We start from the raw sequence: 144,179 nt of genomic DNA, 5'->3' as shown, positions 1-144,179 counted from the left end.
GTACCCTGAGTGAATTAATGGAAGCCACAACCTTGCATAAGACTCTTTTCGCAGCTTCTAATGTATTGCGACAAAAGCTAGAGGTACAGTCGGAAGTGCCATGCTCAGTTAATCAATAATTTTTTTCACTGAAATGGGAAGTCCTCAGGCATCTGGTCCTCAAATCATGAATGACGGTTATCAATAACAGTGGATTTGACCTGCTCATGTGATGGATATTTCACTCAAGGGCAATATGATGATTAATGTACGTAATACCGACTCTGGGGACTTTATTCTTGGGCATTTTGTATCGTTCAGTGCCTTATAGACAGTCTCCCTTCATTCCTCCAATATCCTAGAAGCTCCAAATGCATAAAAGTAACTTGGGGGCGTGAAAATGAAGGGGGGCAAGCCATAGCCTTGCGTTAAACTCTTTTGGCAGTGTATAGTGTGCAAGTTAGAAGGTATACAGTGGGACAAGACACACACATATATAAATATTTTTGTTCCTTTATTTATCTAACTGAATATTACATACCATCATGTAATTCTATGTAACAAGGTCATCACGCAGAGTTGGTCTAGGTTGAAACATTGTAGGACAAATGGGAGAAAACCAATGTAATGATATGAGTTTACTTACTACAATATTGTAAAAACTATAACAAAATTAACTTTTAAAAAAAAAAGAAAAGAATAATGAGTTTTTTAAAGAATAAATACAAAATTAACAAAATTTTAAAAAGTAATTTTATTTAAATTTTAAATTTTTTAATGATATTCAAAATAAATATATCTTATAAAAAAATAAAGTATTATATTTTTTATCATTTATTTTATTAAAAAATAATTTTGTATTATTTTATATGTGTTAAAAATGAGAACATAAAAACATTTAAATTAAATTATTTTTAAAGATTAATCATATGTATATAATTGGGGTGGGTGAGGTAAGATAATACTCCAACCCTCCAATTTGTCTTAGGTTTAAAAAAAAATATTCAAATATTTTCATAACCTATATATTTTAATTCCAAACATAGTTATTTTAATTCCAATCACAATCCATATGAGATGGGCATAAAAAAAAACTCGTCATATTGCCATTCTTACTAAAGTAATTAACCCCAGTTGCATTAAGCCTTATCTATTAGGAATTGATGAATCCCAAAATAAATCCCAACCAAATGCAGACAAAAGTAATGATTAAAAAAAAAATTAAAGAAAAGAAATAGGAAACAGAGAGATGTACGACATTCTTGTGTGGCCATGGTGTTACACTGAAGTTTAAGTGCATTTAACCAGAAAATCCACAGAAGGGAGCCCATCTGTTTGCCATCCCGAAGAAATCAACATTTTGGATAATACTGCATGCTAACCCTTTATTCATGTGTAGGGAAATGTGGGTGTAAACATCAAATTTTTTAATGAATTAAATTATTATTAAATTGGTCTTCAAAATTATGATTTCCCATCTCAATAAAATTTGGGTTTGGTAAATGATATGTCACACATTTAACACGTGGCATATATTCAAAAGGTGACATGATAAAATTTGAAAGACTACCAAATTTGGTCTTACAAATAAAATCAAATCTTCTAATTAAAGTCAAAGGAAAATTAAAAATAAATATGCTCTTATTGACAAATTTCTTTGATGAAAAGGAAAAATTATTAAAATCAAGGAACCAAATTCTTTGAATTAAGTAATTAAATTTTGAGAAATTTCAAAATTTAATTTCCTAATTTCATTTACAAATAGAGATGACTTCCTTCAATGAAAGGATGGGGAAAGATCAACAAAACGACTCTACTCAAGAAAAGAGACTTCACAAAGAAGTAAAGGCTTTACAAAATCTTCCTACACACAGTGTTCTTTGCCTTTTGATAAAGTCATTCAAGAATAAGTCACTTTGAGCCATCGATTGATTTTCAAAATCAAGAAAACACTTTTATTGTTTTATTTTTTATTATGATCAAAATTATTCAAAAATAAGTCATTTTAGTCCCTCGATTGACTTAAGGTTTTACAAAATCTCATTGTAAGTGAGAAAGACCACAGAAGAACTACGCACATATTTTTCGCCTTTCGATAAAGTCATTCAAGAATAAGTCACTCTAGGCCCTTGATTGACTTTCAGAACAAAGAAAACATCTTCATCATCATTTGTTGGGTTGTGATTAAAGTGAAAGAATCAGAGGGAAAATATTTCTTTGTAAAGATAATTACTACAAAGATTATATTCCCACCATTATTAATTTTAATAAATTTTTGTTTTGTATAATTTTCTATATTTTTGCTTGTTTACTCGATTTTCATGAAATTTGTATGCACAAATTTCTGGCACATTTGGTGGGATGTCTTTGTCTCTCATCTCTCTCCTTAAGAAAGTGACCATTACTAAGATGATGACATTTAAAAAGACTCAAATTGCAATGTTAACAAGGGTGATGATAAGATTGTCATTACCCAATCGACACATAGCACATCTACAGGCCCTATGACTCGTAGTAAAATAAAATCAACTACTTCACATTCAACAAAGTTAGCAAGCAAGCACACTTGTTTCTTGAAAACAACAGGGACAAGCGACGGATACCAACCAATCATCACCTTGGCTTCTTTGTGAGGCAAATAGGCAAAGTTTTCATAGTAGGGAAAAACGCCATTTAACAATGAAGGACTATAGCGATAAAAGTTCTATTCTTTGTTTGTTGGTGCAAACTCAAGCACTGACTCACCAATTGGTCCAAATGCATTTGTTTTTTTATAGTTGTTTAGACTTTATTTTTCTATTATTATTCTTCAAAATAAATTCTTTAAATCAAAATTTATCATAGTAATTTTATAAATTAGATTAATAGAATATCAATAGTTTAATAATTTAATATTTAAAAATTAATTATAATCATTAATTTTTAATAATTTATATCATATCTATTCATACTATATCATTCCCAATTTTAAGTTTTTTTAATATAGATTTTATATAGAAAATTCCATGAGAACTAAACCTTTTTTTTTTTGGCTTACACCTTAATTGTCTTCTAGATGAAAGGATTTTGCAAACCACACGAAGGAGTGCACCCCTAAATTGTAGGTGTTAGAGTTTGAGGCTTCTAATGCGGCATGCCCTTTCTAGGGCTAGCCTTAAAACTAGAGGCATATATTTGCCATGTAGACTAACAATCCCTTTTATAATGATGGTAAGAAGTGCTTTTAACTTATAAAATATATTTTTTTTTAAATAGATATTTAATAAACTTCAAAAAACAATTTTAAAAATCTAAAAAATCACTTATATGGTTAGAAAATCACTTAGAATTTTTTTTGGAGAAACACTTAAAACCCATTTAGTAGTAATTCTAAAAAATACTTTTAATATTTTTAATATTTGAAAATTTTTATCATTCAAATATTAAATAGATTAGAAACATTTTTTAAAATTAGTACTAAACACATTTTTAAATTGGTGATTATCTTAAAAATACTTTAAAAAAAATTACTTCAATTTAAAAAACTTTAAAAAGAAATACTATCAAACGCATTCGAAGTCAATAATATAATTTCTCATAATTCATTTATAATATTTTTTAATTGAATCTAAAGTTAGATAACGAGTAAAACCGCAGGAACATAGATACAATTTCTCTACATCATGATTTTTGACCATTCAAATTAATGTTTGGTGATGGTTGAATAGCCCCTAAGGTCTATTAATCATAAATTTTCAGTAAATCGAGTCATGCATGGAGAATGGTTATGAAAACTAATGGGGTTATTCTTGTGATAAAAATAGGTTTTTTTGGGTCGGCTAAATTTATTTTCCAATTAATAGACTATTAAGTAAAAAAAATCAGCTTGAATTTTAATTAATCACGACTATTTGATATTGACTCGTGAATGTTTGTAAACATGCTTAAACTCTATTGTATAATTACAATTGCAATGCACTCGGCTAATATGCCTTGAAATTTAAGTAACAATTTTATTTCTTGAGCTTAATTAAACATCTAGTTTCAATTAAGTGTAGATAACTTCTTCATAATGTACATGCAATCCTTTTTGCATTCAACATTTTTTATTTAAATTACATCTAAGCCCGGACTCATTGGAAACTTGTTTTTTTATATATAAATTTATGTAAAAATTCTATCTCCACCTCAAAATACTACACATTAATTTAGGGTTTCTGTTGATGCCTTGCATCCCAATGATCCACGTAGCTGCCAAGTGGACGCACGCTTTCAATCAAGATTGAGTTCTGGTTTAGTCTTCCCTGCAAAAGGTGTCCGGACAGGATGTCCGGACACACCCTCCGATGGTTTTGTCAGTCATGGCTCAAGAGATTAAGCTATCAGGATTTTTTAGGGATAGTCAGCTTACCTTCCTCCTTGTGTGAAGGCTCTTTTATATAGTGTCAGAGGCTCTGCCTCCCTCTTTAATGGTGGGAAGACTTTTTGGCTCGTCATAATGCCTCTAGGTGGTGGCAGGGCCATCATCACCCTACAGACGGTTGTCAGAGATCGTGGGAGGCGACTTGCCATCATTCCTGTCCTTTCGCTCTACAGGCGGCGGAACGTGGGCTGTGGCAGGCTGTCGGAATGATGTAGCAAGGCTTGCTCACTTCAGTCAATAATCCGGACAACATATCCTATCCGGATATGCTATCGTGTGGGTGTGATGTTCGCGAGTGTCGTGTGCTTTCCCTAGGGAGTCCGGATAGGGGAGCGCGCCACGTGTCCTCTTGGGGAGTCCGGATGGAGTTGATCCGGATAGCGATGCGCACCACGTGCCATCAGGGGGAGGGGTCCCTACAATGCCCCCCTTTTAACCTGCCGATTTTGCCCGAGCAGAATGGGCGGGTTAAAATGATTGTTTTTGAAACTAAGGTTACTTTTTGCGCTCATTGGGCCACGTGGTGCGCGGAGGCGAAAAGGAAGAAGAGCATTAATGACGAGCCGCCGACCCTGGGAATTCCCATGCAGTGTGTCTTTTCAGCAACGGCGCGACTGGGCGTTTGGGATACTGAGGGGTTGTCTCACTATAAATAGCAGACTGAGCCCCCTACTCCTGCATTTTTTCCTTCTGCATTTTCTACTGGTAGTGCTTTTCTTCGGCCTCCTGCGTATCTTCGTCTGTAAGTGAAGTTCTAGGGCTTCTGCTAGCGACATTCGTGTCGTGAGGGTGACTGCATTGCGGGCTTCACCGTCGTTTTGCCAGTTTACGCTAGGTACGTTCTCTATTTCTGCCTTCTGCTTGGTGTGTTTGTTTCTGGCCTATTGGGCAAGATATTTGCGACTGGGGGTTGGTATGGGTGTTTTAGGGTTTTTTCAGGGGATTCTGGTTTTGTTTTGGCTGTGTTAGGGTTCCTGTTGCCCCCCTGCACCTTTTGTGGGTTACCGATCCTTCTTTGGGGTAAAGCCAAGACATTAGGTTTTCTGGGCGTTTTTTTCTTTAGGGTTGTGGGGTCGGGTTCTTGTTTTTTACTATTGGCATCCTATCATACAGGTTCCGTTTCGACCCCACTCTTAAAAATGCCTGCGAAAAAGGACGTTGCTTCGTCTAGTGCGGCCGGGCAGAGTGGCGAAGGTGTGTCCGGAGTGGCCTCTGTGGAAAAATCTGTGGACAAGCTGAACGTGAGGGAGTTCTGTGAACGCTTCTGCATCCCGAATGGCGTGTCCGTTCAGCTTGTGGACGGAGAGGCCGTGTCCACTGAGAAATCTGCGGACAACGTTATCTACTTCACCAAGGAGCAATTCAATGTTGGGCTCCGGTTCCCCCTCCCATCGTTGTTCAAAGAATTTCTTCACTTCACCCAGATCCCCCCTGCATACATCCATCCCAGCATAGTCCGGGTGCTGATGGGGTGCAGCATTCTGAGCGTGCTATTCAACCTAGACCTTTCACTGCTGGAGGTTCTTTTCATCTAGACCATCAAGAAGGGGAAAATTGACCTCTTCAGCCTGGCTGCCTGCCTGCTTCCCTCCAATTGGTGACTAATCTTCCGGATTCAACGAAGGGGGGAGCCAAGGGGCATGTATTAGTCCAGGGTGTCTGGGCTGGGCTACTGGAGCATCCGGAGAAACAGTTTTCCCCAAACCGCTCGCTGGTGCTCCCGAGTAGGGCAATTTATGGGGTTTGTCCGGCGCTCGCTTGTTGTTTTCTTATTTCAGGGTTATGAGATGGCTAACATCTTTGGTTGCTGATAATGTAGGTACGGACAAGAGGGGTCGCTTAGTCGAGTGGGTGGAAAAAGCGTCCTTCGACCGTTTGAACAAGTTATTTGAGATTGCGGCAGACAAGAGGAGTTGTGAAACGCTTCTCTCCACGCAGAATCTCCACTTGGTTACCCAAGAGCCCCAGTTGTACGTACTCAATATACTCCTGAGGAGGCTACCCAAAAAGGTGGTGGCTGGAGAACACTTTGTTCTCAAAGATCTCCCATTCTACACGAAGGTGCGCGAGGCAGACCCCCAGGCATGCCGAGCACTTCTGAACCAACGGGAGGAAAAAAGGCAAGAGGGAACTTTGCGGAGGGCCCTTGGTGATAAACGTCCCGCGCCTTTTCCTCCCGCTCGCGCCCTAACGGGAAAGAAGAAGAAAGTTCCCACAAAGGAAATAGTAATAAGATCTCCAGCTCCCTTCAGCTTGCCTTCTATTTCAAGCGACTCCGAACGTATCCCTGGTCAAAACGGATTGGGGCCTTCAATGCCAACGGCTGAACGGCTGGCTCTTCTAGCTAAGGCAGAAACCTCAGTGGATCAGCCCGGCTCTCCCCACCCGGACACGGATGTAGCCGGGGCCTCTTGCCCTGACCCGTTGCCTCCTACGGCCCCTCCGATGGAAGAAACGGGGGCTGAAAGGCAAGGCTTGCCCCCTTATGAGTCGAGTTCCCTTGCACTTGTACCGGTGAAGGGGCCGGCTGCGGGGAGGTCTCGTCCGGCTCGTGATTTAAAGTCCGGCATCAGCGGGCGACTTCAGAATCGTCTTCTGGAAACCATCGAAGTCAGCTGCTCATCCGCCCAAGAGGGTCATCCGGAGGGGAGTCAGACGGAGACAGTAGAAGAGAACCCAACCGACCCGATGTTGGTCCCGGATGAGGGTTCGCCCGAAGAGATCCAACCGGCTGTGAATGATAGGGATCCGTCTCCAGGGGAGGAGTCACACCATAACGCCTCGTTAGGGGTGAGTCCAGTTGATGATGCGGCTTGCATCTCTGCCTTCAGATATGCGGAGTTGGGAGAGATGCTGAAACAGATTCCTCCCGGCTCAGATGTTGCTCTGCCTTCAGCGAAAATGTTTGAGGCGGCGGAAATGGTATAACTTATTCCCCTTGAGTTTTCTTGCCATACTGGTGTGTTTTTCACACTGCTAGTAATTGAACTTGTTGTTGTGGGTTTTCTGCAGGTGGTGAGCGGTATTCGCGGCATGGTTCAATAACGCGATCTTTTTTCAGACCTGCTGCGGATTACCAATCACATGAAGGCCTTCGTCTCCCAGTGCATGAGTGGTGAAGAGGAATTGCGCTCGAGATTGGAGTAGGCCGAAGCCAACTTATAAGCTGCCCGGAGAGCCTCTGAAGAGAGTGTCGAAGCTTTGAAGAGGTCCCAGGACGACAACGAGGCTCTCCGGATAGAGCTAGCAGAGGCGAAGAGCCAGGAGGAAGCTATAGAAACCCGCCTGCATGAGGGGGAGGATGAGACAACCCAGCTAAGGGGGGAAGTGACACAACTCCGAACAGAGGTGTCAATTGAGAAAAAGTAGAAAGAGGACTTGCAGTTGCGTTTATCAGCACAAAAAGAAGAATTGGAGGCTGAGTTTGTCGCGCAAATGGAGGAACTCGAGACGGAATACCAGAAGCAGGTAGACGAGATGTATTTCTTCGGCTACCGTTGCTACATGAAGAAGAATGGTATCAAACGGGACGTCATTTCGATTCCCCCAGGCGATGAGGAAAAGTTGCGCCACAAGCCCTCCCAATGAGAGCTTTTCTTTTTGTAACTTTTACTGTTATTTCTCTCTGTATCAGTGGTCTAGAGAACATTTTTGTATACAATTTCACAATTAATAAAACATATTCATTCACATTGTTCTTCTATCTTTGTTTCATTGGTAGTATTGCTTTAGATTGGATACATTCCATGGTCGGAGCAATGGGGTTCTGTCTAGCTTCTGTAGATGATAGGCTCCACTTTCACTTGTCTTGGACACTATATAGGGGCCTTCTCAATTGACTTGAAACTTTCCCGCTCCTGTCTCAGCAGTGTTTTCGAAAACTTTTCTAAGGACCAACGTTCCACTTTTGAAGCTCCTGGGTTTTGCCTTGCGATTGAAGTGAACGGCTGCTCTTTGTTGATAGTCGGCCATTCGGACGGATGCGATCTCTCTTACTTCGTCTGCCTAGTCCAAATTTCTTCCTAATTCCGCATTTGCATCATCCTGCCGTCCTGCCTCGGTCCGGATAGTGGGTAGCCCTATTTCTGTAGGAATGACTGCATCCATACCGTATGCGAGGGCGAAGGGAGTGTTTCCTGTCGGACGTCCGGGTGTGGTTCGATAAGCCCACAGGACGCCGGGTAGCTCCTCCACCCACTTCCCTTTGGCTTGCTCGAGCCTCTTCTTTAAGGCAGTTATTAGGGTCTTGTTTGTGGCCTCTGCTTGCCCATTGCTTTGAGGATAACGCGGTGTGGAGTATGAGTTCCGGATGTTTAGCTTCGAACAAAAATTCCAGAAAGTGATGCTATCAAACTGTGGACCGTTGTCAGCTATAATGGTTTGGGGGATTCTAAAGCGCCAGATGATGTTCGTCCATACGAACTTGGTGACATCTTTGTCTTTGATGCTAGCGTATGCTTCAGCTTCCACCCATTTATTGAAGTAATCCGTGGCGACGAGCAGGAATTTCTTCTGGGCAGCTGCGACTGGTAGGGGTCCTACTATGTCAATGCCCCACTGCGTAAAGGGCCAGGGGCCTGAAATTGGTTTCAACATCTCCGACGGCACATGTGGTATGGGGGCATGCCTTTGACACTTGTCACATTTTTTGACATAGGCTGCCACATCCTTTTTCATCGTAGGCCAGTAATACCCTTGCGAATGGGCCCTGTGCGCCAGAGATCGACCTCCGGAATGGTTCCCACATACCCCCTCATGCAACTCAGCTAGTACATACAGGGCCTTTGAGTGGTTTAGGCACCTGAGATAGGGACCTGTAAAGGACCGTTTGTACAAGTGTCCCCTAATCAGGGTGAAACAGGCAGCTTGTACCCGGGTCTTGTGTGCCTGGTTGGGTTCTTCGAGCAGAGTGCCTGTCTGGAGATACCGTATTATGTCTTCCGCCCACTCTTGGGCGTTTGCTTAATTTGCCTCAATGGTATTACAAGTGGACGTTTCTGCGACGGAAGGGTTGGTCTGCACATGTACAGGCAATAGTATGGCTTCTTTGATGGGAAGGGAAGCGGCTATGCCTGCTAGGGCGTCGGCACTTCCATTTTTAGTTCGTTTAATTTTTTCCATCGTCCACTCGGTGAACCGTTGTAGGGTGTCCCTTACTTTAGTCAGATATCGCGCCATGCGCTCATCCTTAGCTTCGTATTCCTTCTGGACGTGCCTTACCACGAGTTGTGAATCACTGTAGACCCGGAGCCTGGAGACGAATAGAGCCAGGGCGAGGTCCAACCCGGATAGGATGGCCTCATGCTCAGCTTCATTGTTAGACGTAGGGAACCCCAGTCGGATGGCTTGCTCCAGATGTTCTCCTGTGGGGATTGCAGCAAGAGTCCTACCCCGGATCCTAATGACCGGAAGGCTCCATCAACCCGCAAAGTCCGCCACTCATCTCCGCTTGGTTCCTTGCGCTGGATTGGCCTTCGGGAGTATTACAGCACGAAGTCAGCCATCACTTGGCCTTTCATGGACAACCTGGGTTGGAACTCGATTCCATATTCGCTCAACTCTATGGCCCATTGAAGCATTCTTCCGGTTAGGTCCGGTTTGTGCAGGATGTTGCGAAGGGGCTGGTCGGTTAGCACGACCATCGGGTGGGCTTGGATGTAAGGGCGGAGCTTCTGGGCGGCACTTCAAAGGGCCAAGGTCGTTAGCTCCATCTTTGAATACCTTGTTTCTACGTCCGCCAACGCTCTACTGACATAGTAAATAGGTTTCTGTTCCTTGGGCAAGGGGCAGCGGAATAAAACAGCGCTAATTGCCCACTCCAATACAACCAGGTACATATACAATTTTTCTCCAATGAGGGGGTTGCTTAGAATGGGCAGATGCATGAGGCAATGTTTAATTTTTTTGAAAGCGCTCTGACAGCTGTCCGTCCATCCGCTCGCTCCAGCTTTCCGTATTGCCAAGAAGAAGGGTCGCAGTTCATCAGTGAAGCAGGCTAAAAAGCGTCCTAGCGCGACGAGCTTGCCTGTGAGGCGCTGTAATTCTTTTTCGCTCCTGGGGGGTGGTGTTTCCATGACTGCCTTAACTTGATCCGGGCTAACCTCTATCCCCCTTTGGCTGACCATAAATCCCAGGAATTTGCCAGCACTTACGCCAAAAGCGCATTTAGAAGGATTCAACTTCATGTCATACTTCCTTAAGAGGTGGAAGACTTCTTGCAAGTGGAGGGTATGTTCCTCTCGGGTTTTGCTTTTGACCACGATATCGTTAATATATACCTCCACTGTGCGGCAGACCAAAGGTTTGAAGATCTTTGTCATCAGTCTCTGATAAGTGGCGCCAGCATTTTTGAGTTCGAACGGCATGACTTTGTAGCAATAAAGACCGTGTGGCGTAATGAAGGCTGTCTTTTCTTCGTCGATCGGGGCCATGGGGATTTGGTGGTATCCGGAGAAAGCGTCCAAGAAGGATAGCATCCCTTGCCCAGCAGTGGAGTCTACAATTTGGTCTATCTGTGGTAGAGGGAAACTGTCTTTTGGGCATGCATTATTGAGGTTGGTGTAATCAACGCACACCCGTCATTTGCCTTCCTTTTTGGGTACCACCACTACATTTTCCAACCAATCCGGATACTCCACTTCTCTAATGAATCCGACTTCCAGCAACTTGTCAATCTCATCCCTGATAATTTTTTGTCTGTCCAGGTGAAAACGTCTAACCTTCTGTTGGACGAGCCTTGCTGTTGGCAAGACGTTAAGCATATGAAAGACGATGGAGGGGTGAATTCCCTTCATATCAGAATGCGCCCATGCGAAAACGTCATGACTTTGTCGGAAGGCGTTTTGGATGTTCCGAGTCTCTTCAAGCGTCAAGAGGGAACTGATATATGTAAGGTGAGTACCTTCTTCCGAAATTTGGATCATTTGCAAGGGATCCGCTGTCGGGGGATCTTTGTCCGCCGGACTCAGTAATTGCTATTGGTCAAGTGCATGGGTGGACTCAGGGAGGGGTTTATCCTCCTGGTTGGTCCCTACCTCTCGTGCTATTTGATAGCATTGGCGAGCGGCTAACTGGCTGCCGTATAGGTCGATTTGCCCATTCTTGGTAAGAAAGCTTACCATTTGATGATACGTAAAGGGGATGGCTTTCATGTAGTGCAGTCATGTGCGCCCCAAGATGACATTGAAGGGTGATAAATCTTGTACCATCGAAAATTGTACGTTGAGAGTGACTGAGCCAGCTTGGACCGACAGTACAATATCTCCCAAGGAGGTAGTTGCCACTCCGTTGAATCCGGACAAAATTCACCCAGGGTTTTCGAGGCCTATTAGATTGCGTCCCATGTGGCTAATTACTGATGCTTGTACAAGATCGGTCGAGCTGCCCGGGTCAACTAAGATGCGTCTCACGTCGAAGTCTCCCATCTCCAGGGACAGGATGAGGGCGTCGCGGTGCGGCTGCAATATCCGTGTGGGGTCTACTGGTGGGAAAATGATTGTCCCATCTATGGGGCCAGGGCCCACCCCAGTTATCCCAGGCCGTATGGAGTTAACGCGCTCACGCACCAATGCTGCCTGCAACAGCCTCTGTCTCTTTTCATTTGGAGTCGTATTCCTCGTCCAATGGGCCTCCGTTGATATAGTTTATAATGGCTTTGGGGGCGGCTGGAACCCTAGGGGTTCCAAAGTTGTGATTTCGGGAAGCGTCTCTACCTTTGGCATCTGAGCAGATGTATTGCTTCAAATGTCCTGCCCTTATAAGCTTTTCGACCAAATAATGGAGGCTTCTGCACTTCTCCGTTGTGTGACCATGTTCCTTATGGTAGGCACATTTTTTACTATGATCCCTTTTGGATGGGTCCATTTTGAGGGGTCCGGGCCACCTGAAGTCGGACATGTCTTGGATCATAGGGAGAAGCTTCTCATAGGATATGGAAAGGGGTGTGAGGGGCAGCAGTTCCGGGCGGCTTTGTTCTTCCTGCCTTTGATTGGACGGCCTTGGCCGGTCCGAAAGTTTGGCATTTCTTTCTGCACCACTTCTGGATGCCTGTCCGACAACCAAGATTTGCTGGGTGGCTGCTCATACGTCATCTTCGAGCATTGAGTATTTGTTCGCGTGCCGGAACAAGTCATCCATCGTCGTAGGAGGCTTCTTAGCCAGTGATTCGAAGAATGGGGTGCCCGGATAGATGCTTCGCTTGAAGATCTGCAAGACAACATCCATGTTGTAAGCCTCTACTTGTAACATGGCCTGACCAAACCGTTTCACGAATTCCCTCAAAGACTCGTTCTCCTGCATTTTTATGTTTTGCAGAGTGTTGATATTCTGTTTATGCCGAGTGGAGCATAAGTATTGCCCCACGAAAGCTTCTGACAGGTCCCTGAAATTATCAACAAAGTTGGGAGGTAGGCGGTGAAACCATGAGAGGGCTTGCCCTTGTAGGCTGGCAGGGAATACTTTGCATAGCAGCGCGTCGTTTCCTATATCGAGAGTCATGAGTTGTCGATAATGTATGATGTGGTCGAAGGGGTCGCTGGACCCATCATACGTGGAGAATTTAGGCACGAGGAATCCCCTTGGGGGGTCGTAATGAACAATATGAGAGCAAAAAGGCGTGGAGAACATGTCGTCCAGCCTTTTGCTGATGGAGCCAGTGGGTGGCTCGTTTGGGAGGTTTCTCCCAGCTTGTCGTACCGCTTGGTGCGGGAAGACGTTCTGCACCATGGGAGTGACCAAGGGGTCAGGGTGCGCTCCCCAGGTTGTGGCTACTGGCGGCCTTGTCTTCCCAGGTTCTTGTGGGCCTAGCATCGCGCGCATCGCGTCTGACAACTGGGGTCTCTTGTCACGCTGTCTCTTTGACGAGAGGCGAGTAGAGTCTGAGCTTTCCTCCTGGGGAGCTTGGTGCATGGGCGTGTGTCGCTCTTGTGGCCTAACGTTGCATGTTTCAGGGATGGCTCTTGCTGTTCCAGGGTATATTGACTCTGGGTCAGGCCTTGAGTTTGCTCCCTGACCTCTTGAGCGCTGACCACGAGGAGGCCCCGTCGATGAAGCCTGGATGCGCAACACAGCGTTTTCTTCTCTCAATCTCGCTGTCTCCTGGAGGAGAGCCTGCATTTGTCACTCACTTGCCAACTGTCTTCTCTCGATGGCTTGGCGCCATTCAGGATAATCTTCTGGAAAGTGTGGACATCTTTGTCGGCGACTGAATCAGCGTTTTCCCACAGACGGCACCAATGTTGATGCCTTACGTCCCAATGATCCACGTAGCTGCCAAGTGGACGCACGCTTTCAACCAAGATTGAGTTCTGGTTCAGTCTTCCCTGCAAAAGTTATCCGGATAGGATGTCCGGACACACCCTCCGATGGTTTTTTCAACCATGGCTCAAGAGATTAAGCTATCAGGCTTTTTTAAGGATAGTCAGCTTACCTTCCTCCTTGTGTGAAGGCTCTTTTATATAGTGTCAGAGGCTCTGCCTCCCTCTTTAATGGTGGGAAGACTTTTTGGCTCGTCATAATGCCTCTAGGTGGTGGCAGGGTCATCATCACCCTACAGACGGCTGTCAGAGATAGTGGGAGGCGACTTGCCATCATTCCTGTCCTTTCGCTCTGCAGGCGGCGGAACGTGGGCTGTGGTAGGCTGTCAGAATGATGTAGCAAGGCTTGCTCACTTCAGTCAATAATCCGAACAACATATCCTATCCGGATATGCTATCGTCCGGGTGTGATGTTCGCGAGTGTCGTGTGCTTTCCCTGGGGAGTCCGGATAGGGGAGCGCGCCACGTGTCCTCTTGGGGAGTCCGGATGGAGTTGATCCGGATAGCGATGCGCACCACGTGTCATCAGGGGGAGGGGTCCCTACAGTTTCATATTGATACATTAATTTAAGAAGTTAGGAAAAATCGAAAAACTTACTATTAATGATTCATAGCTAAACAACTTAATAAAATGATATGATATTTCATTGTTAAATTTAAATTTAGATTCGAATATTAAGAAAAATAAGAAATAAAAATTTTAATATGATGTTAAAATAAATTCTAGAATATGGTGAAAGCTTAATTTATAGATCCTATGTTATAAAATATTTAATAAAATATTCATTAAAATAACGTAAAATATTAAATTAGGTTGAAAATTTTAATAACGTGTCTTAATTTAAATATTGAAATATATAATATGTTTTGAATGAGATAAAATTTCTATTTTCACATTAGTAATTATCGAGAATAAATTTCAAAAATATCATTTTTATTAGCTCACATTTATAATTGCCAAATATCTCAATATATATTATTTTTTTTAATAAAATAATTTTAATATGTGTATTATAACTTATTTTATCACATTTTTATAATTTTTTTTTTATTGAATTCCATCTTATCGATATTTTTTTCAAACTTCTATCTAATATTTTTTTGTATTTTCATAAAATCTAACTATCAATATTACTGAAAAAAAAATTAGGACTTCATTCTTTTTTAATATAACATTTTTGTTAGACATGGTGGTATTGATTTGAAAACAATATATTTTCATTAAAATAAATAATATATATAGAAAAAGAATGATAAATGTTTCCAACGCATTTACCTTATTATTTGTAGTCTTATAATATTTCAAGTTAATTTCATTCATATCCTTTAAAGTTTGATATAAATACACATAAGTATTAACGATTTTAAATTTCATCGATTAACACCACATAGATATATTCAATTTATAAAAATTAATTTTTTTTTAAAAAAAATAAAGACATTGATTGACGAGATTTAAAATCTATGCAGGTTAGACGAGGGAGAATTTGAGTGTAATTAACCTTTTTAATATTTTTAATCCGTGTGTAAAATTTAACAAGGAAAGATTTAAATAAATAACATTCATTTGTATCCTTTTCTATATAAGAGTGCTATGATAATATATATATATATTATGCCACTCGCATTTTCTTTTCGACATTTTGACTTTTCTTTTATCTTTAAAGAAATTTGTGGTGTGAAAAAAAAAAAAAAAAGAGAAATACATTTTCAATATTTATTTATTTACTTGTTTAATTTTTGAGTGGTCTGCATATCAATCCATATATATCTTGCTTTAATGTGGCATTGGTCCATCCCTATCCTCCTCAGCTGTACAATTCTCTCACTCAACCTACCAGTCTTCCAACCCCCTTCTTCCAATTTTCCAATGGCTTCTTCTTCAACCAGCCTCTTAGCTTCTTCCTCTACAACCCATCACTGGAAGTATGATGTCTTCCTTAGTTTCAGAGGTGAAGACACCCGCAAAAGCTTTACTGATCATCTTCACCAGGCGCTTTGCCGAAAAGGAATCAAGACTTTCATAGACGATCAACTCAGGAGAGGTGAACAAATATCTCCAGCACTCCTGAAGGCAATCGAAGAGTCAAGGTTTTCCATCATCATTTTCTCCAAAAACTATGCTTCTTCGAGTTGGTGTTTGGATGAACTGGTAAAGATTCTGAACTGCGTCAAAGTGATGGGACAAAGGGCTCTACCAGTTTTTTACAAAGTGGATCCCTCTCATGTAAGAAAACAAACAGAGAGTTTTGCAGAAGCATTTGCCAAGCATGAACAAGTTTACAGGGCGAATGTGGAGAAAGTGCTCAAGTGGAGAGAAGCTTTAACTGAAGCAGCCGGGACTGTCTGGATGGGATTCAAGAGATAGGTAATTCTTTTAACTGCACTTATTTGTTTTATATTTGTCGGTTTTTTTTCTTGTTCTTCATCTAAGCTCTGCTTAAATTTCATTCTGGGAAAATGAAGTACGTAGTAGTCAAATGTTGGCGGTTGATTTTGCAAATTTTCTTGTCAATCAATACCTAGTAAAGGAGTGTAGATATTGATCCAAGAAGATGAATCTAAACCCTATATATATATATATATATGAAGCAGCCAAGTTTTCTGAATGAGATTCGCGAGAAAAGTAATTCTACTGCACCTTTTTGCTTTCTATATGTGTTTTTTTTTTCCCTTCTCAGCTCTGTTTAAATTTCTTTCTAGGAATATTTGAAGTGTGTATTAATCAAATGTTGCCTGTTTATTTATCAAAAAGAAAAATGATAAAGCTAGGATGAGGATTTTGTAAAATTTCATTTTACAACTGATCAATGAGGTTTGTTGATCCCAAAAATGACAAGAAGCATAAATGAAGTTAGGCACCTGGTCATATGCCCCTTGATAAAACTAGTTTGCAACTCCCTAATGGTAATTATCATGGCTCTTTATTAGTAAACTTGGGCCCTACCGCCAACAAATCCCATTGAACTGCTTCAACCCCATTGGATAAATGCTTTTCCAACCTTAAGTGTACACCAACCCCATTGGATCATCATTCTTTTTCGGCTTTGAAAAACCGATCCTTTCCTTGTAAGGTCGACCATGTTATCAATATGAACCACATGGAATTAGTGGTCCCTCTCTAGATGGATGTGTTGTTGTAGAGGTCCCACTACCATAAAATGCATTGAGTAGCTTTCATAGTATTCCTAGCCTCATTTCTAAGATGTTCTTTATGCAGACTGCTCAATTGGGAGAGTGCCAAAATGAATAATAACATCTAAGATTGTATAATTTCACCATAGAGTATTCCTAGCCTCATACCTCTTCTTTTATTGGCCACTATATATGTGTTCCCACCCTAACAATATGATAATGGGATTAACAATTTGATCAGTTTTACCTTCATCCTGTGAAGTTATATTTGACCTGCCTTCTTTTTTCAGCAGTGAAGAATAAATCTAATTAAGCTCTATTATGTTCATCTATTTCTTTTTTTGTCCCTTTATGGCTTAAAAAAATGACCATATGATTGTTCTTAATTTGAATTTTGTAGACATGAATCCAAGGTTATTGAGGAAATTGTTACCAAGATCCTGAATGATTTGATTGATGCATCCTCGAGCAACATGGAGGCTTTAGTTGGAATGGATTCCCATATACAGGATGTGTTTTCATTATTATGCCTTGACTCAATTGATGTTCGGATGGTAGGACTTTGGGGCATGCCTGGCATAGGTAAGACTACCATTGCCGAAGTTGTTTGTGAGAGAATTTGTAACCAATTTGAAGGTTGTTGCTTTCTTTCAAATGTTAGAGAAAAATCGCAAAAAAATGATTCAATTGATTTACAAATTGAACTCCTTTCACAAGTTTTAAGGGAAGGAAATCTAAATACAAAAATTTTCAATAGAGGAATGAATATTATAAAGGATAGACTCCACTCCATGAAGGCCCTTATTATTCTTGATGATGTGGATCACCAACAACAATTGGAGGATTTAGCAGGAAATCATAATTGGTTTGGTCCAGGAAGTCGAATTATCATAACAAGTAGAGATAAGCAAGTGCTTAATCCTCAAGTGGATGCAATATATGAAGTTAGGGAATTAAAGTATGATGAAGCTCGTAAGCTTTTTTGCCAGTATGCATTTAGACAAAAGTTCCCTACAGAAGATTTTATGACCCTATGTGGTGATGCATTATATTATACTAAAGGGGTTCCCTTAGCCCTTAAAGTTTTGGGTTCTTTTCTATATGAAAAAAGCGTTCCCGAATGGAAGAGCGAATTGGATAAACTAAAACAATTCCCCAACAAGAAAGTTCAGAATGTGCTCAAAACAAGTTTTGACGGATTAGATGACAATGAAAAGGATATATTTCTTGATGTTGCATTCTTCTATAAAGGGCAAGACAAAGATTTTGTTAGAGAAATACTAGATAGTTGTTTCTTCTTTGACACTGGCATAAGAAGTCTTCTAGATAAGTCGCTCATAACTATTTCAAAAAATAAGTTGTGCATGCATGATTTGCTACAAGAAATGGGTTGGGAAGTTGTTCGTCAAGAATCTATCAAAGACCTCGGCACACGCAGTAGGTTACTGGTTCATGATGATGTTAATCATGTATTAACAACAAATACGGTAAGACCGAAGTGCATTAACTCTCTTTTTTACATGTATAAGCTCTAATTGAAAGTATGAGTTTGATGAATATTATTCCATGTCATTTAAGAACTCACAAATTTGTACAATTTTACTTATATTACAATAATTGCTACCTTAAAAAATGCGTTTTTTTGTGTTCCAAAATCATTTCTCCAACAACACTTACAAAAAAATAATAATAAAGGAAAGAAAAAAAAAAAAAGTCATTAGTTTGCTGTTGTCTAGACTTTCATTTTTCTTTTTCAATAGTTTCATTTTAACGTTCATCTCATACTCTGCTCTTGGTTAATTTTAGGGGACTCAAGCAGTTGAAGGCATAGTCCTTGACTTGTCAGCATCTAAAGAGCTAAACCTCAATGTTGATGCCTTTGCAAAGATGAACAGATTAAGATTGCTCAGATTCTGTAATTGTGAATTTTTTGGAAGCTCTGAATATTTATCTAGGAAAGAGTTAATTGCTAGGGCTGATGCTTGGAGAAGGAAATACCATGGGGACAATGGTTGTAAATTGCATCTATTTGGGAATTTTAAATTTCTCTCCAACAACTTAAGATCTCTCCATTGGCATGGATACCCTTTGAAGACCCTTCCAGCAAATTTTTATCCAGAGAAGCTTGTTGAGCTAAACATGTGCTCTAGTCAGCTTGCACAATTATGGGAAGGAAACAAGGTATAAGTATAGTTTATATATATGCATTTTTTTTTTCCTTTAAATGACTTATAGAGTTCATCAAAGTGGATTTGTTCTAACCTTTTTTTCCTCTTTTTCTTTGGCAGCCATTTGAGAAGTTGAAATTCATCAAACTTTGCCACTCTCAACTTCTAACCAATACTCCAGACTTCTCTGGGACCCCAAAACTAAGGAGACTAATCCTCAAAGGTTGTACAAGTTTGGTGAAAGTTCACCCATCCATTGGAGCTCTTAAGGAGCTTATTTTCCTGAATTTAGAAGGCTGCAAGAAGCTCAGTAGTTTCCCAAGCAGCATCCATATGGAGTCTCTTCAAATTCTTATTCTCTCTGGCTGCTCAAAACTCAAGAATTTTCCAGAGGTCCAAGGGCAAATGGAAAATTTATCAGAGCTTTATTTAGATGGGACTGCTATCAGAGGGCTACCTTCATCAATTGCACATCTTAATGGGCTTGTTTTGTTGGATTTGACCAATTGTAAACAACTTGCAAATCTTCCACAAAGCATTTGTGAGCTGACATCTCTTCAGACTCTTACTCTCTCTGGTTGCATCGAACTGAAGAAATTGCCAGATGACTTGGGGAGCCTACAATGTTTAGTAGAGCTCAATGCAAATGGAACTGCTATACAAGAGGTACCTCCCTGTATTACTCTTTTGTCAAACCTTCGAGTATTATCATTTGCAGGATGTAAGGGAGGGGATTCTATGTCACGGAATTTGGTTTTCTCTTTCTGGTCATCACCAACAAAATACTTGCGACTGCCTTCTTTGTTGGGTTTACACTCCTTGCAAAGTTTGAATTTAAGTGACTGCAACCTCGTGGAAGGAGCACTGCCCAGTGACCTCGCATCCCTATCTTCATTGAAAGATTTAGATCTGAGCAGAAACAGTTTGATCATTACCGTGCCTGATAGCCTCAGTCAACTTTCTCAGCTCAAAAAGCTGATACTGAAGCACTGCAAGAGTCTTCAATCATTGCCAGAGCTTCCATCAAGTATTGAAACTCTAGAGTGCAATGATTGCACGTCCCTGGAAACCTTCTCATATCCATTAAGTGCATATGCATTGAGGCAGTCAGGAGGGTTCACCTTTAAATTTTCTAATTGCTTGCGAATGGTGGAGAATGAGCACAGTGGCGTTCTGGAAGCTATCGTACTGGGAATTCAGCTTGTTGCATCAATACCGAAATCCCTGCATCCAAATAAGGTTTCTCACTTATATACACATATATGTATTATTTCCAGTGGTATACACACATATTTTAGGATTTTATTTTGGTCTGCATATATTACATATACTCATATTTTGTTTCCATCAGGAATAAAAAACGAAATGAAAAATATATTGCACTTCAATATTTGATATTATATTATAATATTTATAATTAAAAAGAATATAAAATCTCTCTTATATTATAATATTTTGTTAATGAATTGATAGAATCCCACAAAATAGTCATTCAATATTAATCCTAGAATATTTGTTTATGTGCATGCCAACAATGTTTGTTTTCATGGTACAGCATACCCCTTGTCCAGTTAATCAGTATGATGCTATTGTTCCTGGAAATAGCATTCCAGAGTGGTTCATCCATCAGAGCATGGGCTCTTCAGTAACAGTCGAGCTGCCTCCACATTGGTATAATACCAATTTGATGGGATTGGCTGCTTGTGCTGTTGTAGACGACAGGGAAGAGTACTCGGGCATTATATATTTTTGTGTCGAAGATGCTGGTGTGTATAACACGATTCACATGCATATTTCAATGAAAGCTGACCACATGTGGTTTGCGTATCGATCAGTTGGCTGCCTAGAAGTTAGAAGCAATGGTGAGTTCGGAAAGCAGAGCGGCACCATGACAGTTTCATTTCGTATATATCGCATGGGGGAGCACCTAGAGGTGAAAAAGTGTGGGGTTCGTCTGGTGTATGAGGAAGACAAGAAAGATGGGGAATGCAGCTTCTCTTATCCTTCTCCCACCACCATGGGCACTCTCTTTGCCAAATCCGACTTCCCCCTCCATCTCTATTCCTCCTGTAAGCTTCTTCCAAACTTCTTGCAACATGCAATTCTTCTTATTGCTGAAATAGTGCGATACCTATTTATTGACAAGTTAAAATCATTGGTAAAGTAATTCAATTAGATAGTTTTTTCCTCCGATAATATTTCTAATGAATAAAAATTTGTTCATTAGTTTTTAAAAACTACTGCCAAAATATTATGTTTTTAATTATCTGTAATTAGATAGAGTATTGTTTTATGACATTTCTTACAAATTTAGTAAACAATAGTGTACTTGATTAGATTACTTCATGCATAAGTCAATTGAAAGTCTTTGTTGCTAGAGTAATAATCCATTTTAAATTCAATCATTTCATTTCAATTAAGCATAATACGATTTGTTTTCCTTAGATTCCAATCAAAAGTTTAAAGGTGGTTCGGGTTGAACAAGCTGGTTGGAGCTCTATCATTCTTCCCTATTTGAGGTAATCGCTCTTTTTTAATATATTTTTACTTGTTTTTAGCATTTCATTTAATTGTCTAAACATAAATAATTAATGGATCAAATTTTTTAATTTTACTATTTTCATTTTCATAGTCAAAATTTAATTTACTCAAGTTTTTAATTTATCTGTAGTTTTCTTTGTTTGCATACCTTCGAAATAATGTATAGTTTATTATTATTATTATTATTACTATTTTATTGTTGTAGATTAATATTTTTACAATTATTTTATGGGATTAAATTTATTTCTGTTGAGCAATATTTTATATGGAAAACTAAACAGTCATCCCTAAGGTATTTGACAATTATACTTTAGTCTCTCAATTTTCTGAAATTACATTAATATCCTCTTAATAACCCACCATGGTGTACGGTGTACCATAACCACCTGTTGATTGACGTTGAACAAGGTTGAAGATTGACTGTTAGTTAGTCAAGGATGATGTTACTGTTAAATAATTGATAAATAACTAAAATACCGTCCCGTAAAGTTTGTTTTATCTATCTTATCTTAGTATCTAATTCAACTTAACTAAAAATATTAATATTTTTTTAATATAAAAACTTAATTAATTCTAATTAAACTTTTTTATGAAATTACCTACTTCTAATTATTTTCAAATTATTACTAGTTAATTTAGTAAAAATTTATAAAATACCCTTAGTCCTAGATTTTTATTAGTAAAATTTGAAGTTAATTAAATTTAATCTATTTAATAGAGAATATTCAAGATTAATTGGAAAGTAATTTTTATTTACTACCTAGATTTTTATTATTTAAGGTTGTTTAGTTAAATAACTAAAGAAAAAAAGAAGAAAATGATGTCCTGCATTAAGAAAAAAAAAAACTTTATTAAATAGATTGAATTTAATTAAAATGTGTTGGCTTTCCAAAGATCCTCAAAAATGGGTCAAAGTTGGGCACCCCATCTTATTTTTTATGAAGTCCCAAACCTATAATTCTAAATTTCTGTTTAAATCCTTATATAATTCCCAAGTCAAATCCTAAATCCATAAAAAAATTTGAAGCTCAAAATCTGAAATCCCCCTTTTTTTTAATAAATCTTTGTGCACTCCCTAAATGAATAATAGTGAATTTGGCTTAAATAAATAATGTGGAGTGAAAAATATTCTTGAGTTTCGGGTTTGGATGTTTTGCAATGTGTGGAAAGTGAAATAGAAAATAGAATAATGAAGTAGAAAATCATAATAATAATAATAATAATAATAATAATAATAAGAAGAAGAAGAAGAAGAAGAAGGTTAATTAAATAGACACATGATTAGAGTGTTGAGAGTTTTAGTTCAAGTGAAAAGGGTATGTTATGAATATGGTTAAATTGGAAATTGCCTCTTGATTAAAATAACATCACAGTTATAAAGAAAATAAAAAATCGGAGTATTAACAAAAATATGAGGGAGAATAATATTAACACAAAATTAAGAATATCAAATCATAATTTTGGATAAATAACTCATCGAATAATTATTTTTTAAAAGTATGTTATGTTAAGTGTAGATTAAGAGTGTGTTTGATAGTGATTCTGAAAAGTGTTTCTACCATTTTTAATATTTGAAAAATAAAAATTTTCAAATGTTAGAAAAGCTAAAAAACACTTTTCAAAATCGTTGTTAAATGCACTATAAGTGTTTTGAGATCTAAGTGCTTCTATAAATTGAAAGACTCCTTTAAGGTAAGGGTTAAAAACTTAATAAGTCATTTTATAATTCCTATATGTTTTTTATCTGTTTTTGGAAGCATCAAAATATTGAATTTTCCAAAGTGGATCAAGTAATACTTTTTTGAAATATATTCTAATTTGTTCTATGATTTATAAAATAAATTAGGAATATCATATCATTTGGTTTATTATGATGCAAGTGCATTTTACTTTCAATTTATTATAATGATTTTGGAAACCCTTATTATATGTAACCTTGGTCAATATGGGATTAGTTGTTTGACCTCCATTTCTCTTAGTGGAGGTAGTGATACAGTGTAACCTTAGCCAGCAAGGGTATTATTGGTCATTGGTATACCATTGATTATTGGCCATTGGTATACCATTTGTTAGAACCTACTCCATCCACCAATAAGAGGAATAAATTAAATCTAGCCACCTAATGCAAGTCAAACTATTTAGGCATAGTGTTGTTATAAGTGGAACAAAGCAAAATATTTGTTTGTGAAATTCCTTTGAACATTAATTGATTATGCAAAATATATTATGTTTTTTTTTATCTTTAAATTGAAGGTGTTAAATTTTTTTTATGAAAGTAAATTAAATTATTGAATTAAAGGAGCTTACTTGCTAATTGATTTTTGTAAAAATGTGATTTTTTTATTTAATTCCATACTATACTTTATTTTTCTTATTAAACTATTTTTCCTTATTGAGTTGTTTAGCTCACCCTTTCTCTATTATTCTCCTATTCAGGTACAAATGACATTGGTGACAAGATCGGGATAAGAAATGTGCTTCTTTTAGAAATAGATTTTGAGTTGATTATTTAGGATACTTGCTTCAGTATTGATTTTTGAAAAAAACAAACAAACAAACAAAACAAAAACAAATGTGTTTGGGATAATATTTGAATTTATTGTTTAGATATTTTAATTAGTTTTGGATTTAAAAATTTACAACATTTTAATTTTGCTTTGATTATTGTTTTGAATCAACTTGAGGTAGTTGTCAACTAGCTATTTGTTGGATTTTTTGGTCAAGGTCATTCACGTATCGGGCTCTCATGTTTGGCATTAAAATGACCGTAGTGCCATTGACCTTTGGGTTCAAGGAGTCACATTTGATTTTGGCTCACTCAAAAGATGCACCATTTGCTTTGACTTTGTGCCTTTTTAAAATTTTTCAATGGTAATCTTTATGAATGCCTCTAATGTTTTTTTGATACTCTACAAATGGTGTTTGAGAAGGAACTTAAAAAAAAAAAATAGAGGATTAAGGTTTTGTAATCATGGTTAGAGATTGATTTAATAATTTTATTAGATCAAGATCGAGAAATAAAGGGCTAAGCTTCTTGAAATGTAAGGGGTTTTAGGACTGAGTTGCTTTCCATACCAAAGCTATTGTGAATGAGAACATTGAAGAAGAAGATAAATACTCCAAAAAAAAAAAAAAAAAAACCATAAAAATTTGGATTGATTTAGTATGAAAAAATAAAACAAAATAAGGACATTTTTTTATCTTTTAACCTTTTCTTAAAATAAGGACAGTATATAGGGATGGCAATGGGGCGGGTTTTATCGAGTACCCGCCCCGCCCTGCCCCTAATGGGACGGGGTTTAATTTTAATAAATGGGTTTGGGACGGGTGTGAGACTTTTTTTTAAAACCCGGGGCACGTTCGGGTATTGCCCCATCCCGTCCCGATTATATATAAAATTAATTTTAAAATTAAATTAAATTTTAATTTTAAAATTAATTTATTTTAAAATTTTATTTTACTATTTTTAATATATAGATAATAATAATAATAATAATAAATTTAATAAAATAAGTTATAAAAATATAATAATTTTATTATTTATAAAATATATTTATTTTAATGTAATAAAAAAATTTTAAAGTAATTTTCATACCTGCCCCACCCTGCCCCGCCCTGTTTAATTTTTTAAACGGGACGGGGGATGGGGATGGGAATTGTTTTTAATAAACTGGGCGGGGTTGGGATGGGGGCGACGACCCGTCCCGAACCCACCCCGTTGTCATTCCTAACAGTATAGAGGGTATCAATGAAATTTCAAAAACCTCGGGAAATAAAGTGTAATTATTAGTAAGGTTTGATATATCTAATATCTATGGATCCTGAATATATATCATCAACTAATATTTTTGGATATTTTATTGATATTATTAAATAAATTAATTCTAATTATTTTATTTTACATGTGATTTAATTTATTACCAAAAATATAAAAATATAAATATTTAAAAAATTATAGATATATATTATTATTTGATATCATTGAATACATTTAAATTAAAATGTATCATAATTTTAATATTAAATATATTTTAAAATTAGGCATGTTATAATAGTATTATTATAAAATAATATATAATGCAACTTAATAATAAATGTATACTTATAAAATTTATATTTTAATCGACGTAAAGGATATTATTATCAAATATGACAAATTACATATATCAATTTTTTAAATAAAAAAAAAACTTTAAAGTGTCTATTTTTACTTCTTAGATAATTTTTTTAGATTTTTTTCCTAATATTTTCATAATTTTTATGTCACTGATATTTTTTATCAAAATATCAATGGATATATCTCCGATATATCCGTAAAATCGAAGTAACGATATACCCGTAATTACTAATATTTTCATCGTGATTATTAGATATATGAGGAGGCATTTGAATCATTTTCTCTATTTTATTTGGTAATTTGTGTTGTTTTGTTCTTGCTAATTAAAAATTTTGAAAGAAATTAAAGAATTATTTAAAGGTAATGAAAATGTGAATCTCAATAATGGACTACACATAGAGAGGGGTGAATAGGTGTTAAAAATTCTCCTAACAAAGATTACCTAACCTTAGACTTTCTCAATATCAAGAAACTTCTCTTCCAACAACTTTTCAACAAAGCACAACATCCACAAGTAAGAATGTATGCACCAACACTCTCCCAACAATTCATAAATGCAATACACATGCAAATGCTTCAACAATCCTCAAAAATAAATCAAAAGAACAATTATATCCTCAATTCATATCAATTTACTCCATGATATCATTAACCAAAATGAGCAAAAAAATTATTAAGGATATTCCATGGATCATCACACTTATATGACCTCATAATTCTTCCATTCAACATATATGCCCAATTAATCAATGATATCAAAACAAAAAATAAATCAAAGTGTAGAGTGAGAGAAAGAGACAATTAACACCGGTGTGGACCCGCATTTTTCACGTGCGTCCCCACTCGATCGGCGGGACTCGCTTTTTTAATTTAGTTTTGGAAAAGTTGGAGCCGCCACTTATTTTATTTTTATTTTAAAGGGAAAATCAAACAAGAAAGAAAAACCCTAAAATGTGACTCCATAATTTTTGGAAAAAGCATGTCTTTGAAAAACCCGATTCTAAGTCCGGGGATCAAGTTACTTATTGGGAAGGTACCTCTAGGAGGTAGCACCCCTCTAAGCCCTAAAGAGGTCTCTACTAACAAAGTTAAGGGAAGTGTGGCCATTAATCAGTTAATTATGGATACCTAAGTAGGCTAGGTGATTTCGGATATTGCATGCCTAACAAGAAAACCAACCATAAGAGGGAGTCAAAGTGAGTACCTGAACGGCTTCTCAAGCGCTATCATAAAACATCGATGGTTAATTTAAACAATATATTATCCAGCATGTATTTTATTAGAAATAATCAAACAATGAAACATATATATCAGAACACTCAAGCATTATTAGACATAAGCATTATTTCACAATGACAAGCATATTCACATAATTCAGAAAGTAGGTGATAGAGGACATACCTGGATAGCATAGATAATTTGTAACGTGCTTCCTTAAGTTGTAAGGGGTTAGATAACAAATAATAAAATATAGAAATCCTAGCATGCTCGTTATCTAATTAGCATAGCAAAAGTGATCAAAGTATACAGAATCATCAATTATCACATACACCTTGTATATAATTCCTAAAAAATAGATAGACGTGATTTCAACAAGTGTAAAATGTGACAACAAAAATAAATTTTGAAAAGATTTTCTTATGTAGGGGTTTCACCAATTCCCCAATCGATATACACGAATTTAGCTTAGAACTATCCCATTTATTTGGGACCACAAGCTTTGATTCGTGTTTTATTCAAAACCGTAATTTTATTTGAAAGATGTGAACCGATCAAAACATGGTTGCACATTATTTTTAAAAAAATGAGATTTTGATTCTAAGAACTCTAAATGAATTTTTGAAATGGGTTTTTAAGGAAATAAGATTTTGAGAATAGTGTTATATAAAAAGGAATTAATTTGAAAGCAATAAAGTGTATGAATCAAAATACCAAGCAAAACAAAAGAGAACAAAATCACAAAGTAGAATTTTTGACAACCAAGAAAATTGAAGGTGAGAATAGAGGCTAATCTTCATGAGTTTCCAAAAGCCTCAGAAAGAAAATCAAATTAAATGAAGGATCACTAAAGTAACGGGCAAGGCATTCTAGATTAGACAAACTAACAAGGTATCGATTCATGAACTAACCGCTAGGATTTTAAAAGCATATAAATTTAGATAAGGGTGATCAGGATCTAACATTAATGATTTTGAAACAAAAACTAAAAATGGATCAATTCAGGTAAGGAACTAAAATTATAGAAGTACCTAAACTAATTAAAATGAGTTTGACTAAATTAAACTAAAAACGTGAACTTTCAAACATAGAATTAATTTTACTAATGAACTACAATTATAAAAAGTGCTTAAGCTAATTAAAATGAGCCAAACTAAATCAAAGCAAACTAAAGATATGTACTTTCGAGCATAGAATTAATTTTATTGATGAACCAAAAATTATAAAAGTGTCTAAACTAAATAGATGAATTAAATTAAATCAAAGTACACTAAAAACATGAACTTTTAAATAAAGAATCAATTTTATCAATAAATAAATAAAACTATAAAAACACATAAACTAATTAAAAGGAACCAAATTAAATCAAAGAATACTAAAAATATGAACTTCCAAACATGAAATCAATTTTATTAATAAACTAAAACTATAAAAACACCTAAAATAATGAATATAAATTATTAAATCAAAGCAAACTAAAAAAAAACTGAAACTTTCAAACATGGGATCAATTTTATTAATGAACTAAACTATAAAAAATATCTAAACTAACTATAATGAATCAAATTAAATTAAAGTAACCTAAAAACGCAAACTTTCAAACATAAAATCAATTTTATCAATGAACTAAAACTATAAATGTATTTGAACTAAATAGATGAATTAAACTAAATCAAAAGTAAACTAAAGACATGAACTTTTAATATAGAATCAATTTTATTAATGAACTAAAACTATAAAAGTATCTAAACTAATTAAAATGAATCACATTAAATCAAAGAATACTAAAAATATGAACTTCCAAACATGGGATCAATCTTATTAATAAACTAAAACTATGAAAACATCTAAAATAATGAATATAAATTATTAAATCAAAGCAAACTAAAAAAAAACTGAAACTTTCAAACATTGGATCAATTTTATTAATGAACTAAACTATAAAAAATATCTAAACTAACTATAATGAATCAAATTAAATTAAAGTAACCTAAAAACGCAAACTTTCAAACATAGAATCAATTTTATCAATGAACTAAAACTATAAATGTATTTGAACTAAATAGATGAATTAAACTAAATCAAAAGTAAACTAAAGACATGAACTTTTAATATAGAATCAATTTTATTAACGAACTAAAATTATAAAAGTATCTAAACTAATTAAAATGAATCACATTAAATCAAAGAATACTAAAAATATGAACTTCCAAACATGGGATCAATTTTATTAATAAACTAAAACTATAAAAACACCTAAAATAATGAATACAAATTATTAAATCAAAGCAAACTAAAAAAAAAAACTGAAACTTTCAAACATGGGATCAATTTTATTAATGAACTAAACTATAAAAAATATCTAAACTAACTATAATGAATCAAATTAAATTAAAGTAACCTAAAAACGCAAACTTTCAAACATAAAATCAATTTTATCAATGAACTAAAACTATAAATGTATTTGAACTAAATAGATGAATTAAACTAAATCAAAAGTAAACTAAAGACATGAACTTTTAATATAGAATCAATTTTATTAATGAACTAAAACTATAAAAGTATCTAAACTAATTAAAATGAATCACATTAAATCAAAGAATACTAAAAATATGAACTTCCAAACATGGGATCAATCTTATCAATAAATAAATAAATGAAATACAAGTAATTAAAAGAGTAGCAAATGCATGAATAAATGAATAAATAAAACTCAAATGTTTTCAATCTGATGCAATCAATCAAAATTAAATAGGGATCAAATCATTCTTTTTTTTCTAATATAATGAATCAAAATTAAAACACACAAACTCATTCAAGCCAAACTAACAAATAAATTAATACTAAATTAAATTGGAATTAAAAAAAAGAAAAAAAAGATATCTAATAAAAAAATGAAAACTCTTTCAAAAACTAACCTGTGTTATGGAAAAAATCCGTCTTTGATGCGTTAAAGTAGCTCCTCCTAGAAAATCCTCTGTTCTTCTCTATTTCAAAAAGAATATCACGACCCTTTGCTCCGAAAATTCTCTCTTGTGTGTTCTCTCAAAAAAAAAAAAAAATCCCCTTCTTCGTTCCCCTGTTCTCCTATTTTATATGACAACCCACTTTTTTTTATTTTATGGAATATCCTCTTTCTTTTTTTTAATGCACATGGATATAGAAAGTGCATGCATGTGGCTCACATTGGAGACTTCCCTAAGATGCAGCCGTGTCCTATTTGGTAAGTGATCAAGCATGTTGACTTTTCTTTCTTAAAAATAATAAAGAAATCTCTCTTACAGCTGTGCACCAAGTGGCCACTTCCTTCCTTTTTATTTTCAACAATATAAATCTCTTTTTTTTTTCACCCTCCATTCAGCCATGATCTCTTCTTTCTATATGCAGCCCGGATTCCTATTTGAAGTCATGATCTCACTTCCCTTAATGAGGACTCTTCCCAAAACGTTCATGCCTACCTTTCAATGTATCCATCCCACCATGCATCCAAGGAAATCCTCCAAATATTCAATCTTAATGTGATTGTGCACACCTTCCATACTTTTCCTACAAAATTTCAAAGTTAATAGATTAAATAAAATAATAATAATAATGATGATAAAAAATGAGTAAAAGTATTAATAATAATAATAATTGTAAAATAAAAATAAAACATTTAAATAAAATTCTTATATTGAAATAGATAAGTAAGGGCAATTATTATGGAAAAAGTGACAAAATAATAAGGAAATAAAATAGGTGAAGAAATAGACAAGATAATAAATAAAAATAAAATAATAAACAGTCAAGCCATGCAACTTTAAAATAAACGAGCCATGCAAGTCATGCAAGCCATACAAAAAAAATGCAATCATGCAAAAAAATACTTAAAAGGTGATCTAAGTGGGCCTAAGTGAGCCTAAGTGGGCCAAGTGTATCTAAATAGGCTTAGGGTGCCTAAATGGGTCAAGGGTGCCTAGGTGAAGTCTAGTCTAAATCAAGACTACCGAGGATCACAATAAAGGGTCAGATAATCCCTTAACCAAAGTCTCCGAGGTGACTCAGAAAATGGTAAGTCGTACGAGTAGTAATGGGCCACCAAGGAACTACCGTGGAGCACTGGAAGTGAATTTAAAGACATTTGCTAAAGGGACAAAATTGAGGGTCTACACCGGATTTTAACGTGGAAAACCTCCGAAGAGATAAAAAAAAAAAAACCACGAGTCTACCACTGATTGAAAAACTCCACTATGAAGAATAAAAACTTAGTACAAAGTTTTACCTATTTCAAGCCAACCAATCCTTCCCGGACCACTTGACTAGCACCTTCACTTTCAGCTTCTCACCTTCATCTTCCGGAGCACACTTGGAGTACGCACCAAGCTCAATCTCGGCCTCTTCTTGAATCCACACAAGAAGAAAATGGGTTTGTACCCAAACCCAAATAGAATGAGAGATTAAGATATGAATGAAGGAATAAATCAACCCATTTATTACTCAAGAAAATCCATTAAAAATTAGTTTGGAAAACATTAAGAGAATTAGATTTTCTTTGCAACCAAAAACCCCCAAATTAGGAAAAGATATGAGAAAATGAAAAACACATGGAGTGGCTGCAACTTTCTCCACATTTTCTGCAGTCTCTACCTAGAAAATGAGAGAAGATTGCTTTTTAAAGTGTAAAAAGAAGCCCTTAATCTAATGTCTAAGATTTGATAAAAAAAAACAAGTTGGTTGGATCGATTTGCCTCTGCACTTGGATCGATCCAGAAATAGGAGAATAAAAACCTTGCACCAAAAACCATTTTTCCCAACTTTCTAACACATTTAAAGATTAAAAATAGGGTTGATTCACATTCAATCACCACACACTCAACTACATACCTCGACCTCTTAGCAAAGTCTTAGTTTTCAAAGTCAAGTAGTCCGAAGAGGAATTGGAAAGATGAGTTAGGGGACACTTAGGAATTTTGTCCGGAATTGCCAACCTAGCTAAACACTCACAATCTCCTTCTTTGGCAATTCTGGGACAAAACCCTTTACAACACAATGAGTACAAGTAAGTAGGCCCCACCCAACTCTCATACAAGGCCACTCACTCACTCAAAACCTCACCAAAAGTACTACAATGCCTACAAATAAATCTCAAGAAAAACATTAGTAGCACCTGCACATATTACCAAGACACTTTCACAAGTTTCGAATGAATTGACACATAAATATCCACATATATCCACAAAGATCACTTGTCTAAAGATAGTCAATATGCATTCATGAGTCCAAAACCATGTCCAATATCCACAAATACACAAAAAGGTGATCATGATCAACATATCAAATATCCAAAGCACAAAACACAAAGAAATTGTCATGATCAACTACATGTCATATCACCATCCATGTAAAGTGCAAAATGTAATATGTCTCCCTATTTTTGTCCCAGAAAGAGACAAAGAGCTATCCAAAATAAGCAAAGTACATAAGACTAGCAAAATGAAAATGATAAGCAAAGCACATAAGACAAAGAGCTTTCCAAAAAGATAACTAGCTGCTACTTGGCTAAGAAAGATGCTTATGGACAAAATCTTCAAGAGCGTGCAGTTGATCCATGTTGCAAAGCATTTGTCTATCAATTAGTGAGAAGCCTCTCTCCATATGAGATTGGAGTTGAGAAATCTGCTCAGACAATAAGGTGGATTGAGCAAAAATTTTCTCATCCAATACATCAAACCTAGCACAAAATTGAGCTATGACACTAGAATCTACATCTAAATCTGAGTCACTTTCACCAAATTTGCTATTAGCTCTGCTATGGCACACTTTCATCTTAGAACCAAGGGCACCCTTAATCTTTCCTTGACTTCGATTCCAAGATGAGGTATCAATGGGACCCATTGGTTTAAGAAATGAAGAATTTACAAGAAATTCAACTCCAGTCATTTGGCAGATTTTTGTGATTAAAATGCCATAAGGAATAACCTCCTTCTTAGACGCTATAGGATCTCTTCGAACAATCATCTCATCTAAGATGCAAGATGCTAGGTTGATGGGTTCTCGATGAAGAATTCGGGATAAGATAATGCAGTTTTTCTTACAAATATCTATCTGATGAGAGGAGGGATAAACTAAGAATTTTAGAAAAGTCGCCAACACCCATGCAGGATGAGATATGCTACCAATGCGTACAACTGAGCCTAGCTGACCTCGAAACTCTCCCCATAAGTCAATAGACACTCTATCCAATAGCTTAAAGGTGATTTCCAAATCACACATAAATGGTGCTTTAACCAATGGGATACCTAAGACTTCAACAATCACCTCATGAGTGACTTTAACAACAATTCCAAAAAGACTTGACTTGAGATAGGACTCATCCAAGTCGTCATGTTCAATAATATTCGAATAAAACATTCGGACAATAGGAACAGAAGCAATCCCAGTGAAGTTTTATAGAAGAAGTCATCCTAGTTCTACAAACAATACTGGAATTGGTGTGTCGAGAAAACATTTTAGATCAAGTTGTCTCTCAAACAACCCACTCAAACAGCCTATTGTGAGAAAATCTCACACAAAAACTAATAAGCAACACTAGTGGAAAAAGAACAAACCTGTATAGAGAAGAATAGGGGTTACCACCAAAGAAGATGAGGGCAGAAAGAATGGAAATGTAGGCAGACAACAATAAAAAAAAAAAAAGAAAAAAATGAGCAGATCAAGGTAGGATGAAGATCCTATTGGAAATAGTGGAGAATCGTAGGTTGACGGTAGGAGCTGAAACATTGACAGTAGACAAAACCGGACGTGTTGATTGTACACCAACGGGAATGACAATGAGAGCTGACTGTACACTGACAGGAATGAAAAATGAGAGCTGACTATACACCAACGAGAGTGAGAATGAGAGCGGAACGGGAATGACCAGAAAAGAACACTGACGACAATGATTTCTAGTGACAGTGGCTAGAACTAACAAACGATGGTGAAGATATGTAGAGAATAAGGGTTCTCTTCTTTAGAACAAAAGCCTTAGGGCTTTGAAAGAAATGAGAAAATTAAACAGATTTGGGGATTTTGACATTTTCATTTTTTTTTTAACATTTAATTACAAAAATGCCCTCATCCTTTTAACCCATGAGTATAACCAGCTAGGAACAAAATTACAAATATATATATATATATATATATATATATATATATATATATATATATAAGGATTTTGAATTTTTTTTAATAAAAAAATTATGAAAATGCCCCTGATTCATTAAGCCATAAGAGTTGAACCAGATGAGGGTAAAAATGGAATTTTTCACAAATGCATAAGTGGTATCGATCTTGGTGGATCTATCTACATTTCGTTCAAGATCTCTCAGTGAAAAAAAAAATTGTGCAACTGTAGGAAACTTTTAACAAAAAATTTCTAAGTGTTGGAGCCAAGTGGTATCGATCTTGGTGGATCGATCCATATTTCGTTCAAGGGCTCTCAGTCATAAAACTGTGCACACAATGGATCGATCCACAATTTCAGTAGATCAATTGACACCCTACTGAAAAATGACTTAGGCAAAAACTAACGATAAGACACAAGAAACACACCAACAAGTTTTCCAAAAATTGAAAATTTGATTTACCAAAGCTAAGATACAATAGAATGACATACTTATCTTTTAATCAAGGAGTTAGAATTGATTCATATTGAACAAGAATGCTATCAAGAGCTTAACTTTAGACAAAATTAATAAACATAAAGATTGAAGAACCTTCCACATTTATCAAATGAATAGGTAAAAAACAAATGATTATCAACACTCTAACAAGGAAGCTTAAACTCAAAGAAGACTTACTCATGACACCATAAAATAGAGAGAATGTTAATTTCTTTCCACTTATAAACCTATATCCATTCACAAAGCAAAAAAAAAAAAAATTCAAGAAACTTTCTTCCTAGAGAAATTCAAGATAATGTTCCAAGAAGTCCATTTGCACCTCTCTTGGTGGGATTTCTATTTAACACGGCCTATTCACATCCCAAAAAAAATCATACATCATTTGTTTTTCACATTGAGCATTGAAATGATACACAAACATAAGCTTCACCCTTATGATCAATTTTTTTTACTTGAGGATCACTAAGGTAGCCTTACCAACAACATAACATAAGGGATGTTCCAATTTTGCAATGGAGGCTTTTTAACTCTTGAAACATTGCCAATATTTTTCTTTTTCTTTTCTTTTCCTTTTTTATATATATATAATTTCAAAGATAGGGCAAACAATCAAGGAAGAATAATCTCAAACACTCAAGGATATTCCAAGTGACTTTGCTCACTTTTTAATGCTCATTAGATAAACATAAGTTCGCATTTAGACTATAAAGAGCATTACTCACCATTTATGTAATCACAAGGTTCAACCATTAGCTGTTACTCACTTAAAAGAAATGAAGCTAACCTTTTGTGGTTTATCTAAACAAATCAAAATAGCAAGGATTCAATATCATGTTTATCAATCAAGCCATGGAGATAAAAACTTCTTGAAGCTTTTAAGATCATTATGAGTCAATCCAACCCTTAAACAAAAGTGTAAGCATGTCACTTTCATGAACTCAGCAAATGTTGAAAATTTATGAAAAGTGAAGAAGAGATTGAACCAAAACGAAAAGAACATCAACTTGATGAAATTTAAGAACTTAGGAAGACAACTAGGACTCGAGAATATGCAAGAGGATGTTCTAGAAAAGTTCTAGAGGAAGTTAATTGACTATGCATAAACCTATAGACTTTCTAAGTGATTCAAACATAGACACATCCAAAGGTTTAGTGAGAATATCATCTATTTAACCCTCAGTTGGAACATATTCCAATGACACCACTTTGTCTTCAACTAAGTCATGAATGAAGTGATGTTTAATGTCAATGTGTTTTGTTTTAGAGTGAAGAACAGGGTTCTTTGAGATGTTGATTGCACTAGTATTGTCACAAAACACTACCATGGTTCCTTGATCTATTCCATAGTCTCTCAACATTTGTTTGATCCACAAAAGTTGAGAACAACAACTACCGGTTGCAATGTATTCCACTTCAGCTGTGGAAAGGGAAACAAAGTTTTGCTTCTTACTCATCCAAGCAACCAAGCAATTTCCAATATAGAAACAACCACTTGAAGTGCTTTTCCTATCATCCACATTTCCAGCCCAATCAGCATCAATGTAGCAAGCTACATCAGAATGAGTGTCAAATGGATACCAAAGACCTAGCTCTAAAGTACCAGCAATGTACCTAATGATACGCTTAAGAGCTATGAGATGAGATTCCTTAAGACATGCTTGATACCTAGCACACACTCCAACACTAAAAGTTATGTCTGGTCTACTAGTAATGAGGTACAAGAGGCTACCAGTCATGCTTCTATACAATGTTTCCTCTACCCCTTTCTCGAATTCATCCTTACTTAGCTTTAGGTTGGTAGGCATTGGTGTCCTAAAATGTTTAGTTGACTCAAGCCCAAACTTTTTGACAAGTTCCTTTGCATACTTGGATTGGGATAGGAAAATCCCATTCTTAAGTTGTTTCACTTGGCAACCAAGAAAATAGGTCAATTCTCCTACCATGCTCATCTCAAACTAACTTTTCATCTCTTTGGAAAAATCTAAAGCACACTCACTGGAGGTAGAGTCAAACACTATGTCATCCACATAGATTTGTGCTACCAAGAACACTTTATCATTTCTTCTAGTGAACAATGTTCGATCAGCTCCTTCTCTCATGAATTCTTTCTTAAGAAGATAGGATGTGAGTCTTTCATGCCAAGCTCTAGGAGCTTGCTTTAAACCATAGAGAGCTTTTCTAAGTCTATAAACACGATTTGGATACCTAGGGTCTTGAAACCCTTTGGGTTGCTCCACATACACTTCTTCATTAAGGATCCCATTCAAAAAGGCACTCTTGACATCCATTCGAAACAATTTAAATTTCCATACACAAGCAACAGCTAAGAGTATTCGAATGGATTCAAGTCTTGCAACTGGAGCAAAGGTTTCATCAAAATCAATTCCTTCAATTTGCTTGAACCCTTGAGCAACCAAACTAGCTTTATTTCTCACAATCACACCATTTTCATCCATCTTATTTTTGAAATTTCATTTTGTTCCAATGATATTCACATTTTTTGGTCTAGGCACTAAGAACCAAACTTCATTTCTAGAAAATTGATTTAGCTCTTCATGAAGAGCCTCTACCCAAGCTTCATCATTCAAGCCTTCTTCAACACTTTTTGGTTCAATTTGGGAGGTATAGCAAACATAACTTACCTCATTTAGCTTGGATTGTCTTCTTGTTACCATGTTATCCTCATAGTTCCCAATTACATTGCTCAATGGATAGTTCTTAGGTACCCTTGACTTATTTTTCTTTGATGGCTCAATTCTCCCCTTATCTCCTTTCTTTCCTTGTTCTTCTTTCTTTTCTTCCTCTTCACTTAATTTTTTATCTTCAGATTTTTCTTCAATTACTTCAATATTTTTTGACACATCAATTCTATCCTCATCACACTCTCTTGACCTTGATCCTAGATCATCCACAATCACATTGATTGATTCCACCATACATTTTGAACTCAATATGTATACTCTATATGCCTAACTTTTGGAAGAATATCCTAAGAATATCCCTTCTTCACTCTTGGATTCAAACTTTCCAAGATTTTCATGATCTTTCAAGACATAGCATCTACTTCCAAACACCTTAAAGAACTTCACACTGGGTTTCTTACCTTTCCACAGCTCATAACAAGTCTTCTTAGTATGAGGATGCATGTGAGTTCTATTGGAAGTATAGTAAGCGGTGTTGATGGCTTCAACTAAAAAATGTGTAGGAAGTTCATGCTAATTTAGCATTGTTCGGGCCATTTCTTGAAGAACATGATTCTTTCTCTTAACTACCCCATTTTGTTGAGGTGTTCTAATAGCGGAAAACTCATGTTTGATTCCTAGAGAATGACAAAATCTAAAAAATCATAATTGTCAAATTCTCTCCTCCTATCACTCTTAATTCTTTCAATGGGATACCTTTTTTCATTTTGAATTTTCAAACTAATGTCCTTGAAATTTATGAATGTCTTATTCTTATATCTTAGGAATGCAACCCATGCATACCTAGAATAGTCATCAACCATCACTAAAATGTATTTCTTGTCCCCTAAACTCTCAGTTCTCATTGGTCCCATGAGGTCTATATGTAAGAGTTCTAAAGGTTTAGAGGTCAAAATTTCATTAACTTTCTTATGTGTACTCCTTATTTGTTTTCCCTTTTGACAAGGACCACAAATAGGATTAGAGGGTTTTCCAAGCTTAGGAATCCTTTTGATGACTTCATTATTAGCAACCTTCATCAAGTCACGGTAGTTTAAATGACCCAACCTACGGTGCCACAAATCGATTGATTCAACTTTTGAACTACCACACACAAGGGAAGAAGAAGAAGAGGTAAAAGGATTTTGACAAATGACATAACAATTATCAGAAGTTCTCAAACCAATCATCACACAATTTTCATTCAAATCAAACACTTTACATAAATTTTGTGAAAATTGAACATTGAACTTCTTGTCACATATTTGACTAATGCTAATCAAGTTAGCTTTCAATCCTTCCACATACAAGACCTTTTCAAGGTTAGGGATCCCGAGAGCACAAATTTTGCATTTCCTTTTCACACTGGCAACATTGTCATCACCAAAAATCATATTTCCTCCTTCAAATTCAGTGAAATTAGTGAAGAGTGATATATTACCTGTCATATGATGTGAACAACTACTATCAAAGAAGCATGAGTGTGACTCACTAACTCTAAGTGCAGTGTGAACAACAAGGTAATTAAGCTCTTTCTTTTTCACCCATATTTGTTTTACATTTGTGACTTTGGTCATTCCATTTGAAGTGCTTCCTTGGAAGCCACTATGATGAGGGACATTTGAATCCCTCTTGAACACTTTCTTGTCTCCTTGTAACAACCTATTTCTCAAAGTGAATGATTCATTCATTAGGTTGGTCAACTTTCTTTGGAAACTCTCAAACATCCTAGTATAACATCTATCAACGGTGTGTCCCATTTTAGTGCAATTAGTGTAATGAAGTTTTAGTTTATGAGGAATTTTCTTAGGGACCACTCCTTCATAAGGCTTGACAAAAATTGTTTTACCACTACTTGGAGTGTTAGTTTCATCAACAAAACCTAAGCCTCTTTTATCAAATGATTTTCTCCCTGAATTAATCAAATCACTAAGTCTTTTAGAGTTAGGATGTGACTCTTCTTTCCTAAGACTCAACTCATTCTTAAACACTTGATTTTCACTCTTCAATTCATCACACATTTTCTTCATGTCAAAGTGTTCACCCTTAAGAAATGCAATTTTATCTAGCAAAGACTTTTTTTTTTCCCTTTAAAGTTTTAATCTCATTGATTAAACTCCTTTTAGAAGTCTTCCACTCAACTTGTTCCTGTTTGAGACTTAAGCACTCCTTGTACAAAGTCTCATATGCAGAGTCAAAACTCATCTCATCACCATTGGAGTCACTTGACTCACAAGACTCACTAAGTGCCTCCTTTTTTAGTGGTTCATCAATGACACTTGCCATAAAGGTTGTGAAATTAGTGCATTCCTCATTGGCATTGGATTCTTTTCACTAGATTGACATGATTCTGTGTCACTTCAAGAGACTTGCATGGCTTTCTTTCCTTTTTTCTTTAAGGGACATTCAATGGCATAGTGCCCTTTTCCCCCACACTTAAAGCACTCAACCTCAAGGTCCTTTTTGACACTCTTGTCTTTCTTTTTGTCTTTCACATTTGATTTTCCCATTGAATTATTCCATTTTTTAGCATCTTCCTTGGACTTCTTATATTTCCTGAACTTCATGTATTTTTTTTAATTTCCTAGCAAATATAGCAACTTCTCCATCTGATATTTTCTCATCACCCTCACCTTCAAAAACCTAAGGACTCTTCTTTAATGGCATTCAAGGCAATGCCCTTTGATTTCCTAGGTGATCCAAGAGTTATTTCAAAAGTTTGGAGTGAACTACAAGTTCATCCACTTTCAAGGAATCTACATCCTTGGACTCTTCAATGGCGGTGACTTTTGCTCTAAATGTCTCCTGTAAAGATCTTAAAATTTTTCTAACCACTCTAGAATTAGGGATGGACTCACCTAGATTAAAGCTAGAATTCACAATGTCCATCAGTTTTGCATGAAACTCTCCAAAATTCTCATGATCTTCCATCCTAATTGTCTTAAACCTAGAGGTCAACATTTGAAGTTTGGACACTTTCACAACGTTAGTGCCTTCATGAGTCACTTGGAGGATATCCTAAGCCTCCTTAGCCGAAGTACATGTGGTTATCCTACGAAATTCATCCTTGCTAATGGCATTAAAGATAGAATACATGGCTCTAGCATTGTTCTCACTAGCTTCATTATCACCTCTATCCTATTCCAACTTAAACTTGATAACATTAGTTGGTCTACCTTCTCTATCCAACACCTTAGGTGGAGACTAACCAAATTCAACAGTGTTCCAAACTTTTTCACTTTGCATTTTGAGAAAATATTGCATTCCCACTTTCCAATGAGAATAATTTTCACTGTTGAAAATGGTGATCTCCCAATGGAAGCTCCCTCTTGATGAGGTTCCATGATTGAGATTCAAGGACCGAAAATGATTTTTTTTTCTTTAAAAACCTGCACTAATACCAATTGAAAATGTGAATCTCAATAATTGACTACACCTAGAGAGGGGGTGAATAGGTGTCGTAGAACAATTTAAAAATTCTCCCAACAAAGATTACCTAACCTTAGACCTTATCAATGTCAAGAAACTTCTCTTCCAACAACTTCTCAACAAAGCACAACATCCACAAGCAATAATGTATGCACCAACCCTCTCCCAACAATTTATAAATGCAATACACATGCAAATGCTTCAACAATCCTCAAAAATAAATCAAAAGAATAATTATCTCCTCAACTCATATCAATTTACTCCATAATATCATTAACCAAAATGAGCAAAAAAATTATTAAGGATATTCCATGGATCATCACATTTATATCACCTCATATTTCTTCCATTCAACATATATGCCCAATTAATCAATGATATCAAAAATAGAAAATAAATCAAAGTGTAGAGTGAGAGAAAGAGACAATTGACACCATATTTTAACGTGGAAAACCTCGAATGAGATAAAAAATCATGGGCGTACCACCGATTGAAAAACTCCACTATGAAGAATAAAAACTGAGTACAAGGTTTTACCTATCTCAAACCAACCAATCCTTCCCTGACCACTTGACTAAGTACCTTCACTTTTAGCTTCTCACCTTCATCTTCCGGAGCACACTTGGAGTTCGCACCAAGTTCAATCTCAACCTCTTCTTGAATCCACACAAGAAGAAAATGGGTTTGTACTCAAACCCAAATAGAATGAGAGATTGAGATATGAATGAAGGAAGGAATCAACCCATTTATTACTCAAGAAAATCCATTAAAAATTAGTTTGGAAAACATTAAGAGAATTGGATTTTCTTTGCAACCAAAAACCCCCAAATTAGGAAAAGATATGAGAAAATGAAGAACACATGGAGTGGTTGCAACTTTCTCCACGTTTTCTGCAGTCTCTACCCTATTAATGAGAGAAGATTGTCTTTTAAAGTGTAAAAAGAAGCCCTTAATCTAATGGTTGATATTTGATAAAAAAAAAAAAAAACAAGTTAGTTGGATCGATCTGCCCCTACACCTTGATCGATCCAGAAATAGGAGAATAAAAGTCTTGCATCAAAAACTATTGTTGTCCGCTTTCTAACACTTTTAAATATTAAAACAGGGTTGATTCACATTCAATCACCACACATTTGACTACATATCTTGACCTCTTAGCAAAGTCTTAGTCTTCAAAGTCAAGTTGTCCGAATAGGAATTGAAAAGCCGAGTTAGGGGACACTTATAAATTTTATCAAGAATTGCTAGTCTAACTAAACACTCACAAGTAGAACAATGTTTAATTTTAATAGATGGTATATGTTGGAATAAAAGGGGCTGAAAATGCACACGTTCGTACATACGAAGAGATAATTAATGGAGAAAAATGAAGAAAATTTTAATCCAAAATGATTAGAAAGCTTTTATCTTATACTAAGAGACTAGTAAATTTTTATTTTATTTTTATTTATTTTTATCTAAAGTGATAATAAGGTTGCAAACATTCAAATTAAAATTTTCTATTTATTTTTCATTAAGATAATCAATAAACATTAAATGCCATGACCTTACTCTCTACTCTATATTTTTCAATTCCAACTAAAAATGTTATCATCAATGCTTAAAATATAACAATTGAATGACACTAAAAAATGTTATCAAATCGTAGAAAATGATCAAGGCTTGCTCACCAGTTGTAAGCTGCCGATTACTGATTGGTAACAGGAAACTTCAGACCATGTTCGGCAGGGACTGAAAATGCCAAATCCATTTATTTTTCATTCAATTGTTTATTAGATACGAGAATAAAATAAATAAATAAATAAATCATTCTTATTCAAATAATCATATCTTTTTATTAAATTTCAATAAAAAAATTAATTTTTTTAAAAAATTCATATGGTGTTGTGATTAATCTCGAACCCTATTTCTATCCTCATTCACATGCAAACCACTCTGAAATTAAAAAATAAATAAAACAAATGTAAAGATCTTTTCTCTTTTCTCACACCATCAAGAAAGAAAAAGGGAAGTGGGGACAGAAGAGAAAAAGATATGTTTATGGTGATTCTTATACAAAAGATTTGACTTAAAGTTATATATTTAAATCTTTTATTTTTATTTTGATTTTTAAAAACTACAAATTAAAAATATTATAAGACTAATAAAAAATAAGGTACATACATCCAAAATATTTGTTACTTTTTTTCTTCGGTTTTATGATTTTTTTTTTTTAAATCCAATACTACAAGTGCAATGTAACAAAATTCCTAATTGAAAAAAAAAAGTTTCCATTTTTTTTTCATTAAGAAATGGATTACTTGGTTCACATGACTAATATTTTAAACCTAATTTAATATTTTTTATTATTTTAACAAATATTTCATTAAATATTTTTCATTGTAGAATTTACAAGTTAAGCTTTCATCATATACTAGAATTTAATTTAACATTATATTAAAAATTTTATGTCATATTTTTCTTTGCATTTGAATCTAAATTTAAATTTAACAACGGAATATCATCTCATTTTATTCGGTTGCTTACCTACAAAGCATTTAATATTAAGTTTTTCTATTTTCACTAAACTTATTAAATTATTGTTTCATTAATACTTTGAGGAGGAGACAAAATTTCTACTAACTTCTTCGATCAATGTACACTAAGTTTATGTTTGGTTCCTAAAAAGTATGAGGAAAAATGTAAGGAAAAGAAAATAAAGGGGAAAAGTCGAAAGAAAAAAAGTGAAGAAAAATAAAAAATAAATTTAAAATTAATAAATTATTTTATATGTTACTTTAAATTCATTTAACTTATTTTTCTCTTCTATATATATAAAAAGATTAAATAATTTTAAAATATATAGATTTCTAACTAATTTTAATATATATATATATATATATATATATATATATATATATATATTATATTAAAATCAAATATGAGAAAATTATTTTTCTTAATTTTTTTTTTTTCTTTCCTATACTTTTCAAAACCAAACAACCAAAATGAATGTGTAGAAGGAGATAGGATTTTTACATAAATTCATTTATAAAAAAGCAAGTTTCATGTAATTTCCGCCTTGGCGTATTTAAGTGAAAAGTCATATGGAATAAGGATAGTGGGAGACACAAAAGACAGAAAGATAAGAATGGGGTGGAGGGCCATTGCTTTTTCTAAGAGAATAATGATTCAAGGACCTTTTCTTCTCGTCATCCACAACGAAACAATCTTACCCTCATTTCTATGTCAAATTTTGGACTTTTATTGTATGGGCCCTAAGGTTTATTTATAAGAAGAGGCATACAAGAATTAGGATCATTCTGTATGTTTTGGTTTACCAAGCAATTTAGAGTAGTGAAGAGCCAAAAAAATTTACTTGGGAAGAGACATTATTTAATAATAATAATAATGGAGCAAGAACTTTCAAGTAATAACGAACATAATAGTAAATACATTTACAAGTATTTTTAGTCATTTCTCTTATTTTGAACCATAATATATTAATAAATTTTAATAAAAGAATATTAAAGTAAAAAAATACAATATATTAAATTAAGTAATTTCAGTAAAATCTTGTAGAATTTTTCTTTTTTCTTTTTTCTTTTTTTTTTTTAAAAAAGGAAGATATTTAAAGATTATATAGAAGACATATCCAAACGGGAAATAACTAAAATATAATTTTGAAATTCAAAAAACTGATTAATTAATTATAAATTAAATAAAACAATTCATAATATCATCATCGTAATTAAGTAATAAATGTATGTATATAATGAAAATGTTGGCTCAGTTATAGCTTAAAAATTAAACTTTATTTGTTTTTTTGTACATTTAAAATAAAATAGTATTAGAAATTATTAATTTTAAATAATTATTTTTTACTTTTGATAATATTAATTAATTGTGCTTTTATAAGATGTTAATATCCATATTTTTATAATATTTATAAACTAATATAAATAGCATTAGAAATTATTAATTTTGAATTATTATGATTTATTTTTAACAAAATAAATGAATTGATATTAATATCTATATTTCATAATGTTTATAAAAAATAATTTATGATTTATTATATTATTAGTATTAATATTTTATTAAAAATTATTTATGTTTTAATAGATGGTATATGTTGGAATAAGAGGGGCTGAAAATGCACACGTTCGTACATACGAAGAGATAATTAATGGAGAAAAATGAAGAAAATTTTAATCCAAAATGATTAGAAAGCTTCTATCTTATACTAGGAGACTAGTAAATTTTTATTTTTATTTTTATTTATTTTTATCTAAAGTGATAATAAGGTTGCAAACATTCAAATTAAAATTTTCTATTTATTTTTTATTAAGATAATCAATAAACATTAAATGCCATGACCTTACTCTCTACTCTATATTTTTCAATTCCAACTAAAAATGTTATCATCAATGCTTAAAATATAACAATTGAATGACACTAAAAATGTTATCAAATCGTAGAAAATAGAAATTCCAAATAAATTTAGTGTTCTAAAATCATTAATGTTTCAATTCATTTTCCAATTTCTTCTAATTTCTTTCAATCACATTAAACTATATATGAAAATATAAATTAACATATTTTCTCTTCTCATTACATTTTGCTAGGCTCCCGGACCTGTTGACCAATCAATGGGCTTCTTGATTCGTCCAGGTCTGGGGTCAGGCCTTATGATTTCCGACTGACCGAGGCCGATGGTTGAAGATGCTTGCCTCATCCATGTGAAGCCAAATGTTGATACAATAATTTTCTTAGGAAAAGCAGTGGAGGCCCACCAGAATGCAATGGTGCTTCGAAAAAGTATCCATATGCAATTATGCCTCACAAAAATTCTTGTTTAGTAGCCTTCTCCTTTTCTCACTCGTTTTCATCTCAACCCTGAACCTGCCATTGCCCTTCTTAAGGCATGTTTGGAACTTTAAAAAAAAAATGAAAGAAAAAAAGAGAAAGAAAGAAAGATAAATCACTTGCTTGTATTAGAATAATATGAAAAATAACATGAAAAAATAATGGAAAAATAAAAGAAGATTAAGGCTATATTCGGATGAAGATATTAAGGAGAGAAAAAAAGTTAAAAAAATAGTTTTTTTATATTTAATTTTATCATAAAAAAACTCAAAAAAAAATCAAATACAATTAAAATTCCTAAAAAATATATTAATTGCAAGATTCATTATTTTCATTTATTCTCTCTCTCTTTTTTTAATTGTTATTCATTTTATAATAAAAAATTTAAATATATAATTAATTAATTAATTAATTAATTAATAGATAAATTTGGACCGCGTAGAGTGTCGTTTGGACCGCGTAGACAGTCCTTTTGGACCGCGTAAACCCTACAAATGCCACGGTGAAGATATAAATATATTTGGTCTGGCCTCTCTCTCTCTCTTTCCATTTCTTTTTTGTTTTTTTATTTTATATAGTGGTGTCTTGCTTCAGTTTGGTCTTCATCCACACCTACCCTCTCAAGTTACAATTCTCTCAGTCAAGCTACCGGTCTTCCAACCCTTCTTTCAATTTTGCAATGGCTTCTTCTTCAACCATTCTCTCAGTGCCTTCTTCCTCTTCCACCCATCGCTGGAAGTACGATGTCTTCCTTAGTTTCAGAGGTGAAGATACCCGCAAAAACTTTACTGCCCATCTTCACTCGGCCCTCAGCCAAAAGGGAATCAACACCTTCAAAGATAACCTACTCCCGAGAGGCGAAAAAATATCTCCAGCACTCCTACAGGCAATTGAAGAATCGAGGTTTTCCATCATCGTTTTATCCGAAAACTATGCTTCTTCAAGTTGGTGTTTGGAGGAACTTACAAAGATTCTTGAGTGTGTCGAAGAGGGGGGACATACAGCTCTACCGGTTTTCTATAACGTGGATCCCTCCAATGTAAGAAGGCAAGAAGGGAGTTTTGCGAAAGCATTTGCAAAGCATGAACAAGTTTACAAGGATAAGATGGAGCAGGTGGTGAAGTGGAGAGATGCTTTGACTGAAGCAGCTACAATTGCTGGATGTGATACACGAGATAGGTAATTCTTTCTATCTGCAATATTTTTCTCTAATCATATTCTGTTGATTCATCCAGAAAGATGGATCTCATCCTCCTGTTATCAATAATAAGTTTTCACAATTTCCATTCCTCTTAGTTAGACACTTCTATTAAGCTTCATTAAGACAAATTTTTATTTAATTTTACAAAATAAGAATGAGGATGAAACTAGGGTTCGAGATTAATCACAACACTGTGAATTTAAAAAAAAATTATTGAAATTTAATAAAAAAGGTATGATTATTTGAATAAGAATGATTTATTTATTTATTTATTTTTATCCTCATATCTAATAAACAATTGAATGAAAAATAAATGGATTTGGCATTTCCAGCAGCTTACAGCTGGTGAGCATATTTTCACAGCTAAGTTAGTGTCCAAGTCGAAATTGAGGTGGTCCTCTTTATGGTGGGGGCATGGTGAAGGTGGAGACGTGTCAAAAATTTTAAAAATTTAATGAAGGAAAATTCTTGGAAACTTCATGGGTGGAAGAAGCTTTTGACCACTGACCGCCAATTAATACACATATTGCTCTTATTGCAACCGTTTGGATTTTTTTTTTTTTTAAATATATGTAATTTAATATCCTCTGTGGCAACACCTGTGGCTGCAGCTTAGTATGTGATGAAGTTATGAGACAGTGCCACTTGTTCAAGAAGAGAAATTATTTCACAAAACTCCAAAAGCTAAAGGAGTTTTTCCCATGTTCTGGTGCTAGACTGAATAATAGTATTCCTAACCCCATATCTCTTTTATTGGTTACCGTGTCTTCTCACCATGATAACGTGAATATGGGATTAACAATTTGATCAATTTTAGCTTCATCTTGTCCAGTTATATTTAGTTTGTCCTCTCTTTTCAGTTGCAAAGAACAAATCTAATTTCTGCTATATTTATTTATTTTTTCCTTGTCCCTCTGTGGCTTTGAAAAATGACCATGTGATTGTTCTTGACTTGAATTTTGCAGAGACGAAGCTGTGGTTATTGAGGAAATTGTTGCCAGGATTTTGACTGAACAGATTGATGCATCCTCAAGCAACATGGATGCTCTAGTTGGGATGGACTCTCGTGTAGAGGACGTGGTTTCACTGTTATGTATTGGCTCTGATGATGTTCGGATGGTAGGAATTTGGGGCATGCCTGGCATAGGTAAGACTTCCATCGCTGAAGCTGTCTATGAACAAATCCGTGCTAAATTTGAAGGTTGTTGCTTCCTTGGGAACGTTAGAGAAGACTTACAAAGATGTGGTCTACCTTATTTAATAGAAAAGCTCCTTTCACAAATTTTAGGGGGAACAAAAATTTTCGATACAAGAATCAATTCTATAAAAGCAAGACTCCGTTCAAGGAAGGTCCTTATTGTACTTGATGATGTGGATAAACAACAACAGTTAGAAGATTTGGCAAGAAATCGTGATTGGTTCGGTCGAGGAAGTCGAATTATCATAACAACTAGGAACCGACATTTGCTAAGTTGTCAAAATGTGGATGCAATATATGAAGGTAAGAAATTAAAGTATGATGAAGCTCTTGAGCTCTTTTGTCAGTATGCCCTTAGATCTGAGCAGCCTACAAAAGATTTTATGCAGCTGTGTCACCGTGCAGTAGATTACACTGGAGGCCTTCCCTTGGCCCTTAAAGTCTTGGGTTCTTGTCTATACAAAAAAGACAGAGATGTATGGAAGAGTGAATTGGACAAACTCAAACAATTCCCCAACATAGAAGTTCAAAATGTGCTCAAAACAAGTTTTGATAGATTAGATGATAATGAAAAGAATATGTTTCTTGATATTGCATTCTTCTATAAAGGGGAGGACAAAGATTTTGTTACAGAAGTACTAGACAATTTCTTCCCTGTGAGTGAAATAGGAAATCTTGTCGATAAATCACTCATAACTATTTCAGATAATAAGTTGTACATGCATGATTTACTACAAGAACTGGGTTGGGAAATTGTTCGACAAGAATCTATTAAAGACCCTGGCAAACGCAGCAGATTGCGGGTTCATGAGGACATCCATAATGTATTAACAACAAATAAGGTAAGACCCCAATGCATCAACTTTCTTTTTTTGCGTGTGTACAAGCTCTAGTTGAAGACTAAGTTCGAAGAATACTATTCCATCTATTTTGAAAACTCATAGATCTTTACAATTTTACTAACAAATAAGAGTTGCCACCTTAAAAGATGTGTTTTCTTGTGTTCAAACTTCATTCCTACAATAACACTTAAAAATTGAAAAAAAAAAAAATGAAAAGGCAAAAAGGTCATTAAGTTGTTGTTTTCTGGACTTTCTTTTTTCTTGTTTTCTTCCCAATTTTTTCATTCTTACTTCTATCTCATGCTCTGGTCTTGGTTAACTTTAGGGGACTGAAGCAGTTGAAGGCATGGTCTTTGACTTGTCTGCATCGAAAGAGCTAAACCTCAGTGTTGATGCCTTTGCAAAGATGAACAAATTAAGATTGCTCAGATTCTATAATTGTCAATTTTATGGAAGCTCTGAATACTTATTCGAGAAAGAGTTAATTGCTAGTACTCATGATGCTTGGAGATGGATGGGCTATGATAACTCTCCATACAATGATAGTAAATTGCATCTATCTATAGATTTTAAATTTCCATCCAACAACTTAAGATCTCTTCATTGGCGTGGATACCCTTTGAAGTCCCTTCCATCAAATTTTCATCCAGAGAATCTTGTTGAGCTAAACATGTGTTTTAGTCAACTTAAACAACTATGGGAAGGAAAGAAGGTATATGATTATGATTTATATGCATTTTTTTTTTCTTTAAACAGATTATAAAGTTCATTAAAGTGGATTTGATCTTTTTTTTTTTTTTTTTTTTCTTCTCTTTCTCTTTGATAGGCATTCAAGAAGTTGAGATTCATCAAACTTAGCCACTCTCAACATTTAACCAAAACTCCAGACTTCTCTGGAGCCCCAAACCTTAGTAGACTGATTCTAGAATGCTGTACAAGTTTGGTCGAGGTTCACCCATCCGTTGTAGCTCTCAAGAAGCTTATTTTCCTGAATTTAAAAGGCTGCAAGAAACTTAAGAATTTCTCAAGGAGCATCCATATGGAGTCTCTTCGAATTCTTACTCTCTCTGGCTGCTCAAAACTCCAGCAGTGTCCAGAGGTCCAAGGTAAAATGGAACAGCTGGCAGAGCTTTCTTTAGAAGGGACTGCTATAAAAGGATTGCCCTCGTCCATTGAATATCTCACTGGACTTGCTTTATTAAATCTGAAAGAGTGCAAAAGCCTTGAGTCATTACCCAACAGCATTTTTATGTTGAAATCCCTGAAAACTCTCATTCTTTCAAACTGCACAAGACTCAAGAAGCTTCCAGAGATCCCGGAAAACATGGAGAGTTTGATGGAGCTTTTTCTAGATGGGAGTGCTATTATAGAACTGCCATCCTCAATTGGATGTCTAAATGGGCTTGTTTTGTTGAATCTGAAGAATTGTAAAAAACTTGCAGGTCTTCCGCAAAGCATTTGTGAACTGACATCTCTTCGGACTCTTATTCTATGTGGTTGCTCAGAACTGAAGGAATTACCAGATGACTTGGGGAGCCTACAGTGTTTAGTAGAGCTCAAAGTAGATGGAACTGCCATACAAGAGGTGCCACCCTCTATTAATCTTTTGACAAACCTTCAAGAATTATCATTAGCAGGATGTAAGGGATGGGAATCTAAGTCATGGAATCTGGCTTTTTCTTTCGGCTCGTCACCAACACTAGAACCATTGCGACTGCCTCGCTTGTCAGGTTTATACTCCTTGAAAACATTGAATTTAAGTGACTGCAACCTATTGGAAGGAGCATTGCCCATTGATCTCAGCTCCCTATCTTCATTGGAATGGTTAGATCTGAGCCGAAACAGTTTCATTACGATTCCTGCTAGCCTTAGTGGACTTTCTCGGCTAAACGTGCTCATGCTGCCATACTGCAAGAGTCTTCAATCATTGCCAGAGCTTCCATCAAGTATTGAATATTTAAATGCCGAAGCTTGCACATCCCTGGAAACCTTTTCATGTTCACTAAGTGCATGCACATCGAAGAGGTGGAGGCCACTTTACCTCGCATCAATACCAAAATCTCTGCAATCATCTTTGGTCTCTCTCTCTCTCTCTCTCTCTCTGTGCATATGTTTTTGTGCAAAAAACAATCGTAGACTGTTTCCTTACATGCAAACAATGTTTTCATGATACAGGGGAACAGGCAACTCCACCTCGCATCAATACCAGAATTTCTGCAACCATTTTTGGTCTCTCTCTCTCTCTCTCTCTCTGTGCATATGTTTTTGTGCAAAAAACAATCGTAGACTGTTTCCTTACATGCAAACAATGTTTTCATGATACAGGGGAACTGTTTTGTGCACGGTCCGCAAAATGGATATGATGCAATCGTTCCTGGAAGTAGAATTCCGGAGTGGTTCGTGGATCAGAGCACGGGGTCTTCAGTAACAGTAGAGCTGCCTCCACATTGGTATAATACCAAGTTGATGGGAATGGCTGTTTGTGCTGTTATCGGCGCCACGGGTGTCATTGAACCCACCATTGAGGAGTGGGGGCCTAATATATATGTTAAATATTGTTCTGAGATTTATCACGGCGATGGAGTTACCATGAGTTGTTCAATGAAAGATGACCACACGTGGTTTCGGTATCAATCACTTTGTAACCTGGGTACACGAACTTCTCCCTTTGGAAAGAACCGAGGCTCTATGGTGGTTTCATTTGGAAGCTGGGAGGAGAAGTTAGAGGTGAAGAAGTGTGGGGTTCGTCTTGTATACGAGGGAGAGGAGAAAGATAGCCATTGCAGCTTTCCTTGCGGTGCCATGTGGCCGGAAGAAAGAGAGGAGACAGATAGTGAATGCAGCTTTCCAGGAGAAGGAGATGAATCAGATTCAGGATCAGAAGACCTTAGACAATCAAATTCAGATTCAGAATCAAAAGAACTTAGGCAAACTTGTTCCCCCTGTAACCTTCTTACAAACTTTTTCATGTTGCTGAAGCAGATCTGTGTTACCAGTAAGGAGAAAGCTGACCTTTCCCAATCAAATTCAGTCTATTCATAATCAGATTCTTTTTCAGATTAAGAGCCACTACCGCCTCCTTCTTGGCCCCCATGTAAGCTTCTTCCGAACCTTCTCATATTCCTTCAATCACATCTGCGTTGCCACTGATAATAAAGCTGACCTTTGGGAATCAAAGACCTGGATTTTGAAAATATGTTATTCACCACTAATTTCCTAATTTTAAAATTTTTTTAATTTCTTAATATTAATATTGAACCGTATATGAGACTTATTTGTTCAGGACTAAATATCTTTGGTACAGTGTTTCAATTAAATATCTTTTTCCTCCCTCAATGTTTCTAATGAATAAAATTTGTTAATTAATTTTAAGTATTTTATTTATAACCATCTTTAGTTAAATAGAAATTCTATTTTATTTGATTTCTTAAAAATCTAGAAAAATATAATATACTCTTGTAGATTACTTTAGGAATTAGTCAACCAAATGCCTTTAGTGGCTAAAAGACGAATGCATATTAGGTTTAATCATTTCAATCATTTCATTTGAATTTAGCAAAAAATGCTTTAATTTTGTCAGGCTGCACTGAAAAGTTTGAAGGTGGTTCTGGTTGAAAAACCTCGATGGAGCTCTATCGGATACCCTCATTTGAGGTAATCACTCCTCTTCAATATGTTCTTAAGGCTATGTTTGGTTCCCGGAAAATGCTAAGGAAAGGAAAAAAAATCATGTGGAAAATGATTTTCTTTAGTTTGGGTGACATGGAAAATATGATGGAAAAAAAATACAAAGGAAAATGTTAAAGAAAATATCATAATATTTTCCCTACTATTTTCCTTAAAAAATAATGAGGAAAATAAGAGAAAAGGGAGGGGAAAAGTTGGGAGAAATTTTATCGGGGTGGTATCGGCTTGCCAGAAGTGAAGACTTTGTGAATGAAGGGACCGAGATCTTCATTGTTGCAGATGGCGGAGGAGAGGAGAAGTTGATCAAAATTCTTAGATGAGTCGCCGTCGGTGGTCACCGGGACCGCTTTGCAGCACATTTTCGACGACTCCATCATTGTTTAATCGCTGGAGACGGCGAAGGAGCAGTGGCTGTATCGCTCTAGGTTTCATCAGGAAACTCATTTTTCTCGCTCTTTCACTTTCTGGGTCTCTTCGATTTCCTAGAAACCGACGTTTCGTGGTCCGAAACGCAGACGCAAGTGCCCGAATACCCGCCTATATCGACGGTTTTGATCCGTGAAATCCTGCCATCGATGAAGTTCGGGGAGGCTGTTTGCGGCAGTGACGCGCTGTATGTCTATACGACTTCGAGGTAGGAGAAGAGATCAGGCGGTTGACCAATTGTAAACACATTTTCCATCGGAGCTGTCTGGACCGTTGGATGGATCACGATCAGAAGACCTATCCGCTTTGTAGGACCCCATTTGTGCCTGATGAGATGCAAGATGAGTTTAATCAATGGCTCTGGGCTGCCTCTAGGATCACATGGGTTTTATTTTATTTTTAAAATTTTGGTATGGTGAGGGTGAGAGGGTTGAACTGTATGTACATGAAGAAAAAAAAAATCTACCAGGTACCATTAAAAAAGGGTAAGTTTTCAATAGTTATTGAACAATGGGCTCCCACAAAATGACGTTCTTCTATAATTATTTTTTAGAAAATAACAGTACAAAATTTATTTTATTATTTAACAAATTGATAATCACTTAAAGACAAATTATTGATTTTGTTTTCCTTCTATTTTTCCTTAACTTTTTTTTGTGGTTAACCAAACAAAAGAAAATAAATTTTTTTTTTCCCCTAAATTTTTCATAGATAACCAAACAAGTGAAAAAATTTATATTCCTTTCCTTAGTTTTTTCTTTCCTTCCATTTTTCCTCCCAATTTTCTTTCTCTCGCATTTAAGTACTTCATTTAGCTATATAGAAGTATACAATCAACGGATTGAAAATTTTAATTTTAGAATTCTCATTTTCATAATCAAATTATTTTAAAAACTTATGTGATATTTTATGTTTACAAATAAATAAAAAAAGATCTATAATCTCACAAAAGTTTTGATAATGTAATTTTGAGAAATAAGTCTATTTATATGAAATAAAATGTGTTGTAATCTTTTTCATTTGAAAAACAAAATGAAAAATTAATAGCATTTGTTTTTCAAATGTTTTCATTTTTTTTCTAAAATTTACTGTCTTTTATCACTCTTGCTCAATTATTACATTGACACCTTATTTGTAGAAACTCATACCTAACAAATAACAACTCTTGATAATGAAAAATATAAAAACCTTGTAAATTTGGTGATTTAGATGGAAAAACTAAATCAACTATTTAAATTAAAAATATTTTAATTGATTTTTAGAAACCAAATCAAATTTAAATTTTTGGGAACTTTCCAATAGTATAGTTAGGATCCAAGGTTATAAAGAAATGTTATTATGCCCCTCAAACCCTGGACCAACAATGTCCACCCTAAGCCATATGAAAGTCTTACCATTATGCTAAATAACTTAATGGTCGCCCCACCCCCGGGAAACAAAATGTTGGCTCCACGGAAAAATAAATACAAAATTATGAGACTTTTGGTCATTTGTTTTATTTTTATATTGAACTCATCTTTTCATATTGAACTCATCTTTTCAAAAGACAAATTTATTTTAGTATAACTTGTCTTTTGAAAAAACGAGTTCCATGTGAAATAATAAAATGCCTTAGTTTTAGAATTACTTTTAGGATAATGGTTTTCTAAAAATTATGGTACCCATGGAAAAAGCCCTAAGATCCTGTTAAAGTCATTCATGTGAGAAAACAATTAAGAGCAATGTTAGCTTGGTGAGAGCTAGGAAATTAAGATAATCATTAAGGACTTAAAAGTTGTATCCTCACTGTACAAAGGGCAAATAAGGGATAATAAATAAAAGCATCCTAACATGGTGGGGGTAGAAAAAGGATAATTTTTTAGTTTGACTTGTTGAATTAGTTTAAAATATTTTTTCTATATCACATATTTGGGTAGCATTAATTATGTGTTAGAGAATGAGTGGGAAAATAAAAGAAATCTTAGGAGAGGGCATCATGAGAAATCGAGGAGTTTTCTTAGGTATAAGTCTCTCGTAAAAAATAAGGTGAATGCATCCTTCTATGAGTTTGAATTATAGAAAATATTATTTTAAAATTTATATTTGTTTAATGATCTCAAGTGTGTGAGGTTGATATACGAGTAACTTTGCGATCTTTGAACAACAACCACTAATATAAAAGGTGAGTTTACAAATCAATCTAATCTCGTAGTTTTTAATTGATTTCCAAATTGTTATGTTGGAACAAGAAGAAGCATATGGCAAGTTGTTAGACTTGGAAGGTTTGGGAAATGATAAACTATTCATTAAATTGATCTCTAATTATCACCCAAGCAAGTACAATGATGGAAATAGATTATATGTAAGGTGTTGTTTATTTTTTCAACTTTTTATTGAAAACAACTTGCTTTCTAATTTAAGATAATTTGTATTTTACTTTTTATTAATTTATTATTTAAAATTTAAATTTATTAACTAAAAGTAACTTGTTGAAATGAACCAGTATAACTAAAGTGAATATGTTGAATTTTTTTACTTCTTAATATTTAATAGAAATAAAATATTTAAAAAAACAAATAACTTAATGCTTAATATTATTAAATACTATTTAGTCTTAAGTTTTATTTAGAATTAAGTTAAAAAAGCAAATACCACCTAAGTTTATCTTTTTTCTTTTTCTTGTTATTTTTTATAGGGTGGTTTAGGAAAATGAAGGAAAACATGTATAGATTTTTTCAATCTAATCTGCATCCATATTTTACGATTGAATGTGTGTTTAAATGATTTTAATAGTTTGGTAGTGTTGAAGCTAACAAATTAGTTTACTTAAAACTTATTGAATAAGGTATCTCTTTCTCTCTCTCTTCCTCCCTCAATCTTTTTCATTCTCTTTAAAATTGAATGATACTTTTGTTTGAGATATTTAAGCTTGGTTGTGCCCTCTATTTTGAATTTCAATGACAAAGTCAAGCTAATTCTCTTATGTATGCGTTTGGCCTTCCCTTTGCCTTTGCAGGATGGATGTGGCTATCATGTTTTGGAGTTTGGTGGAGCAATAAAGTGATCATAGTGTGTTATTCTACATATTTGTGCTATTGACAGTTTCTAAATACATAGGATTGAAGTTTTTAGAATCTGTTGGAAGGTAAGACTGAACCAATTAAAGTAATCTTCTTTCAAACTAAAAAACATGCATTGTATTAAGAGGGATTTGCTATATCTATGTCATGTTAAATTTTTCATGTATATCATTTTTCTTTTTAATCAGTCGTATTCAAACTTGAATTTAAATCAAAGAGCTACGATTCCAAGATATTTTCAGGATTGCTTGATGGAATGAAAATTTTAAGCTGGTTAGAAACTTTAGTTTTTACTCACCAATTATAAAGCAAAACATTTGTGTACTTTGAAGTTTCTCATCGGCACATATTTGTTGACTTAAGATTTTGAGGGAACTATGATTGTAGTTAGTAGAATGGTTATGTTGGTAGGGGCGCAGATGTTGGTGATGATGGTAGAGGTGGTAGTAATAGGCAACAATATAGTCCATCATTACATCATTTTATATGGTTTTATTTCCATGAGTATATTAATTCATTGAATCTGAATTGTTCACCTTCAATTGAAGAAGTAATACTACACATAATAACATTCGATAGATATAGCAAATTTACGAGTTTATAAAAAAGATATAGCAAATTTTTAATAGAGAGATAGAATATAAGTGTAATGATGACAAACTCCTTCACACGTAGATATTATTTATTTTGGGTCAAAGGGATCTTCATGGCTTTAAAATACGTCAACATAGAATGTTGATCAAATCCTAAATTATTGAATGTTGAAGAAGGACAACTCTCATCTTTAGTTCATTATTATTATTCTTTTTTTTTCATATAAGCTTCATCTCCTTTATATATCTTAGTTTAACTTTGAACTAATAGTATTGATTTTTTTCTCCCTCATTAATCATTTTCTCTGTTTTATAATTTGTATAATTGTTCTCTTATTTATTATTTTTTTTTTTTCATCTATTTGTATTTAAATATTATTCATATTTTAAAAGTTTTAAAGGTTTATTTTTAGGTTTTGAAAATATTTTTTAGGAGGGTAATAGAAAATTGAAAAAAAAAAAGGGAAAATCATGAAATTAGGTGACTCTTTTTAGAAAAGTTTGGAGTAATTTTGAGAGTTCTTTTTAGATAAGTTTGAAGTAATTTTGGGAGTTCTTTTTGACGGGAAATTGACAAGGTTTTTTTTTTTTTTTTTTTTTTTGTCTTTTCATTTTGTGTTCAAAAACTATTGAGAATTTGACTAACCATCAAGTTCACAAGACCATTTGCAGAGTTTTTATTTTAATTTTATTTTATGTTCTTATCATAAGACTATTGAAAATCTAATTAACAATCAAGTTCTTATGTTCAGATTCCATATGTGTGAAAATTTTTTTCTCTTGAAAACTTCTTTTGAGTGTTGTTATGAATTCTAAAAAACTTTAAATTAAATCAATAAAAATGACAATATTATGTTTGATAAAGATGGTGATTTTAGTAATGATATAAATTTAAAATCAAACAAAATATAAAAATTTAGGTTATTCTATTGTGCTAAATAGGTACTTCTCTTCATTAAGATTTCATTATTTTGGATAATTGATGTTGTCAATTTAGAGAGAGGATTAAGTTAAAAAATCCTTCATTTGACCTATTATTAAAATAAATCATTTTCTTATCAATTAATACTTTGAATTTAATAGAACATCATTAACTACCATCTACTATATAAATAAAACTAAAAATTTGGATTAATAATAATTAAATGTATAATTATAAAAAATAGAAAATAAAAATAGAACTAAACAATTAATTAGAATGATATAAGATATCTATTTCTATTTCATTTTCTTAATAATAATATATGAAAATAATGAAATCAAAATGATTAAACAAATATATAATAAAAAACAATAAACAAAAAATAAAAGAAAATATTGATTTATGTTTAAAATCCATAATTTTATCAATAGTAAACTATAAAAATATAAAAACTAAAACTATATGTTAGGAATTTGAGGCTAATCCAAACTATGATAATCACCCTAGAGGGGGGGGGGGGTGTAAATAGGGTGATGGTCTTTTTTTCACAAATTTAAATTATGCAAAAATAAGAGACAATTATATGCAAGTATATAATAAACAAAATAAAGACAATTGCATATAATGTAAAAGAGTTATGGAAGAGAGAGTGCAAACATGAGAGTTTATAGTGGTTTGGCACTTCCTTGCTTACGTCCACTCTCCTCAACCTCCTAATCGAGTGAGGGTTCCACTATCTTGAAGCTTCAACCAAGCTTCCAATCTCTTTACAATTGGATTATGGTTTCAATTCACCCTCTTGGACTTTTGGCTCCAAGCACCCTTTACACTTCTTCAAGAGATATCCCTCTTTTGAACAACCTCTCAAGTGATACCCTTCACTTGAGAAAATTCCTCACAAAGATATACAAATAATGATCTCACAAAAATCCTAGTAATAGAACTTTAGACTCAAAGATACAAGAAAAACTAGGATTGAATGGTGCATTAAATATATGCAAGTTATGAAACAATGGTGCACTAAAAAAAACACTCTTCCGAGGCTCAAATATAATCAAGAATGATTTGGAAAGATTAAACTTATGAAACAATGAAGATTGGAGCCTTTTTATAGAAGAAAAAAGCCAAACTAGTCGTTGGGGGTTCGTCCGGTCGAGCTAGGGGTCGACTAGTTGACTAGCCGTTAGGAAAAGTGACCGTTGGGCCTCAACCGGACCTCAACCGAACCTCGACCGGACCTCAACCGGTTGAGGTTCAACCTTGACCGAGAAGAGAAGGCCACTAGGAGAGAGAGAAACTTTTTGGCCTCCTTCAACCGGTCCTTGACCGGACGAGCACAACCGGTTGACCGGTTGAACCGGTTGAGCTATTTTTTTGGCTCAACACTCAACCTTTTTCAACTTAAAACCTTTTAACACAAGTTTGAACATCATTTATCACAAGGTTTTAGTTGAAAACATGAAATCATCCAATTCTTAATATATTTAAAACAATATTACTCTTGAATGATTTTGGTGCGTAAATAAAAGATGAAATGCATGAAAGTCCTAGTGCACCAACAACCTTACAAAGAGATCTTAAGAAGCTTTGGTCTTGAAAAACTCTTCTCTTTGAGGTGGTCTTCTTCTTCATGATTTCTCCTTGGCTTGATTTGTCTTTGGATTGCCACTTTGGAAGTCATTTTGCCTAATCACACTTGAAATATGATCATTAGTTCTAAATCTTGTTTTGTTATCATCAAAATCAAAATTAACCAAACATTGGTTTCACACTATATAAATAAATTAAAATCATAATATATATATATACACTATGTTATCATCTATATATTTTTATTTTTGTGCCTATTTTTTTATTCAATTTATTTAAGTTTTAATTAAAAAATGTTTAAGAATGACAATGGGATGGGTTTTTTTAAGTACTCAGGATGGGTTCAAGTATTATCTTATCCAACCCCGCCTCACCCGAATTATATATAAAATTATTTTAAAAAATTAAAATAATTTAAATTTTATTTTCCTATTTTTAATATATAATAATAATAATAATAATAATAGTAACAAATATTTTCAATCAAATAAATTATAAAAAAATTATAATATTTTAATTATTTATAAAATAAAATTATTTTAATGTAATTAAAAATATTTTTAAAAAAAAATTAAAATTTTCAAAAAAAAAAAAAGTTAAGATGGGGGACACGAGAATTTCTCATACTCGCCCTGCCTTACTTTGAATAAACGGGATAGGGTTAAGATCGGGGCGACGCGTCCCGAACCTACCCCATTGTCATCCCTTCACCTTAAATAATATAAGACTTTAAGTTGTACAAGTTTTAACATGTATGCTTATCATAATCTTGTATTACATTAATAATTTAATATATTTCTATTTAATATAATTGGTGAGCCATATGAAAATTAGAAGTAGTATAATAATTGGTGACCCATAGACCCATATGAAAATTAAAATCAATTATTTATTTAAATGAAAACAAAGAAAGAAATTTTGAAGATACTATATGATGAAATTGAAATTTAAAAATTTTAAAATAACAGTTTTTATCTTAAATAAAAATATTAAAATAAAAAATTAGATAATGGTTTAAAAAAATGATTTTAATTTATTGTTTAATTTAAATATATTTTTGAACTTTTATTTCTATTTTATTTTATTTTTGTCTAAAAATAGTCAATAGAGTTGAATTTTAAGACTATGAAATAAGATGATTATGTGAAACTATAAAATTAATTTTTTTATTTAAAAAAAAAAGTTAATTTAAAACTACTTTAAAATGAAAATGAAATTTAAAAATCAAAATTAAAAGTAAAAATTCTAAGTCACCACTTGATCTTAATCTAAAGAGGACATTGCATGCATCCACCTTTTAGATAATAAATTTGTTAATGTAGTAAACTTTATTATTAATAAATAGTTATTAATAATTTTTTAGTTCTTTGAATACTATTAATAAATGTGTAGTAAACTTTATTATTAATAAATTATTATTAATGCATTTGTTGTAAACTTTATTGTTAATAAATTTGTGAATGCAATAAACTTTATTATTAATAAATTTGTTAGTCCTTTGAATGGTATGAGTCATTGTTTGTAGTAGGATATGGATTTAAATTTTCATTGATTAAAATCTAAAAAAAAAAAAGGTTTATCAATTATTATCTATCCTAATGATGTGACATCCATTCCCCTTGTAGTACCACTTATTGCATCATCACCGTAACCATTAAAAGGTTACATTTGGTGACAAAAAGTTAGATTCTTCAGCAAATGATGATTAACAAAGAAATGACGATTTTCATGATTGAGGATGTGGGTAAGCACATGTCAGTCCCATAGAGCCAATGACGAAACATGCATATTGTTAACGTTCACAGTAAAAGCGAAAGGTTTCTTTGTGTGGTACACATTAAGGATGTTATCATATATATGACCTGTATTTTGGATATTGTTAGTATTTTGCATGTCATTATTTTAGACAAATGTCATGATATATGTCTATTACTTATTACATTTTTTGATTCAGTAATTATTGGTTAACATAAGTTTTATAGCATTGTTACTATTTTGGATTTATTTTAGACAAGATAGTATTACTACTATTTTGAAAGATGTCAAGTCAATTGAAATTTGATTTATTTATTTTGATTGATATTGGATTATAATCTCAAAATATTGATTATGATATATACATGTGATAAAATTTAGAAATTTAATTGTATTTAAGATAAAACTAATTAAGAGATAAATTTTAATTTTTTTTAAAGAGACAACTTGAAACAATTTTTATTGTTTTAAATTCCAACTTTTTTTAATGTACAAGTTTTGGATTTTTTTTTTTAAACTATGGCTATCTTCTCAAGTAACAACTTATATGATATTTTAATTTTTTATACAAATTTTTGTCTTGATGGACCAAATAAATTAAAATTAAATTCTTTTAGTGCATTTGAATAATTTAGAAAATAAATCATTTATAAATTTAAATAATTTTATATATTTACATAGATATTGTCTTTTAATAAGACAACTTAAAAAAAAATGAAGGGACAATTTAGGGTTTGTTTGACAACTATTTTTTAAAACAATTTTCTGTTTTTAAAAACAAAAAACTTGAAAAGACTTGTTTGATAATAAAAAATTATTTTTTATTTTCTATTTTTAAAAACAAATAATAAGGTTTTTTCAGATAACATATTTTAGTTGTTTTATATTGTTTTCACTTGTTTTATGAGAGTTGTTTTAAAAAATAATTATACAAATATTTAGAATGATTAAAAATAAAATATTACACATAATAATTATTTTTAAAATATATTTGAAAATATTAAAAATAAGTTAAAAACATTCAAATTTCTAAATAAACTTTTATTTTACAAAACATTATAAAATAGTTTTTAAAAACTATTTTTGAAAACAATTACTAAACATTGACTCTGAAAAAAAAAATTTTCAAAGAAACAAAATAAAAAGTTTTATTTTCAAAGAAGTTGTATTCTTAAGTTGTTTTTTTAACAAACAACTTTCATGTATATAAATGAAAGTTTTAAAATTTTATCTAAAAGTTTTATAAAAAAATAAAATAAAAATATTTTAAAATTATAAATTTAAAAATCAACTTCTTACATAAAAGAAAAAAGAAAAAAAAAGAAAAAAAGAAAAAAAAACACTTTTAGTCTGTAGAAGTTCAAAAAACCCTACAAATCTATGTGAAAGGTATGAAGAGCGCCAAACATCATTCATGGAGGACGACGCCAAGGAGAGATGTGGGACTTCAGCCCCTGTTGGAGTGCCTTCGCATCTTCTTCTTCTACTCAAGACCACCGACCTTCTTCTTCTCAATTTTTATTACTATTTTCTGATTCTTCCCCTAATTTCTGATTTCTAATTTCTAGTTTCCATCTACTCTCATTCTCCAATCACTTGCCCCTGCTCTTCTTCTTAGTTTTGTTTTTCCAAAACCCCAGATTCTGTTTTCCCTAATGTGACGGATTGCTTGTTGTTCTGCTTCTGTTCCACAATGGACTTCTCAGAAGAATGGAGGTCGATATGGCCAATCTCTTCAGTCTTCACTCCCCCGCTCCTCATCTCCTCAAAACCCTCTCTCGGTCCTCTCTTTTTCAATCCTTCTCTCAATACCCTAACCCCCCTCTTCTCCAAACCCTCATTTTCCTTCCCTCCTCACCTCCCTCGCTCCTCTCTCCTCCATGACCGCCTCCACCTCCTCCGCTGCCCAAATGCCGCCGTTTTGGCCCTCTTTCCCACCGGCGTCAACTCCGACCAAATTGGGTTTCTGCTATTGTCCGTAAAGGACTCCTGCTTGGATGTTAGGGCTGATCGAAACGGCGATGTTTTTGTGTCAAAGAAGCGGCTCAATCATCGGATTGTTCAGATTTTGGTCACCCCAATTGGGTATTCGTTTTCAGGTAATCCTGATTCTGTTGGGTTGGTCTTGGCTTGTACAATGTATTCTGTTCATTGGTTTAGTGTTAGAAATGATAACATCGACTCCGAGCCGGGGTTGATTTATCTGGGTGGTAAGGTGTTCAAGAGTTGTGCTGTTGTGAGCGCTTGTTGGAGTCCGCATTTATCCGAAGAGTGTTTAGTTCTATTGGAGAGTGGTGAATTGTTCTTGTTCGATTTGGATTATTGTTGTTCAAATTCAAATTTTAAAGGAAATAGATTGAAGATCATGTGGCACAATGCAGATTGTTCAGGAGATGGTAAATGGTTGGGTTGTGAATTTAGCTGGCATCCTAGAATTTTGATTGTTGCACGATCAGATGCTGTGTTTTTAGTCGACTTGAGGTTTGATGAATGCAGCGTGAGCTGTTTAGCAAAGATTGGGATGCCAAGTGTAGGTGAATTGGTGCATAAGGAGCCGTTCATTTCATTTTCTATGGCAGGTTCTAATGGCTTTCACTTTACTGTGGCGTCTAATAGTTTGTTGTTTCTCTATGATATTCGTAATCCATTGATACCTATGTTGCAATGGTCGCATGGTATTGACAAACCTTGTTATGTTCGTGTGTTTAAATTGTCTGAATTGAGGTCACACTCAAAGGATGACAAATATAAAGAGGCTTCAGAGTCGGGATTTTGTATTATAATGGGATCATTCTGGAAATGCGAGTGCCGAATGTTCTGCTATGGATCTTCCTTTCAAGATCCTAAAGGGTCAACTGCTTATGAAATTTCGAAACTTTGCAAATCCTATTATGCATGGGAACTCCCTTCAGAGCTTTCGTTGCTTGGTAATGAGTGTTTTTGTGGAACTTGTCTTTCAAGGAAAGAGTTTTTGAAGGGTACCCTTCCTGTGTGGGTTAATTGGCAACAAAAGAAGGACATAGTTGTGGGTTTTGGAATACTTGACAAGGATCTGTCTGCCCTATTATATGAGCCAGACAGTTTTGGTGGGTTTACATTGATTCGGTTGATGTCCTCAGGAAAGCTTGAATCACAGAGATATTATGCTTCATGGGATCTTTTAAAGAAGTCAGAAATAGCCCACAATAACTCCTTGTCTGATTTTAAAGATTATATGTACAGTATGGGTGATTTGGAATATGAATATATTAAGAAATTTAAGTATTTCAAACTTGCCTACCTATACGAATATTTTTGGAATGCTGATCTTGCTAAACTCCTCATTTGGAATATGAAGAAGCCTTGTGGGGGTCCCCTACAAGAGCCATCTTTTAATGTAGACTTTCGTGATCTTATTCTTGAAAAATTGAAGGCTTGTGGGTTCTCAAGATCATCTTCAGTTTCTGATGTTTTTAGAGATATTAGCATTCCGACAAGCATACATGAAGTTACTTGGAGGAGACTATGGTCAGGACTCCCTGTTGGTCTTTTACAGTGGGCATTTTCAAGCTACTCTGAATTCCTTGAAATACTTGTGGACAAGAAGCAGGTATCCTTGGAATTCTTAATTGTACCAGACTCACCCCAGTTGCCTCCTTTCTTCTTAAGAAGGCCTTCATGCCGTAGCAATAAGTGGTCTTACAAAGTGCAACGTGATGACGCTCTTGTGGGTCCAGTACTTCCTCTTCCTATTTTATCTTTGCTTCGAGATATTCATGATACTGGGTGCTTTGATTTGGAAGAAGCAGATGGGTTTTCATTTCAGGAAGAAGTTTCCCTAGAATGCAATGAAGTCATGAAGGTGGCTAGTGAAATGGCTGTGTCAGACTCTAGCTCTGAACTTCATGGTGACCATGCTATCTCCCTTGCTAATGACAGGGAAGAGACATGGATTGACACTCAGAATCTAAAGCCTTTCTACTTATATGATCAGCAACCATTGTCAGCTAAATGCTCTAGACTGGATCCTAGGCAGGATACCTCTGGTTATAAGGATGAGAGATTTGATACCTTGATTTTCAAAAAGCCTAAGGAACTTGTTGTTGATGGTGAGGTGGAAACAAGGGTTGGGCTAGAATTGTTTGATGACCTTTCCTCAGTAGAATTGAAGTTTGATGCTCCTGCTATGAACTTTGAAGCAAAGGAATTGCAAGCGTACAAAGCATTAAAGAGGCAGTTCTTGAAATCAAGAAGTTTTGACTTATATCAGGACTTCTTTAATCGATACAAAGTCCAAGACCAACATCCATAGTTTTCATAGGGAATCCTCAAAAATTTTGGTGAGTATTTAACCCCTGTCTTAAAAGAAATGCAAAAGGTCATTTTGATAAAGTGTAAAAAGAATAGAAAAAACAAATAGCTTTATGTACATCATACATGGATGAATGAAAAGGTTCCCATTTCCATTGAAATCAATGATGATATTAGTCTACTTTGTATTTCTCTACATTGAGATAAATTCTTCACAAATTTCTAGTCATGTTTATAATTGCTTTTGTTAGGAAGACTTCCTTGGGCTTCTTAGCAGTTTGACTGGAGCCTAGCATGATGTTTATTTGTTTATTTATTTGTTTTGTTGCTTGTTTCTTCTTTTGCCTTTTTCAGTTTCTTGATGCATAGGTATAATTTGTATGATTTGAGCCTTGCCTTTATACTAAAGAAATTAATGAATGACAAGACACTCATAAGACATCTATGTGCATGTGAGAGAACGGATTTTGCTTGGTGTATTTTTCACAGATAGGAACATTATTCACAAATCATTTGGTAGCTCATAAGATATTGATATTTAGACAAGCTAAAGAGATAAAAGGTAGTGAAACTGAAGATGTGTTAAAATTAGTTATATCTAAAAGAGTTTCAAGCATCCATTGCAGGTTATATTTCAAAATACTGGTGCTGAGGTGGTCAAGGACAAAGATGGAATGAATTCTTAGGAAAACAAACTGAATCAGTATTGTCAGAGTTAAGTTTCCTTATGGGTGGTGATTTTGATGCTCAATGTTAGAAGTTTAAGGTACACTTAAGTGATGCGGGATCTTCAAATTTCCAGCTGTGTAAGAGACACTATCTTAAGTTGGTATGTTTCTTTTAAGGACAAGAAGTATAGAAAGGTTTGGCGGGCAGTCCCTCTTTGTTTATTTTGGACGGTTTGGAAGGAAAGAAATAGGATAGTTTTTGATAATGAGGTCTTGTCGATTCAAAGATTGAAAAAGTCCTTTGTTTGTAATCTCTTTTCCTTGGCTAAATCTTCTATAGTTGTAGGCCCCTTAATTTTGTTTAACTTTGTGGACTGGTTGGGTTCTTGTTGAGGGCCGGTGAGTGCTTGTTCCTTTTTTTTTTTAGGTGACGCTTGTATACTCCCTGTATGCTTTGGATCGCCTTTCAAGCACCCTTTATCTAATATATCTTTGTGCGTTTATTTATAAAAAAAAAAAAAAAAAATTTCCAGCGGTGTATAATTTTCTTGGGTTATAGAATGAAGTGAAAAGAAACATTTGACAATCACATCAAGTTTCCTAGGCAATCACACTTAGGGTTTCCTACACAGGCAATACTTAGGAAGAAGACAATCACACCCTCAAAAGAAACATAATAGATGCTGAAACTTTAATTAAAATTCTGATTATCCACTTTGAAAGACTACATAGGCATGTATAATTGACTCTTATGACCTTTCCATATTAGGATAACTTCTATAATTCCTTCTCTTACCTGGTAAGCATAGGAAAGAGACAGAAAAACAATGTTATTTTGAAACTAAAAGAAATAGAAACTTTTTTAATGTAAGAAGAAGACTAAAAGAAATAGGAGCTTGTCAAGAAGTCAACCACTAAAGTGGTTTTTGTTTTTTTTTTTTTTTACTTAATTCTAAATATAACTTAAAACTAAATAGTGCTTAATAGTTTTAAGTATTAAGTTGTTTGTTTTTTTAATATTTTATTTTTATTAAGTATTAAGAAATAAAAATAAACCAATAGGTTACTTTTCACATTCAGAAAAAGCCAAATTTTTTGGCTTTTTCTATTCAATAAAAAATTTAAGAAATAAGTAATAAGTTAAAAAAAAGGAAAAAAAAAAAAAAAAAAAACTATCTAAAATTTGAAAGCAAGTCAATAAAAAGTTAAAAAAACAAGCAATACCTAACTAAAATAGAAATTTGACAAACTTAAATAAAACTAAAGAACAGGTAAGGAATGTTATTGACGTTGGAAATGGTTTTGCATCTGAAGCTTTAAGAACATTATGTTTGGCTTACAAAGATAAGATGAAACCTTAAATGGAGACAATATTCTATGCAATGATTCTTCATTGATAATGGTCAAAGGAATTAAGGATCTAGTGTGTCTGGAGTCAAGGATGTAAGTCAAACTATTTTAGCTGCAATTGTTGTGCATACTGTAGAATTTGGTATACTTAAGAGGATGGTTTTGGTCATATAAGAATCTAAACTTCACAAGCATCTTGAAGAGATGAAGGAAATAATATCAAGAATTCAGGTTTGTAACTGATTATACTGAAAACTTTAAACTTTGAATTCGTGGTTTGGAAGACCCAGAGATGCATTTACTTACATAATTGCTCAGTTCCACATGTTAGCTTGGGGGGACCAGCAAACCTCAGCAACCCATCCAAATACTTTGCATGGAAAAGCTGTTTCAGTGACTAGTGATGAGACCAACGATGTTCCTGCTTTGCATGATTTTTGACTTGCCCTGAGCCTAGCTGGAACAAAGGTTTGCTTTTCTTCTTGGAGGAACTATTTTGAAAGTTCCTTCATTATGTTCATCCAATCATCCTACTTTGTTTAACTTTTCATATTATGTTCACCTGTGGAGCTAAATTTCAAATTATCATATTTCATTTTTGTCTTTTTGTTTTTTCTGACATGGTCTATTGTTGTGTTGTTATTTGCACATCTCTTGTTTGTGTTATTTTATACTTGCTTAATGTTGGAGGCCATTCAATGATATGAATTTTTTTTCCTACTCTAGAATATTTTGTATGCAGTGAAGCAATATAAAAAAAGAAGTTTCTTGTCATTCCTAACTCAATTTCTAACCATTGTTTGTTCATCAGCAGATCTTTTTCTCTACCAATTAGTAAAACATGATTTAATATCTAATGGGTGGTGTGGATGAACCTTATTAACTTCTTAATAATGAGTTTTTCAAAATTTACTATCACTCTCTATTAGTCATGATCTACTTCATCCAAATCATTGCTCATCACATCCTTATGGTCAGGATAAAATTCATCAAAAATTTTCTCTATATTTTTTTTCTTGATAAGAAAATTTCGCTATGTAATCTTGTGAACTGATGATTGGCATGGGGTTGACTTTCACTCTCTCTCACCTATAAAAAAAAAAAGGAACCTTTTACTCTCTCATTTCATTTTCCTTACTATTTTTTATTTTTTATATTTATATTGGAGGGAGGGATTACTCCTTTACTCATCTTCTTCTGCTGCTTCTCCTCCGTTTTCTTTTGGTAAGAACTTTTTATGTGGCTGATGATTGCAATGAAGCCAATATTCCTTGGTTTCACCTTCACTCTCTTGCTTTTCATTCTCTCTGTATTTCCTTTTTCCATTTTATGCTCATAACTCTTTTTAGCTGTTTTCCAGAAACGGTAATTCAGGCAACGGTACCTAACGGTACCTAACTAACATGAATTTTCATTATGCTTCATGAATCCTATATGCCCATGATGGATTTAGTAAGAAAATGAAGGACTATCACTCCCATCTGAAACCATAAAATGAATGATTGCTATCACCAACATAGAATTCTGTTTCATTTGTGAAGGACTTTTTCCTAGTCCTCTTTTATCATTTAAAGTATCTATACCAAATTGGAAGAAAGGCCATGAAAAACTGATACAGGCACCCTTTACAACCTCTGCTGTAGTCATCCCTCATGGCATTACCCCAACAGGTCACCCTCTCTTTGTGGCTCCTTTTTCCAAAGGCACTCTTTGAACCCATTATTTCTTCCCATGTTCATGCTTGAAAGTCTCTTCAGGCATTTTTTTTTTCTTTTTTTCCAATTTTGTATTTGTTGTATGATATGAACCTTCCTTCCTCTTTCTCTGTGTGAGAAATCTGCTATCTGCTGATCAAATTCTAGAAGGTAATGAGAATAAATACATGATCTAAATAGTGGTTATCAACAGAATGTTTCTTTTGAGAGCATTAACTTGTAGCATGTTCTTGAAATACATGCTGTAAACATATCAGTGGGCTTTTACCAAAAAATAAAAAATAGAATGAAAAGAACAAAGAAAAAGAATGTTCACAATAATTTTCTGAATGTCATAAGTGCTCTATTAGCTTTCTGATATATGAAGAGTATCGATAATGGAGTTCATCTAGTTCACTTTTGTATTTGTATGGATGCCACTATTTCTGCATGTTAATCCAGTTATCTAGTCTTATTCCCACTTTTGCATTTCCTGAACTTAACTGAATTCATGTATGCCATCTAGAGGTTGCCAAAGAAATTGCTGAGGCATCATAATGAACAGAAAACTTACAACTATAGTAAATTGGCTAGATGGGGCTGCACAGCATATATAAAGCATTCAAAAGTTTGTATAACCTGTATGATTTAGTCCAGTGATCTAAGAGTAAAAACAAGGTAGTCCTAGATGTTAAAGGTTTAGCCAAAAATTTCAGAGCAATCATCTTTTCTAGAGAAACACCTATTCAGAATCTACAACCAGCCCAGTGTTACTCGCCTAGGGCTTCTGTACATCCTACTTGGTAGAGTCCTAAATTCCAGGTCACAGTTGATGTTGTTACCCTTGTAATAAATTTTATTTCTGCATGCTTCTCAGCATAGTTGGTTGCTGTGGGTCAACATGATTATCAACACTCTTGGGGCATGGGCGTTGGCTATGGAACCTCCAAATGATGGACTAATGAAAAAGGACTCCTGTTGGGACTAGAAAAAAATGGCAGTGAAAATTGACTAAAAAAGGGCTTAAAACAAGAACATAATAATATAAGGCTATAGATGGCAATAAAAGAATAAGCTTTGAAATTTGATGGTGCCATTGTAGTTAAGATTAGGTGTTCTCTAAAAATGATGGGACAATGTGAAAACATCAATATTTGATATATAGGTTGAACATTTACATTGAGGCCTCAAGGCTGATACGACCATCCACCTGGAGGCCTTGAAGGCATTTCTTCTGTAGAAAACCATCTTTAACCATTAGCTTTATATGGTTAAAAGTCAGTACACAATGTAAATTTTGTAACTCTCTTTCCTCATAGTTTCATTATTTATTTGTTTATGCGGTTTTGCAAAAGAGATCACTGTTTCTTTCTTTATTCTAAAGAACACATACAATATTTATAATAACTCAGAGCCTGTTTCCAAGAAGAATACGTTTTATACACAGCCCAGATATACCTAATGAGTACACATTTTCCTTTAACGAGATTTTATGGTGTGACCTTTTTGTTTGGTGGTTAGTAGTTTTTAAATTGATCTCATATTTGCTAATTACAAGGAAGTGCATTTGTCAGTTGAGTTTTATTCAGCGGAGCCACTGAGAGTGGTCTATTTTGTGGGCATTTATCTTATCCTATGAGAGAAATTTATTTGATATTTACATTATTTCAGGTATATTAAAGACCATGATAGATGAATCCTTATGGAATGCAAAATCCATCTAAAGCTCCCATGCAGTAAGAGACTATGATTTTGCCATCAGAGGCAGGTAAAATCAATTTCTCTTTCTGATAAATATCTTTCATTTACTTTTTTTCTTTCACTGTTAGGTTCCAACCTCAAACATTCCTGCCCCAACCCCTTGCCATCTGAACTATGTGTCAAGGAGATAAATCAAATTTTGCATACTCGATGTGGCATTTTACAGTTGTTTGTTTTGTACTTTAACCGAGTTTTTCTCTGCACTGTTTGGGTCTCTAATTCTTTACTGTTTTATTTATTTATGTCTTATGCCTTAAATTCTGCTTCCATGCGGAGCATGTTTCTGGAAGTCTTTATTTCTTAGATTCTGCTTGTACTTTTAAAACTATCATAACAAAGATTTTCTTTAATGAAGCTTATATATGGAATTTTTTCTTTAATGGAGTGATGGAAACTGACATGTAGGAAATTGATAGAAGATCACTGCAGAAGTTGTGTAACATCAACACAAATAGTGGAGATTAGTTCCCTTTGCTTTTGTATACACCCTTAATCATCTAGATGATTGGCCATTCAAGGAACCAGTAGACTCTCTTGACATGCCCGATTATTATGATATCATTAAAGATCCCATGAGTTAGAACTGTTTTATTAAATATTATTCCAGCTCTTATATAATCTTATGCACCATTCCCAAATGGTCACTAGTTCGAATCCCCTCAGGGCCACTGGAGGTTTACCTGGTCGTTAGCTTCAGGGCCCTGTGGGATTAGTCGAGGTGCGCGTAAGCTGGCCCGGACCTCCACGGTTATAAAAATATATATATATATATATATAATCTTATGCACCACAGTTCACTATTCCTTGTATGAAGAAAAGCATACCATTTTATTCATGATTTGTGTAATTGCATACTAGCACTGAAGTTGTCAAGGTGTGTTTTGCTGGTAAAAATGATGATTTCTCATGTTTTCAGGAGCATTGAAAATGAAAATTGTGCACAAAAAGTTTCTGGGTAAAGTAATAAATTTTTGGAGGATTGAATTTTAGTTAATGGACACATATTTCCCCCACCAAACTAGGTAGTATTTTGACTAACTTTGAAATCCCTAGCCACTCAGTTGACATACAAATTTTTGTTAATATGTCAGGAAAAATTCATTGTTACATAATCAAGATTCAAGTCAGATTATGCTTTGGTTTAACTTCTCTGATAAAAATAAGTTCAATCACTCTGCCTGAAGGTCACTTAGTTTCAATAATTTTCTTGGGTTAAGAACAGTTCTTGTGAAGTCAGTGGAAAGAAATTATCACATTAAAAATTCTTTTGATTGCTCTTATCACTGTTCATGACCATGCTGTTATTCTTTCCCACTAATGTATCAGTTTACAGAAAAAAGAAAAAAAAAAAAAAAAGAGAGAAAAATCCCTTATTTAGGCTTTGTTTGAATCATAGGAAGTGTTGAACATCACATTCGGTCAATTGTCCTAGTCATCAATTGGATGCAAGAGACTACTAGAAATGGCTTTAACTGTCAGATAGTCGATGCAAAGATGTTGGACAGATAATGATATACAAAGTACTAAAGTAAGTATCTTTGTCTATCTTTATCTGGGTAATTGGATAGGGTTAATCACTTCATAAAAAATAGATGTAGTGTCACTCTCAAAGGAAGACATATATAAAGTAATTGCACACTACTGCTTTAACTAGAAAACAGGCGAATTGGTCCTGATGTGGGAAAGTGAGGTTGTTAGAATATAGCTATAAATAGAATAAAGGATGAAGGAAAAAGGGCCTTCTGGAAAACTCAATTTTGGAGCTCTTACATTTTGATGCCATATATGGGAAAGAAGCATTGAAGAGGATGTCTCAAGGAATGGAGCAGTTGGGTAGATTGGATGGGGGAGATCAAGTCAGAGAAGGAGATTCATTCCATCAACTGTAAGAGCGTATGGACTAGCAAAACAAGTGTAGTTTGATCAATGAATATGCTCTTTGATGTAACAGAATGAAATGTTAATAAATGATAATGCAGAGTTGAGGGCTAGGGTGAGATTAAGGCACTCTCCTTTGCCATTGACCATTTCAACTCCCGCTACTGTTGAGAGATCCCACTGGGAAAAGTCTCCTTTGTCTTTGGAGGAGGATAAGTCAATAAGAAATGAAATCATTCTGTCTTTCAAAGATAGAGGCTTTCTGGAGATGCAATTGGACAAATTGAAGGCCCATGTTGATTCCAGGAGGGGAAGGAATGCCCATCCATTGGTGAAGAGTTTGCAATTCAACTGAGTGGTAGTTCGTTTTCTTCACATATTTTAGAGGCTAAGGTGTCCTCTAGGTTTCTATTCCCTAAGTTCCATGTTTACAATGGTATGGGGATCTGATGGATCATGTGATCCATTTCTGTGAATTAATGGCATTTGTGCATGGCAATTATGCATTTTTTTTCTTTTTTCTTTTTTTTTTTTTTTTTTTGATGATAGGTAAAGAAAGCAAATATATTAAAAGCACTTGGAAAAGGCACACAAAGTACACACGAAATATACAAGTAGCAGTTGAATACAACCGAATACAAGCAAAAGAAAAAGGAAAAGAAAGAACAAACAAGGACAATGACCCTTCACTTAAGTACACGCAAACCCAACCTAAAAGAATACAATGGAATGAAACTTTTATCAATTGGACATTTTGTTCTTTATCTTGAAAGGCACTTCCTTTAAGCAAACCACGCCCGTTCTTTGCAATTTGATCAGGGACTGAAAAACGCTTGTTTTCTCTTTTTCACTGGCCCCTCTAACATTCCAGGAAAGTGCTCACAACTTCATTGATTAACTGAAACTAACTCCTGACCCTTCTTTCCATCCTTCCCACCCCTTCCAGCTTTACGATAATTGATGGAGCATTCCAACTCCTCTTCAAGTTTTGACAAGCCAACTTTCCTTTTCCTAGGAGCGCTAGACTGACTCTTAAACTCTTTCCTCACCTTCAATTTCCTTAAGAGATTCAAAATCTTCACCTCGTAACCTACAATTGGCATGCCCAAACACTTGCTAAAATTTGTCAAATAACTGTCAGCCCAATCATCTAGATGAGACCATCCTCATCACTCCTCCCACTGTCCTCTCTCTCTACCAAAAAAAATTTCTGCTTGTCATCACCAACTAACCCTGTTGAACCTTCCTACACGATCTCACTACATCCACCCAAACCATTTTAATCAAGTCAACTTCCAAACAAGACTGCCCCTCGCTAGAATCCTAGGTCCCACGGACCTCCTCCCATCCACTAAAACCACAGAAACACCCAAAGAAGAAGAAAAGGCACCTAAACCCGCCAAAGGAAGCACTGAAAGGGGAGAAATACCTAGAAATCTTATGGCTTCCTCCAACAGGGCATCGTTAGAGAGCAGAGGGCCTATTTGCATCTGTAAGCCAGACCTTGAGGACACCCAGCCCCACAATGAAGTGAGCATCACAAAGTCAGCGTCTTCCCCAAAAAACCTCTCCTTCATACTCAAATCACCAATCTTGCAGCTCTGCTTCATCACAATACCCACTTTTCTTGTTACAAGGGAAAAAGAAGCAATAGGAGCAATGACTCCTTCAACAGAGGTGAGGCCTGCCTTATGCACCTCTCTGGCCCAACACAAGGGCTTCTTAAAGACTGCCCCTCACAACTCTTGGGTAGGGCATACTAAGAGGGCCCAACAAAGCCCTCATTAGAAACATAATCAACTCACTTCCCAACTAAGGGCTTGTTCTCCTCTTTTTAGGCTAAACTCTCAACCACTCGGTCCACCCCACTTCCTAAACCACTCTTTGCAGTGCCAGCTGCATCACTCCTGCACAGGCTTGCAGATCCCTCAGACACCATCATAGCATGCCTCCCCCTCCCGCACAACGCCTTTCCCCTTCCAACCTTGAGAAGCCACCTCACCCACAACTTTTTGACTTTCTAGAGAGCCAAATTTAAACTCCTTTAGGGTGCATGGACTCCCATCACCCTTATCCCTTATCTCTCGCCAGTTTCCTTTTGAGACCACTTGCGACATCCATGGGGGGACTTCCCACCATAGCTGCACTGCAAAGCAAATCGACCCCACCACTACTCTCAGAGAGCCAAGAAGCTTTCTCCCATCAGATTTTACAAGAACTCTGGCCCATTGTTTGTTGCGACTTTGGGCAGTATCTTCATCCACCGCCCCAAAACCACCACACCTATCTCCTAAAAGCTGGAAAAGCTTCATGCTCCACAAATGCAATGGAAGACCTAAAAGCCTCACCCAAACTTCTTTGTCATGAAACCAATTTCGAAAGCAACCCACTGGAGGGTCCCACTTGCTTAAGGACAAATGCTTGTTTTCAAACAGTCTCAACCCCTTGTTAAGCATTGAATCTGCCTCTGAAGAAGCTTCGAAGTCAAATAAAATAAAAGAGCCCCCAAGCAAAAATAAAGACAACCCTCCTCTTAATTGCCATTGAATAGCCCACTTCTTTACAGCACCCAGGTAAGCCACTGGGTCTGTGAGATCCCACCACCTACCCACCAAACTGGAATTTAAAGATTGGACCCCTGAGAGAACCTCCCTTTCTTTGAGTTGAATCCAAATTGCCTCCCCCACTTCACCCAAAACCTTCCGAGCTTTGTCTGCATAAGTCTTGGCCATAGGTATAACTCTCTTGCTCCCCTCCTCCGACCACTTCCAAAGAACACCTTCCCACCTTCCCTAGATCCTTGAGAGGGAGGAACCACCCCAAGGCTACAAAGCTTCACAATCAACATACACCAACCCTTGAAACTCCTCTACTTTCTATAAAGACAAGAATGAATTTCTTTACCTCCACAGAGGTCACTGAACATTGGAGAAACCTGCCAGCACCTTTGCTGCAACACTGCAACCTAAAACTTCTCCCCCCTTCCTCTCACTCCGAAGAAGCAAAAAAACCTTTCTCCTCCCGATAGCACAACTCCACTCTTTCCAGTAGCTGAGACAAGCTAAACTCCCCAAATCTGATCCAACTTGAGAAACCCCTACCTCTCTCCACAATTTTCCCTTGCAATCTGCCATTTACCTCCTCAATGGAGATTTCAATTGTGCAAAACTTTTCTATCAAGTTTGCAGAGACCTACCCTTGTGTGGCTTCTCAATCTTCCAAGTGGAACCATAACTTCTTTTGCTAGTTTGTATACAATGTCCATGTCACAGTACATGTGTTCCTCTCAGCAGAGGAGAAATGGGTTCTTTATTCAATATTTGGATGAATGAAGTGAATGGAGTAAGAGAATACGTCTGGCATTTTAGCACAATGTTAGTTTAAGGGTAGGCTTATAACAACTTAACTACTTGGATAGCACTCATTGTAAAAGTTCTTTCACAAGAAAAAACCTGCCATGATGGAAGAATCTTTCATAAGAGCCTATAAGTATGTAAGTTTGGAGGAGGATACGGCCATTGCAACTCCTAAGGTGGTGGCAACCTCCAAGTAATTAAGTAAGAAGCAACTTGATAGACAAGATGTATACCAACATGGTAAACAGGCTTGATAGAATGATAATTGGAAATTCAGGGTACAAGGTAGAGACATTGAAGCTGTCTTCTCCAAGTTAAATGCTCCTTATTCCCAAGTTTTTTCAGGGCTATTTGAGTTGTAGGATTGCAGTTTGCTGCCTTGGGCTGAAAAAGACCAAATTAAAGAGGATAAAAATACATTTTGTTCCTATCATCGCACTCCTGGTTGCACAATAGAGGCTGTAGAAGCCTGAAACATGTTGAAATGTACCAACACAGGGGGCAACTATTGTAGTTCTTGGATATAGGCAATAACAGAATTGAGGAGGCCAAAAAAGTTGGGCAAAATGCGGGAGGGGAGTTAACTGAGAGTCAAAGGCATGTGAGTTATGTTATTCATGGTGAGAGTTGAAGTTGCTAGATGACCAACCTTGAGCATGTCAATCAAGTAGAAATTAAAGTTTGAGCAGTTGATATCCAGTAACCTGGATTGGGAGATACCATATTTTAATTACCTAAAGAGAGTGGGATTTCCCAACCCCATAATGGCGCTTTAGTCATCACTCTACTGATGGCTAATTGTGAAGTCCAACAGATATTGATTAACTCTGGTTCCTCTGTTAATAGCTTATTCCTTTCTACTAACCAACAAATAGGCATCTGAACAGAGCTGCTAATTTCTAGCAGCAGCTTCTTAGTTGGTTTCAATAGAAGATTGTTAACTAAGAAGTCTCATGGTTACTTGATGTTAAGGTTTATAAAGGCAGTACATAATCCAACTTGGTTCACCAATATTGTGATGGTTCCAAAGAAGGATGGGAAGTGACATTTTTCTGTGGATTATATATACGTATATATATATATATACGTATATATAAGGCTTTCCCACTCCTGAGGATAGGTCAGTTGGTAGATATGACAAGGGTCGTCAAAGATTATTCTTTATCAATGCATATTTTGATTATAACAAGATAAAATGGAGCCAAGTGATGTAAAAAAAATTGCTTTCATTACTTAGAGAACTTTGTTATTTGTTTATGTCCTTTGGATTGAAAAACATAGGTGCAACCAATCAAACTTGTGCTATGAGTGTTTTCTATCTTGCTAGGGAAGACTATGGAGGCTTGTCTTAACGATGTGCTAGTCAAAACTAAGTTAGGCTCACATTTCTCAGATCTTAAAGGCATGACGCCATTCCATCAAATGTGCTAGTCATCAGTAGGACACAAGATATTAGTGGAAATATATTTACTTTTCAAATGGTCAATTCAAAGATTCTGGATAGATAAATGATGTACAAAGTGCTCAAATAGCGTGTCTGAGTACTTTGATAGGCTTTAATGAATCTGTAATAAACATATACATTTGTTACTCTTAGAGAAAGACATCTAGATAGAATAACTATCCATTATTGCCTTAGGTAGAAATTAGGAGCAATGGGGCTAATGTGGGAATTTGAGCTTGTTAAAATAAAGTTATAAAACAAGTAGAAGTATCAAGGAAAAAGAACCTTTTAAGCCAACTCGATTTTTGAGCTCTTACAAAAAGTATTAATAAAAGGAAAAAGAAGTATAAAAAGTAAGAACAAATATCCGAGTTCTCATATTTGATTTTCAATGGGAAGTACCAAGGAAAATCAGCTATAATAAACACTATTTAAAAATTTTTATATTTTCAAATTCTGCTTTTCTTCATATACAAAAAATAAATAAATAAATTTAGAGAAATAGGTAAGAAAACTTATTAGGTTTGAATTTATTTTTTGCTTTTTTATTTATGTTTTCTTTTCTCCTAGTTTAATTTTCACATCCATTTTTCCTTCACGTTTCCTCTTAAACTTTATAAGAGTTAAATGGAGCTTCCTAAGTTATGCATTGGCTGGTTGCACACATGATCCAATAGCTAGAAAAACTCCTATTTGTCTATCTTTACCCCTTTCTTGCCTCCTTCAGCCATTTTACAAGCAAAATCCCCATGATATCCATGCAATCTGTTCAAATGTAGGCATTATTATTATTTATTTTTTCTATACACACACACACACACGCACATATATATATATATATATGTAGAGAGAGAGAGAGAGAGAGAGAGAGAGAGAGAGATTTATAATTGCCTCATGCCTTAATGATTTGTGTGCAGACTCAGAGAGTTCAAAGAGGATAGGGTGGAAGCAATATTAGATTACATTGGAGATGTGTGTGGCAGATAAGAGGAGAATGCTTTGCCAATGCCCTCCCATAAAACTTACATGATACAACATTATAAATGTTCTCATGCCCTCTCTTTTGTTTTCATTTTCTGTTTCTTTCTTGTGCTTCTGTATATATTATCAATTTGATGGATAATGTACAAAGTTCAAATTCTTTTCTCCAGCAAAATTCAAAATCCATTTGTCAAATTCAATAATAATTGGTTTGTTCTCATAAGTGAAGAGATTTGGACTTTAGTTTCAGCTGTTAGATGAGTAGGGATTGTCATTTTACCCCTTCTATAATATTTTGTGTACCATGTTTCATGCCCCTATTATGAGAGAAATTGTTGCTTGTAAATGTATTAATGATTCAATTTTGAATTTTAATGTAAATGGAATTTGGATTAAATTTGGACAATTTTTCTCATGTGATTTATTTCAACCCTCTTTGGGAGAGCCTTTTAAATGCTAAAAGCAAATATTAGAAGATATTGATGTTTGGATAGAACTCTCAAATATGATCCCATAAATTGAAACCTGATTTATTGATTTATTTACCTATAATCGATGAATTGAGATCTGATCCACCTATGGTGAATTGGGGTGTTTGTGCTATGGACTATTCATAGTTGAGATGACTTATCCTAATGTGGTGTTAGGCAGGCTGGAGAATTACGGAGATTTACTGAGAAAGTTTCAGGGGATAATTGCCAATTTTGTATAATTTGAGTTTGGTTTAGGTGTGTTTGAGACCCGAGTTATGGTTTTAAGTGGGTTGTAAATGAAAAGTTAAAACCATTTTCCTAGAAAGCTGCATGAATACTAGGTGATTGTTGGTTGCAAATTAATAATATTAGTCTTTGATGTTATTTAGACTGAACCCATGCTACTGAAAGTGGTATGCTCGTTTGGTTTCCTGGAAAGTGTAAGAAAATTTTCATGACTCTGCTGTGGATATTTGTTGCAATAATGCACGAGTTTAGCTTTTGTAACAAGTCAGTTCCCTTTGTCAGGGCACAAAAATACATGTGTTTGTATAGTTCAACAGAGTCAACTATATACATAAATTAAAAACTATTTCTATTCAATATGGGATATCATAACCTGGGATATCACTATCTTAACATCCCGTTATATCCCATGAGAATGTATGATTACTCAAACATTCGTTCAAAGTATATGGTTAACACAACTTTGATATCCCCTTTATGTCCCAAGAGATTGTATAATTACTCAAATATTCATTCCATGTATACGGTTAAATAGGGTCAATTATATACGTAATTAAAGATATTTTTTTTCATTTGATATAAGATATCATAATCATCCTCCGTTTTTTTTTTTTTATTTGATATGAAATATTATAATCATCCTCCATGCAACCATCGACATCTTTGCGTATGATCAACCAAACACTTGGGCAAAGTCCCACACCAAGATTGAAATCAACTTTAATAGCATTCATTATAAAATCTTTGAATAAAAAATTTGAAAAACATAATATATAAGCAATTTATATTTTCAAATTTTGTCCATCAAAAACCAAATTTAGTCTTCTAATTCATCATTCAAACCATCCAAATCCTCGTCTAAATAATTCAATTTGATAAAAAATTATTTTTAATCATTCTCGTGGTATAAAACCAGAATGAAAATAAGTTTATAACTTGAAAATAAGTTTAATATTCGAATCACAAAAAATGCAACTTTATTTCACTTGTCCAAAAAGGTTTTTATATGTTTATCTAATATTTGTTTTCTAAAATGTATGTGAGAAAATAAATTGAAAAGAAAAATAGAAAAAAAAATGTGAAAAGAAATTTATAAATTTTTTTATCTTTATTTAGTCATCCATGAAAAAGTTGGAAAATGGAATATTAAATTATTAAAAAATACACCTTTTTAACATTTTTTTCAAAGAAAAATAGGAAACAAAAAAATTTTCACTACTCCATTTTTCCTTGATATTTTTCTCTTACCTTTTCCATGGTGTTCAAAATGATAAAATCACATTTCTTAATATTTTCCAAGAGCCAAACATAGCTTAATAAAAAATTTACAATATCAATACCAATATGATTCTTACAAAATTATGATTTTGCTTTCAATTTTAACTTCTTCCAACCAAAGTCCCAAACAGGGTCTTAATGCCCCACTCAAAACATGATGGCAGATTGCCTTAAATTTCACCAAACCTGGACATAATGGTTTTCAATGTAATAATAGAAAGCCAGATGCTTCCAAGAGATAGTTGTAAAAGTCTTGGATTGAACAAAAGTTTCAATCCAAAAATGATTATTAGGGACAAACCCCATCACCAGAAAACCAAAATACAAAAGCCATAACTACATGACCAGGCTAGAACTTAAATTAACAGTGCCTAATCAAATCATCTTCTTTGAGTAAATTGACTGATAACCCAATTAAGAGTGTGCTTCACCTGTTATCTTCCCTCTTCCATATTTTTCCTGAAATAAAATAAAATAAAATACAGAATGAGCTCACAACCCAGAAAATTAAAGTGGTAATATCATAGAAACGGATAAGTAATGGCATTTTTCTGATACCAACCTAACTAATCTGATTCCAATGATCAAGATATGGGTTTTTTGCAATGTGATGAATACCAAATAATAGAGGGGAGCTTGTCCAGGCAGTATATGTAGTCACAATGGTTCCAGAGATTCATGAGTTTCAATTGCCTAATACTTTTCTTTAATGCTATCATGATAGCACTTCCAAGTGTATGGTATCCAATAATGTTGGTAACTCCTACCAAACTCCCTAGAAAAATATGAAACACTTGACAGTACAAATTTAGTTACCCGACCTGTAATTGAGGCTGTTGGAAACAGATTTAGAGAAGAAAACAACTCTGGATTGATCGTAAAAATAACTCTCTTAATGTTTCTGTGGTGGGATCATTTTATTTGGTGCTAAGATAATTTTTTTCTTTCCATTTTTTTTCTCATCTTAGATGTTCTCCAATATTTCTATGAATTTGTAAATTCTAAAGCAAGGCATAGTGTTTTGGAGCTCTAACCATAAGCTTAGGCAAGGTTTCAAGAATATAAACTTGGGAGGGAACTGAATTGTGATGACACTAGAATCTCAACCCTGAATACCTCAGAATGAATACCATCTTAGTCACTTGTCATGCATGAGGTTTCAGAACAGATTCTTTCCTGTTATATTTTCTTTGGTTGTAATACCTAATTCACCTCCCACGGTGCATTTTATTAGTTGCAACATATATGATAAAATACCACATGAGAAAAAAAGAAAAAAAGAAAAAAAGAAAAAGATGGGTGGGAGTTCCTTTCCTCAATTTTCTAATGATTTCTCATCAAGGATTATCAAAATTTTACTACCACCACTTCCCCATGGGGGCCCTCTTATCTTCAGTTTGAGTTCTACTTAACCCTACCAGGTGTGCTCCTACACCATACTGCATACAGGCCCTTCCTGCTCTGAAAGCTGGACATGGTTCTAAGCATTTGTTACATTATGCGAACCAACCCAATTACTTCAATTATATATACAGATAGAGATAATGCCATCAGAAAACTAATGGTTGATCTCTTCCCCAGATGCTATGCTACTTGGTCTCAATCACTGAGATGCAAGAACTAATTATTACAAACCTTAGTCAAAGATAACAGGGTCACTAGATGACATCTTATCTCAGCCCACACCCACAAGGGTTGTCCTTCCCAAATAGATGGTTCACCACCAACTCCGCTCCATATTGAACTGAATGTGGCTTGCCCAAAGGAAATATATCTTTCTACTTGCTCAGCCCACACCCACAAGGGTTGTCCTTCCCAAATAGATGGTTCACCACCAACTCCGCTCCATATTGAACTGAATGTGGCTTGCCCAAAGGAAATATATCTTTCTACTTGCTCATACTCCAACCAGGTAAAGTAATTGATAGACTCTATTGTTCCATTGCTTAGCCACCCACTTCACTAGTTCGCAGGTGGAATGAAGTTCCCTAAATCCTGGAATCAGCTTATGCATGTTTTTCATCTCCTTCATTGAGCTACAAAGACAAATCCCATACATTTTACTTTTGTAAAATGAGATACTCCATACCAATCTATCTTGGGTATATAGGATGCCCAACCATTCTTCGTTAATAGAAGTTTCTTCAAGCTTAGTAGGCAAGGGAAAAGATGATAAATAATTTTTATTAATATGACTCAATGAATTGTGTACATGACTGCTGCTAAATATATGCACAAGGCTAGGATCAAGGCTAAAAACTAGGAAGAAAAAATAGGAAAACATCTATAAAATTCCTACAAATAATTTACAGCTATACAACAATCTAAATATAGGAACAAATCAACCTAATTAATCCCAAAATTATATGCTATTCAACCAAGTTTGACTTGTTATCTATCTTTAACAGCAAACTACTCCAGCCTGTATGGCCTGATTTGATTCTAGATTCTCAGCACTCTCCCTCAAGCTGGTTTGTAGACATTATTCAGTACAAGCTTACCAAGAATTCCTTGGAATTGTGGCTTCACTCGACCCTTACTCAGCTCATCCAATAATTGTTTTTCAATTGACATGAATGGTTTACCAATGAGCCTGTTATCTATCTTTTCTTTAATGAAATGTTGATCAACTTTACGTGCTTCATTCTATCATCTTGCACTTGATTGTGAGCTATACTTATGGAAGCCTTGTTGCGGCAATACTGCTTCATAGGTCTATCATTCTCCATATTTAGTTCCTTTAGGATAAATTTTAACCATAGGAGTCCACAAGTTCCCAAGGCCATTGATCTAAACTCAGCTTTTGCACTAGATCTCACAATAACTAACTGTTTTTTGCTTTTTCATGTCAGCAAATTGCCTCTAACAAATGTGCAGTACCCAGAAGCAGATTGTCTGTTATTGATACAACCTACCCAGTCAACATCCATGCATGCCTCCCTCTAGGTTGCTCGTTTTTTAAAATAAGTCCTTTCCCAAGTGCTCCTTTGAGATATCTCAGAATTCTCACCACTGTATTCATATGTTCTTCATTTGGTGACATTCATTGGCAATATGGGACAAATACATCAACTTGCCCACTAACCTTTAGTAACTCTCTTTATTCACAATTGGACTTATTGTCAATGTTCTCACTTTGTGATTGACATCAATTGGAGTGTCCAATGGTTTGCATCCAAGCATTCCAACTTTCCTTTAATAGGTCTAAAAGTATACTTTACTCGTGACAAGAAGATCCCTTTATTTGATCTAACTGCCTCAATGCCTAGGAAGTATCTCAAATCCCGCAGGTTTTTAATTTCAAATTCTTTAGCATCCTGCAAATTTCTGATTTCAGCCAAGGTATTTCCAGCCATGATTATATCATCTACATAAACAATTGGCATAGTCACCTTACCTCCTACATTCTTGTGAAACATTGTGTGATCAACTTGGCTTTGCAAGTATACTTTATCATGGGCTAACTTGATAAATTTTTCAAACCAAGCACATGGTGACTGCTTCAATGGGTAAAGAGATTTTCTGAATCTGCAAACTTTCTTTCTCCCAAATTTTCCCTCAAAGCCAAGTCCATGTATACTTCTTCCTTTAGGTCTCCATGAAGAAAAACATTATTTACATCTAGTTGGTGTTGGGGCCAGTCTTGAGCAATAACAAGTGAGTACACTTGAATTGTGTTTATCTTTGCAACCGGTGCGAAGGTTTCTAGGTAGTTGATCTCTCAAGTTTGTGTGAATCATTTTGCAACTAGCCTAGCCTAGTACCTATCAATTGTTCCATCTGATTTAAATTTCATTGTGAACACCCACTTGCATCCTACAACTTTCTTTCTAGTAGGAAGTTCCACCAAGTCCCATGTCCTATTTTTGTGTAGGGCTCTCATTTCTTCTTAAACTGCTTCTCTCCCTTTTTAATCTTTCAAGGCTTCCTAAATAGAATTTGGAATACTCACACTAGAGAGATTAGCAATAAAAACTTAAAAAAAAATGGACTAAGCCTACTGAGGAAACAAATTTGGAGATAACATGAAGTCCAAACCCCTTTTCTAAGAGCAATAGGAAAATTCAAATCAGATGAAGAGTCGTAATAAAATTCAGAACTTGGGAAATTGGGGGACTCACCTAAGTCGTCTAAGTTTTCCATGTTCTATTCAGGAATCAGTAATGACTGAGGAGAGTTGTTAGCTCCTATATTCCTTCTCGAATACACTATCTCTACTTGTTTTCCTAGTCCATTATTTAAATCTTCTCCTCTTATCTGATCTTCCCTATTTAGTATTTCAGAATCTGAGATGGGCCAATAAGAACAGAGTTTTCAAGAATAGTAACTAGTAGGACTTCCTAAAATCCATCTTCCTCTCTAAAACTCTCCCACCGAAAGAGAAGGTTTGGGGTAGTAAGGTTGGTTTTCAAAAAAATATGATGTCCATTGTTACTTAGAATTTCAAAGACTTTGGACGAAAGCATTTGTAGCCTTTTTGAGTTGGTGAATACTTTACAAAGACACATTTAAGGGCTTTTGGATCCAATTTACTTTTAGTATCGTTATCATCATGAACAAAAGCAACACAACCAAAAACCATTGGTGTAAGGGAGGAAAAAATGTGGCTAACAGGAGGGAAGAATTTCTTAAGGACGTTCATAGGTGTCTCAAATGCAAGAGTGTGGGATGGCATTCTCGTAATGAGATATGAGGCTGTCAAAATAGCTTCGCCCTGATATTGTCAAGGAACCTCGGAGAAATCAATTTTTTCTTTTGGCCACTCTATTTTGTTAGTGTTTCAACACCTGACTACTAGTGTATAATCCCATAGGCATCAAGATATTTCCCTAAAATCTCTGCAAAATATTTTCTCCCATTGTCGATTATAAGGATTTAATTTTGGTTTGGAACTAATTTTGGATAGTTCAACACACTTAAGTATGATTATAGATAAAAGTAATGAACTGCCTAGCTCCAAATAGATAGGTTACACAAGAGGGACCCCACATATCATTATATATAATGGAAAAAGGACTAGATGGAGTATAAACATGAATAGGAAACGTAGCTTGATGATGTTTTGACAGTTCACTCACTTCACATTCATAATTAGTGACATTTTTATTTAGAAATAGAGAAGGAAGCAACTTTTCTAATTAAGCGAAGCCTGGATGCCTAGTCTAGAATACCACAACAAAATTGCACCCTTGAAGGAACTTTCACATTGTAATGCCTTTGGAACCTTCTCAACCTCTTCCTCTAAAATACATAAGTCTTCCAACTCCCCAACACTGTCAATCCTCTTCCTTGAACACAACTCCTAAAGTACATAGCGAGTTGGAACCCGTCAGAATAGCCCAGTTGGTCAAGGCGAACACTAGGAAGTGTGGTCCCAGTAAGTGGCATATGGTCCTAGGTTCAAATCTTGCCACTGATGATACCCTGAATTTACCCGATGCTGGTTATTGTGGGGCGGTCAGCACCCCGAGATTTGGGTCCCCATGGAGAATCCTAAGGGCTTGGCTATGGAAGGTTCTTTGGTTATCAAAAAAAAAAAAAAAAAAAAAGTACATAGTGAGTTGGAGGGAATTTAGCACAACAATTTAGATTATGAGTAAGTTTACTAATGGAGATTAAATTGCAAGATAAATTGGGAACATGTAGGACTAATTTTAGGACGAGGTTTTTTTAGATGACAATAGTTCCTTTTTCAGTAATAGATGAAAGAGAGCCATCTATTATTTAGACCTTTTGATGTCCTGAACAAGGAGAAAAGTAGAGAAAAGATTTGACAAACTTGTCATATAATTTGAAGCCCCTGAATCTATGATCCAAGGCCTAGATGTGTGTAGGGCAAAGAGAAAATTAACTACTAGAGCCACATTTCCTGTAGATGGAGTCATGAATTTTGGAGAAACTCTGATTCTTTCTTACTGAAAACTAGAGATTCAGATGTAGTAGTTTATCCAATCTTCTACCACTCAGCCACCTGAAATCCTCTGCTGTTTTTGCTTGTTGGTTGTTTCCTCTCCCACATCCTTGCAGCTTCCCATTGAGCTTCCAGCACATATCCATGGTGTGGCATGATTTATTGCAATGATCACACCACAATTTGTCCTTGTCATCGTTTTTCATACTAAAATTCCATTGGTTACAGACAAGTGCAATTTCTAATTTCAGCAATAAACCCTCCTTTGCTGGATTTTCTTTTGTCATCATAACCATCAGCCAGCTTTCTTCTCCTCTGATTGCTGAGTAAACTTCTTTTATTCATGGAATGGGCTGATCAAATTAAGCATTCAAACCAGAAAGAAAGTCAAACACTTCCTTTTTCAAGTACATTCTTTTATAGCGTGCTATCCTCAATGTTCTTCTAGTTAAGATCTTAAGATCTTGATAAAGATCTATTTCTTGCCAAAGGTGATTCATAGTGTTGAAATAAGTTGTCACTATCTAGTCTCCTTGACTTCATGGGCCTTACGTTTCAAATTGTGCAACATTGAGCCGTTGTCCATATATGAAAATGCAATATTAGTAACATCCCATATTTCTTTTGCAGTTCAGAAGAACATAAACCGCTGGCTGATTTCGGTCTCTATGGAATTGACTAGTCATGACATCACCATGAAATTTTCAGCATCCCAAACATAATTAGGATCAATCACACTTGGAGCCTCCTTCTTTAAGCCATCTAAATATATCATCTTACCTTGACCTCTGATAAAGAACCTTACTAATTGTGCCTAATGTAACAAATTGTTGCCATTGAGCCTGAGTTGTAATCTGAATAGTGTTGCATTTTGTGGAACCAGAAACTTGTCCCATAGTGACTTCCTTCCCATTAGATATAGCTTTAGACATTATCCTCTAGTGACACCAGCAATGAGGACCACTTAAAAACAAATCTAGAACCCAGAAAAGGCTCTGGTACCATGAGGGAAAATATGAAAAGAATTTCTATTAATCTGACACAATGAAATGTGTACATGACTGCTGCAAAATATATACAGGAGTAAGGCAGGATCAGGGCTAAAAAGAAGGAAGAAAAATGGAAAAAATATCTATAAAATTCCCATAGATAATTTACAACTATAGAATAATCTAAATATAGGAACAAATCAACCTAATACATCCCAGAATTTTAGGTTATTCAAACAAGTTTGACTTCTTATGTTTAATAACAAACTCCTATAGGCTGTATGGCCTGATTTGATTCATTCTCAGCAGTATAACATAATTCCCCCAAGAACTTGCTTAGTCTTTTGGAGGCACTCCATAACTCTCTGTTAGAGTGCTTTTTACTCTGCTTTTCTAAAATCCAAAGAGCACATCAATGGCCATTTTTTATATCCAGTAGAATGGGTCCCCCCCCAAGCTCATAACTTTCCTAATTGCCAAACCACTGAAAGTTTCTGTGTCATTGTTCTTGGACAAATCATTTCTTCATGGAAATCATATCACTTGAGCCTTCTTTTGCAAAGATTTTCCAAGAAAATGGCAAAAAGGAGAGGAAAGAGGCAAGTTTTCTCAGCCATGACTTTCCCTTTCCTCAATCATTCTCTTTCACCTTTTAGGTGATCCCTGGAATATACCAGTAGTGCCATACTGATTTATCTGGGTGCTCGATCATTTTGTCCTCTATATTAAAACTAATTGATTTCTTAGACTATATCTTAATAGTTCCTTCTCATTAATCATGGTTATAATTTTTTCTGTCTAAGGTTCCCTTATCATTTTGTTTAATGAATTTCAAGCTCTCTACAGCTGGCCTCTTTCGCATATTTAGCCATGATTGTGTCTTGTGCACAAAGTTGAGGTTTCCAACTGCTGATGTGCTTGTGTCAAGAGACTTCCTAGGTACACCTACATTCCAGCCTTCCTAATAACAAGAAGTTAAAAATAAAACAAAACAAACATAAACAAAATTGCAACAAAGGAATAAACTACCTGCCTTCTTCACTTCACATGATTTTTTAGGGGGGAAAATTGAAAGAAAGAGAAGGAAACCCAAACAAAACATTAGAACCAAATGTTTTTCATTACATGGTAAGAACTTGGCAAAAAGCACATCACTTACGTAAGTATTAAATTACTTGCAATTAGAACATTAGAAACACATTGAGGCAACTGTAAATGTACATAGAAGAACAAAAAAGTTTGAAATCTTTTAGTAGGTTGACATATGAGTGACTAACTCGAGGCTGCTTATATATAAAAAAATAAAAAAATAAATCCCCTAAATTGACTTTAGTCCTACACCCAAGTTCAGCAGAAAATAGAGAACAAAAAAATTACCAGTTTGAAGACAAAATAGATTCTCTTTTGCAACAATCCACTTGAGAAAGAACCATTGGCCAGAGACTTGTAATCTGAGGAGCTCAGTATTATGGTGTATCAGGTTGCCACTGGTTTCTTTCTCATTGTCCAAAATGCAGCAAAGTATCGGTTCTGCAATTAAAAGAAGATAAGAATTAACATGTTCAAAACATCAACAATTTTCTTTGTTCTTTTTTCAGATACTATTAACTCAGTAAAAGCTGCAGCTTCTCAAGCAGGAGATTTCAGGTGGAACTTGCTGAAGTAAACAATTAGGTCTAGTTGGCACGCTTTTAACCAAATCCACCAGGTCTAAATGGGTTAAGGTTTGTGTAGACCTGATAATCTATACTAAAAAAATTTCAAATTTTAAATGTTCAAAACCATCTTATAGATATATTTTAATGTGTTTTTTTTACTAATTTAACATAATTTTCAATATAGACTGGTTGAAGATTCCATCTGGCTAGGGCAGTTCTAAAACCCCTGAAAGCCATCTTGACGTAAACCCATCTAAACCTGACCTTTTGCCAGCTCCAATACTATGTTGCTAGCAGTTCCTGTACCTGTACCACTTCCATAGATATCTAGGGATGTGTTGATCACAACATCCCAATTAAATCAAATGTCAAAGAAACTCTCTCTCTCTCTCGTCCCCTTTTTGTCCTCCTTTGCTTTTTCTTCCTCCTGTTGGGGATGCAGACAACTGGGAAAAGTAAATCATGCACCAGGTAAGAATCTTACTTGCATCATGGATTGAGGATTCGTTGTGTAGGTTGTCTCAATGGTCCTTTCTTTCTGTAATTCATGAACTAAGTCCAATTACAATTTCATGTCGTTGTATACAGATGCAAGACAACATAAAACATGTGGATTGAGATTACCTCCATTTGAAATCCATAGTGTAAAGCAACCTTCTTCACATCTTCCAAACTTAGTTCAATGGACATCTCCTAGAAGGAGAAAAAGAAAAATGAAAAACATTTATAGAAAAAAATGAATAAACAAACATACCAGCTATTGCATCTTAAAGGTCATGTAACTGTGTCATTTAAACTGTGTGACTTAAGGGAAAGAGTCTAACATCTTCTTGCCCATACATATCAGCAAAGTGATACAGCAGGGGTCCAAAATTGATCCAGACCTGCTATGAAACAAGATCAAGTAACACTCATCAAAAAAAAAAAAAAAATGGAACAAGATCAAGTAATGTATTCCAAATGGCAAGAAAAAAAGACAAGAAATTGATCCAAACAGCCACAGAGAACTTACACCACCATCTTTGAGGATTCTTGATATGATTTCAATGTATTCCACGATGTTGTGTGCTGTATCAATGAAGAAGCAGGTCACAACTGCATCCCAAACTCCTGCAATTACCATAAAAATTCCCTTAACAATGACTGTTAAGATGAAAAAGACTACGACGAAGTTAACTAGTTAACTTGGTTAGGGAACTTATGTCCCATTGAGTTTTGACAGTCTATTTCCTTAAAGAGTGGAAAGCCAAAGGCTTTCTGCTGTGTGGACTTCTGTATTTCTCTTTTATACATTAGTGCATATTTCCTTCCTTTGAAAGATTTCTCACTTTTCATTCTTCTGTTCAAATCCTTTCTTTTACCTAACATAATACAACTATAGTCTATCATTGAAAAACAGAAAACAAATAATAATGCCAGGTTCAGTATAAAGCTACAGTACCAGCAATGCACATGCACATGCCAGAATTGATATTTCTAAAGCAACCTTTACCAGCATCAAAGCAAAAATGCATATACATAATTCTCCAATGTCTGAAACACAACTTTTAGTGTTATTGAAAAGATATTTCCCTGATACACGGTATAAAAGGAGAATCTGAAAATAAACGAGAAGGAAAATAATTAGGAGGAAAAAGCCCTCCAAACAAAATCAGACCAGACAATCCAAAAAAACAAATTAAATTTAGCATAGAGATTTTCATCCTCTAACAAAGACTTGAACCATTGAACCAAAGTTTAGAGAGAGACACTTTAACCTCAACAAAGACAACTCCACCCTTTTAAGATTCATTTGGTTACACACCTCCCAAATGTTCAAAACAGGTGAAGGGAGGCAACTTTCCAAGTTCTAGTCTTCACCTTGCCTGCAAAAATCACCTCAGCAACTAATAAGGGAACCATTCACAAAATAAGATAAACCCATGATTCCCCCAAAGATGGAGAAGAGCAATGCCTGCAACGCTCAAGATGCAGTACAATAAGGAGGCTATCCTAGATGCCTCCATATACTGACAACACCAGCAGCAACCTTTAACCAGGACAAACTGGCTTTCAATCAACTGATCAATTGTAAGGATTTTTTGCACTAAACCACCTCCCACACAAAGAAACAAACCTTAGACTTGACACGCAAGCCCCAAGACTTCAAACCTTGTAAAGAAGGAGAAGGCCTAAGAACTGCCTCAAGGAGATAACCAAAAAAGAAACTCCTGTACTCAACTTCCATTTCAAAATATTCCTCCTTGTCCTCTTTGGTACAAAAGCATGAAACCTCTTAATTAATGATACACAAACTCTGTCACCTACTCTTCCCTTCCAAACTCAATTATTTAGCTTCCCTATTAGTTGACAAATAAAAGAGACAAGGAAAAACATCCTTGAGAGCAATCTCTCCACACCGTATATCAACCCAAAAATGCATTCTCTAACCATTTCAGACATTAGAACTATCCCACCCATTTCATCCCCCAACTTATAGTACCCCAACACCAAACTTAGCCATTAGAACTTTCCTCCAAAATCCATCATTTTCTTTCTCAAACCTCCAAAGACCCTTCCCCAGTGGAACTCTATCAAGATCAAGCACATTTTGGATCCCCAATTCCCTATCATCATAGGAGAATGCATAGAAGACCATATAATGAAATGGATGATCTTTCAGTTACCTCCTCTCCTAAGTGCCATTATCATCTATGCAATAGTTGTCTGCTAAAAGTAACTGACTATGACCCTTAGGAAGGTAACAATGTATACAGGATAATATCAGCCAAAGATTCTCCTAACAAAGACACAAAAAATCAATCACATTATATGCATCAAATAAAGTAAATATACAGAAACAAGAAAGAAAGAAGCTATACTATTTCTCCTACCTATTTGGCTTGGATCGCTATAGACTTCAACAAAGTCACCACCACACATTGAAAAGCCTTCAGTGATCCCTGCACTGCACGCAAGGCAAGTCAATGATTACTGGGTAATAAACCATTGCAGGTGCAAATAAAAATAGAAAAACACTTCTCCAATTGGTGTTGTTTGTGCAAGCAGGAACAAGAATTGGTCAACCACTAACTTATCCATTTTATTACAGCACAGAGATTAAGGTCTTTATTATTCTGAACCTTTGGTATTAGTTGGGTGCTTCTTTAGACACTTGAGGATACCAGGAGTAGTTAGTGTGGAGGGATGGTAAAGGAAGGCGAAAAAGAAAGTATGGCTTACAGACCCAATATCTTTATTTTGGTGAATTTGGAAGCAACACAATAGAAGGATTTTTTATGGCTTGGATCAATTGGAATTGCAGCTGACAAATGTTTTTATGAAAACATTTTCATAAATTCTTTGTTTGAATGGACTGAATGATCATTATGAAATGGAAGCTTCTCTTTTACAGATTTATTGATGTTTTGGATATTACTTAAGAAATGAAATACCTTTTTCTTTTTCTTTTATTTCTGTCTTTTTGCTTTTTCTATGCATTGTGTACATGGGTTGCACCCACTTTGGCAATTACTTCAAAAGGGTGTACAGGTGTTTCCCCATCTAAGTCTCCACCTTTAACTCTAGTGCTTTATCCATCAGTGAAATGGTTTGTCAATCATTCTCCAGTACCTTCTCTTTTTTTCCTTCTATGATAGACATATTTTTTTCCTTTTATTTTTCACAGCAGGGTATCAAACCTGGGACCTCTACGTCCCCACCCTAACCCATTGCTGCATGAATTAGGCCTTAGAGGCCAACACCCCCCCTTATTTCTCCCCAGTTGCAGAGACGACCACCTCAGTTCAACTAAACAGCTGTTTCAAACCACAACATTATAAAATTTCAACAACAGATCAATGGTATTCATGGAAGAATCCCATACCATAGTTGAATCTTCACTCTTGAAGTCTTGATATGGTTTCACCTCATTAAGTCTACTGAACTCTGCTGCTCAATCACTTAACAACATAGAAAATTCATTTAATTGATGAGAAGGGAAACAAAACACAATTCCTCTGCTCCAAAGTACTGGCCTAAGATATTTGGTTATTGTAGGCTAATCCACCTCATTCCAGCCCTTTTTATGAACAGCCCACAACCATGGTAGGGCTAGGTTTCTTGCTGCAAATAATATAACTTTGGTGCTAGATTGTTAATCTAATACTCCTACGTATCTCTTCTCTGTTATTTACTGCAGAATACAAAGCAATGTGTAGAACCTAGTAGAGGAAAGATCTCAGCATGAAACCCATTTTCACCCAGCCAGTGCAGTTCTCTCCGAACAATCACAAGCTAAACCTTAACTACCCACAAATCTCTGCAGTCTGCACAAATCTCCCAATTTCAGCTGCTGATGATCCAGTATGTGCATTCTGCTTCTCCCTCTGATCATTCTCAAGAAGCTCCAGACATGATGTCTGGTTCAGGCTGTCCATCCATTTTTTCCATCAGCCTCTGTACTCCTTAGACCTTAAAGTTCTAGGCTCACCTTTGCCCTTCTCAATGATTCTTATTGCCATCCCCATCCCAGCATCCCCACCCCAATGCCATCCCCTACCTTGAGTTCAAAGGACTTTCCTTAAATACTGCAAAACCTCTTATACAAGCTTTCTGTGTACTGGAATGCATCAAGGTCTCACTGTATATTCACATCTTACCTTCAGACTCACTTATGTTTGAAATATTCACACCATACATCAACCAAATGATCAATTGATGGTTGAATTCAGTTTCTCTCTCTTTTCTGTCTATATAACCTTGTAATCTCTAAATTTTCACATCAATGGTTGATTTGTCAATCCTAAACTGGTGATACATGGTTGAATGAACCTAGAAGTCTTAGTTTTCATTTATATTTCATTCCTTCTCATTTATTTTAATTTTTTGTTTGCCAAGATTTGACAGTTCTGTTTAATAAACTCAACATTTAATAAGCACTGGTATGTACACCTAATAATTTGCCTTATGGAATGACAAAATGCTTCCATCTGCTTTCTAAAAACTATGCATTGCAATGTTTTAAAAGGCTAAAAGTGGTCTTGAGGCTTTTTATCCAAATAACACAAGCCGTAAGACTTGAGGTAGAACAAGGCATAAGTCTCAACTTGAACAAATAAATAAATAAATTCTCAACAAATCAGAAAAATACTAATAAAATCACATGAAGTTCATCATAACAAAATTAACAGTTTGTCATTGTCAATAGTTTCCGATTTAGTTCATTCTTCTCTCTTCTAAAAGTCAATTCCCATGGTCTCTTCAAACAATCTTTAGTACTACCGTCACTATCACTTATGGGATCCTCCAAGGAATCATAATTATGTCTAATTATTGCATTATTCTCCTCATGAGTTTTAATGCCTGCCCATTCTTTTTCTTGATCCATCAATCGTAGTGGCATTTTTCTTTATCTATTATTAACAGTATGATAATGATTATATATAAGTTTAGCCACTAGAGCAGATTCCCTATTCTTTTCTTTTCAATCACCCTTTTTCCACTCCCTTTGAAAGATTAATTAAAAGTCAACTAAGCCCTTATTTGTAAAAAGTTTAACCCAAGTTTGGACATAAAATAAAACTTACAAAATCTACACCAACAAAGCCCACAAAAGCATATCATATATATATCAAAAGCTTACAATGGCCCCAAATCCATTAAAACCCTTTGAATATTTGAGCCTTAAGCCTCAACAGCCTCAAGGTTATAAGCCTTAATTGCGCTAACTGAGGCTATAGTCTCAAAGCTAATTTACAGTCTCACCTCAACTCAATAGCCTTTTAAAACACTGATTCATTGAATGTTATGTTTTTCGATTTATCCAGCTTTCATGGTGAACAACTGGAGCCTGATCTGAATGAGAAAATCTGATTTGTTTGCTTGTGACTCATAAATCATTTTGAAGAGTAAACTGAGAACAGAAAATTAAAGAAAAATCAAATAAACATAAGCACGAATACCTGGCTGGATGTATATCAGGGATCGAAACAGGACGAAGTTGGTCGTTGTCTGATAGTGAATTGCAATTGCTGTGGATCCAAGGATAAATTGTCCACTCCTCAGCAGTTTGAGCACTAGTTAAAAATAAGTAAACCCAAAGAAGGGCATGTAAGGATAACAAAGCCTGAATATGGAGAAATAAATTCTTGTGTACAGGTAGAAATATGCATAGAGGTGGCAAAACTAGAGGTCGCCATGAAGTTCTCACTTATTGAGAATAAAACTTGAGCATATCATCATGTAATATGAAAATTCGTTTCCTTGGCTTATGAAACCTGTGACATAAAATAGAATTGTCAAGCCCTCTGTAAAGAATACATCAGATTAGATGTGTTAACAACTCAACATCAAATACATACCAAGACAGGAAATCTCCAATGCCAGCCGCCCAAGTCCAGCACCAGGAACTAAACAGGAAGGAGGCCTATTCAACAAAGTTTATGGTTTCAGTAATTACAAAAAGAGGACATAATTCTAGTAAAAACAGGATTTATCATGATCACAAGAGATGTGATGGTAGATACACCACTAAGATACTACTCTTTAAGATTTATAAAGAAATTTAAAAAAATAAAGAAATAAAGAAAGCAACAAGAGAAAATAATATACCTATCCTTAGAGCGATTTGGGAATAGACCATCAAGCTCTTCAAGAATAGGCTTGTAGCACTGGTCACGCTCCTTTTGTCCCTGGATTAAAAAAGAACAAGTATTATATTGTTTCAGAGATCATAAATGACAATAAACATTGAATCTGAAGTACAAAAAGAATTAACAAGTACCTCTGCCGCCCAATCTCTTACTATGTTTCTTATAATACAACGAACCTGAAAGAAAAAACTAATAATAAGAAACAACCCCCTTGAATAGTGGAATTTATAGTCACAAAATCCACTTACATAAAGATTATAATAGATAAGCCATCGAGACAATACATTGTGACCAGTGGTGGATCCATTTTTACTCTTCACAGATCAGAAAGAACACTTCTCAAATGTGCCTGAAAACAACCTCCCTAGACTTACTCCAAATCACTTTCCCATCCTTCTTGATGGTGGTGGTATGAGACAATGGAACACTGGTTTGTGATTTAAAAATACGAGGTTTAAAGAGGATTCAGGCAGCTGGTCAGTTGTTGGTGCAGAAATAAACAGCTAGTGGGAAGCATGAGTTATTTTCTAACTAGAAACAGACCTCATCAATCTCTCATTTGTTAATGTTGAAAGAGAGAGAGAGAGAGAAAAAACCTTAATTCTCATTCATATTCTTAACTTCTTACAATAGAGAAATATATATACAAGGCTAGGTTGAACTAACTACCATATATGTGACCTATATTAAGAAAGGAAAGAAATTGTACACTATAAATACATTATATTCAACACTCCCTTTCAAGCTGGAGCATATATGTCATATGCACCAAGCTTGTTACAAATGTATTTAATCCTAGGACCTCTAAGAGATTTAGTGAAGATGTCTGCTAGTTGATCATTTGAATTAACAAAACTTGTAGCAACACACCCTGATGCGATCTTCTCTCTAATGAAGTGACAGTCAACTTCAATATGTTTGGTCCTTTCATGAAAGACTAGATTGGATGCAATATGTAATACGGCCTGATTGTCACAGACAAGCTTTATCTGTTCATCTTTTCCAAATCTCGATTCCTGAAGGAGTTGCCTCAACCATATGAGTTCACATGTTGCCAAAGCCATAGCTCGATACTCAGCTTCGGCGCTTGATTTGGCCACTACATTTTGTTTCTTACTCTTCCAGGATATTAACTTACCTCCAATAAAAACACAATACCCTGAGATGGAACGCCTATTTAAGGGTGAACCAGCCCAATCTGCATCTGTGTAACCAACAATTTGGGTATGGCCCCTGTCTTCATACAACATACCTTGGCCCGATGTTCCTTTAATATATCGAAGAATGCGGATCACAACATCCCAATGGTTGTCACATGGTGACTGTAGAAATTGACGAACCACACTCACAGGAAAAAAGATGTCTGGCCGAGTGATGGTGAGGTAGTTCAGTTTGCCTACAAGTCGTTGATATCTCCCAGGATCTCTTAGAGGCTCCCCCTATCCTGGCACATGTTTGATATTTGGATCCATAGGAGTGTCAACAGGTTTATATTCTAACATACCTGTTTCTTCCAAGATGTCTAAGGCATACTTCCTTTGTGACATAACCACACCTGAACTGGATTGAGCTATTTCAAGTCCCAGAAAGTACTTGAGTTTGCCCAAGTTTTTGGTTTGAAAGTGGTTGAAAAGGTGTTGTTTTAGTCTTTGGATACCCTCCTGATCACTACCTGTAATGACAATGTCATCCACATAAACTACCAAATAGATGCACTGGCTCGAAGAGTTATGATGATAGAAAACTGAATGATCTGCTTCACTCCAAAGCATTCCAAACTCTTGAACAACTGAACTAAAACGCCCAAACCATGCCCAAGGAGACTGTTTCAAGCCATATAGAGAGCGGCGTAACTTGCACATTAAACCAGACTCCCCCTAAGCAACAAAACCAGGTGGTTGCTCCATATACACTTCCTCGAGAAGTTCACCATGAAGGAAAACATTCTCAATATCCAACTGATAAAGAGGCCAATGACACATAGCTGCCATGGAGAGAAATAAGCGAACAAAAGCAATCTTGGCAACAGGAGAGAAGGTGTCACCATAGTCACAACCATAAATCTAAGTATAACTTTTAGCAACCAAGCAGGCCTTAAGGCGATCAACCTAACCATCAGGACCAACTGAAGATTTACTAGGAGGTAAAGAAACAAGATCCCATGTGCCATTGGAGTGCAGAGCAGTCATTTCATCAACCATTGCTTGTCGCCACCTAGGATGAGAAAGTGCCTCACGAGTGCTCTTAAGAAGAGAAACAGAGGATAAAGTAGAGACAAAGGCAGAATATGATGAAGATAATCGATGGTAGCTCAAAAAATTATAAATAGGATGAGGATTACGAGTAGATCGATTACCTTTCCGAAGAGCAATAGGCAAATGGTCAGTAGATGACAAGGCTGGGGTAGGAGAAATCGGTGGGACAGGAGGTGAGTCATCAGGTACCTCAGTTGAAGAGAGAGGAGGAGCAACAGCATGATGTCGGCGATGATAAACCTGAAGAGGACGAGAGAGTGCATCTGAAGGGGGGGATATATAGAGAAGTGGCAATACTTCAAAAATGGGAAGAGATTCAGAGGATGAGAAGAATGTAGAGTCCTCAAAGAAGGTGACATCAGCGGAGAGAAAATAACGATGAGTGTCAAGGGAATAACAACAATAGCTCTTCTGAAGTGGAGAGTATCCCAAGAAGATGCATTTCGTAGCCTTGGCGGAGAGCTTGTCCTGTCCAGGTGTGAGAGTATGAACAAAACAAGTATAGCCAAAGACACGAGGAGGAAGGAAATAAAGAGGTTGGGTAGGAAAAATGAGGGAATGAAGAATTTGGTCATGTGATATAGATGAGGGCATATGATTAATCAAGTAATAGGCTGTAAGAACAGCATCCCCCCAAAAACGAAAAGGAACATGACTATGGAGAAGAAGGGTACGAGCTATCTCAACAAGATGTCAATTTTTACGTTCAGCAACCCCATTTTGTTGAGGAGTATGAGCACAAGATGACTGATGGAGGATCCCATGTTGGGACATAAAAAAAGTAAAGGGTGTAGAAAAATATTCCCGAGCATTGTCACTACGTAACACTTGAACAGAAACATTGAATTGTGTTTGGATTTCAACATAAAATTTCTGGAAAATAGAGAATAACTCAGCTTGATTTTTCATTAAAAATAACCAAGTACATCTTGAATAGTCATCAATAAAAGTGACAAAATACTGAAATCCTAAAGTAGACGTGGTCCGACACGGACCCCAAACATTAGTGTGGACAAGTTCAAAAGGAGACATTGCCCGATTATTCAAACGCTTTGGGAGACACGAGTATGTTTTCCAAGCTGACACAACTCACACGCAAGCGACGACAAAGTGGAAAAACGAGGAACCATCTTCTGGAACTTGGAGAGACTAGGATGACCCAGACGACTGTGAATGAGAAGAGGAGCATCGGTGGAAATGCAAGCTGCAAGAGATGAAGGTGATGTGAGGTGATAAAGGCCTTGAGACTCACACCCTATGCCAATCGTCTTCCCCGTACTCCGGTCTTGCAACATCACAGATTTATCAGAAAAAGTGATAGAACAGTTAAGAGTGCGAGTTATTTTACTGATGGAAATAAGATTAAAAGGACACTCAGGGGCATAAAGGACATAATGGAGAGGTAGGGAAGGGAGAGGATGAGGCAAACCAATACCTTTAGCTATAGTTTGGGAACCATTAGCTAAAGTAACAGTAGGTAAGGCAGAGGTAGTAGTAATAGAGGAGAAAAGGTGTTTACTTCCAAAGATATGATCAGATGCTCCAGAATCTAGAATCCACGGGCCAAGAGAAGGAGACTGAGTAAAGCAGACAGAGACATTACCGGTCTGGGCAATAGAAGCAACAGAAGCTGATGTCTGACATCGGAGATAGGCATCATAATCACTACCAGTAAGGGTGATACTCTGAGATGTGGAGCTCGCAGCGGAGTCAGGTCGAGATAGCAGAGGATCAGATGACTGAGCAATGTGGGCAGTGCGAGGAGGCCGTCCATGTAACTGATAGCAACGATCTCGAGTGTGACCAAGCTTATTACAATAGGTGCACTGAGGACGTTGTCCTCGACCCCGATTGCCACTACGTCCTCCTCAAGAGTTAGTCTGAGAAGCTAACACAGATGAATCTGAAGGACCATTAGTCGACAAGGTCTGAGTAGAGGAGAGGCGTAAGAGACGAGCGAACACATCATCCAAAGATGGTATTGATGGACTAACAAGAATCTAATCTCGGACAGACTCAAGATCTGGACGGAGGCCAATGAGGGTTAACACCATAAAGAACCTGTCAGTCTGTATTTGTTGAGCTTTAACACCATTAGTGAAGGGCATCAAAGTTAAGAACTCCTCCTTAAGAGACGCAATCTGGCCAATATAAGTAGACAGATCCATGTCCTGCTGTCTCACATGAACAATATCATAAACCACCTTATAAAATCGTTGAATATCATTCGTGTATAATCCTTTAGCCTGAGTCCAAAATTTAAAGCAGGTTTTGTAGGCACAAAGATGATGGAAAATTTTGGGATCAACAGATTGTCATAATACGCTGCATAATTGTGCATCGATTTTCTTCCATTGCACTTTGTCAACATCAGGTATAGCATCCTCAGGTGTAACAAGATGATCCTCATAACCTTGTCCCATAAATCAGAGTTCCACGGACGCTAACCAGGAGAGATAATTCTCACTACCAATCAATTTTTCCGATGTGATAGTAGAAGATCCAGAGATGACGGATGTAAAAATAGGATTTTTAGTCACCATATTTACTTCACCTAAGATTGAATCACGTTTGGATTGAAGAGAGCCCTAAAGGGAGGTCGGATCACAGCTGTGGAAGAAGAACCTGGTATGTCGGGAGCCAAACAAAGGAGAAAAGTGACAGGAGATGAAGAAAAGGCCTTCCCAAGGCACACACAAGTCTCGGCCAAGGAAGGGAGTTGTTGTCGAAGGTCGAAAGAAGACCCGCAGAGGCTGAAATGCCAAAAAAATGGAGAAGCAGGGTTCGGAGAGGACTGACGGAAGCTTAGAAGTGCAAGACAGCGCCAGACGAGCCTACTGGAAGAAGCTCGACACTAGAAAGTGGGTCACGCGCCCTCACGCGCCGGCGCGTGGGATTCAGGCCACCGGAGAAAAGTGGCGTGTGGGAGGCTCGTGGGTGGGTTTTTGGCTCCGGTGCTTTGAGAAAAGTTGCAGATCTCCTCTTTGCGCTCCTGATAATGTGGTCGGTGTCGGAAAATATCACCAGAAAAAAAAATCGTCGGAAAATATCACCAGAAAAAAAATCGTCGGAAAATATCGCCGGAAAAATATTGACGGTGATGAGGGTTTTCTGACCACGATATGACTGACCGGAAAGTTTTGGGAGATGGAAAAGGTGACCGGAATGAAACACGGTCACTGGACGGATTCCCGAAATTAATTACACGGGTAAACCAGAAAAAATAAAGTTTTCTCCTTTGGCTCTGATACCATGTTGAAAGAGAGAGAAAAAACCTTAATTCTCATTCATATTCTTAACTTCTTACAATAACGAAATATATATACAAGGCTAGGTTGAACTAACTACCATATATGTGACCTATATTAAGAAAGGAAAGAAACTTATACACTATAAATACATTATATTCAACAGTTAAATTGCAATCAAAGTTAAAGTTTCCAAGCGAATAAAAACTTAAAATATAAAACTTCCTAATAAGTTTACATGGTCTTCAATGAGCTCTTAAATTTTAATTACCGTGTTATCAATGCAAGAATATATATAAAATACAACCAATATCATTCATTGATTGATCTTCATTCAAATACATAATTAATTTTAGACAAATGCATAATTTCATTAAGAAATTTCAATAGAAAATTTAGAAAATTTTTATTTAAAAGGAAAAGAAGAAGTCAAAGAAGGGAGGAAAAACAAACTACCATAAGAAATTTCAGAATTTTTTAAATAAAAAGGCATAAGAACAACAATTAAGTCCTGAAAAGTTTGGAAATAAGGCTTTTTATTCAAGAATGACGTGTTGTATGAGTAGGGTTTTTCATTGAACATGTGACATACAAACTAACACTCAAAACTCACAGTGGCTAGCATACATAAATACTTGGTTGAGGTTCTTGTTAATAGGTTGAGGTGTGTGTAAGAAAGTTGTTTAGGAGTTCCAAAGCGTGGACAATAAACAGATTTTTTTTTTTTTCTTTTCTTCATAGAGTCAAATAAAAATTTATTACAAAACTGCCTAACAAAAAAGAGGGTTCAACAAAAAAACACCTAAAAAGCCCCAAAACATTAAGGAGCTCCAATCAATCAGTAAAATCAAATAAAGGGCAGACATTTATGAACTAACTGCACTAAAGAAACATGGTTGAAACAAAAACAAGCTTTACAAGATTGAACCACTCCACTCCTTTAAAAGCCATACACTTACACTCTTGCCAAATAGTCCAAAAAAGGCATAATGAGGCAGTTCTCGAAGCTTTTACACTCTTTTTGCCCGCAAATCTTCTAGGGAGCACCCCATAAACCCCAAATATAGAGAACAAAGAGCCTATAAATTCTTTGCTTTCCCCTGATGAATAAGATGATGATTCCTTGATTCCTCTTGGCTTTGCACAAACAACAACAATTTGATAGTGAACACCCTCTTCTTTTGAATTGATTCAAGGTTAAAATTTTTCCATATACTGCTTCCCCACAAAATATCACCCTTGTGAAGTCACCAAACCCCACACTTCTTTTGCAAGAAACACGGTTCCATCATTCAACAACTCTAAAGTCACATAGACAGCCTTAACAGAAAAATTCTCCTCCCTAAAGCCCTCACAGAATTGCTTATAATCTCACTTTATGGTCCTTGCTCACTCATGAAGTCTCCTTAATAGACAAACAACATCCAATTCCCACTTAAAGCACTCACAGTATAGCTTATAAACTCACTTTATGATCCTTGGTCACTCATGAAGTCTCCTTAATAGACAAACAACACCCAACTCCCAATCTTGGAAGTTTCTAACAAAGAAGGGGTTCCAACACCCTTTTTCCCATTCAAAGCCTCCCAGACAACAGCAACTCATGCCTCCTTAGAAGCTGCAATCAAGAAAACAAAGGGAGAAGAATCACATAAAGGCGAGTCTCTACTCCACACCTCCTTCCAGAACTTGACTCTCCTCCCATTTGCCACTACTCCATTTTGAGGTGGTTCACTCTTCCTTTTTTGATAGGTAAATAAGCATATAGATTCAAAGCACAAAAAAAGGTGCACCAGGTACACATGGAGTATACAAAGAGTGCCAAAAAGTAGACGAAAAGAGAAATCAACAAACCACAACCCAAGCCAAAGGGCTCCCAAACTGACAAAACCAAGCCCTAACAAAGCTAAGGAGTACAAGACCATCAAAACCTAGCCGCTGCCTCACTCCCAAACCCACAGTTCCAAGAAAGCCAAGGAAGCCACCCACTATGAAAGTCTAACACACAAGGAAGAAATTGAAAACAACCTTTTCCTCTCCACCTCCCATCCCCATCCAAGGCCCTATCCTGGGCACTCAGAAACCAAATCCAACCCACACTTCCTACTTTATCTTCCTTTACCGCTTGAGAGGTTGTGATTAACAGAGCAATCCAACTTTCAAAGTTCCCTTTCAAACCAAGAAGCAGAGGAGGGCCTCCTCTTGGCTCTCGATCCCACCACTCTTCGATCTTTTTGGGCTTCCAACTTTCTCAAAAGGGAGTCAACTTCTTTCTCAAAGCCTTCCACAGGCAAACCCAAGTACTCACTGAAGGAAACAAAGTTCTTGTAAGAATTGACGAAGTTCTCCTCACTCCACTCTTCTCAGATTTTGGAATCTTCTGGATGCAATGTTCTTCAATGTTGAGTTCTTTCTGTGAGTTGGCATAGCAGCTTCGTGGACTAAACAGAAAGATGTGGGAAACTGCATCCTAATGTATCAATAAGGACCAGATTTGTAGGATTCTTTAATGTGTGGAACTTCCAGAGTTAAGACAAGAAGACCTTTACGGGAAATTTTTATTCCAGCATTCAAGTCCCACAAGTAAATATAAAAAAAAAAAAATGTTACCTAATTAAAAAAATAAAAATTGAAGGAATTCCTTAGACAAAGGGAATTTGTGTTTCATGGGTTTTATTGTAAGTTTTTATTAATTTAAGGACTGTTTGTTCTCTCTCTTTTATTTCCTTAGGTGTTTTTTATATAACTCTTGTGAGCTGGGCATGCTCCTTCTTGGCATCTTTTTCTTAACTACCAAAAAAATCAAAAACAAAACCTAAAAAATAAAAAGAAAAAATAAAAATAACGCAGTATATCAAAGAATAAAATATTTCACAAGCATATAATAGAAGCGGTATTGTAAATTAGAATCAATATCAAATGGTGCTTACAAAACTAAGCGATATGAATACTTCAAAACAAGTTGAGTGTCCATGTAATTCACATGCCAGAACTGCCACTAAATCAAACACCAATACAGAACTCTAAGATTACCTAATTTGCAGGTGAATACTACAAGCATTATTAAGTTCATTAAGCCCCTGTGGAAATATAAACCATGCGATCCATGTAACAAAATGATGTTAATCTAAATTAGAATATAAATTTAATTGTTTTCCAAAATAACTGTACATGTGTCAATCAGTCCTAGTATCCTGAAGTTTCTGAATCCAACACTTTCTATCCATGTGGGTTCCAACATGAACAGTGTACCACACTTTTGTACACAAACTTCTCATGTCCAACTATCATGAATTCAAGGCAACCTTTAAACAACAAGGGAAAAGGCCTTCAGAATGATTCTGATTATAATTACAGCAAAACATAAGCCCTAAACAGTTGAGAATCACTTTTCATCAACAGGGGAATAAATATACCTTATCAACATCAACTAGAGGAACATTCAACCGAAATGACGGATCCAACCACTCATGAGTTGATGAAGATACCTGGATAACAAATAGAAATCAATATATCTATTCATTGAAGGTAGGTTTGAACAAATTAGACTGATTAAAAGATAAGATGCACAAGTAGGTGTAATAGGAAAGAGTAAACCAAATAGAAGGAAATTAAAACAATCTTCTAATGTCTAGTGCAAAGAAAAACCTCCCAATCTCACATATAAATTTGTGAAATCCCTAATGATTGCAATTGAAACAAATATATTATTGAAATAAATAAATAAATAAATAAACTTTGCACACACAAAGAACCGCATTGCTAATTGGATCAACATGGAATGAAGGCAACAACCCTCATGTTCCATTACCAGGGCAACTATTTAGCTTTTCTCAATCTCAGTATCATGAAAAGATTGATACCACTTCTTAAAACAACATTTATTTTCCAATGATAAAGGGAAAGAACATATAAATTGATGGGGAACAACATTATAATACCCTTTCAAGACTTATGAAAGAAATCAGAAAAATATTCAGCAACAATAGTCTAGCTTATGAAAGAAATTGGAAAAATATTCAACAAGAATATTTTAGTAATGTTGGCATTTCGTGGTCTAAGCTGAAGTCTTTACTTTTTATGTTCATTGTAATTGGTTTTAGTAGTTTCTTTTCTAGTCAAATTTCCATTTGTTTTAGTTTTTAATTTGATTAGGAAAAATGTCATGCTCATATTAAGAACTAAAGCCTTGTTCATATTAAGAAAAAGAGTTCCATTAGTCTATATAAACCTATGTAGTATTTCAATTTTATTGATAGTACTTATTAAGAATTTTTTTTTTTTTTTTTTTTGATAAATAAGCACAAAATGTATTAACAAGAGGCAAAAAAGCCACAAAGAATATAAGGAGTATACAAGGCAGCTAAGACCTCGCAACCAAAAGATGAAGAAACAAAAAACTCACCAACCCTTAACTAGAAGCTAACCACTCCAAAAAGCCTATAAGGGAGAGCGGCTCTTCTCCAATATACAATTTAGGCCAACCCCATAAATTACAAACAAAAGAATTTTTAAGCTTCTGAATTGCTAACCCCCTCTCCCCCGAGCCTGTAAAAGCTAGTCTATTCCTCTCCTTCCAAACCATCCAAAAAATGTACAGCGGAATGGATTTCCAAATCTTTTTCCTTTTTTTCCCCACAAAAGAGCCCCTCCAGCTAAATAAAACCTCCTTTACAGTTTTTGGAAAAACCCACTAAGCGCCAAACAAACCAAGAACAATATCCCACAGCACTCTGGCCACTGTACAGTGTATTAGAATATGATTTACAGTTTCCTCTTCGCAACCACACAAGAAACAACAATTAGGAAGTTGTCACCCTCTTTTCTGGAGTCTATCAAGAGTAAGCACCTTCCCCCAAGCGGCTTCCCACGCGAAGAACGCAATTTTGGTTGGAACTCTATCCACCCAAATGTTACTATTTGGGAAAACGGCGGCAATGGGGCTTACCAACAAGCTGTACGCTTTCTTGACTCTAAACTGCCTGTTTCTTCCTTCCTTCCAAAAAACCGAGTATTCCTCCAAAGTAATCCTGTGACCCCTCAAAACAAGAAGCAAATTGCCTACCATATCCAATTCCCATTCATTAAAGTCCCTAAGAAACCTTAAATTCCAGCCGTCTTGGCCAAAATTATGGTCTCACATCTCTTCCACTGTGGCATTCTTATGAACAGCCATAGCATAAAGATGTGAGAATCTTTGGGACAGCACTGTACACCTACACCAAAGATCAGTCCAGAATCTGATTTTGGTGCCTTTTCCCACTTTAAAACGCCATATTTTCCCATCACCAAACAAATTCCTGCAAGATCTCCTTCCAAACCCCTACTTCAAGCGTCCCATTTACCTTCTTTGTCCTCCAACCAAGATCCTCTTGCCCATACTTCGCCACAAGCACCTGCTTCCAAAGATCCTCCTTAACACAAGCAAATCTCTATATCCATTTGCCAAGCAAGGCTTTGTTCAAGAGGGCTAGCTTTCTTAAGCCAAGCCCCCCCTTTTTCTTATCCGCACAAGCCACCTCCCAATTGACTAAGTGGCCTTTCTTTTCCAGGTTACCCCCTCCCCACAAAAAATCTCTTTGCAACTTTTCTAACCTCCTTGCCACTATCTTTGGCATGTGGAAAAAGGACATTTGATACAAGGGCATACTAGCCATCATGGTCTTTATAAGTGTAATTCTCCCACCTTTGGATATATATTGACGTTTCCAAAGGGCAAGTCTCCTCCTCACTCTCTCTTCCACCCCATCCCACACGGAAGAGGCCTTATTAGGCGCCCCCAATGGCAGCCCCAAGTAGACTGCAGGCAGCTATCCCACCCTACACCCTAGTTCCACTGCCATCTCGTCCACCTCTTCCACCTCCCCAACCGGTATAATTTCACTTTTGACCAAGTTAATTCTTAACCCTGAAGCAGCTTCAAACCAAAAAAGAATCCAGCTCAAATGCGTTAAGTGCTCTTTCTTTGCCTCACAAAAAATGATTGTATCATCAGCAAAGAGTAAGTGTGAAATATTGACAGTCTGTCTTCTACCTCGCTAGATGCTACACCCAGAGATAAAACCCCCTTCAACAGCCCTCCTAATTAGAACACTCAACACTTCCATTCCCATGACAAATAGGTAGGGGGAAGGAGGGTCCCTTTGGCTCAGCCCCTTAGAACTTGGAAAGAACTCGGCTGGCACTCCGTTCACCAAGACTGAAAACTTGGCTATAGATATACAACTCCACATCCATCCCAACCACTTTGGCCCAAACCCCATTTTTTACAAAACCTTTAGCAAAAACTGTCAGTTAATGCTGTCATACGCCTTCTTGATATCCAATTTGCAAATAAGGCCTTTCTCTCCCCTTTTTTGCCATGAATCAATCACCTCATTTGCAATTAAAGAGGCATCTAGAATCTGTCTCCCCATGACAAACGCATTCTGATCGGGGGAAACCACTTTTCCTATCACTTTCTTGAGTCTATTGGCCAGCACCTTAGCCAACAATTTATACAACCCCCTTAACAGGCTGATGGGTCTATAATCCCCAAGGTCCTCAACCCCTCCTCTCTTCGGTAACAAGACCAGAAACACATTGTTAAGGCTCTTGAGGAAAGAATTCTACTCATGGAACTCCTTAAACATATCCAATATCTCCTTCTTTACGAAATCCCAGCAGCTTTGCCAAAAAGGCACAGTGAAGCCATCCGGACCTAGGGCTTTGCCCCCATTCATATCCATTAAAGCAGCATGGACCTCAGTCTCAGAAAAAGGGAGCTCCAGCAACTCCACTTATTAAGAATTTAGTTGCTATCTAGCTTATTAATGGTGTAATTGCCTAGGAATGTTAGTGTGATTGTCAAGGAACCTTAGTAGCTATCTAGCTTATTAACAATGAGATATCTTCTTTGATATGTCATCTCATTATACAACATTGAGAGAGAGAGAGAGAGGGAGAGAGAGAGAGAGAGAAAGAAGGGGAAAAAAGAAAAACCTATTATAGTGCTAGAAATCTAAGAATCTAGCATCAGATCTCATATCAGAGCATATGGACAGAGCCATTACATTTTGAAGCAGTCAGATTTTGGGGAAAAATTGATGGATTGACATCTAGATTTTGAAGATGATGATTTCTTAGGTAAAGTTGATTTTAAATATTGATGATCTTCACGAAGCGAGGATTTTTCTTTCTTTTTTTATCACTTGTAAGACATGTTCTCACTGCACCAAAACAAAAAAAAAGTGAAGATTTGAGGCATACTTCAATATTTTAAACCATTGTAAGTTGCAAGAATGGTGCACATAAACTAACCATTGACTGAGGCAGCAGCATGAGTGTAGTAAATGAAACAACCATTGCAATGTTGAAGTTCCCAAGGAAACCACATCCTCAACCATACAAGGTAGCATAAATCATAATACTCCTATTCTGGTAAGGTGGTGACAAAGCGGCATTTGGTTTCCTTGTTTTCATGGACGTTACAATGATTCTATATGGTGAGATGCGACTCCTACAAACATTACACATTTTTTTGCTTGCTTGACCTTAGCTATAAAGATTAAGATGTCTATCAACATGAAAGGGCAAACACATATTCTTCTACCTTTAGCAAAGTGGAAGTAGTTTTGAAGCCTATGAGGAAGGAACAAATGAAGAAACATCAAGAAGAGAAATAAAGGATGTTGTTGAAACCCAAAAGAAGCCTTTGTTTGTTCTCACTAAGAAGTTTGAAAAAATGCTAAGGAAAATGAGATTATTAATGCTATCATAGCCAAAGAAAACAAAGATCCAACCCTTCTATCACCTTGCCTCTAGAATCTTCCTAGTTGCTATTTGATTATTTGAAATGTTGCATCAAGGCTTTACCCAATGAGTGTCATGTCCAACATGTTTGCTTCACTATAGGGTTCTCAATTACCTAACTTACTAGCAAACTGTATGAATCCATTAAGGTGTTGTTTGAGCTTAAGAGGCAAGTGAAGAGTTACTTTCAAAGAGGTTCATTCATATAAGTTTTTGCTCATGTATTGTACCAACTTTGTTCATGCCTAAAAAGGATGGTGGTTGGTGTATGTATGTTGATAGTCATGCTATAAACAATAGGAAGATCAAATACAGGTTCCCAATACCTTGACTGGATGATATGTTGGATCTGATGATGGATTCTATAATCTGCTTGAAGATTGACTAGAAGACTGCATATCATTAGGTACGGATAAGGCCCAAAGACGAGTGGAGAACTACTTTCAGACAAAGGATGGTCTATGAGTAGCTAGTTATGTCAATCAGTCTCAATGAGGCAACTATCACCTTTGTGAGGGTCATGACATTGCTTTCTTGTTATTTAGTTTGATGATATACTCAAACATAGCAAGTCCAAGGAGGATCACATTTTACACATATAACAGGCAATGAGAGTTCTTTGAAAGGAAAAGTTGCAGATCATTTTTTTATTTTAATGTTTGTTTATACTAATCATGTTATATTTTTGGGCTTTATTCTATCATCCAAGGATGTGGAATCTAATTCTTCAAAGATCAAAACCATTTTAGAATGGCCTAAACCCACATAAATTGCAATCTTGTACTTTCCATGGCCAAGTGGGGCATCTGGTCGCATTCTTTAGTGAGAAAATAAATGATGCAAAGCAACAGTATTCAACTTATGACAGGAATTCTATTTGGTGGTGCAAGCATTTTGTTATTTGCAAAATTATCTTACCTATAAGGATTTTTTTATATTAAAATGATAAAGCATTGAAGCATATTAGCACCCAGAAGAAGCTGAATTATCATCATGGAAAATGAGTTCCTTAATTACAAGAATACTCTTTTATTCCCAAGCAATGTAACAAATTGGGTGTCCTATATCCTTACTTTTATTGTTGTATAAGTGGTTGGATTTTATTAACTCATAAAGGATTATCCTTCTTGCAAAGATTTTAGTGTTACCTTTTCCTATTTAATGTCTAGACAGCAAGCATATAATCCAAATTTCACAACCCTTCATAATTATCCCTTTAAAGAAATTTGACTGTCTTTGTCTAACACTTCATTTGGAGAACAAGTGCTATGGGAACTACATGCTGAAGGGATGGTAGGTCATTTTGGGCGTGGCAAAACAATCACCATGGTGGAGATTGTTTCTATTGGCCTGGCTTAAAACAAGATGTTGCAAGGACTATCTCTCATTCTTGTACTTGCCAACTAGCAAAAGGAAGAAATGAGACTTTACACACCTTTACCTGTATCATATGCCCCTTGGGAAGGCATTAACAAAGACTTTGTCCAATGGCTACCAAGGACCTTTAAGGATTTTGATGTCATATTTGTGGTGATTAACCAATTCTCAAAAATGTTACATTTCATTCCTTGTGTAAAGACATTAGATATCTACATTGCTAAAAAAAACAAAAAAAAAATCAAAAGGTCATTCACTTCTATGGGTTGCCTAAGCATATTGCTACAAACAGGAATGTAAAGCTCACATGCTATTTTTAGAGAAAGCTAAGAAGGCTGTTGCATGCTAAACTTAATTTATCTTCATTCACCCATAAATAAGATGGGCAAATTGAAGTGGTTAATCATAGCATTGACAATCTTTTAAGATGCTAAGTGGGTGACTATGTTGCCAATTGGGACCAATTATTTCCCATGGCAGAATTAGCTTATAATAGTTACATAAATAGGACGACAGGAGCATCTTTTTGAAATTATTACCAATTTGTAGCCCTAAAAGCACATTGCTTTAATTCCTTTCCCTTCAAGTGCAAGATCAAGTGTTGAAACTGAAGCTTTTGCAAATCACATGAGCGAGGTTCATAAGGAAGGAATTTATTCTTTATATATAATATACTTTTGCGTTTTTACCTATCAAAAAAAAAAGGTTCATATGGAAGTCTAAAGGAAGATTACACTTAGCAATGAAAAATACAAGGCTTGAGATGATCTTAGGAGATGTTTGATGAATTCAAAGAAAGGGATATGGTGATGATTTGTATAAGACCACAATATTTTCCTACAGGTGCTGATAAGAAGCTACATTCCGAAAAGGTTGTTCTATATAAGATTGTGAAGAAAATTAGTTCTAAAACTGATGTCCTTGAGTTAATACATATATGGGTATTAGTAATGTGTTCAATGTTGAGAACGCATTACATAGAAGTCATTTTTTTTTTTTTTTTATCAGAAACAAAAGATATATTAATCATGCTAAAAGTACAACAAAAGGATGAGAGGTCCTCCCCCTAATATACAAAACCTGATAAAAGTAAAATTAGACACCTCTTTTATACAAGGAGAACTATACACATAGGCATACACAAATCTCCTTAAAACCAGACTCAACTGCTCTCAATGTTATCCACACCCTTTAAAAGCGATGGTATAAAAGGCCCATGGGGAGGAATAGAAGTGAAGTAGATCCCACATCTCCATTCTCCACCTTTCCTTAAAAATCCTAACATATATCTCTTACCACACAATCCAAAGTATATTGAGGCAAGTGATTTGCCAAAGGGTCTTACCTTTGATGGAAGTCCTTAACCCTCTAAATGAGATAATCATCATATCACCAATACTCTTGGGTAGAACCCAATCCATCTTAGCTAAACTGAAGAGCTTGTGTCAAAGCCTCAATGTTAAAGAGCAATGTAGAAAAAGATGGTCAACCGATTCTCCACTTCTCATGCATAATATGCACCAATGAGGACAAAGAGACTTGTAGAGTCTTCTCAAATGTAGCATCTCATTGGTGTTTACCTTCTTGTGCACCACTAGCCAAGTCAAGGCCTTAACCTTTGAAGGAGCTTTTGATTTCTATAAAAATTTGGCTAAAAGGAACAAAAATGGGCTTGAGAAATTGGACAAGGCTAAGAAAAAAAAAATTACTGAGAATAAACCTAAGGAGGATAAAGACCAAACTCTTAAATATGTAGCAAGGGAGACAAGTGCACTGAAGTAAGTGAAGACATGAGGCTTTCAAGATTTTCAATTTCTATATCAGTAAAATTACAGCGAAAGTTGAAGTTCCAAGAAAACGGAGAGGAGTTACCGAGGGTGGCTTAAATGGTGAATTTTTTCACCATGATAACTCTATAGAGACCTGAAAATTGTGAACACAATGGTTGATCACCCTACCACAAATCTTCCCATAATCAAATTCTCTCCCCATCACCCACCACATTACATATAGGCTATTACGACCATTCCTTTCAAGATGAAGCCATTATTCAATTGCCACCAACATTAAACATAAAGGAAGGGGTCGAAGATGTGCTTAATGACAGTGTGATTACCAAAAGTATTTGGTCAAATAGAAAAGTTGTCCTCTTTTTTATTGCACTTGGATTACATCCAAAAAAAATTGAGTGGGAAAAAATGACCCTTATGAGATTTATCAATCCTTTTACTTGCTAGAGTTGAATTGTTCCAAGTGAAGGCAAAATAATGCAGAACAATGTTGGAAATACTCTTTAAAAAATAATGAAAAAAGAGGGGAAAATATTCAGCAAGAATGGTTTGGTAATTTTAGAATAGTTTTAGTTGGATTTTTTTTCTTTTAATATGGTTTTAATAGATTATTTTTTATCAAATTTCTATTTTTTTTAGTTTCTAATTTGATTAGGAAAAAGAGGCATATTCCTATTAAGAAATAAAGTCTTGATCATAATAGAAAAAGGTGTTTCATGATTTTAACAAACATACGTAATCTTTAATTTTCTTAATAGAATTTATTGAGAATTTAGTAGCTATCTTTTTTTTTTTTTTTGATAAGTGAGAATTTAGTAGCTATCTAGCTACTTAAAAATATGATTGTCTTCCCTAAGTCAGATTGTTTAGGAAACCCTAGGTAATCAGACCCTTGGTATGATTGCCAAGGATCTCTCATTTCTTTTCTGTCCCTTCTATCTTCTTTGATATCTCATCTCATCAAACAACACACAAAAGCCACTATTGTGCAGGAAATCTAAAGATCCAGCATCATAAATTAAATGAAATTTAGTCAACTACAGTTTTAAAAATATCAGCTGTATATGACTTTAGAATCATTCAAATATAGTCCCAAGATTATTCACAAGATATGATACATTAGTACAAAGAACAATTTAAATACTTATTTAGTTTAAAACCTTGAGCAAATACTTCTCCCTTCCACTAGCCATTGCGCCTACATTCTATCCAAGCAGAACCACTGATTTTAGGGGTTGTAAAGAAATGGATATAGAGAGAGGGGGGATGCGGGGGGGCGGGGGCCGGTTATACCATGCATCCTATCACAATCACCTCTGTGTCGGAAATTAGAAAAAGTACAAGTATACATTGGGCAGAACAAATAAAAAAAAGTAATAGAGATGATCATGCAACAAGTCTCTCCCTAATTCCATTTATATGTGTCACAGGCTTAGTGCCTAACATTCTACCACAGAGAATATCCTATCCAAAAACATCCTATGTCCAAGGAAACAGCTTGATCTGAGAGGTATCCTAGCCATAAAATCAATCTGAATGCATTAAACCAACTTCTGAAGAAAGAATAATCCATGAAAAGAAAAATAGAAACGGTGGTGGATAACAAGAAAATCTAACCAGGTAAGTACGAAATAGCCTAAAAATGAAGGTTTGAACCATAACATATGAATTTTGGCATATCTGATTATGCAGAGATATCCATTTTCAACCATTATAATTCCAATGGAAACCTTCATCTAATATTTTTTATTTTATAGAACATATGAATTTTGGCATATCTGATTATGCAGAGATATCCATTTTCAACCATTATAATTCCAATGGAAACCTTCATCTAATATTTTTTATTTTATAGAATACCATAATGAACAAAGGACCTTACATTTCCATTGGAATCAGCAAAGGAATATGGTGTCACCTCATCATTATTAATCTTAACATCACTACTACCAGCTTGATCCGTCTCTCTGTTATTTCCTGGGCACGCATTACAGATCCCAGGACCAGACTCACAGCAACTTTCAGTTCCCAACTCCTGTTGTTACAAATAGAAGTCAAATTTCTAGATGAAAAAGATATAAATGGAACTGACTACACCAGCAGTAGAAGTCAAATTTCTAGATGACAAAGACATAAATGGAACTGACCAGACACAGCAGTCTCACCACTTCACATTTATGCCAAATAATAATAATAATAATAATAACAAAAAACAAAAACTACTGGCTTGCATAGACCTTATTATTAACCCCTTCTGGTGACTTGCATGTTATATCACTCTTCCCATAACTGGCGTGATCAGATTGGGGAAAAGATATTCTCCCACTCGTTGAGGCAGCCTCGCAAGGGCAAATATTTCTCTCTCCAGAGTCAAGATGATCATCCAGAGCATTTTCCAGATGTGGGTTTTCACACATATCTGTGTCCTGGCTCATATCAAGAGGGGGCTCAAATGCCTGCAGAGCAATTCATTAAGAAATTGCAATCAAAATACTACATCAACCAACCATATTAAGATGTAACCAACTCCGGATAATCTTCAAAGAGCCCATCCGCAAGGAATTCAAGTACTGGATCACATAAACAATCAAACCAAACCAAACCCAAAACAGCAAAAACAAAAGGAGGCTGAAGAGGTGGAGCTGCAGATCACCTGAAGCATGTTAAATATGAAAAAAGAATTCACTGAAATACACCTGCAACAGAAAAAATCCAACTAGTTATTAACTGGTAAGATGTCATTACACAAAGTTTTCAAAGGCAAACGCCTAAGGCAAAGTGTTTAAGTGCTCATGAGGCCAGGAGTAAGCCTTAGAAGACTCTAATTTTCATAGTTAATAAATATTTAAATTTAAAAAATATAAAATAAAATAAATGATAAAGTTCATAACAAATTCATTTGTCACAAAAACCATATTAATAATTCCATAACATAAATGAAAAAAATAAGAATAATTGGCTATCTTTTGCTATTTAAAAATAATAATAATAATAATAATTGAGTTACATAATTATTTTTATTTGAAAAAATAAGAAATAAATTATATAATTGACACATCGAAAAAATAGTACAAAAAGAAAAAAGAAAAAAAATAATAATTTAAAAAATAAGTGACATGTATTTCTATTTCCATTAGAATATCCTTATAAATTTGATAATGATTTAATGGAAAGGAAAATTTTTCCTTCCAACAAACTAAATTATACAAAAAAAAGGGGGGAAAGGGATGGAAATTCAACCATAGGAAATTGAAAATAATGATTTGGATGCATTAAAAAGGCCTGTGATGGTCTAATGGTCAGTTTGACTTTCCACACAAATGAAAGGGAAAAAAAAAGGAATGAGACAGATGAGAAGGAGAAACAGAAACAGGTAAAGAAAAAAAGAGATGAGGCGGGGAAATGAGAGAGACGAGGTGGAGAAATGAGAGGTATGAGGCGGAGATATGAAAGAGAAGCAAAGGGAGAAATCTGCAACCTGGGAAACAGAAAGGTGGCAACCCCAATGAGAGCAAAAACAGACCAAAACAATGAATCCCTAAAGTTACTTCATGATCTACTCCCTACCAAAGATACACAAAACATTTACTGAACCAAGTTCTATGAATCTGGACAGCTTCTATGTTGTTCTTACTAACACTCCCCCTCAAGCTGGTGCATAAATGTTATACATTCTCAAATTGTCAACTGTAGATTCAAACATTATTGTTGAGATTTCTTTTGTGAAAATATATGCAATTGGAAACTTGGTTATTATAAAAGGTATGGAAATTTGTCGACTCTCAATTTTTCTTTGATCAAGTGTCTATCCACCTCAACATATTTGGTACAATCATGTTGAATTGGATGTGTCATATTGATTGCGGCTTTTTATTATCACAATAAATCTTCATCGGTTATTTAGGCCCCAATTTAAACACTTATACCCTTTTGTTTAGGTGATTAAACCAAAAATATGCACTCAATGGCTCTATAGTCTAAATAGATTAGATTGATCCAAAGGATATGAATGATAGGACAGAGGATATGATAGATCTTTTATGTAGTTTTAAGATCTATCTTAGAAAAGTACAACAAATCTTCAAAGAATTTTACAATCATAGTGACAAAATTTTTCTTAGGAGAGTGAAACACTTATACCCTTTTGTTTAGCTGATTAGCCCAGAAATATGCTCTTAATGGCTCTAGGATCTATTTTTAAAACATACCTATTTGGAAGATGAAAAAAGGTTGCGCACTCAAAAACCTTAAGAGGAAGGGACCTGAAGTGAAAAAGTGTTTTTAGAAGCTAGACAAGAGATTTTGGAGTTTAGAGACTTAGAGGACATGCGACTGATTAAATAGGCAACAGCCAAGACAACATCACTCTAATAAATTTTAAGGACATTGTGGGAAAACCGTAAGGCTCTAGCAACTTCGTTTTTTCTCTCCTCTACTCCATTTTGTTTGAGTGTATCAAAACATGAGGAATGGTGAACAACCTCATTTTCAAGAAGATAAGATCTCAAACTATTGTTAAAATATTCTTTCCCATTGTCTATCCGAAAAAATTAAATATGAAATTGATTTTGAATCATTGCGTAGAATGATTTGACAATGGTAGTAACTTCATATGTCTCTTTAAGAATGTAAATCCAAGTTATGCAAGTACACTCATCAATGAAGTTTATGAACTATTTAAAACCGGAATAAGAAGTGACATGAGACAATCCCCATATGTCACTGTGAATGATAGAAAACGGGATTTTAGATTTTTTATTTTGCGCAGGAATCAACACAATCAAAAATTTCATACTAGAATTTATAAGAGTCTAGAACAAAAAAACCTTTAGGAAAGTTTTAAGGGAAACAAAGTTTGGATGTCCTAGTTGTTAGTGCAGCAACCAAATCTCCTTCTCTTTATTCTTGAGTGCCTTAGTGACATGAACTTGAGCACTTTTGTGCACTTCAAGATGTAAGTAATACAATTCTCTCTCTCTTTAGCAATTCCAATCCTCTTCCCTGTAGCTAGGTCTTAAAAAACACATTGAGTAGGAAAAAAAAAGTTACAGAACAATTTAGTTCTTTTGTAACCTTACTAATGGACAACAAATTACAGAAAGTTTGGAGATCCATATCGTTATTTATTTTTTGGACGGTGTGGAAGGAAAGGAATAGATTAGCATTTAGGGGGGGGAGTTAGCTATACAGAAAGTTAAGTATTCTTTTGTTTGTAATATGTGGGGGTGGGCAAAATTGTATAATGGTGCGGAGCCTCGTTCCCTTATAGGTTTCTTGGAGTGGATAGCTTCCAGTTAAGGGCTGGTGGGTTTTTATTGTTTTTTGGTCTTTTGTTGTGAGGCCTTCATCGCCTCGTATACTCCCTGTATGCTATGCGGCGTTTTGCCTTTTGCTAATATATGTGTGTTTACTTATCGAAAAAAAAAAACTAATGGACAACAAATTACAAGCAACTGTTACGACATAAAGAGCAAATGGTAATGTCAAAGAAGAAGACAGAGAAATTGAACCCTTCCCATGAATGGGAATAAAACAGCAATTGGCAACCTTGACTTTCATCTTTTCTTAAACATAGAATATGAATCACAAAGGCAGGTAAATCACTAATCATATGATCACTTACCCCTAAATCAATGACCCAAGGATTTGATGAGACATTGTCAAAGGCACTCAAAGTTGTATGGGTAGTACCTAATTGAGCAATATTACAAGAGTTTAAGCTCCCAATCTATCCCAAAATTTTGTACCAGGCTTCCAATTGACTCTTGGTGAAAAGGGCATCATCTAAGTGTTAAGTTGTCCCACTAAGCGTGTGTTAACTGTAGGTTCAGAATTCTAGATGGTCACACTTTGATTCATCTTCTTATAAGACTACCTTCCTCCTTTGTCACCAAGAGGAAGAGGTTTTCCATGTAGTTTCCAGCATGCTTCACTTTTATGTCTTGGTTTTCTATCCCTAGTTTGCTTGACAAGTGGCAACAAAGTTGGCAGTCACTTGAACTATTTTAAGTGCTAAGCTTTCTTGTGAAATGGGCTTCATCATCAGAGTCATACAATCCTCTTCACTTCTCACATAAGAGAAAGTTTCATCTAAATATGGAGAAGATTCATTACCAAGCATTCAACTTTCACCTCATCACACTCAGTATTAAGCCCCACTAAAAATTAAAAAACTCTATCTCATTCCAACATTTCTTCCAACATCATCGCATCATCTGGTGTTGTCATCTCTAAATGAAGATACAAATCCAATTCCTGTCATAAAACCATCAGTGTTGTAGTAGGTAGTCACAATGAGATCTCCCTGCTTTGTATTGTGAAATATTGTATTCAATTCCAATATAGGAGCAACATTTCATTTCTTAAAATATGTACTAGATATTGCATCTTTCAAACTTTTTTGGTGGTAGAAAGTAATAGAAAAGGTTTATTGACCTCAAGTTGCATAGAGTTGATCAACCATAAGATGACTTGCCTATGTCCGAGATATTGCATCCCAAACTTTCTTGGTAGTAGAAAAGAATAGAAAAGGTTTATTGATCTTAGGTTTCATAGAGTTGATCAACCTTGAGATGACCTAAAAATTGTAGCAGGTAGTCAAAATGAGATCTCCGTGCTTTGTATTGTGAAATATTGTATTCAATTCCAATATAGGAGCAACATTTCCTTTCTTAAAATATGCTCAAGATATTGCATCTTCCAAACTTTTTTGGTAGTAGAAAGGAATAGAATAGGTTTATTGACCTCAAGTTGCATAGAGTTGATCAACCATGAGATGACTTCCCTATGTCCGATATTGCATCCCAAACTTTTTCTGTAGTAGAAAAGAATAGAAAAGGTTTATTGATCTCAGGTTGCATAGAATTGATCTACCATGAGATGACCTAAAAGTTTTCAACCTCCCATAATTCGAAAGAACGATTTGAATTTTTTGGTCTCTTAATGGTACCATGAAAATACCTCATCTTTCCTCTACTCTAAGGAAACATTGCACAGCTTGTGACCACCAAAAAAAAAATCCAAGCATTTAATTTTTTTTAGGAGCAATATGAAGGTTTTTTCTTTTTCTTTTTCTTTGATTTTATTTTATTTTATTGATAACCAAGGAACCTTCCATAGCCAAGCCCTTAGGACTCCGGAGCAATATGAAGGGTTTGAATATCACAATGGTGCTGATCTAGGTTGTTGGGTTGTTTCAGTATGAGTTTTTTTAGAAATCCCCACCATTGAAGAAACAAAAGGTAGAAGGAGAGGAAGGAGAAGGAATATAAAGGTAATGAAATGAATGAACGTAATGAAGGCTAGTAAAAAGTTGTTAGGAAAATATTAAAATATCCTTTTAGGATTTGATACCATGTGAGTGGAAGAAAGAAAGAGTGAAGAAAATGATTTCTCACTTAATTAGACCAAAAGAGTTTTACAAGGTATAAATACACAATTTGTACAATGATTAGAGGGGGAAAAAAGTCTAATATACAGCTATTCAGTCCCTTGAATTGCTCCATGATATACTCCTTACCAAATATGCATAAAAAATAAATGAATTTATATTGCTCTTGCTAGCAATTTTATCTTTATATTTCAAGAATTAGGTTAAGGGAACTGTACCGTCTCAGCCTTTGAGATTTTGAAGGGTAGTGAGACAATAAAGCCTGCAAACAAGTAAAAAATGGTATTAAAAATAAGATAGCTTGAGAAATTAATTACTTAAAAGATTGTGGAATGAATTATTTAAATGTTTACAACAAGCAATTACTTATTTAAAAAGAATGACATGAATTATATAAATATTTTAATTTTCAACAAAACACTAGGCAAAGTTCTTAGCATCAAAAATCCTAATTCTGAAAAGAAGACAAGTGTTTTTCTCCCAAAGATCAGATAATGCAGCTAAGACACTCTCCCTAAACACACTCTCCAAGCCTACTCCATACAATTCATCAATAGCTCTTAAACAACCACCTTAATGCAGAGTCTTAAAATCCTTGGATCAGAGTAGAGACAATGAAAGAAGCTTGAAATCCCCAAACAAATATGTTGGGACTTAGAAAGACAACAGTTTATAAAAATAAAAATAAAATAAAATAAAAAATTACTCAATTAGTGTTTCCTATCTTTTCATTTTTTTTTTTCCCTGAGGTATTTTTTGGATTTTTTGGCATTGCTTATTACATAGCATTTAGATTTAATCCAAAACCAAATCGTATCTCCAATTCCAAGTCAAGCAAAAACACCATGAATCCAAGACCTAAATCAACAATTTGAACCATTTGCATCACAATCTAACTTGAATTGATATCAGTTTCATACATTTTGGATAGTTTTTGTACTTGTGAGCAGTTATCCATGTCTTATTTGACTGAAAGTATGCGAAGTCCCGAATATGACAATTAATGTGAGTGTTAAAGACATTTTTTAAGGAAAATGCATTAAAAAGAGGAAAGAGAGAAGGAAGTTTCTTTGAGGGTAGGAGTAAACCATACTTATTGATTCCAAATTCAATGGTAGTGGATTGGAAAAGGAAGAGTCAATAAAGGCATGAATTGCTAATCCACTAGCTAGTTGGAAAATGCTGCCAGTGGATCAAAAGAAGAACGTTAAAGGCAGTATATATGCCATTCCACTAGTGAAGTAGCTGCAAAGGCAAGCAAGAATTCCTGAAGATCTATGGAAGACAATTTGACTTGATCATCAATTGAATTAACCTAAGGGAAAGATGAATGCTTTCAACTTAATATTTTAACCAACTTCAAGTAAACATATTCACAACAATAAGTTTTTTACTTTTAGCAAACATACTAGTTGTAAAAATTATTATAAAAATGATTATAAGACCTAATTTTACAAAAACAATTCTAGGAGGCCTAAAATCAATCTCAAATGAGCCCTAGCCCTCCAAGGATGTCCTAATCACAAAAAGAATCTTGGTTACAAACTCATATCTTCATTTTACAACTCTACCTCTTCCAGGGTCTTGTTTTCTTTACACAGACAAAAAACATATTTAAAAGCCTTATGTGTTTTCTTTGATAAAAAATACAATCACAATGAGATTGTTAATATTTTTTTGAGGCAATGGTCATTCAGTTGTAGAGCAGTGATCTATAGAGCATTATATCATTCTGTGTGGGAAATAGAACAAATGAAAGCACAAAACAGCAGGTTATAAAAGGGTGTGAAATTCTTTTAGTGGCTATTTTGGGAATGGAAATTTTCCCAGATTTTTAAGATTGTATAGCTAGTTCTTCGTTTTTCTTTGGAGGACAGCTCACTCTTCCAAATGTACTTTAATTCTTTCATTACTTAATGCAATGGGTTATTGATGCAGGCAAAAAACAACAGGTATAAAAGGGTCATTATGGACTTTCTCCCAGATTTTTAGGATTGATATGTAGTTCTTTCTTTCACTGATTAATGCATAATCCTAGTCTGTCATTGCTGTCATCATCAGGATGATCATATGGATGAATAACTCCTTTAAGTTCAATTTCCCAAGTACAACTTCAGAAATTTACTAGAAAATGTAGACCACTAGGAGAATGAAATTACCTTGTGGGCAGGTGGAAGCCTTCTAAAAGATCTTTCATATCTTCTGACATCATCTTCTGCAGCATCTGGATAGCTGTATATACAAGAAGAATAGATATGGTCAAGACTGGAAAAATTCATTGAATGGCATATGTAAAACATACCAGTGACTTAGACAGCTAGATTAGTATAACGACCAGAAAGTAACATGATTACAGATAAAAATTAAGATAAACCTGTATAAGCCAGCACAATCAGGAACTAGATTTGGAAGGGTGACAGAACAGGAAAAAAACATATTAGTATAACAGGGAAAAGCATCATGTGACTTAAGTACACATGAATAACGAAGAGAAAGATTACACAAGGGGCAAAATTCAGGAAATATCAAATTACACCAAAAAATTTGAAAAAAGAAAGTGTAAAATAGAAAAATCCATGAAAGAATGTGAACCTACAACCAGACGCAACAGAACAATCCTCATCACCCACTACAGCCCAAACACCCCAAAACTAAGAATTAAATCGAAGAAAAAGTCCATTCCAGATAAACAGAGGTGCAGCATAATAATTGCTTTCCTTTCCAAGTTCTCAATCCCTTCAATGAAGACACAATATTTGGTTCAAGCCAAACACATCATGCCAGGCAAAGGGAGCTGAACATAAAACCTTCATCCCATCCCACTGGACAAACTTATCATGCCGTCTGAGCATAACTTCTTTCCTCCTCTTTGGGAAGACTTCAGGACAGCAGGAGCCATGCAATATCAAAGAGAATAAAGAAGCATGGACCACAAGTCTCCAGAAGTAGGGTAGTTACACAGTTAAACAAAGTTTGCCCTCTGCACATAACCTAGACCATAGTCAAATTTTTCCCCCACAGAGTCAAAAAAAAAGAGAAAGGGCGGGTTGTCTAATATCACTACTCCTCCATTAATTAAACCTTCATGAATCCATTTTTGTTCTTTCATTCCAGGTAGTACCCGAAACCGACACAGGTAGGTAGGTAGAGAATACCTAGGGGCGCGAGACAACTCTCTCTAAGGAACTCGGCAAAATGCGCTTTCACATCTTCTTAACCCGAAATGTCTGGAAGTTGTTAATAATAGATTACCTAGAGAAATAGGTAAAAGAAATTTCCATCCAAGATTTAATAGTTGGTCCATTCTCAGCCTAGGTAAAGCCCATCTTATTGTGATAGGAATGAACAAGAACAAATAAGTTTTGGCTACTGTAATAAAGATACCAATTATCGTTCCAAAGACTTCACCCGCTTTATTTATTTCAAAAAACTCAGGAACAAATATGTACGGAATAGAGAGATCCCAACCTCCCAAGTAAAGAACTGTTACAAATAATGAAGAAACTAGTAGATTTAGATAAGAAGCAACGTAAAATAAACCAAATTTGATACCCGAATATTCGGTTTGATAACCTGCTATCCAGATACTGTAATTTTGCAATTCTCCCCCTATCCTCAACCTACAGGAAAAAGTTAACAATGAAGCAACCATCTCTAGCTAACCTCCATCTTAAAACACTCTCTATCCCTGCTAAGCTCCGCTCTCAAAATAGCCTCCAAAACAGCAATAACTTGACTCCAGGTTCGTATCACTCTGACAAAACCTTGCATCCAGTTATTCCCTGCAACTGACACATATTGGTACTCCACCTTGGCATCCTTATTATATTAATTATATATATATATATATATATATATATATATATATATATATATCAAATCCAGCAATGATGAGTTATTAGGTGCTTTCTGGTTTGGTAGATGTCCTGTACTTGGTCCATTACCATACACCAAGGTTGGAGCATACTCTTACAACCCATCTCCATGGGCTTAACAGTCTGATCTGATAACAGGAAGGCACAAAGAGCAGTGCCCCTTGGCAATGTTCCAATGCTAGATGTGTTATTTTAATGGCAATCATATCATCTGTATCACAATATTTAATGCATCCTTCTTTGTGGTACTGGTATCAATTAAGGATTATGTAATTCAAACATCAGGTTCCAGATCAGAAGATAATTTAAAAGTCTAACTATAAGAGACAATTGATTTTTCATCATCCCAGTATGTTCTCACTCTGCCCATCCAATTAATCATTGTTCTATTTGTAGTTTTGGTTTTTTTGGTACATCTCCTGGCATTCTGTAATGCAGTTTGGCATTGCAGTTTGTTTCACTCTCTACAAATAACATAGCCATTGTTTTTTAATTCAGCCTGGACATAACTATCTCCTAAAATACAAAAACTTTCAACATGACAAACTAAAGAAACAAAGAATAATAGCAGTGATTTTAAATTTCAAAAGCTAAGAGATTGTTTGACAACAGATACGATTTTTTGAAAAATGTCCTTGAGCTCTCAGTTTTTAAAATATAAGAAACAACAGTTTGATTCTTTAGAAAAACAACAAGCAGATCCCATATGATTAAACTACTCATAACTTATTTCATACAGTCAATTTTCATAGAATATTTATACATTTATTTCCAAAGCTCTATTCACAAAATACATAACCCAGCAGATCCCATATGATTAAACTACTCATAACTTATTTCATACAGTCAATTTTCATAGAATATTTATACATTTATTTCCAAAGCTCTATTCACAAAATACATAACCCGAAATTTTCCAGAATTGCAAAATTATAAACTGAAAGGAGAAATTTTTTGGCTATACAAAAAATAATAAAAGTATCAATTGCAAAGATGATCAGCACCAAGCAAATGCCAACTTTCTGATTCCATCTCTACTTTACACAAATCAATGACAACTTTATCTAAGAAAGATTGGGAACTTAATATCAGAATTAAGATTTAGGCTCCTTTTGGACCCCACTAACAACAAGGGAAAGAACAAAAAGGTAGAAAATTCAGCAATTTTGAAGCTTTGCCTTTTCTTATTTTCTTTTTCCTTTCCATCACAGTTTCTTGAGAACCAAACAGAACCAACATTTTTCCCAGTGATCAAACCACCCAAACGAACAACAAAAAAAAACCCAGAGATAAAAAAAATAAATAAATAAATAAAGTGATTTATTACCAAAATTATGGTTTTAAAAATCAAAACAGAACATTTCAAGTTCATCAGAACCCACATGTTTGATAAAAAAACCGGCAATGTAGATAAATTGCAAAACTGAAGCAATAGAAGAACTTTATGTGAAAAGTAAAAAACCAAAGTCTCAAATGATTACCATTTTAAGAAAAATATTATTTGACCGACACTTGCATTTTATTTTCCCTCGCATTTTCCCGAGAACTAAAAGCAGCCTCTGGGGGAGAGAACCAACCGTTCCCCCATTGCCAAAGCACCAAAAGAAAATTCTAGAAAAAAATAATCAATAAATAGGCTAAAAAAGGAAAAAATAAATAATATTTAAATCAAAATTTCTCAATTTCATTGATAAGAATATTTTATTTTATTTTTAAAAGGCCAAAATACATATTTAAGCCAATTGAAAAACAAACATCTTATCAAGCTCAAACGAGAGTTCCATTTAGTACCATTTTTTTCCTTTCCCTCGGTTTTTCTTACCAACCAAACGTAGCCTTAAAAAATAAAACAAAGGAATCAAAAGCCCCTACTGCATCAGTAGCTCATTAAAAAAAAACAACTGAAGTGAAAAATGAAAGCATCGAAACCTCTGATTGGAGAAGTAGAAATCAAAGTAAGAAATGAATTCTTTTCAGAAAAATTCAAACATAAAATTGGAAAAATAGAAAAAGATGAAAAGTACTTGAGATATGCGCTGATGATGCGTCTGAGAGACTTGACTTCGAGGGCTTCTTCAATCTCCCTCTGGCGCCTTAAGCGACGTCTTTCCGCCTCCTCATCTTCGCTCATTGACATCTTCTCTTGTCGCTGCGGAACGATTGCTCTAGTATCTGGGTTTTAAGGCCCAAGGATGGGCCGGATTTTCTTGTGTTGGGCTTAAATTGAAATTTGGACTTGTCTTAAGCAAAAAAATGTCAACCCAATATAAATTTGGGTCGAGCTTAGGTTAAGGGCTAAAGCAACAGAACCAAGCCCAAACCCATTGTATATTTATATAAAACTTAAGTTATAATGCACATGCATATAAACATATATTATTTGATGGTATTGTATTAATATCCATTTCATTTATATTAAGATATACTTCTCGATCTGAGCTTGCAATCAAAGTAATCTTTTTTGAAAAAAAAAAAAATTAATCTTGATTTATTTTGAAAATATTCATTAAAGTAGTACGTTCATGCCACTTTAGGGTCTATATATTATTTTTTTTGTGACTTAAAAAATTAATTTGATGTATATTTTGAAAAGTAATCGCAATGTAGAATTTTTTTTTTATTTTGGAAAAATAATTATAATAAAATAAATATTAGTGATAAGTTTTTATTTATTAATTTTAGGTCTATTAGTAAAATATTTAGGGAAATTGATATTTAATTTATATATTGTTTATTAGCCTCATTGTATATCTAACAATCCAAATGTGACACCCTGAACTTAGAACCAAGGGCTATAAGATTATTTCACATGTCCTCGATTGATTCAAATAATTAAAGCATAATTAAAACATTATAAGTTTTTAAATATCTCAAAAATGAATTCAATGATTATCCTAATTTATTCAATTCAATTTATAACATTTTGTATGTTCAATTTAATTTAATATTTAAACCTAATCTCCTTTTATACTAAAATTTTCTTTTCCTTTTTGGTTTTTGCTTTTATACACTATTTCGTCTTTTCAATTTTTGATAATGAGGAGAAATTAGAGCGGGATAAAAATAGTGAGTGGTTACAAAACCAAAAATATCTCACTCATCTTTTTAAAAAAATTAATTTGTATATTACATAAATATCCTTAAATTCAAAGTGGGAATGTTACACTCTTCCCTCACCTTTTCCTTTTTAAAAAAATTAATTTGCAAATTACATAAATATCCTTGACTTTAAGGTGGGAATGTTACACTCTTCCCTCCTTACAAAAATTTCATCATCAAAATTTATTATGTTATTATATTTTTACACCATTATAATACTTTCATTAATAAATCTAGAAACTCAACGAAGAAAAAGCAAATCTCATTTGAATATACATTATAATACTTTCATTAATAAATCTAGAAACTCACCGAAGAAAAAGCAAATCTCATTTGAATATACACTAGAAACTATTTTAATTACTTTGATTTTCTTTCATAATCTTCTTATACTCTATTTCTTTATTTATTAATCTCTCTTTGTTTCTTTGCTCTTTCCTCTAAATAACACGAGCCCGATATAACATGACTAATTGTCATCCCTAGTTTTAACCCTACTTCATGTAAGGATAAAAATGTCGAAAATAATAAAAATTGATATAATTTAACACAATATTGATGAGAATATTGATATCATTAATATATATATATATATATATATATATATATAGAGAGAGAGAGAGAGAGAGAGAATTTTGGATGAAAGTTTGAGAAATAATAAAACAATGAATAATGATTAAAGTAAACTATTTTTGTTTTTATTGAAACGAGATATGTAAGGTAAAATTAGACGTATTGGCTAACAACATAACATTTGTTTATAACAAATCCGACTTTGAAAGTGCATATTATTTTGTCCTTTATTGACTCGAAGTTATCCTCAACTATCCTTGTTCATGAAGCTATGAGTAGAAGATTAGTATACGGGTTAGGCCGACTTGGCCAACCCCTCTCCTACTATCAAGTGAACCATGACATTGATAAGAGAACAACAAATAAAGAAAGAATTTTAATTTTCTAAAAAATTTAATGGATGAAATTTGTGTAGTTAAAAAGTAATCATTCAAATGATTAGTCATAATTTGACTCCAAGTTTAATTGGGATTGATCTTGAAAGGAGGTTAAAAACGCTTTTTGACAAAAATTAGATCATTATCTCACTTTAAAATGATCAAATTAAATTCAGTATTTAAACTTGATATAACATAATTTTTTTGCTTCTACCAATATAACACTTACTAGTTTAACTGCCATGCAGTACTTTTTGCTTCTACCAATATAATTTAGCAATTAGTTAAATGATTCTAAAAAATGCTACAAATAAAAGTGCTTTGATGGGCTCTCGTTACCAACTATCAAATAACAATGGCTAATCTCAAGATCATTCAAAAAGTATTTTTCATAAACCTTTTGGTTATGTTTGGTTCTTAGAAAGTACTAAAAACCGAAAAAAAATTTGATTTTCTCATATTTGGTTTTCTCATGAAAAATATAAAAATAAATAAATAAATATAATTAAAATTAGTTAGAAATTTATATATTTTTAAATTATTTAATTTTTTATTTCGAATAGTTAAAATAAGTGAAATAAGTTTGAAATAGAATATAAAAATAATTTAATGATTTTAAATTTATTTTTTATTTTTCTTCTTTTTTTTTTTTTTTTTCGTTTTTCCTTTCTTCTCTATTTTCTTTCTCATGCATTATCCTTCAATTTTTCCGAGAACCAAACAGTCTTCTTCTTTTCCATAAAGGTAGTAAGAGCAATAGCTCTTAACAAACAATTTCATCATCTCACATGATAAAGATTAATGAGGAGGAAAATCCAAAATACATGGGGAGGATTATCACAAACAAAAGTTGTCAATAATGAGCATAAAACTCTACATTTAAGAAGCTTCTTTGATACAACTCAATATCTAAACAATAAGGTGAAAATTTGTATATATAGACATCATTACGTAGTAAAGACAAAACCATCACATGACATGCATATGCACTCCATTGGCAAGTTATTTAAGATCTCCTATGCATCCAAAAATCCTAAACTTGGCTCAGCATCATCATCATCATCATACCTTTGTCTTGTGCTCGGGCCTATGAGTAAACTCAAAATCTATATGTACAAATGCACGTTCTACTTCAGGTAGTTGCTCTAGCTTCTCTTGGAGAGTCTCACCGATGTTATGTGCGCGGCCAAGGAACATGTCTTCTGGCAACACTATGTCTACCTCCACAAAGTAATGAGAACCAAAAGTATATGCTCTCACTGTGTCAATATGCTTGATATCTTCATGGTGGTTCCATATGAGATAGGTTAGTTTTGCCAAGAAATCCGGTGGTGCGCTTCTTCCAATCAGTGACCACACATTCTCAATGACGGTCTTCGCCCAGGTACCAATTGTATATCCTGCAATCTAGGTTGACAATAAAAGATATCATCATGAACCATCACTAAAGCTATGTTTGGTTCTTCAAAAATTTGAGGGAAATATATAAGTTTCATCCTTATCGGCAATACAATCGAACATAAGAAAATCATTTTAAAAAAAAATCTTTTCTTTGCTTGTACTTTTCGGTAACCAAACATATCCAAAAAGAAGCAGCATTTGTAAAGGACATTTAAATGGTTGTGAACTCACTATTAGAGCGCCAACAGGATCAATCCACCAGTAGAAATGAACAGCCAGGACTGCGGTTGCTAAACCGATGGAGTTTGTGATGACATCAAAGAAATGGTCTTTAGCATAGGCGCTAACTATTTCGTTCTTGAACCTCCGGCAGTAGACCATGAGCACAAACTTCACTACTGTGACAGAAACCATAATCCCAATCATCCATTTTTCCTTCTCACCATCCATTTTTGAACGAAACTGTAGAGAGCATTAGCAACCATTAATTAAACAGCACAAATTTTTCATGCACATTGGCTAAAATTCTTTCCAAAGTAAATAACATAAACTGTTTGCTTCCCTAGAAAATCTGACTGACCAAGATCAGTACATGACTGGCCTTTGCATATGACTATTGACAGCCTGCTATTCTATGTTGCATAACAGTTGTGCCTAGGTAACATAGCACATCTGAGAATCATATAAAATTCCAATTAAACCAGAGTGGGAACCTTGCCCTGCCTACGAATATTTGCTCCCTCAACTCAGATTTTTCAAGTCAGTTTGCAGCCCTATATAGAGAACAGAAGAGAAAGATTAGAGGCACGTACCCCTGAAATGAGTTGCCGAACAGACTCGAGCAGTATCTGTAATCCAAGAGTTGCCATTACTGATGCAAAGACAATGATCCCCTGCATAGACAAAACCCAATTGCTATTTTGCAAAATGATTTCAAGAACAAATTCCTAGAGGTTTAATTCATACTTTCTTTTGACTGGATTTCCATTTTGTCCTTGAACCCAGTATTTTTTTCTTCGTCTTTTTCATAGATCAATTAGCATTACCCGAAAAATCCAATGTGCATCTTCCAGTTCAGAGGAAAAGCTGCTTGTCCTAGAGCTTATCTTCTACCAAATGAGCAGTTCATTGAATTGTTTGTCCAAGAAATCTACAGACTTGATTCATTTCCATGGCTCATATCCTTTCTCCTACCACATGATTAGAATTTCTTTCACAAGTTTCTTTTCACAGATATCTCAGAACTCAAATCATATACTAAAATTGAGTGTGTCTAATCTTCTGAAGTGCTATTTTAACAAATTTTTGAAGAGATGAATTAGCATTTTGATGACTTACCACCGGTTGCATCCGCTTCTTTCCAATGGGATAGCGATACTGGTTCGGTGTTCTCATGGCATGGGCAGTGAACCAGAGAATAAACCCAGACAAGAGATCCAAGAAGGAGTCGAGAGTCGATGCAATAACCGCCAATGATCTGCTCTCAAAAGAAGCATAAACTTTTGCAGTAAAAAGCACAAGATTAGCTATGTTGGATGCATAAATGGCCATCCTCTCATTCATTTCAAGCTGCTTCAGTTCATCCTACAAGAGGAAAAAAAAAAACATAAGAAAAGTTCACAAATTGTGGATTTAGTCTTCAACAATTATGCCCTGTTTGGTTCTCCCAAATCTCAGCTTGAATTTGAAGAAAGATGATGAACCTCAGTAAGACGGCCAGGCAAACAACCCATTGAATTAATGGTTTCCATCTCATTGTATGCTTCAAGGAGCCTTTCCTGCTTCTTGTAATACTCTGCAACCTTGCCCTTTTTCCCTACAATAATGAAGAAACAGACCCAACAACATTCCATCAAGATGGATTAAAAATAAGCAATATCCAATGTTGAAGGTTGTTTGCTGCTGTCTGGAGGGTTGTGGACTACCATTTTCCATAATAAATGTTCAGTAAATCACAGGGAGATTTCCTTTGTTCCCAAATTTCCAAATCTAAAGGAGTAGACATAAAGTTATTCTTTGTACCCAAAAGTTGGGTTGGGGTGGGTGGAGGGGCGGGGGGAAGGAAGTTTCCTAAAGCCTCTAAGCCTTTGAGTCATATAGTACAGAATTCAGAGAATCTGAGATGCAAATGAGGCCATTATTTTCCAAATTCTTTACTTAATTACATCCATAATAATAATAATAACATACTTTATATAATTACTTAACACTGACCCAGCATCTTATCTCGTTCTAGAATGAACACTACAAGAAAAAAAGGAAACAATGACGACGTAAAAAACGTCAACATTTGGGGCTAAAAAACATTCGATATTCGAATATGGAATCCAAAAATAACCCACCATATCATTTAGCTAGAAATGATATTTGTTTTCATTTCATAGGAATAGGAATGTGAACAAATACTAATATTCAGAGGTTGAAGAAGACTAAAGTTAATTACGTTTAGTTCATTTATTTATTTATTTTTCTTCTATTTTCCTCTTTATTTTATTTCTCTAAACTAAATTACATAGCCTAAGGATCTACAGAATTGATCAATTTTTTCTTCAAAGAAAAAAGACCCTCAATCTCCACATTAAAACATAACTGGAGCAAATTTTGAATAAGTACACATCTCATGAAAACCAAAAATGCAAAAAAAAAAAAAAAAAAAAACAAGAAGAAGAAGGAAGGATGTAGCTTGACATGAAGAAATATAGCTTCATTAAATTTTGATGGAATCCATGGAAAGAAAACCAAAAAGGAAAAATGAGAGAAAACTCTTGTAAGTATACATTTTCTTTCAAACAAAAGGAGTCTCCATCACTCCCAAATAACGTCTCTGAAACTCCCAAAAAAATCAAAGAAAGTTCATCATCTTGACTGCAGAAGCTCATGACCATCGCATCAAACTAACTACATAAAATAACAAGAGATTTACAGCAAAATCATGCATACTTGGAGTCATGTGATGAAGAAGGCCTTTCAAACTGAAAGGCGGGTCGGCCGAGCTCCGCTCCGGCAGCCGGAACTCTCTGAGATTGAGCCGCCATGACTCAGCCTCCGGCCGCGTCTGATGGAGGAGCTCCGTCCTGTAATCTTCACCTGTTTCGCTCTTCATTTTGATCACCTTTACAAAGCCACCTCCATGCACCTCCACTACATTTATATAAGACAGAGATGTGAAAACAAAAAAATAACGACTTTTTTTTTTTCTAATTTTATTATTCTTTCAAATAATAAAAAGGAAAATAAGATTAATTATAAAAATAATAATATTAAAAAAAAAATCTCCCCCAAAAGCCACATCTCTAAATCTCTCCCTCATTTGTTAGGAATCTCTCTTTCTCTCTCTAAAAAAGACTTTGTCATTTTTCCCCCCTCTCTCTCCCAAGAGGACAATGCACAGTATGTACTCTCTCTATGAAAAGTTATGGTCCAAATTAATAATTACTTGTAATTATTTTTTTTAGGAATTACCCACTTTGGATCTTGCCATGGTACAAATAATTATTTATAAACATTTTGCTAAAATTAGCTTCATCCTAAAATGGTCATGTTACAAATAATAACTTATATTACTTTTGTTAGGAAATTTTTTTCTATTTTCAAAAAGCCAAGATAAAAATAATTACTTATTTTATTAGGTATGATTCTCTACATCCAAAAAGTTAATGTAACAATAATTATGGGTAATTACTTTCCTAGAAATTAAATTTAAGAATTTATTTTTAGAATAAAAATGAATGAAAATAAAATAGTGAATAAGTAATAGTGTGTTAGGTAGTGTTTTTATTGGACTTGTTTTTAAAAGAATCACCTATTAAATATTTCTTCAAAAAATAATTTAAGTGATTTTTTCGATTTTTAAAAGTATTTTTTAAATTTTACTAAATACCTACTTAAAAAAAAAAAAAAACCTCTTCTGAAAATCATCGCGTAAGATACTCTAAGCCTTTTTTATCTTGTGGAATTAAGGTACCAAATATATACATCATATCATTAAATCGTTGTCGATATTAAATCTATTTATGTTTCATTAAAAAAACGAAAATAATTAATTAATTAGGCTTGAAGCTTTATATAATTTGTCTATTCTAAAATATAACACATATACACATTCTTATATTAAAAATGAAATAAAAAAAATAATACATTATTAAACAATAAGTCATAAAATTTTGTTCCTATTCTTTTATTATTAATAAAAATTTAGTGATATTTGTTTTTTAACTGAATAAAAAAAGTCAAAATATTTGGTTTTTTCTATTTAATTAAAAATAATCTATTGATAACAACCAAACATAATTAAAGTAAATTTATTATCAATAGGTTTAGTTTAGTTATGTTAGAATATGCCAACAAGTTACTTTTAATTGAATAGAAAAAATAAAATATTTTGATTTTTTCTATTTAGCAAAAAAAAAAACACCACCTTAGTCTTTTAAGATAATTTGATATTTCTCTAATTAGAGTAATTTTTTATTATATTTAGTTACTATTTATTTTTAAGGATGAAAATTTTGAGATATTTTCTCAAAATATCATTAAAAGTGGTCAAAGGTAACGAAGGAAATGAGCTAGAATAATTAGATAAAATCAATGAAAATTCAACAAAGGGCATGAATTTGGTGGAAAAATTGGCTACCTAGATGAAAATTTGTCAAAACAATCAACTATTAAAAACAGTGAAAAATTATATATTTAAAAAAAATTCTTTTCATTTATTTTTATTTTAAATTTATATTTATTTTATATTATCCTTTTATTTTTATTTATTTTTCATATTATCACATTAATTCTATTTTAGAAAAAAAAAAATTATCTTTCACTCCACTTTTAATTTTTTATATTCTTATCCTCCTAATTTTGTCTAATTTTTAGAAGTTTTATTTTAAAATATTAAAAAGAAAAATTTATTTAAAAATTAACTTAAATATCAAAACCATTAATGAAGTTCTACGGTCTTATAAAATACAATTTTAAATAAAAGTTATTTGATAAGATAAATTATGAATATAATTTTTAAGGATTTTAATTATTTATATAAATATAATATCTTTTAATTTTTATTTTAACACTGATATTCCTTTATACTTCATAAATGTCACTAATTTCGATATAAATAGTTCATTTTATTTAATAAAATAACTTTATATATATATATATATATATATATATATATATATATATATATATATATATATATATATATATATTTTAATTTTTGAGTTTTTATCTATATTTTCATGAATTTTGATTAATTTCTATTTCATTGAAATTTTTTGTTTTTGATACATTCTGATATATCTGTACAATCCCCAAATTATCCTTAAGAACTGATATTTTTATCAGTATAACTTTAATATAATTATTTATATATATATATATATAAATGGTTAGTGGATTTAAAAATAAAATGTTGAACTTCTAGGAACCAAATAAAAGATTTTTGAGCCAAAAGTACCTTGCAAGAATCTCTCTAGAGAGAATAACAAACACCCAAAAAAATTTGATTCCTTATTTCCTTTATAAAAAGGCATATGTAAGGAATGGCCCTTCATGTACAACTCACTAGGGAATTTGCATGAGCACAAAAACATATAGATAGCGATTATAATATATATATAAAAAAAAAATCTTGCAATATTTGAGTGAAAAGTGAAAGTTTATGGTGTCATGTAGTAAGAGGGACACTAATACTTGTTGCTAAAAAGCTATACAAGGCTACAACATTATTTGTTGGGACAGCATATTATTGCATTATAGAGATACCTTTAAAGCATAAAAAGCCATGAATGGACTCACCACTTAATTGGATTTATAAAAGCATTATCCCATCTAATCTTCTAAATTAATCTTTTAGATTTGTATAGTGTGATTAAGGTCACATTTGATTGAGTAGAATACAAAGTTAATTAAGATAAAAATATCGATATATGTTGATATTTGAGTAGCTTAAAGCTAGATTTGATTTTCAAAAAATTTAAGAGAAAAAGTAAAAAATTAATAAAATATTTTCATGTGTTACTTCAAACCCATTTAGTTTATTTATTTTTATATAAAACAATTTAAAATATATAAGTTAATTATTAGTTTTAATTATTTTTTTTCTATTTTCCATTTGATTGAGTGGAATATGAAGTTAAATTAATTTTCTTGTTTCTCTCTCTTTTTTTTTAAAATACGTTTTATTTTATTGTTTAAACAAATTGATGACATAGGATAGACATGGAAAGACTTGCAAATCTCAATACAATTATGTTTGAGAATATTAAAAGTTTACAAAGTCCGTTAGAAAATGTTTTAATTCAAAAACAATTCTCAAGAAACTTGCTTTGAGAATGAATTGAAAGTTTATGAGTTTGTTTTAAAAATGTTTTCAAAAATATTTTTTTGAGAATATTTTCAAAAACAATTCTAAAAAGATAATTTTTGAAAATGTTTTAAAAAACAATTATCTAAAGATTGTTTTCAAGACAAAACTAGTTATATAAGGTTTTTGAAATAAAAATATTTTTCAACATATTTGATGTTTCTTAATATTTTTTAAAAATAATTTTTATATGTAATACCCTATTCTTAATAATTCTTATGTTTATACAATTTTAATTTTTTTAAAAATAGCCATTAAAAGGCACGTGAAAACAATTAAAATATATTTTTATAAAATGCCTTATTTTCCTAACAAGTTTTCAAAAACCTATTTTCTATTTTAAAAAAAAAATTGACCTTAAAAAACAATTAGCAAACAGATATTTTAAAATCCTTATAATATATTTTGAGGTGAGTTTCCATACACAGCCATAGAAAGACTTGGATTTAGGGATATTGAAAATGAAAATTGTAGCACTTCAGGCACCATTTTTGACTGTCAACCATGCTTTAAATTTTATATTGGTAAAAAATAATGCCCCGTTTTTCTTTATAAACTTAATTGAAAGAAAAGAAAAGAAAAGAAAAAAAGGAAGATCCAATGGCTCCACGAGGCACTAAATGGTCACACATTACTTAGAGTAAGTCCCTTCTCTATATACTACCTACCATATGGATAAAAATATCTAACTTTCCTAGCTACCCAAATATGAAAATTGTATGAGATGCATGAATCATGGCTTGCGTGTGAAAATCACTAAAAGAGTGGTGGAATAATAATTTAAGACAAGAAATCTTCCACTTTCGGCCAAGATAAAGTTTAGTGAATGTGTATGCAATAAAATAACTTCCCCTTTCTTTGATCTCTATCTGATTCATGCTACCATACTTAAAAGTTAGCCCTTCCTTAAAGTGGGATCCAATTATAGAGCAATTATCCATTCAATACTTTATATATATATATATATATATATAGAGAGAGAGAGAGAGAGAGAGAGAGAGAGAGAGAGACCCCTATATCTCTCTCTCCCTCTCTTGAACAAGGATGCCAATTTGGAGAAATGTGGCAAATGGCTTGAAAATAGGCTGTGTCATAAGTCCAAAGTCTGAACCCATTTCCCTTATAATGTGAATGCTACTATTCTTTATCAATGTTATTAATTTCATTGTACATATATTATCTTTCCTAAGAAAGTATACCTAACATATTTGTATTATGCTATGGTACTACTACTGTATAAATTAATGATATTTGATCAAATTAAATATTTATCCAATATTATTATTAAATGTATGCTTTTAAAATTAATATTCTTATCCATTCATATTATATTGTTACCTAATCTTATAATTTTTATATAGATTATGTTTGGTAGGAGAAATATGAGGGAAAGAATATAAGAAAATAAAAAATAGATTTAAATTTAATAAATTATTTTATAATATTAGTTTCAATTTGTTTTACTTATTTTTTCTCTTAAATGTAAAGATTAAATAATTTTAAAATATATAATATTTTGAAAAAAAAGGGTTTTGACTTACTAATTTTAAAAAATATAGAAAAAAATCCAAACTTTTATAAATCATATTTATTTTTATTAATTTAAAAAATTTTAAAATACATGCACTTTTTCATAATTCAAATAATTATATCTTAAAATGATGTTTTTATACGTTAATAACACCAATTAATAAAATATTAACTTTAACTTAACTAAAACACTATGATTGAAAATATAAATATCGAGAAAGGGTTGAAAATATAATAGAAGTAAATATTTTATTTTTTAATTTGTAAGTGTTTTTGGTTTTTAATTGTATTTAATTTTTATGTATTTTAGTTTTAATTGTATTTTTAATTTTTAAAATCTCTCATTTTATTGTTGATATCAATTAACAAAATTTTAATTTAATTTTATTAAATAAAATGAGAAAGGGTTGGATTGTAAAAAGCAAACATCGATTCTCGTGACACATGCAAGCGTGTTTCCCATTTGTTGGGGTCCCGCTTTTTGAAATATTTGTGAACCTCGCATTTTGCACGATGCATTCTCACTCGAAGGCGAAACTCGCTTTTTATTTTATTTGATGAAAATTTGATTTTTTTTTTTATAAAAAGACTTGGAGTCCCCACTTATTTTTATTTTATTTTTAAAGGGAAAAACAAAATAAGAAATAAAAACCCTAAATGTGACTCCTAAAGAAAAAATAGGTATGCGAAAAACCGAATCAAGTCCGGGGTCAGGTTACTTATTGGGAAGGTATGGTACGGTAGAAAGACCGAAAACACCCCTCTAAGTCCCTAAAAACGGGTATCTACTAAATAAGGTGAGATGATAAGAAAATCAATGGATACCGATGAAATAATCAAATAACGAAACAAATCGAGTATGAGAACGAATAAATAAATGGAGTAGGAGTGAGAGCGTACCTCAACATCAAATAATAGTGCACTATCATGGAAACAAGGTTAGCTCAAGTACAAAATTATCACATGCATATGGAAGATCAAGACAAAAATCAAGCAATATTTGTTAATCATAATAGTTGACAATCAGAAAAGAAAACTCATATGTAGGGTCCCACCAAAACCCAATTGATCTTGCATGAATTAATCCCACGAATTCCATTATCTTGAAATTATGAAAAATTCAGTCTTACTTATTTAAAATAAAGAGAAACAAAAGAAAATTTGTGAAAGTGCTTACTTGAAGGGAAATGTAGCATGTTTATTTAAAAACGAGATTTTTAGTGACTTAAAACCCTAATGAAGGATGGAAAGTGGTAGAATTAAAAATATTTGAGAACCGGAGTGAAATTAAAAGTTATTTGAAAGAAAACATAGAGTTTTGAAGTTTATTTGAAAATTGAAGGCTCGAAAATTAAATTTAAAAATTGGAATTTTGAAAAATTAAATTTAAGAATTTGGAGCTTTGAAAATTATTTAAAAATTGGAGTTTTGAAAATTAGATTTAAGAATTGGAATTTTGGAAATTAAATTTAAGAATTGGAATTCTGGAAAATTATTTGAAGATATAAAGTTTTGAAAATTGGAATTTTAAAAATTAAATTTAAAAATTGAAATTTTAAAGAATTATTTGAAGATGGAATTTTTAAAAAATAAAAAATAAAATAATAATAATGATTAAACAAATATATGTGAAAATTGGAATTTTGGAAATTAAAAATTAAATTTGGAAATTGGGATTTTGAAGAATTATTTAAAGATGAAATTTTAAAAATAAGTAAATAAATAAATAAATAAATAAAATAATTATGAAAATAATAGTGATTAAATAAATAAATGTGAAAATTAAAATTTTGGAATTTGGAAATTAAATTTGGAAATCGAAATTTTGAAGAATTATTTAAAAATGAAATTTTATAAATAAATAAATAAATAGAATAATAATAATAACGAATATAATAATGATTAAATAAATAAAAGTAAAAATTAGAATTTTGGAAATTGATAATTAAATTTGGAAATTGGAATTTTGAATAATTATTTAAAGATGAAATTTAATAAATAAATAAATATAATGATAATAATAAGGAAAATAATAATGATTAAATAAATAAATGTGAAAATTGAGATTTTGAAAATTATTTGAGAGTTTGTTGTTTTAAAAATTAAATTTAAGAATTGAAATTTTGAAAATTAATTTTGAAAGAAAATGGAAGATTGAAAAATCAAGAAATTATTTGAGAATGAATTTTTTTTTTAAAATAATAATAATTTTTTACACCAAAAGATGAAGAAAAATAGAGAGAATGACATGTTGAAGGCCATGCAGAGTGGGGTCGGGGCGTTTATGGGGTGGCAGAAAGCAAGGGATGAAATAAATAAATAAAATGAGAACACGTGGCCTTTGGGAATGATTCATACAGGTGAGATTTTAAAATTGACTTAAAAGAATAGGGGAAGTTGTGTTTCGAGAGGCCCACTTGAAGGTTATATGGGAATGAAACCCATAGAAAGTGGAATATGGGTTTTGTCCATTGATGATCCGAATATTTTTTTTTTATGCACTAAATATTGTTTCAAAAAGTTATTCCAAAATTGTCTTTTTGTTTTCTTTGTTAGCAGCCACCACGAGCTCCATGTCATCGGAAGTTGTGCTTTTAAAAATATAAAATTTGCAAAACCCACAAAACACCCGATCGATAAACTTTGAAAATTGGGGAAACTCTCTATCACTTCATCTCATTTTGCCCTAACCTGATTTTGCTCTACATTTTCATAACTCTATCACTTCCTCTCATTTCGTCTCATTTTGGCCTAACCCTAGTTTCTCTGTTCACGAGCTGACCATCCAAACCTGATAGCTAACTTCCGAAAACCTGCAACGAAGCCAAAGTTGAGCCATTTCTTCGTCTTTCTTCATCAAATGTAGAATATTTTTAAGGTTTCTGGAAACCGAAGTGGAACTTCCTATTCCTTTTGGATTAATCACAGGTGAGTTTTCCATTTAAGGATTTGTTTGGGTGTTGAGAAAATATTTGGGCCGAAGGTTGTTTTGCATTGTTCACGACCCTGTGATTTAGAATATTTGGGGATTTTTTTTTTGTTTTGTTATATCTTAAATATTTATGTTTACAAGACGGTTGTTTGTGGGGAATCGTTAAGGGAAAAAAAATTTGAGAACCACCAGTCTTTGAAATATGGAGAAAATTTTCGATATTTATCGGTATTTTTTACTGTATTTTCATGAAATTTCCCAATATTTCCTACCAGGCCAGGCCACGCATGATGCAAAATCTGTCCAAACATTAAAAAAAAAAAAAAACATAAGATGGTATTTGGTAATCTGATCACGATTTGCAGGCAAATGTGGTATTTTTCAGTCTGGCTAAAAAATCGTGGATTTAGGTTTTGTGAAATTTAAATCCAATGGCACAAAAGCAAAGAGACTCCTAGATTAGATCCATAAAACATAGGGAGGAAAAAAAACAAATTTTTTTGTTTTCCTTGGGGATTTTGCAAGGATTTTCTCGAAAATCAAACGAGGATGAATTTTCTCGGAAATCAAATGGGGGATGGATTTTCTTGGGAATCAAACGGGGGTTTAAAAAAAAAATAATAATAACGTGATTAGATTAGTACTTGCGAGGATTGAGAGTGGCAGAGGAAAATGGGGTCTTTTTAGGGATTCTCTCGTCTGGAGGGAAACTTCAGAAAATGGCTCCTTGATGCCCGAGTGAGAGAAGTGGGTCACACTTTGAATTTTGGATTTAGTATGAAAATAAAAGGAAAAAAATCATGAGAACAATTTGCTCCATATAAATAATTATTAATTATTAATTATTAATTATCCATTTTAATTTTTATTAAATCAGTTGATAATCTATTGTGTCTTACACTTCATTTATGATTTGGCTTAAATGAGTTCCAATTCATGGCTATGGATACTGCAAATACACATGTTTGCTGTTACCCAGAAAATTATGCCTTCAAGCTAAGTTGAGTAATTAGTATGGCTACTACAATTTTTAAGATTTATGTCCATGACATTTTGATATCTTGTGAAAATTATGTTTGCTCTTCAGTGTGAAGATTGAATTACTATTTCCAAAAAAAAAAAAAAAGGTTTCAATATGGAAATCCATGAAAATTGGAAAATTGAGAAAAGGGTAAGGTTAAAAATATGATTGGTTTTGCAGCACTAATCAAGTTTTAACTGACTCAAACTTGAAAAAGTTTGCAAGTTGAATTGAAATGGAGTGTTTGCACCTCTCTAAAATGAAAATGAAGAGCTTGAATCTCTAGAGTTTCCAATGTTGTGGAAAAATAAGTTTGGTTTGGGTAAAAGAAAGATCCTAAGATTTTTTAGTGCCATGAGAAAAAATATCTTTGTACTTTTTTGGAGATACTTAATATTTTATTTACTGGAAATTGAAATATGCCATGCAACAATGTTTACCAGATAAGAGCCATTATATCATCTGACTACATAGCATTATTATGAGCCAGTGTCATTGATTGTTAATATTGTCTTTGCTCCTCAAGATTCTCAAGTTCCTTTGTGATCTCATTTATAGCTTTACATTATGATGCTATGGCTTGCTCTATTACTTCTTTCCTGATCACATAGGATTTTGAAATGCATGTTTCAAATGGGGATGATATTGATAGACTGATATCATGCCTCTTCCTGGTTGTTCCTTTTTTTGTGGTATAGATTCTGTTGGTTTTTTATTTCTCCTTATTTGGTTCATTCTATATTTTTCTGTTAAACTAAAGCCTTGGTTTCCACACAGAGGGGTGCATCAAACAACAAGTTTCTCAACTATTTAAACAAACACATAATACCTATTTTTGATAAGGTAATACTTTGACCTTGTGTTCTCTGATAATATAAACATGTTGACTTGGATTTTCTAATCTTGCATGTGATATCTATTTTCTACTTTTTGTATTAGTTTTGAAATTTGATGATTCTCTTTGCACATTTTTTTTGGGTTGCCAAACTTTTGAATGCAACTATCATGTAAGGGATATTGAACTTTTCAGTGCCTCTTGAATAGCTATTGTCTGAAGTGTTTGCGTCTTATATTTGCTAGAAACTGAAATGGATGCATGAGCCATTTCTATTTACGTTATGCTAATAGCTATAGATACAATATATGTTTTTCTAACTACTTACAAGTGTTCAAAGGTACTTAGAAATGCATACACAATTCATGTTCATGCTGCTACAAATGGTGTATTCAATTCTTTTTCTATTATATACATATATTTTCCTTGGGAAAGGATAGTACAATGTATTCCATAAAGAAAATGAAAGAATTCAGCTTACAAGTGGTTTGCGCTATCATTAAACTAGAGTAAAAGGAACACTAGACGTATAAACTACAAACAAGAAGAAATTCCTTGAAATCCCAGCTCTTTAGAAGCCCCTATGGTGCATGGACATTTGTTCCTATTTTGTGGGGAAAAAAAAAATGAGAAATGCCAAAAGCACCCTAAATTACATAGGGAGTGTACAAAGGGAGCCTAAAACACCACCAATAAAAACAAAGAGAGTTTATGAGTCATAGGAACAAGGTTCCCACATGGTAAACCTTGTTGTTTATGAGTCATGGATTTTCAGAATTCCATGTCATACCTGGTATAAGTGTTCCTTCATTGATAGATGTTTAATTATTAGTGGGACCTTAAGGCCACAATCATAGTCATCACCCACTGATTCCTTCCAATAACAGCATTAGTTGAGGATTCTTGCAATGTGTATGTGTGAATAAGACACACCCATCAACGTATGATCATGGATTTCAAGCTTAGTGGGTGAAAGCTAAGATTGAAATTATTTTCAATCTAGAACCCAATTATCTATTAGACCATTTTCTACATTGGTGAAAATGCAAATAGATGATAGTATGATAAATAAATGGTGGAGAGGAGTGTAGATTTGTTGACAAAGATTTTAGGGTTATAGGATGAGTTAGTGGACTTTTTGCACATGCAGGGAGTTGGAAGAGGTTTATTTGGATATTGCATCTTGCACTCCTACACAACTACATATTTGTCAACAATTTCTTTAGTCACTTCAAATAAGTGGAATGTAGTAAGTGTAGCCAAGGCTTTTTCTCTTTTTCTTTCTTTTTCTTTTCCTCATTCCTTTTGTTCTTTTGTTTTGATAGTGAACTACCATTCTCTGCATTGTTGCTTAGAATCACTCCCTAATTCATTCACTTCATTCATTGTGTTTGAAATCAAAGTAAATTCATCGAAGACTTAATTATGTTATGTTTGGTTGTCGAAAAAATAAACATGCAGAAAAATTATATTTTTTGTGTTTGGTTTTTGAAATATGAAAAATTAAATATAATTAAAATTAGTAAAGAGATTTATATATTTTAAAATTATTTAATTTTCATATAAATGAGGAAAAATGATAGTTACAGTTTGGATATATTTCTTAATTTTTTTTATATGAGAATTATCTATTAAAATTTCATTATATTTTGAATATTTTTTTTTGGAAATTTATAATTTGAGATAGTAAAAATATTGGATATCTCAATTTATTTAAATAATTTTAAAAATCATTATATTTTTAAGAACTTTTGTATCTCATATAAAAAAATATTAATATTTTTTATTTTTAAAATTTATGACAAGAAGTATAATTAGATAGATATTAAGTTATGGGTGCAACTTGGGCAGAATACGGACCCAACCTGTAGACTTGGACAATCATTTTCAGTACTCGGGCTGGGAAAAAATTAGGTTTTTTTTTTCCCGAACTTAATCAGGGTTGGGTTTAGTTCAAGGTTCAAATAACCTAAGCCTAACTTGAACTTGATTTAATGTTTTTATAATATTTATAATGTTGTGAAACAATTGCCAATAAGAGGGCACTTCCCTAATACTTGTGATGTTCATAAGGATTTTAAAATGAAAAAACAGGGGGGAAATTAAACTCCTTGATCCTTAAAGTAGCAGCGAAAACCGCCCTTTGGCTCTGTTTTGATCTCTATGGTTCTCTTGTTTTCCTTTTCTATATTTATTTTCAGAAATAAAATTTTCTGCTACTATTTATTTATTTATATCTTTTCTCTCTTTGGGTAGTTCTTAAGACTTTTATCTATAGTTATTGATTTGCTCATTGGAAGCTTGCTAAAACAGTAAGACATCATAGTTGTTAGCAATTCTGTTGTGGTACAATTTAGGAATTATTATTGGATTGGTTAAAAGTTAGGCACTCAGGCATTTTATGGATATTGGTCATTTTTTTTCTCTCATCTGTAAACAAATAACTATGAAGTTAATCCTCCTTAACTGATACTTTCTCTTCTAGTTGTTGCTGGACAGAGATTGTTATTGAGACTTGAGAGCTTTAATCTTAATTGATGGAGATTTTAATAAAAATTCCCTTTGTGGTAGCTTGCTAACTTGTGAAACAATAAACAGAGAACATTCAACTTAGCTCACCAAAGCTTTAATTCTGACTACTTAGGGTTGGATACATGACTTCTTTTTCACATTTCATATTTATCTATGAAGAATTTGTTCAGAAGTTTGGGATTTTGTATTTAAACTGTAGGAATATCATTGGTTTGGTTAAAGATATCTTTCTAGGAAAATATTTGTGTGTTTTTATATAATTAACTTTTCTTTCTTGTCTTTCTAGAAGAGAAGAAAGTATATGGGGGTGGGGTAGCGTTATGATTGGAAATTTTTTGTTTTCACTCTCTTTGTCTATCTTCTTGTTGTTGTACTATGAAAGTATGAAGTTTAGTTATATAATTTTACTGCAACCAATGAATGGAAGGATTTTATGTT

At 34.2% G+C, this 144,179-nt stretch overlaps 5 protein-coding genes across 9 annotated transcripts; 3 read left to right on the top strand and 2 right to left on the bottom strand.

Annotated features, from left to right (window-relative positions):
• The first annotated feature begins 15,512 nt into the window (after positions 1-15,512).
• Positions 15,513-24,118, top strand: LOC117906091 (disease resistance protein RUN1-like). The gene is given in 8 exon segments (XM_034819039.1): positions 15,513-16,033; positions 16,035-16,063; positions 17,231-18,317; positions 18,637-19,011; positions 19,119-20,237; positions 20,554-21,067; positions 21,444-21,517; positions 23,976-24,118. Coding segments are annotated over 7 exon segments (3,627 nt in total). The 5' UTR covers positions 15,513-15,565; the 3' UTR covers positions 21,479-21,517; positions 23,976-24,118.
• Positions 24,119-46,040: 21,922 nt separating this feature from the next.
• LOC117907830 (disease resistance protein RPV1-like) lies at positions 46,041-56,071 on the top strand. 2 transcript variants are annotated; one of them, XM_034821487.1, is made up of 9 exons: positions 46,041-46,654; positions 47,642-47,823; positions 47,965-48,716; positions 49,042-49,428; positions 49,543-50,793; positions 50,892-50,945; positions 51,042-51,810; positions 52,297-52,370; positions 55,825-56,071. In XM_034821487.1, the coding sequence occupies exons 1-7, from the start codon at positions 46,155-46,157 to the stop codon at positions 51,756-51,758; spliced, it is 3,843 nt and encodes a 1,280-aa protein (XP_034677378.1). In that variant the 5' UTR covers positions 46,041-46,154; the 3' UTR covers positions 51,759-51,810; positions 52,297-52,370; positions 55,825-56,071. The 2 variants fall into 2 exon arrangements, with proteins under 2 accessions (XP_034677378.1, XP_034677377.1); XM_034821486.1 differs by having other exon boundaries at positions 47,642-48,716.
• Positions 56,072-62,146: 6,075 nt separating this feature from the next.
• Positions 62,147-78,335, top strand: LOC117907751. Of its 3 annotated transcripts, XR_004650046.1 has the most exons (4): positions 62,147-65,067; positions 67,388-67,524; positions 70,422-70,518; positions 78,107-78,335. XR_004650046.1 is itself a non-coding variant. In XM_034821400.1 (2 exons), the coding sequence occupies exon 1, from the start codon at positions 62,442-62,444 to the stop codon at positions 65,037-65,039; it is 2,598 nt and encodes an 865-aa protein (XP_034677291.1). In that variant the 5' UTR covers positions 62,147-62,441; the 3' UTR covers positions 65,040-65,067; positions 67,375-67,994. The 3 variants fall into 3 exon arrangements, 1 of the variants encoding a protein (XP_034677291.1); XR_004650047.1 differs by lacking the exon at positions 67,388-67,524; XM_034821400.1 differs by lacking the exons at positions 70,422-70,518; positions 78,107-78,335 and having other exon boundaries at positions 67,375-67,994.
• Positions 78,336-80,240: 1,905 nt separating this feature from the next.
• On the bottom strand, positions 80,241-125,220 carry LOC117906565 (carnosine N-methyltransferase-like). Of its 2 annotated transcripts, XR_004649855.1 has the most exons (19): positions 125,108-125,220; positions 121,368-121,440; positions 119,427-119,470; positions 114,472-114,514; positions 114,056-114,274; positions 113,701-113,853; positions 104,277-104,348; positions 95,489-95,533; positions 95,317-95,396; positions 95,067-95,131; positions 94,916-94,982; positions 94,668-94,781; positions 91,599-91,672; positions 89,738-89,835; positions 89,550-89,609; positions 89,350-89,418; positions 89,210-89,263; positions 88,445-88,597; positions 80,241-80,626 (listed from the first exon to the last, which is right to left on the bottom strand). XR_004649855.1 is itself a non-coding variant. In XM_034819628.1 (18 exons), the coding sequence occupies exons 1-18, from the start codon at positions 125,218-125,220 to the stop codon at positions 88,544-88,546; spliced, it is 1,497 nt and encodes a 498-aa protein (XP_034675519.1). In that variant the 3' UTR covers positions 88,444-88,543. The 2 variants fall into 2 exon arrangements, 1 of the variants encoding a protein (XP_034675519.1); XM_034819628.1 differs by lacking the exon at positions 80,241-80,626 and having other exon boundaries at positions 88,444-88,597.
• Positions 125,221-127,966: 2,746 nt separating this feature from the next.
• On the bottom strand, positions 127,967-131,674 carry LOC117906117 (metal tolerance protein 9-like). The gene is made up of 6 exons (XM_034819072.1): positions 131,474-131,674; positions 130,237-130,349; positions 129,872-130,117; positions 129,346-129,426; positions 128,765-128,995; positions 127,967-128,539 (listed from the first exon to the last, which is right to left on the bottom strand). The coding sequence occupies exons 1-6, from the start codon at positions 131,634-131,636 to the stop codon at positions 128,195-128,197; spliced, it is 1,179 nt and encodes a 392-aa protein (XP_034674963.1). The 5' UTR covers positions 131,637-131,674; the 3' UTR covers positions 127,967-128,194.
• Positions 131,675-144,179: the final 12,505 nt, after the last annotated feature.

The sequence above is a fragment of the Vitis riparia genome, chromosome 18 (assembly GCF_004353265.1).
Source record: "Vitis riparia cultivar Riparia Gloire de Montpellier isolate 1030 chromosome 18, EGFV_Vit.rip_1.0, whole genome shotgun sequence".
Classification (NCBI taxonomy): domain Eukaryota; kingdom Viridiplantae; phylum Streptophyta; class Magnoliopsida; order Vitales; family Vitaceae; genus Vitis; species Vitis riparia.
The sequence above is the reverse complement of the archived record's forward strand: the minus strand, read 5'-3'. Positions and strand labels throughout refer to the sequence as shown.

What these genes read in the sequence shown, in the direction of transcription:
- LOC117907830 (XM_034821486.1), top strand. Translation starts at nt 46,155, where the DNA reads ATGGCTTCTTCTTCAACCATTCTCTCAGTGCCTTCTTCCTCTTCCACC. An exon ending in ATGTATTAACAACAAATAAG is followed by an intron (nt 48,717 to 49,041) that starts GTAAGACCCCAA and finishes GGTTAACTTTAG; the next exon opens with GGGACTGAAGCAGTTGAAGG. An exon ending in AATTTCTGCAACCATTTTTG is followed by an intron (nt 50,946 to 51,041) that starts GTCTCTCTCTCT and finishes TTCATGATACAG; the next exon opens with GGGAACTGTTTTGTGCACGG.
- LOC117906117 (XM_034819072.1), bottom strand. Translation starts at nt 131,636, where the DNA reads ATGAAGAGCGAAACAGGTGAAGATTACAGGACGGAGCTCCTCCATCAG. An exon ending in TCTTCATCACATGACTCCAA is followed by an intron (nt 130,350 to 131,473) that starts GTATGCATGATT and finishes TCATTATTGTAG; the next exon opens with GGAAAAAGGGCAAGGTTGCA. An exon ending in TTCGGCAACTCATTTCAGGG is followed by an intron (nt 128,996 to 129,345) that starts GTACGTGCCTCT and finishes TGCTCTCTACAG; the next exon opens with TTTCGTTCAAAAATGGATGG.
- LOC117907751 (XM_034821400.1), top strand. Translation starts at nt 62,442, where the DNA reads ATGGACTTCTCAGAAGAATGGAGGTCGATATGGCCAATCTCTTCAGTC.
- LOC117906565 (XM_034819628.1), bottom strand. Translation starts at nt 125,220, where the DNA reads ATGTCAATGAGCGAAGATGAGGAGGCGGAAAGACGTCGCTTAAGGCGC. An exon ending in ATATGTATGGGCAAGAAGAT is followed by an intron (nt 89,419 to 89,549) that starts GTTAGACTCTTT and finishes TTCTCCTTCTAG; the next exon opens with GAGATGTCCATTGAACTAAG. An exon ending in ACTATGGATTTCAAATGGAG is followed by an intron (nt 89,264 to 89,349) that starts GTAATCTCAATC and finishes CATGAATTACAG; the next exon opens with AAAGAAAGGACCATTGAGAC.